This window comes from Coenobita brevimanus, chromosome 86 (genome assembly GCF_032717465.1).
Source record: "Coenobita brevimanus isolate Jiangsu-jjx chromosome 86, ASM3271746v2, whole genome shotgun sequence".
In the NCBI taxonomy this organism is placed as follows: Eukaryota; Metazoa; Arthropoda; class Malacostraca; order Decapoda; family Coenobitidae; genus Coenobita; species Coenobita brevimanus.
The window spans coordinates 29,485,506-29,629,684 of record NC_137039.1 but is presented as its reverse complement, the minus strand read 5'-3'; the positions used below and the strand labels follow the sequence as shown (position 1 = coordinate 29,629,684).

General features: G+C 42.2%; 4 protein-coding genes and 1 pseudogene across 4 annotated transcripts in view; 3 read left to right on the top strand and 2 right to left on the bottom strand.

Moving 5' to 3' along the window:
• LOC145410545 (tubulin alpha-2 chain) overlaps nucleotides 1-17,833 on the bottom strand; it is a 63,413-nt gene extending 45,580 nt beyond the window's left edge. Inside the window, exon 1 of the mRNA XM_080280663.1 lies at nucleotides 17,632-17,833. Within this exon, the coding sequence (XP_080136789.1) occupies nucleotides 17,632-17,634 (3 nt within the window). The 5' untranslated portion in view covers nucleotides 17,635-17,833. The remainder of the gene's footprint in view (nucleotides 1-17,631) is intronic.
• Nucleotides 17,834-68,728: 50,895 nt separating this feature from the next.
• LOC145410634 (uncharacterized) lies at nucleotides 68,729-107,840 on the top strand. The gene is given in 5 exon segments (XM_080280747.1): nucleotides 68,729-68,872; nucleotides 69,717-70,572; nucleotides 76,513-76,673; nucleotides 95,866-96,052; nucleotides 102,615-107,840. Coding segments are annotated over 5 exon segments (6,099 nt in total). The 3' UTR covers nucleotides 107,366-107,840.
• A 56-nt stretch (nucleotides 107,841-107,896) lies between these two features.
• LOC145410814 (MICOS complex subunit Mic10-like) lies at nucleotides 107,897-117,759 on the bottom strand. The gene is made up of 4 exons (XM_080280933.1): nucleotides 117,662-117,759; nucleotides 114,498-114,545; nucleotides 109,402-109,511; nucleotides 107,897-108,116 (listed from the first exon to the last, which is right to left on the bottom strand). Exons 1-4 carry the CDS (start codon nucleotides 117,735-117,737, stop codon nucleotides 108,066-108,068), a joined length of 285 nt encoding a protein of 94 aa, XP_080137059.1. The 5' UTR covers nucleotides 117,738-117,759; the 3' UTR covers nucleotides 107,897-108,065.
• A 1,240-nt stretch (nucleotides 117,760-118,999) lies between these two features.
• On the top strand, nucleotides 119,000-136,013 carry LOC145410691 (DNA primase large subunit-like). The gene is made up of 9 exons (XM_080280803.1): nucleotides 119,000-119,147; nucleotides 119,773-119,885; nucleotides 126,652-126,873; nucleotides 127,338-127,436; nucleotides 128,606-128,743; nucleotides 131,686-132,015; nucleotides 133,021-133,216; nucleotides 134,739-134,906; nucleotides 135,787-136,013. The coding sequence occupies exons 1-9, from the start codon at nucleotides 119,000-119,002 to the stop codon at nucleotides 136,002-136,004; spliced, it is 1,632 nt and encodes a 543-aa protein (XP_080136929.1). The 3' UTR covers nucleotides 136,005-136,013.
• Nucleotides 136,014-138,140: 2,127 nt separating this feature from the next.
• LOC145410833 (5S ribosomal RNA) lies at nucleotides 138,141-138,259 on the top strand (annotated as a pseudogene).
• Nucleotides 138,260-144,179: the final 5,920 nt, after the last annotated feature.

Here is a 144,179-nt window from a genome sequence, read left to right as displayed (position 1 = left end):
CATATCACCATACTCTGCATAAGTAACGTACAGAAGGACATTAGCCAGCCGTATCCAGAAATAAATTGTTAAGGAATATGGTGTTCAGGAGCTTACACCTCTTCTTTACCGATTTATTTGACGATTCAGATATTCTGCATCAACAAACATCAGATAATCTTTTTCACCTGAGAGTGAGTCATAGAATCCTGAGAGCAGCGGATCAGTAAATGAAAAATGTTAAAATGGTGATAACTAATGAGGACTTAATGCTAGTTTTAATTGAAGATAAATTCTGTAGACCATTTTAAAATCAAAGCATCTCGTCTTTGCTATCCTTGTCTTATTCTGGTAGTTTAATCATTCTCGTAGGAGCTGCGTAGCATAGGCCAGCTGGGTTATCCTCTCCTTATGTTCTTATGTTCCCAGTTCCGTCAGATGAAAACAACTTACCTGTAGTTTTGTGTGTGTGTGTGTGTGTGTGTGTGTGTGTGTGTGTGTGTGTGTGAATATCCTTGAACCTGTACAATATTCATGTCACCCCCACACCCTCGTCCACGCCTCACTACCACGATGGAAGAGAGAGAGAGAGAGAGAGGAGGAGGAAAGAAGGGGGATGGTAGGGTAGGGGAGGAGCAAGGAGAGAACAAGGGAGGAGAGAGAACTGGGGATTTGGGAGGGAAGAGGGGAGAAGGGGAGTGGGAAGAGACGGGGAATGGGGAGGGGAAGAGGGAGGGACAATTTGGCGAGGGGGGGTGAGGGGAGGGGAAGATGATAAGTGAGGAAGAGATTGAGTAATGTCACCTCTTCTTTTCCTCTTGTCCCCTCTTTCCTGTTACACTTTTTATCCTCCTCTATTTCTCATTTTTTTCTTCCCTCCTCTCCCATCCCTCTCTTTCTTCTGTTTCCCTTCTTTCCTTCTCACCCATTTTCCCTCACCTCCTCCATTTCCCTTTCTGTCTCCTATCTTCTTTTTTTTTTTCTTCCATCACCATCATCGTATTCCCTGCTCCCGCCTTCTCCTCCTCCCCTCCTTCCATCTCCTCTTCCCCCTTCTATTTCCCACTCCCTCAAACCCCCCTTCTCCATCACTCCTCCTCCTCTCATTTCCTCCCACCTTCACTCCCGTCTTCTTCCCACTTCTGTTCTTCATCTGTGTCGTTCTCCTCCTCATCGTTGCTTTCCTCCGTTCTGAGAGTGTGTGTGTGTGTGTGTGTGTGTGTGTGTGTGTGTGTGTGTGTGTGTGTGTGTGTGTGTGTGTGTGTGATCATCATCATCATCATCATCACCATCTTCATCTTCATCCTTCCGCCCTTCTCAAACTTGGTCAAGCAGTACCGGTACACACATCTCTATTACAAACAGTCACACTCACTTAAACTCTTATTCCCCATCCCAACAACATCGTTGGGTGTTAATGACAGGGTCATCGAGAGACTTCTTCATTTTATCAGCTTAACATAATCGTCTGGTGTTGGTTTAACTGAAATACCTAATTGTGTTCACAGCATCTGCTTGAAATGAGACAGTTTATTGGATATAAAATTACGGTCAAATAGATGAGGAAGTAGGCTGCTCTTATTTTCAGTAGTGTTTGTCTCGTAAGTATGGACACTAATATATTCCATTGACTGATTAACATTACAGACTGGTAGCCACAGATGTGTGTGTGTGTGTATATATATATATATATATATAAATTGAGAAGCTGCTCTGTAAAGAGCAGACAGACTATATTGTGTAAGTTTGATGACGAGGATGAGAGGGACAGTTAGCCAGTTAGCCGTGATTAACAGTGAGTGGTGTAGTAAAAGCCAGGCAAGTAGCGGGTTTTGTTCAGTCTTTTGAACAAGTGAGTGTTGACCTCACCACCACCGCTGTGCACTGACACGGATGCTTAAGTGCAGTAATGGCTCCCTACCCTGCCATCTTACCCTCACCATTACATTCTGATTCATGCACTTTCCAGCCGTCAATCTTTCCCTCTCTCTTTTTCATCCTGTATCTCTCTTCTCGATTCCTTATTCCTCTCCCTTCCCCCTCGACTGTTACCGGTACCTCTCTTTCTCCCTCCCATCCCTCTTTCCTCACCTTCCATCTCTCTCTCTCTCTTCCGCCCTCCCGTCCTTTATACTTTCTCTCCTTCCCCTTCCTCCTGATTTGCTTCCTTCCATCGTTCCTTCTCTCCACCTCTGCCGTTCATCTCTCAGCTCCACCTCACATTTGTCTTCCACGTAAAGCTCTCTCCTCGATTTACTTAAAGCTCTTTCCTTGATTTCACCCACGTCCCCCTCCACCTTGTCAACACTTGGCACTCTCCTTCCTCCCTGTAACTCCTCTTCCTCCTCCTCCTCCCTCCACTTAACACTCTTTATCCTCCTTTCCGCCTCTTTCCTCCTCCGTTTCACATTCTTCCTCCTCGTGTTTCCCTGCAGCTTCTATTTTCTCCTCTTCCCCCTCTTCCTTCTCATCAGTACTCCTTCCACCTCACACTTTCCCTTCAGGTTGGATGAAGAGCACCGGAGGAATCCTACAAGGTACACTGCTAGGTCCTATTGCGTTTAACTCACCCGTTCCTTGTGGCTGCTGCTCCTGGGTGTTTACAGTATATTCAGGCTGACAGCAGAGGATTTATTCAGGCTGAAAAGGGGGATTTATTCAGGCTGACAACGGGGGATTTATTCAGGCTGACAACGGGGGATTTAAATATTGCCGATTTCTTCTTCGTTCGCTTTAACTGGGCGTAAAATTGCCATCTCTCCGTCTGAACTGTAGCAAGAAATTAACCACTGGGATATGGTGCTAGTCACGAAGAAGTGCCGTGGATAGGTTTCTCTTTTCAGGCCTTTGTATTTGCCAGAGATTAACCACTGGGATGCGGTGCTAGTCACGAAGAAGTGCCGTGGATTGGTTTCTCTGATAAGGTTCCTGTATTTGCTGATGATATAGATACTGGTAAGAGTGAACAGACCTTTTCTATAGATGATTTAGAGAGTGTAAAAAGAAATGGAACCCAGACTAGCCAAGTGAATTTTAAGACGGGAAAATACAAATAGATAGACAGATTGATAGAGAGAGAGAGAGAGAGAGAGGGGGGGGGGGTTAAATTGTTTGACTCACTACATCACCCGGAAAGTCGAAAAAAAAGGTGTGTGTGTGTGTGTGTGTGTGTGTGTGTGTGTGTGTGTGTGTGTGTGTGTGTGTGATGCAGACAGACAGTGTAACAAATTGGCTAGGGATTTAGTGGGCAGACCCGCAGTGAGAATGCAGACACCAGAACAGTGAGTCAAAAAAAACAAAAGAAAAAAAAATAGATGGAGTGAGCAGTGAGATGAGGGAGGGAGGGGATGAATTGGAGGAATGGAGAGAAGGAAGGACTGTGGAGGAAAATTAAGGGAGGTAGGGAGAGAAAAAGGTGGAGGGGTGGAGAGATGGAAGGAGTATGGAGGGAAATAAGGGAGGGAGAGAGTATATATGAGAAGCGGAGAGAAGGAAGGAGTGTGGAGGGAAGTGGAGGAAGGGAGGGAGGGAATAAATTGGAGAAGTGGAGAGAAGGAAGATTCTGGAGGGAGATTGAGGATTGATTTAAAGATGAATGAAATCAGAGAGGAAAGTTGAAGACCTGAGGGAAGGATTGCAGAGGGAGGAAGACTGAGGAGGATTTTGAAGGTATCAGCAGTATTGTGAGCCACGTGTAGTTAGCTGATTTTATTTGGGCGCACGCAAACACACACACACACACACACACACACACACACACAGATATTCTCTCTCTCTCTCTCTCTCTCTCTCTCTCTCTCTCTCTCTCTCTCTCTCAAAGGGTTGCTGATCTAGAGGGCGTCAGCAGGTGCGGAATCACTGAAGCAGGGGTGTCAGTGCCCTCTCACCCCCCTCCACCCCTCTCACCCCTCCCCTCATTCACGGCCTCCACACACCCCTATTCACTCATTCACGGCCCCCTTCACATCCCCTATCCACCACCCCAACTTCACATGCAACTCTCCCTTCCTCCCTCTCCCTCCTTTCTTTCTCTCCCTTCCTCCCTCTCCCTTCTTTCTTTCTCTCCCTTCCTCCCTCTCCCTCCTTTCTTCCTTACCGTCCTCCCTCGCACCTCATTCTTAGATCCCTCTCACCCCACTCACCCAATTCACGTCCCTGTTCGTTCCTCATCTCTCATTCTCTTCCTTCTCTCCTCTACCTTTCCTTCCTTCATTCTCTCCTTTCTCCCTTGCTCTCCTTCTCATCTCTCTCTCTCTCTTATCCCCTTTCTTCCCTTAACATCCTCTTCTTCTCTCTCTCTCTCATTTTTTTTCTCCCTCTCATCTGTTTCTCCTTCCTCTATTCTCTCCTTCTCCTTCCTCTCTTCTCTCTATCTCCTCTCTCTCTTTTCCTTCTCCTCCGTTTCTGCCCACACACTCACTCCTGCCCCCTCCAGACCCCCGCCTCGCCCCAGTCAGCTGTGTTTATGTGTGATCAGCTGTTTTAGTGAAGGATAGGTGGGTCACAACTCCAGGTGATTCTCTCTCTCTCTCTCTCTCTCTCTCTCTCTCTCTCTCTCTCTCTCTTACATATACTTTCTCACAGAGTTTAGTTGATAGACAAACAGACAGATAGGTTAATATAGGTTGAGAGAGAGAGAGAGAGAGAGAGATTGTGAAGGTAACACGCATTAGTGGAAGATTATACGGTAATTAATCTGTCTTTTAGATGATTGTCCCTTAATGAGGAGGGATGGCGAGGGGTGTATGGAGAGAGAGAGAGAGAGAGAGAGAGGAATTTGTTATATTTAGATTTGTGGTCTACTATTACTACTGCTGCTACTACTACTACAACTACTAATAATGATAATTATAATAATAATGACGATGATGATGATGATGATGGTGATGATCATGATACCGCGTAATGGTAGTAAGAACAACAACAACAATAATAATAATAATAATAATAATAATAATAGTAAAATCGTAGTAGTGGCTAATAGTAGTAGTAAGAAAAATAGTAGTAGAAGTGAGTATAGTGCGGTAGTAGTAATAAATAACTGTGTAGCCTGCCAGTGTGTGCATGTGTATAATATTGTTTGTATGTGTGTATGTTTGTGTATATGTGTATGTGTTTGTGTGTCTCTGGTGGGGGTGAGGGTAGAGAAACTGTTAGAGGTGGAGGGGTCAGGTGAGGGGTGAGGAGGTGAGGAAGGGGCGGGGCGGGGCGGGGAGTAGGGAGGGGGTAGGGGTGGGGGGATGACCTTGACCCCTGTTGTATAAGATAGTGGATAATGAATAACTCTAGAATTCCAAGTCATGAACCGCGTCACATGACCTAATCTGCCCCAATTTACTTAAACCTTTTACAATCCAGAGTTACTGCGCGTTGGGTTTTGAGGGGAACAGTATCTGCGTACCTCCCTTCGCCTACGGGCACTTAGTCAGGTGTGGATTAATGTTTCTGAGTTTGTTTTTCCCCCATTGGCTTTTACCTCGTCGATAAAATGTAAGAGATCCAGACACTTTGAAATGGCAGGACTAACAATAGCGTCCTTAATCATCATCATCACCATCATCATCATCACTGTAACCCTTTGTCGTATTCTGAGTGGCTTTGGCTATGGCGTAACATGTCTTTCTCAGCGATTTATTCTGAACTTCTCATTATCTCACTTATTTTTTTTTTTAAATAACAACAGAGGAAGGAAAAACAGATGAATTAAAAAAAAAATCCATTCACCAGATTACTGTGTTCAAACGATATAAATAACACAAGACAGTGCTGATGTAACATGCAAAATAAATCGGTAAGGAAGAGGTGTTACGAAGCCTTATAAAAAAAATGGAGATGGGTCTCCTGTGTGACCTCCGGGTGAGGGTGTGACGGGTACCAGATCCAGCCACAGGGGGCGCCGATCCCCCCACCCCCGTGTAATTATCATCAGGGGGACTAACACAGAGATGGTATGGGGGTATTAGGCTGGTATTTGTGGTATGGAGAGGTTATTGAATGGATTTTATAAGGTGCCCTCTCTCTCTCTCTATGTGGGGAATCAAAGGAATCAAGCCTATTTGTCCCGTTCAGTAGAAAGGCAAAGTCTCCTCCCTGAGAGTGAGAGAGAGAGAGAGAGAGAGAGAGAGAGAGAGAGAAACTACTCACAATTTCCCCACTCAACCACTCCACCTTCCCTGATATCGAACATTTTACCAAGAATCAGATTAAGTTAACGAATTTCGCTGACTGCCCTATCCGGAATCGAACCCGTGACCAGCCAGGCGAATAGACATTGATGAAGTCGATTAGGCGTTTGATGGCGTGGTTGATGATGTGCTAATTGATGTGTCTTTCCGTCGACTTATCTATCTGTCTATTTGTCTTTTTTGTTTATCTATCTATGCCTCTGTGTACTGTATATCTGTGAATCTTGTTTGTGTTACGCCACATTATCGTTGGTTTTGTTTTTATGTTTGGTTATTATTATTATTATTATTATTGTTGTTGTTGTTGTTGTTGTTGTTGTTATTGTAGCCAACATTGTATATTATTAGTGTTATTAATTCATTTATGTTTGAATGTTTGTGTACTGGTATATGTATGTAGCGATGTATTATTGTTGTTATTATTTTTTTATTATCATTATTATTACTAATATAAAATTTCCAGAATCGAAGAGAGTGGACTGAGATGGTATTGTCATGTGGAGAGAATGGATAACAATAGAGTGGTGAAAAAGGTATATCTGAGTGAATTTGAAGGAAGGAGGAGGCGAGGTAGGCCAAGGAGAAGGTGGAGGGATGTGGTGGATGAGTGTGTGAGGAAGAGAGGTATGGAAGTCGGTGAGGCTAGGGAACTGACAAGAGACCGAGCTGGCTGGATGAATATAGTGAGAAGTGCATGATCATGGATTTAGCACCCCTTTTTAACGTGACAGCGTTCGGATTGACTCTGTCGGATACGTTTACGTGAAGCTACAGAATGTGGCGTATCAGATAGAGCCAGGATTCCGGGGGCTTGAATGATGAGTGAATGGGAGCGTGGCATTGGTATAACTTGGGCTGTCTGGACATTGCTACTTCTCACCCTGCCCTAGGGGTGGGAAAGGAGGTCAGGATGATGATGATATAAAATTTCCTAAACCAAATAATTATCAGAACAACAATTACAGTATTCTATTTCCTGTTCGTCCTCCAACATGTCCTTTGTAGTGCGCCTCATTTTCTACGTCATCTTGGGTAACTTCCTCCCCATTCATCTATTGTTGGCTTTCCTTACGCCTGTCATGAGGGGAAGACTGGCCACCAACTACTAGCAGGCCTGGCCCTATACTGTAGCCTGTTATTACCTCGAATTTTAATATATCTTAATTGTTACACCTTGTTACAGTGACGTAGGATAACAACACTAAGTAAGGCACGTTTATGTAGGCAGCGTTATATGCGACTGCTTATTCCATTAAAGGAGTTTTGCAGTCTTAGGATAGATAGAAAGATAGGTAGGTAGACAGATAGATAGATGGATAGATAAATACGTACTCCTGAAATGGTTGTCTCTTCCACGGTCATGTAGATATATATATTGATAAATAAATATACAGTATTCCGAATTATAGAGGATAAAATCGTATTAAAGAAGTTATTTAGATGAGGACTCCCTGAAAATGTGTTAAAAAAAAATAATAATAATACAAAGGGATGCCGTACGAAAAAGCTGAGAAGTGGAGCAAATGCCAAGGTTCCTCGCAGCTGAGTGTTTTCCTGCCATTGTGGGTTGATGTCACTTATGTCTGACCTGCCCCCGCTGCTGACATCACCCCGACACACACACACACACACACACACACACACACACACACACACACACACACACACACACACACACACTAACTTTTCTGCACTCTGTATCCCTCTTTTTACACACACACACACACACACACACACACACACACACACACACACACACACACACACACACACACACACACACACACACACACATAAACTCTACTGCACTCTGTACCCCTCTTTTTACACACACACACACACACACACACACACACACACACACACACACACACACACACACATTAACTTTATTTCCCTCTGTTTACAGTGTCTGACATCACCCCAGCCACCACCACCATTAATACTCCTACCACCACTGCCAACATCCTCTGACACCATCCCACCCCTTCCCTCGTTTTTTTTATTTTTATTTTTTTTTTACTTCTCAGTTAGTATTTTGAGTCTGCATTTTTTTTTCTAGCAAACGTCTAATTATTTTCTTTGTGTTAGAGGTTAGGAAGGAGTTAGTAATTTGACCTGACTCCTTCCACATCCTCTCCCTTCACCATACAACTGCAACCATAATACCATAATTTTCTGGTAGCATTATAACCACAACTACCACTACCACGACACCTGCCGATTATTTACTACTACTACTACAACTACTGCTGTCACCACACCTACCACTTTTAATACACCCACTACTACTACCACTGCTACTTTCATCACCACCACCACTATTACCAAAATATTAACCACTGCTATTATTACTACCACCATTACCACCACCACAACTACCAATACTGTCACCATCGCCACCACTACAACTACCAATACCACCACCACCAGTCTCCCTCCCCCCTCCCCTCCTCTCCCCCTTTGACACGGCCACTTTACTCCTAATTCCACCCCTTCCTCCCCCTCCCTCCCCCTCCCTCCACCTCTGCCCTCATGTTTTGATATTATTATTATTATTATTATTATTATTATTATTATTATTAAAATTATTCTTACTTTCGTACTTCTTCCCTGCCCTCGTTTTGATATTATTATTATTATTATTATTATTATTATTATTATTATTATTATTGAAGTAGTAGCAGCAGTAGTAGTAGTAGCAGTAGTCATAGTAATAGTAGTAGCACGCCATTATATTTGCATTATGTTATTATCCAGGTATTTGCATCTAATTTGCATACATAGCCTTCTCACAGTGCATCTCCCTCTGTCTCACATTCCTCTCCTTCCATCCCTTACTCACGCCCTCTAACACACACTTTTATGGCCTATTTTACCTCTCATCTTACTGTCATTTGCATCTCATTTGCATATTACACCTGCAGAGTTGTATATTTCTTGTAAGTGAAGATTTGAGTGGATTAGGGTGTGTTTGGGTGATTTTGACTTGGTTGCTTTGTTTTTGGGGGAGATCGTGTGTGTGTGTGTGTGTGTGTGTGTGTGTGTGTGTGTGTGTGTGTGTGTGTGTGTGTGTGTGTCTCTCTCTCTCTCTCTCTCTCTCTCTCTCTCTCTCTCTCTCTCTCTCTCTCTCTCTCTCTCTCTCTCTCTCTCTCTCCTTCACCACCCACACCCTTCCTATCATCATTACTCTTCCTTTCCTTCTTCTCTATACCTCCTACTTCCTCCCCCTCATCCATCATCACACTTCCCCTTCCCTTCCCTTCTTTTCCCTCCCCTTTCTAATCCCTTCCTTGCCTTCCTCCCTTGCCTTCTCTTCCTAACCCCTCCTCTCTTCTCCAGCATTCTCTCCTCCTTCCCCTTTTTCTCTCTTTTCTCCATCGTCATTCCTCTGTCCCCCTTCCCATTCCCTCCTCCCCTCTCCCCCCCTTTTCCCTCCCTCTTTACCACATCCTGCCTCACACACACTGCCTTCCAAGATGTTACACACACACACACACACACACACACACACACACACACACACATGCTAGCGCGCGAATAATGAATCAGTTCGGTAAAAATTCTCTCTCTCTCTCTCTCTCTCTCTCTCTCTCTCTCTCAATCCTCCCCGCTATGGTAATATCGAGGCCATGATCGTAAATACAGAAACTTACGATCCGGAAAAAAAAAAAAATCGTAGGAACATACCTATTTCCATTTTGACTACATCATAAATTTTGTGTTGCTGGAAATTATGCAGTTTGATTATATTTGTTTATTGATTTATTTCGATTATATTTGTTAATTTATTTCTATCCTCTAAGTTGATTTTATTCAGATTATGAGAGACTTGGAACTGACAGGGTTTGATGTTACCTTCCTTTCTATCATTGGAAGAGTTTATTGTTGTTATTATTACTATTATTATTACTATTGTTATTATATTGCTACTACTACGACTACTACTACTACTACTACTACCCGGTACTAATAATAATAGTAGTAGTATTTTTTGTCGAATAAAATCTTGAAATACTGTATTATATTTGTACGTCATGTCTTCTATATTGATGACATGATGTTTGTGACGTGGACATACGCTGAGTGTTGCTTCATTGAGTAAAACAATCTGAAAAGAACTACGAGGAAGAAGAAGTAGAAGAAGTAAGAATTTATAAACGTCAGTATACGAAAAGCGCTAATTACAATATTTATAAAGACGAATAGACATTTAAAGTTAGTAGACACCAATGAAAGAAAGTTTGTAGTGAGAGGGACATGTTGAAGGTTGTATTTATGACGCAAGGTTCAAATTTCTTCCGGTAGGGTGCAGTTGCGTGGAGCCGCGGTATGGCCACACTCGAACGCATACAGGGAGGTCGTGTGGGTGAAAATCGAGAGGGGAACACCACCATAAAGCACAGAGAAGAGCACCTAAAAATGAAGGCAAATGGTGTTAATGATGAGGATAGAAATTCAGGCTGAAAAGATATATACAAAAAAAGAACACGTTAAAATGAAGGCAAAGGGTGTTAATGAGGATCGAAATATAGGGTGAAAATATACATAACCAATACTGCCAACATTCCACTGCCTACAGGGATGTCGTGTATGTAAGAGCACACGGGAACACAAGAACGTAAGTGAACATAAAATACGAGTATATTTTAAATGACAGTGAAGAAAGACAGTGTTGATATTCAGGCTAAAACCAAGATACCTGGAAAAATTATATGGAGACTGTATGTTAGCACCAAAGAAAGATTATGTATATTGATATGCGTCTATGGAAGCCGAGAATGCCAGCACTGTAAAAAAAAAAATGAATTAGAATAAAAAAAAGAATGTCAAGCAAGGGAAAAACTGCAGAAGTGCCAACCGAGACCTCTCCGTTTGAATGCACAGACAGACAGACAAAAAAAAAAAAAAAAAGCAAATAAAAGACCCAAATTTAAGTTTATTGACATCGTGGCTTTCAATATCACGAAAAAAATTAATAAATCTAACAAGGAAATGAAATAAGGAACACAAAAACATGCATTAGGTCGAGTAGGAAAAACTTGAAAAAACTAAGATACAAATTTAATGTCCTTGGAATGCACACACACGTCAGGCATGCATGGTGACACACACACACACACACACACACACACACACACACACACACACACACACACACACACACACACACACACACACACACACACACACACACACGCGCGTAAGTAATGCATCCATCATCCGATCATTTATTGCCTCTACGCCCCTGATCAAGTAATGAAGGATTGGTTGATGGATGAAGTGCTGTGTGTGTGTGTGTGTGTGTGTGTGTGTGTGTGTGTGTGTGTGTGTGTGTGTGTGTGTGTGTGTGGCTCACTTTGATGAAAATGGAGAGAGAGAGAGAGAGAGAGAGAGAGAGAGAGAGAGAGAGAGAGAGAGAGAGAGAGAGATCCAAGCAACCACACCACTAAAATCAATTCTCATCTTCCATACTGTACATCTCCAGCCCAGAAAGTTCCATCCCAAGGCCGGATCACCGTTAGCAAATAATTAGGAATATTCTCACCGCGGGATGGGTTTGAGAGGAAATAATTAAGACCCCCCCCCTCCCCCAGAAACAAAAAATGGAAAGAAAATGGAGGTCATGTGAAATGGGATGCAGTTAGGGAACATGTAGGACGAGAGAGAGAGAGAGGAGGGGGGGAGGAAATGTGTAGATCTTGAGATGGGATGCTGTTAGAGAGAGGGGGGAGAGGCGAAGGGAAAGTGTGGATCTTGTGAGATGAGATGCTGTTAGACAGAGAGAGAGAGAGAGAGAGAATGGGGAAGAGAAAGTGTAGATCTTGTGAGATGGGATGCTGTGTGTGTGTGTGTGTGTGTGTGTGTGTGTGTGTGTGTGTGTGTGTGTGTGTGTGTGTGTGTGTGAGAGAGAGAGAGAGAGAGAGAGCAACTTTGCATTAAGGGATGAGATGATTTGAAAAGTACAGCGATTGATGAGTAAAATATTAACAGATACACGAATAAAAATGAAGCCCTGAAGTATAACAAATTTAGCCCCTTTCTCCCTAACATAAATTTAACCCTTTCAGACCTGAGACATTATTTTTTTTACGATCAAACATTTTACTTTTCGCCTTAGAAGAAACTCTGTTGAATTAAGAATGATAACTTTGCGAATTATATACAAAAATGCAGATAATGAGGTAGATATTAAGAAAAAACGATAGCATACTGTAAGAAAACAAAGTATGAAGTTTTAATAGAGCAGGCGAATAAAGCAATAATGTTAATATAAAAAGAGTAGTAATAGGAGCTGCTAATATTATAACGGAAGAGATGAAGAAGGAATACTAACAATAATAATAAAAAGCATAATAAAAGCTGATAAAAACAAAATAGAGATGAATAGAAGTAACAAAAATATAAAACAAAAATGAACTGGTAATAATGTAACAGAAGAGATTAATAAAGAGTAATGACGATAATAATAAAAAGCATAATAAGAGAAACTGGCAATAATATAACAGAAGAGTAAAAAAAAAAATAATAATTATATAAAAACGATGCTAACTTGATGGTTCCGTCTCTCACGCAAGATTGAGACGTGAGGTGGCCAGAGTGTGCGAGGATTTTTCACCAGATTTTAAATAATTTCGTTCCAGTTTCACAAATTATTAGTACAAACTCTGAACACTCAGTAGATGCTCACCAGAATTTTCACAGTTCTGTTAGATTATTTCTGTTTTCTCGGTGTTTCGGAAATTGGAAAGATCTTAAGTATATTATAGATGTTTTTTAAAAGATTTCCTGTATACTCACGACATGTCCAGATACTACTACTACTACTACTGCTACTACTACTACTAATAATAATAATAATAATAATAATAATACCGTGATGCCAGTTTTAATTGAGACAGTCCTTCTTCATTTCAGTATTGATGGTTCGGTATAAGTTCTGAAGCATTGTGGAAAGACTCTTGGGTATCAGAGAAAGGACTGATTACCTATGCCCAGAGAGAGAGAGAGAGAGAGAGATTCAACAGATTATCCGTCTCATGTACACTCGTGGTCGTTTCTAGAAGCGTCACTAAAAATCTTTCCCACTTCCTACGACCTCCAGTCATACTTGTGATTCTCTCTCTCTCTCTCTCTCTCTCTCTCTCTCTCTCTCTCTCTCTCTCTCTCTCTCTCTCTCTCTCTCCAGGCATCTTGAAGTGAGTGAAGCTCCTTACTGGCTTTCTTTTGGTTCGATTCTATATTTTTTAGATTATTTTTGAAGGCGTTTGTTCCGTCTTGCTGCATTAACACACACACACACACAGACACAGACACACACACACACACACACACACACACACACACACACACACTTCCTTCTGCATCACAGCACACTCGCACGCATACACACGTATATACTTAAATGTTTTTCCGTCTTCCTGGATTACAACACACACACACACACACACACACACACACACACACACACACACACACACACACACACACACACACACACCAAATACGAACAAACAGATTAGAACACAGATAAAACTAAATAAAAGGATGAACACAGACGAAAACTAGAAAAACGCACGAGACGAAAATAAAAGAGAAAAACAATATCTTAATGGGAAGTGTAGCAAAAATGATCGTGTGTGTGTGTGTGTGTGTGTGTGTGTGTGTGTGTGTGTGTGTGTGTGTGTGTGTGTGTTCCATTAAATAAAGACTAAATAACACAATACTGTCATGAAAAACAAAACAAAAATTACTTTATTTTTTTTTTGGTCAGTTTTTACAGACATCCCGTGAAGAAAAATCACGTACGCAATAAAGATGTTGATGCGATATTGTGTCCAGCATCTGGGTGTGTGTGTGTGTGTGTGTGTGTGTGTGTGTGTGTGTGTGTGTGTGTGTGTGTGTGAGAGAGAGATTGTGTGTGTGTGTGTGTGTGTGTGTGTGTGTTGGTGTGTGTGTTTGTGTAGAGAGAGAGAGAGAGAGAGAGAGAGAGAGACTGTGTTTGTGAGGAAGAGAGAATATGTGTTGTGTGTGTGTGTGTGTGTGTGTGTGTGTGTGTGTGTGTGTTAAAGAGAAAGCGTGTGTATGTTTGTATTTTTGTTTTTCTTTTTGCAGTCTTCAGATTCAAGACATCATTCTTTCGCATTTTTTCCTTCCGTCATTGTGTGATTCTGTGTAACGTGACCTGAATTACTTGAGGTGACTGACATGAGTGGCGAGGCGTCATGTTCGATGGTGTGGTGGGCTGAGGATGGGGGTAGAGAGATGAATGATGGAGATAGATAGATAGATAGATAGAGAGAGAGAGAGAGAGAGAGAGAGAGAGGTGAGTGTGGAGTGAGGGATTGACGTGAAGAGGTGAAGTAAAGTGAGTGGCATGATCAGTGAGATGACCAGGTAAGTGACATGAGAAGATAAGATGATGGATGTAAAGTGTGTGAGGTGAAGTGATGGACATGAGGTGAAGGGAGGTGAGATGAAGAGTGAAATGAGGTAATGTGGGGTACGGAGACTAACGTGAAGTGAGTTAAAAGAGATGAATGCCGAGAACTGAGATGTAGGGGAAGTTTGAGATGCGTGATGTGAGATGAACTGAAATGACTGTGAGTTGAAGTGAGTGCAATGATGAGACGTGTGAGGTGAGCAATGTGACGTGATGCGTGACATGTCTTTCCTCACCTCACTCACTCACTCACGTCTGTCTCGTCCCGGTGACTCACTCTGAAACCCCGCAGTACACACACACACACACACACACACACACACACACACACACACACACACACACACACACACACACACACACACACACGGACGGACGGACGAAATATATGCAGAAAGAGAGAGAGAGAGAGAACATTTAAACATAGGGAGCATCTTTAATCCCTTTAAACCGGAAGAGGGGAGGAGGAGGAAAGGAAGAGGAGGAGGAGGAGGAAAGAAAGAAAGAAGACTCTAAGCACGCACTACACTCATATACCTTGCGACGTGCTTTTGTCTGAGTGTGCATGTTTTTTTCCCAGTAATGTAGCGATGCATGAGAGAGTGCATGATGCCTGACTCAGAGGAAAGTTGGTGGCGGAACAGAGAGAGAGAGAGAGAGAGAGAGCGAGAGAACATTAGGAGGGTAGATATAAGAGGAACTGTACTTTGTGTGCGAGATAGTGAGTGATAAACAGTGCCGGGGACAGATAAATAGGCTGATAGATGCATATTTGGACTATTGATAGATGAATAATGCTGAACATACAGATAGATAGATTGATAGATGCGTATTTGGACAGTGAGATAGATAAATGGAGCTAGATAGACACTTCCCTGCGATCCGCTGAATGAAATAACTCTACGGTACTCACTCGCCATGTTTCAACTTTACTATTGTGCCTTCCTGTTGATACGAATTTCTTCCTGTTTGTGTGTCTGTCTCTGTATGTTTTTTTTTTTTTCCTTGTATGTTTGTATTGTGTATGTATGTATATATGTATGTACTGGTTGTGTGTGCTGGTCTGTTGTGTGTGTCTGCCCCTGTCTGGCTTTTTGTCTCTTTCCAAGCGTAGTTTCATCCCCTCTACCTCTGTGCCTACACCTGTCAGTCTGTCTTCCTGTCAATAACCATCTATCATCCGCCACACCCACACGTCATGGGAGAATGGTGAATACGAATTATTATTATTATTATTATTATTACAAAAACGTTATCATTTTTTTTTCAGGAGGATGCAGAATATGTTATATATTTTGCCTGTCTTTTTTTTGTCTTTTTTTTTTTACTTGTGGGAAAGGTATGATCCTGAGGTGTGTCTTCCTGATTAGATTAACTCCAGGTGTGGTTAGTACGAGAGATGTCATTTAAATTTGGGCTTCGTTATTTTGTAGGCTGACGACTTAGAATTACCATATCTCCATCTTGAATACTGAGTTGTAACGGAGAGAGAGAGAGAGAGAGAGAGAGAACCATAGCTCTTCTCGGCGACTGGCATCATATTCTTGTGTCACTCTAACAAGAATATGATGCTAGTCGCCAAGAAATGCTGTGGCTCTCTCTCTCTCTCTCTCTCTCTCTCTCTCTCTCTCTCTCTCACCCTTGATTTCGCCCATATCCCTCTTTCTGTCTAATCGCTGTATTACTCTTCGGCAACCTGTTTGGAATGTACCTATTAACTTTTCCATGGCGATTTAGTCTCTTATATGTTCTTGTTCATATTTGTTGTTCTTGTTAAATGTTCTTCGTGCTACAAATGGACATTATAATATGGACCCCTTGGTAGTGAAGGAGTTAGTGTGTTCCCATATATACCTGGGAGATGTACCTGTCTAGAGATAATGATGATTCCGTGTGCCTACCTGATTAAGCCCTGTCTCCATCTCTAAGCCCTGTCTCACTGTCATTAAGCCCCGCCACTAGGATTAAGACTTCTCGCTAGAATTTAGCCCGGTCTCACTATGACTAATCCCTGTCTCACTGTTATTAAGCTCTATCCCACTGTCATTAAGCCCTACCTCATCATTATTAAACCCTGTCTCTCTAGGATTAAGCCCAGTCTCACTAGGATTAAGCTGTCTCTCACTGTCATTAGGCCCTGTCTCACTGTCATCAAGCCCCGTCTCACTGTAGGGGGTGTTTACTATGTCTCTCGGCCTTCCTGGAAATTGCCTAGAGTCTGAACACATTAACTCTAATATTTGATGGCAACTCCACATGTCTATTTAACGCTCCTTGTCTCTGTTTAACGTTCCGTGTCTCTGTTTAACGCTTCTTATTTCTGTTTAACGCTCCGTATTTCTGTTTAACGCTTCTTGTCTCTGTTTAACGCTCCTTATCTCTGTTTAACGCTTCTAATTTCTGGTTAACGCTCCTTATTTCTGTTTAACGCTCCTTATTTCTGTTTAACGCTCCTTATTTCTGTTTAACGCTCCTTATCTAACACTCCCCATCTCTGTTTAACGCAACGATTTTATTTAACCGAGCCACAGGCGCCCGGGAGTGTTAATATTGCCACTGTTAGCCCTCTCATGGTCGGAACAAGTCTGGTAGTCCATTCCAGCGGACCCCAGACGATTTTATTCAGCTGATAGCCTTTGGGGCCTGGTTTTTACTGAATGCCTCTGTATTTAGGGTCATCGTGTCTCTGTGTCTGTCTTGGAAAATCCCTCGTCATATTTACCACCTTAAACCACTTCAGTTCGAGGACGCGCTTCATCCTTCTTAGCTAATGGCGAATGTTTTTATATAGATCAGGAGATAGATTTGTTAGAGGAGGAGTTTGGAATCAACAACGTTGCCACGAGATGTCATCGTTTGGCTGATTAAGGTCAAGTAGATTTAAGAAAACAAATAATTATAAAGAATCACACTGGCTGCAATACTGAGGTAGAACAAAATCTGTGCCAGGGATGCATGTTTCAGTGATAAATATTCCGTCGCAACACAGCAGTAACAATACTAATAATAACACGCTACACTTACCATGATGCCGGTGTGTAGGGATGTGACGTTGGAGTGACACGAAAAACTAGCTGTTACGTCTCTTCCTTGAACCTCTAGTAGTCTTAGAAGTTTAGTATTTTCTTTCACTCGACTTTACAGGTCAAACGCGAGAAAGGTAACTACGGAGATTTAAAGAGCCAGGTTGTAGCAGCTGAGAGCGCAGTTCGACGTGTACGCCACCGGTGCTCCACCCAGAGTGATCAGCTGACGTGCCTCCCCCCAGTCTTATATATCCTCCGGCGCCTCCTTGCCGCGGGGTCACGTGACACCGCCGCTCCACATCATCACAAATTCACGCCACTACTGCAACATCGGGTAAGTCACAGGAGGAACCATTTATAAACATTCTTTAGTTTAAGGGTCTTACATTAAGTGGCACAGGAGAGTTTGTAGCACCTCATTCTTCCACATTCGTACTTTGCCAGCGTGGGGAAAAGTTAAATCTGGCTGTCACTCTCCCACCGAGGAGAAGGTTTGGTCCTGCAATTGACCTCAAATAGACCCATGGTTATAGTTATTTTCTTAGCGATTCTGCTTTACACTACGTCTCAGTATTCTTTGTATGTAATTGATGCAGTGTTGGTATTACAAGTAGGTAAGTAAGAATTTCTAGGTGTAATAGGCATAATTAATCGCCAAGGCAAAGATGCAACGAAGGTTACGGTGCCACCTAGAATACGCCCTTAAGCTGCCTCTAGGAATGACAAAACCAGAGAGAATATTAAGGTATTTGGTACCATATTCATAAACTGTCCTTAGTTTAAGTTGTGTGTAAGATTCCTTGTGTGTAGCTTAAGTTATATGTAAGATTCCTTGTGTGTAGCTTAAGTTGTGTGTAATTGTCCTTGTGTGTAGCTTAAGTTGTGTGTAAGATTTCTTGTGTAGCTTAGGTTGTGTGAAAGATTCTTTGTGTGTAGCTTAAGTTATATGTAAGATTCCTTGTGTGTTGCTTAAGTTGTGTGTAAGATTCCTTGTGTAGCGTAAGTTGTGTGTAAAATTCCTTATGTGTAGCTTAAGTTGTGTGTAAGATTCCTTGTGTGTAGCTTAAGTTGTGTGTATGATTCCTTGTGTAGCGTAAGTTGTGTGTAAGATTTCTTGTGTGTAGCTTGTGTGTAAGATTCCTTGTGGGTAGCTTAAGTTGTGTGTAAGATTCCTTATGTGTAGCTTAAGTTGTGTGTAAGATTGCTTGTGTTTACATAAGTCTTCATTCATAAGGCTGCCTAACACACTATAACCTGGGTTGAGGTAAAAAGCCACAGGATCCATATTCGTAGACTTTCTTCAACTCTTACACCTCTTGGGGCAGGCATTTGTTTTGCCCCGACTAACACCATATTATTTTACTCGCCAATGAGAAACTTTCCGAGATACGAGGGTTATTGTTTGTATATACCTTTTGCTTGACGCCTACATCTACCAAGCACTTCACAAATTGGTACCGTAATGCATTTGTAATTTTCAGGAGGAGCTCGGGTTAATGTGTAATTGCTTGGTCATGCTTTTAATCTTCATAATTATATACAGCAAGCAACCGCAGCAGGAGAGAGAGAGAGAGAGAGAGAGAGAGAGAGGTATGCAGGTATCAGTAACTCCTATGCAGAAAAAAATGTTAAAATTGGTTAAGCTCCTCTTTGAATACTTCTGCAGGTTCCTTAAGGTCTATTTTTACCTGCCACCAAACACTGAGTCACACTTGGTAAGCAGGATGGAGAAAATGTGTAAAAATCAGCGGCGGGGAGAGAGCCAGCCAGAGAATACCGTAAATGGAGAGGGGATTTAAATGGGGGGTATTTAAAGGTCCAGCAGCGACCACGTGTTCAGGATGGGGTAATCAGCTGTTTTTTGTTTACATCGTGATTGTAGCCTTGGAATTTGGCGTTATCGGGTCCTGGCTTCCGTTGGTTTGCCTCCACCCTCGTACTGTTCACTCTTATTGTTGTCACTCACTGTTGTCACTCTTGCTGTATTGTTGTCAGTGGTTCTTTTATACTGCTCCGACCTCACTGTTGCCATTCGCATTGATGGGGTTAATATCACTTCCGTTGTCAGCCCTTACTGTTGTCACTCCTACTGTTGTCACCCTTAACCCCTTTAGTGCGGGTGTGTTTATTCTACGGTCAGACGATTTTATTCATCTTAGGAGCAGTTTCCCTTCCTTGTAGTACCTGTGACCTCCAGTCTTTTAAACAGTGTTCAGGCATCTCGATTTTACCACTCTCTCTCTCTCTCTCTCTCTCTCTCTCTCTCTCTCTCTCTCTCTCTCTCTCTCTCTCTCTCTCTCTCTCTCTCTCTCTCTAAAAAAGTAGAATCAAACCTGCCTGGCCACCACCTGTCTGTCTAACTTCGTCTTCTTACAAGTTCTCGTAATAAAAGTGCTCAAGAAAATATCACGGAAGGACTAAATCGAATTGTGAGTCCGGAAAACACACACACACACACACACACACACACACACACACACACACACACACACACACACACACACACACACACACACACACACACACACACACTAGAGCGAGACATCACCAGGCCGAAAAACACACGAGATAAAACAGAATTAAAACAGGGAGAGAGAGAGAGAGAGAAGCCCGGTAGACAAACAGACACACTCCCAGACAGTCACGTCCCGGGGATGAGACGGGCGGACGTACGTGAAGCCTTTGGTCCATCTCGCCCTTAAAATGTGCGATCTTAAATTTCGAGGAGAGTGACTTTATTACGTGTGCACGATTTCGCGTTGAGAGGACGTTTTAATTTTTACGACGGGAGATGAGGTGGCGTTGTACGTAGCATCTCTTCCTCAGCGACTTATTTTGCATTGCTAACTCTACCACTTCCTTGTATGCATAGGAGGCTTCGTATCACCTCTTCCTTTGCGATGTATTTGCCACATTACGCCTACTTTTTCCTTTATTACACTTGCATGTCACCTTTTATGCATAGGCTTCGTATCACCTCTGCCTTAGCGATTTATTTTGCATATTATACCTTATCACCTTCTTGTATGTTATTTTTCTAGCTTTAATGTCAGCATTTTTTGCACATTAGCAACATAATGTACAAGAGGAAACTAAGGTATTTTTTGTGGAATGTGTTTTAGCTGGTACAGGAGACTTGGCAACACACTTTTCTTGGCGATTTATTTTGCATATTGCACCTTACGATTCTGTTTTATGTTGTTTATGTAGTTTTAATATCGACATAGTTTGCATCAGTAACGTAAAAGAGGATATTGTGTCCTCATCCTCATCCTCATCCTCATCCTCATCATCATCATCACCATCATCATCATCATCATCATCATCATCATCATTTTCCCACCTTCAGGTCGGGTGAGGTAGGGTACAGAAAATCAAGAAAAGGAAAGAATGCGATAGTGGGGGAATTATATCCATTTTAATCTAACTTGGCCTAAACATTTGCCATCTCTCTATCTACATATCCGGATGGGACAATAGATTAATCCTAGAATATGATGCTAGTCACAAAGAAGTACCATGGCAAGGATGTGGAGCCTTGGTATTGACTTATTCTAATATCAAGCTACGTAATGTAACCTACAAGAGGATGAAAATCTCCCTATGACCTCCAGTGTTTTAAACGCATTGTGTCCAGGCATCACGAAATGAATGGATCTTGAATGTCCCTCTACTGTCATTTTATTTTTTCTTGGAGGGAACAGTTTGCGGGTTTCTAGCCTTTGGTTCCTTCTTCCTTGCATAAAAAAAAGAGGGTATATTCAGCAGCATGTCCAGTTAAATGGCCGACACACACACACACACACACACACACACACACACACACACACACACACACACACACACACTTTCATTCACCATTTAAGCCCCCTGAATCTTGGCCCCACACATAGCTTCATATTTATTCCCATTCCGACAGAATGATGTACAGAATAAATCGGCAAGGAAGAGGTATTAGGAAATCTCCAGAGTCACTTTGAATGTCACCCTCAGGCTGGATTAGCGGTTTTAATTTAATTGAGGGGAATTTTACGCTACATTTTATGGTTGGAATTTTGTAATATTATTTTGACCTGCACCCGCGCAAGAATGTTGGAAAATTAAAACTCTTGGCTAATATCATACACTTTACTGTCTTCTAATTATTGGTCCCGATTCAGACGTCATTTCTTGCCACAGGAAGTATAAAAAAAGGTACGCGTTTCGTGGATGACTCGTTTTATTGGGAAGGTTGTACCGAGCGACTGACAGATTAATTTTTTTCTTCTTCTGAACTCTGGTCATGTCATTTTTCCTCACAATCTATCCTTGTGCTGCGTTTCGTTATTAGCGACTATATAATTATTTTCTTCGTAACCAGCTGTGTGTGTGTGTGTGTGTGTGTGTGTGTGTGTGTGTGTGTAAGTCGATTTTTTTTCCCTTTAACTGGCCAAGTGTCATTTTTCGTCACAGCCTCCCCGTGTGTCGCGTTTCGTTATTGATCAGCGTTATTATTGCCAAAATAGTTCGTTCATAACCGGTTTTAGTTTTGCCTTGTATAAACACGGCGCTTGTGGAAATTTTCCCTGTTCAGTTGTATCAAACAGCACATCAAAATAAAGTAAATAATCTCGGGCGCCAACCAACCGCGACGTCAGGGGAAATTCTCGACCTCAGGTGTATTTGGATGAGTAACAGTTTTAATCTTAGCGTTGTTATTACCACGAGAATATTTCGCTTGTCGTGGATTTTTGAAACTGCATTCGTGTATTGTATTGTCAAAGTGTTTATTTGTGGCTAATTTGACCCCCGAGCATAACCTCCTGGGAGCGAGATCAGCGGTTGTGCGGCGGCGTTCAAGGAGCCTGACTCACAGCTGCCAACCGCGCTCTCCGGAAACCCACATGAGCTGTCACCATTCTTTCGACACCCCGGTTATTTGTCACAGCTGCCGTGTCCCCTATGCCTCCAGTGTAATCACGGCAGTACTGGTTTAGCTTTTTAAATAGAGCTGAATGATATGGTTTGATCTGGACGTTTATTGGATTCACGATGAGCAGAAAGCGTGGGATTGATGAGAGGTGGGAATTTTGTGTGAGCGGCGCCGGGTGGTGTTGTGTTGGCAGCCCTGTGCTCATGCCTGCACATTAGCCTTCTCAACTCTGCTGATTTTATAGGCCGTATTTATCTGCTACTTTCGTCATTTATTGGCGATGATTCACAAGTGCGTTACCCTCCTCGCTATGATCATCATTCGGTGTGAGGACCCATTCTAGGTGGGAGAGAGCGTGACACATTCTTTTCGATTTATTTTGCGTATTACGTCTTTCTCTAGTATCGACATGGTTTGCCTCAGTAACGTAGGAGAGGATAAGAAAGATGGCCCAGGCAGGATAAAGCGCTATGGAAAAGGCACTGCGGTATCTCCGACGCTATTAGTGACAGACTGTAGGAAGTTGATTTGGGGGTCGGCGGAAGTGTGTAAACAAACGTCTTTCCTGTTGTGTGCAGCGAGAAGGGACGGAACCACGACCCACTGTGCCGGTGCAGTGTCCAGCAACTCTCTCTCTCTCTCTCTCTCTCTCTCTCTCTCTCTCTCATGCACAGTTATTTTATGCAGATTTTATGAGTCTTGAGTATGCATCTTAATTGCATCTTCGTATTGATTGCCGTTTATGTGCGTCCTTCAGAGATAGATAGATAGGTAGATAGGAAAGCCTGACAGACAGGTAGATAGATTGATTGATTGATTAACCACAGCTACCTTTTAAATCTACCATCATTGCTGTTATTTTCTACACACGCGCAGTTGTTATGTGCAAATTTGTCGCATGCATATATCGTCTAATTTTAAACCATCCACCAGCGTCCTTCACGTATACTTCGAGTTGTCATTCCCTACATTACACACCCCATACACATTCCTCTGTGTATTTATAACATTCTGAATCACACCTCATTCACGCTTATAGTCGTATTAATAACATTCCATAACACACACCCCATACATGCACAAGTCAACATTACATCTGCACACTTCTATAGGTTACTTTATGACTTTCTATATCTCACATTATGCACAGTCTCACAAACAGATGTATAACAGTGTTTGGTCGTCATCTTCCCGTTTTGACAATCTAGCCTACTACCTGCGTCCTTCAGGTATGTAGTCATCGCTAATCATTCCCCTTCGTTGAGGTTTGAATGCCATTTTTTTTACCATTTTGTCATCCGAGTGTGTGTGTGTGTGTGTGTGTGTGTGTGTGTGTGTGTGTGTGTGTGAGAGAGAGAGAGAGAGAGGGAGAGAGAGAGAGATGGTAGTTCTCACCTTCATGTTGTCTATTTGTTTCTGATTCATCTCGCTCTATCATAAGGTTTGACTGTGTGTGTGTGTGTGTGTGTGTGTATGTGTGTGTGTGTGTGTGTGTGTGTGTGTGTCTTGGGCTATATGTGTACTTTTACGTGGAATCACAGCTGTAATGTCGTGTCTCTTGGGAAAGCTCTGGCCCACCGCCATACATACACTAAGAAACACCCTCCTCTATACAGCCACATCTCAGAAAGGAAAAGTCTGTTTTTTCATAATGCCTTTTGACTCGAGGCCCCGTATTCTTGTCGGTTAATGAAACTCCCTAACACCTTTTCGTAAGCGATTTATTTTGTTTATCACCTCTTACTGTCCTCTTCTGTTACGTAAATCCTTCCAATATCGCCATACTCTTCATAAGTAACGTACAGAAGGATATCAACCAGCCATATCCAAAAATAAATCGCTGAGGAAGAGGTTCTACGGGCCCTATATTAACTCTAAACCTTTTGATTATAAAGGGATACTTCCGTGAAAATAGTCATTTGGAGTTACTGAGAATATAATGTCCAAGTGAGTCTATCGCAGAGAAAGGCTCAACTCTAGTCCATTATTGATTGATTCTGTTCCTTCGATCCAACTTCCTTTAGACGATTTTACTCAGCTTAGGTGGAGAAATTTCGGGTGGGGCTGGGGAGTAGGGAGAAACTAAATCAGCCCGTTCATCACTAGAATCGAAGTCGCCAAATAAAATCGTATGATGGTTGTGTACTTTAAAAATACGCCATGACAATGAAGGGGTTAATTAGAAGCTGCACCTTTACCTATGCTTCACCGTGTCACCTTGAAGTGTGTGTTACCGGGGAAGGTCACAGACAGCTCCAGGTGCAACACTTGTCTCCGATCACCAGGCCTCGTGGAAAAATCGCCTGGAAATAGTAAGACTAAGGTTAAAAATACACCATTGGACTGAAGGGGTTAAGGAAGTAGGGCCAAATCAACGTTGGTAGACAAGGAGGCGAGAGGAGTCATTCATGCCTTGTTATTATGACTTGGTTATATTGAGTCGTATTATATTTGACATTGGAGGGTTCAGATGCTTCCTCCTTGCTGATTTATTATGCATTGTTTTACTTTAATTTTGTCATGTACGTTAGCGTGGAGTCTGTTGGAAGGACAGGCCAAGAGTGAGAGCAATGGAAATGAATTATGTGAAGGGAACAAGTGCGATTACCTGGAGAGAGAGACAGACAGACAAATGAGGAAGGGAAGGAGCGTTGTGGTGTTGTGTCATTGTGATAGAAAGCATTAGAACTACCTTGACGTAATTTGGTCATGTGGGGAGAATGGAGAATGAGAGATTGACTAGGAGAGTGTATATGAGCCAGATGGAGAGGAAGGGAACGAGAGAAATCGAAGATGAGAATGAGGATTGGGATGGAGATGTATATGAATGAGAGGGGTGTGAGCTGGGGAAAGGGCAACCTGATGGCGGAGGAGAGAATGACATGGAGGCGACTCGTTTGTGGCCACCCCTACTTAAGGATGAAGGCATGTAGCTATGGAGAAAAATTGTGTGTGTGTGTATATATATATATATATATATATATATAAAATTATGGCAAAGGTGCCAGGCCGTAGTTAGAACTCCCCAGTCTGAGTGACGACCTTGCTTAGGCTCCATTCCCTAGATGTGACGGAAGGTTTTTGATCATGTAAAAAAAAAAGTGATTAGCCTAGCTTCGAGTCCCTACGCACCGACAGGGTTAAAATGGGATTGTCTGTTATATCCATATCTACTTCTTTTTATTTCCACCAACGAACGTGGAAAAATTTCATTATTCACTTATGTCTGCGTGTTGTCTGTTTGTGCACAAGATATGTAAGTCTGTTATCGGAGTTCAATGAAATGTGGTGGACAGGTGGGCAGTGAAGGAAGAGTATATAAATTTTATTTTGTGGTGTGTCTGGATGCAGGAATTAACTAGACCCCCCACACCTCTCAAGAGGGGAATCACACCAGCCGCGAGCTGATACATATTTAGCACGGCTCGGAATATGACCTTGACCGTGACCTACTTTCACCAGTTTCGAATTCGTCCGAGATTTTCATCCCAACTACACATCTTTAATAATTTGTGATTATATCTTGAGCGGTTGCGAAGTTATCGTGCTAACAGATACACACACAGACAGACAGACATCGCGGATGGTAATCAGAAACATTAATGACATGCTTTTTCAGACTGTGTAACTGAGATCGTAAAAGTATTCGTCTGGTAGGAAACAGGATTTACAGCAGTATATAATAAATGTTATTGCGTTGGCGGAGGTATGTGCTCTCTTAGTGCTATTTACGTTACGGGAGGTTAGTACTCTCTCTCTCTCTCTCTCTCTCTCTCCAGAGCTGCCAAACTTTTGTTTCGGCTAACTGTTAGGTATTGAAAAACAAAGATGAAGATTCATTGTTTTTGTATATGCATTGTTCGAAATTGGATGACGAAGCAGTTTTATAATCTCTCTCTCTCTCTCTCTCTCTCTCTCTCTCAACTCGAAAAACTATGGTTTAAGTTATTGAACTATTTGAAATGAGGTGAAAAGAAATGGGAGGAGCAGGACAGGGTAGGGTAGGGTAGGATAGGGTATGGGAGGGCAGGGCAGGGCAGGGCAGAGCAAAGTAGGGCAGTATAGGGAAGGGTAGAACAGGGCAGGGCAATGTAGAGAAGGGTAAAGCAGTGCAGGGCAGGGTAGGGCAAGGGTGGGCAGTGTAGGGAAGGGTAGAACAGGGCAGGGCAGGGCAAAGTATGGTATTGTTGGGAAGGGTATAACAGGGCAGAGCAGGGCAGGGCAGGGCAAAGTAGGGCAGTGTAGGGAAGAAGGGTAGAATAGGGCACGCCAGGGCAGGGCAGGGCAGGGCAAAGTAGGGCTGTGTAGGTACGGATGGAACAAAGCAGGGCGAGGCAAAATAGGACAGTATAGGGAAGGGTAGGACAGGGCAAAGTAGGGCAGTATAGGGAAAGGTAGAACTGGGCAGGGATAGGTGAAACAGAAAAAGGTTGGATGAGCTTTGTCAGGGTGCATGGTGGGTAAGGAGGGATGGAATACGATGGAGGAGGGAATAGATGGGTGAAGTAGGGTGAGATAAAGGCAGGATATAATGGAAACAAGGCAGGGAAGTGTAGAGTTGGTTGGCAGTGGGAAGGAATGGGTGAAGGATGGTAGGGTGGGACAGATTGGAGGTTGCATTGAGTAGAAAAGGGTAGATAGGATGTGTTGGAGATGTGACAGGAAAGGGAAAAGAAGGGAAGGGTAGGATAGAGTGGAGGTGGGAGTGGTAGGTAGGGTGAGTTGGATTTGGCCAGTAAAAGATGAAGAAGGATAGGGCAGGACACCATGAGTGGGATAGGGAAGGTGTGTTGGAACTGAGAAGACAAGAGTTAGGGAAGAGCAAGGTAAGGCAAGGTGATGTGGGTTGGGGAGTGACAGGTTATGGGCAGGGTAGGATAACACAACATTTGAGGTGTGGCAGAGAAGGGTAGTTTGAGACAAGATAAGGTAGAGCAGGGTGATGTGAAGGAGGGGATGGGAATAGGTAGAGCAAAATGTGTTCGGTGGGGCAAGGAGATATAGGAAAGGATGGGGTTAAGTGTGAAAGGGTGCAGAAAAGTGAGGGGAAACAAGGTATAGTCAGCAACTTAAGTCCACTCACTTCTGCCTCTTTCTTACATTGCTGGATTCATAGATGCTTGAATGAGATGTAATGGGCAAAGGTATACAGTATATTATCACCCATGGATGAATGATAATATGCATCTCAGTCCATTACATCACATATATGCATCTATGAATCCAGCGATAAAACAGGTAGGAAAGGCAAACAGACTTTTGTGTTTGACTATACAAAAGAGTGGAAGAGGGGTGAGAAGGATAGGGTGGGGAGGGGCAGGGTAGGGAAAGTTGTGGTGGGAAAGGATGGGATGAAACACAGCCAAGCAGAGTTGGGATGAAGTTGTTGGTGGTGGGGATGGAAAAAGAGAGATCAGAATAGAGGTTAGGTATGGCAAAGCCAGATAGTTCAGTAGACTTAAGGGGACACCTTAAGAGGAAGAATGACATCATTGGCACGGACTGACTGCCTGGTAAATATAATAGCCCCTTCATGATAATGTCTTTTGTTGTATTCTTGATATCGTCAGTTGATGGTACTGTATTTAGTTTAGTAAGAAAATTCAAATGAGAGGGTTTAGATACAGCATAATCTTCTCTAAATCATTCAGTATTAGGGTTCTTTTACAAGTAAAGGAAAATCATCTGAAGGTAGCAAGAATAGAATGAAATACTGTAAGATGACGTCAGACTAAGGTCTGTCTATTTATCTGTTGCCAGACGCCTTAAGCCCGTAAGGGGTGGTCAGAAACAAATCGCCTCCACTTAGCCCTTTCCTTTACCATTTCACTGTCCTTCCCCCAGCTCACATCCCCCTATCTCATACACCTCCACTCCATCCCTCCATCTCATCCTTAGCCTCCCCTTCCCTCTCCCCCCTTCATCTAACTCACATACATTCTCCTTGAGCACTGTGTTTATTTATACAGCATTCAGTTGGATGAACATCTGTACAGGAGATGTACTATGAATTCTTGGTAAGTAGATATTGCTGAGGAAAGTTTCTGCATTTACAAGATATTACCAGAAACTTGAGGCCTGCCTGTAAATGCAAAACTGGGGTGCACTACACAGGCAGTTCTCATCATAAATAAGGGATGTGTTCTGAGGTAATTACTTTATTTTTTCACACATAGACGGCAGTGGAATCTGATATGCCATTAATGCATAGTTAGCAAAGAAGTCTGATCAGTAATTTTCTGTAATTAAAGTGACTTAACCCCTTCAGTCTGATGTATGTTTAAATGTTATTCCTACTACCTCCAGACAGTTTTTATTCTGCTAAAGAAATTTTTTAACTGGAGGGGTTGAATACAGCCTTTGTTAATCTCTTCAGTACAGTGGTGCATCCCAGTCAGAGTAAAAGCATATAGTAGCCGCAAGAACAGAGTACAAAAAAGATGTCAGCATAATGAAGGGATCATCATAAAAAAAAGAAGTCAAGGATAGTAACTTATTATGAGGAATTAATGTACTGTGGATGCTGTATATGGATGCCTTCATGTGGTGGCACTGATATACCTGGGCAGCTCTACTGTCTGGTTATACAGACATCTCTCAACTTCCTTCCCAAAAGGAAGATGGTGGACTGCAGGATGAGGGCAACTTCATCCTGCAGTCCACTGAGTTTACATTCCAGATTAACCTGGAGCAATAATAATAATAATAATAATAATAATAATAATATTGCTTATGTGCTGTACTCTTCTACTAATGTATGCCACACCTTTATCACATTCATTCTCATTCTTTCATTGATCATTTCACTCATAACAAAATGATGATAGGGATAAAAATGACTATATGTTACATGGGTGCACACCAGATTTGCATATTTACAGTTGTAAGGGAGACCGCATATTGGTTTCTGTAGTATGTATATGAGGAATGTATGTATGTATATTTGTATGTATGTTAAAACATTTCCCATATTGTATCCCCTTGCCACTTCCCCAGCATTACTAATGTCTACCATGTATAAATAATTTTTGTTTTGAAATATAATCTTTGGTATTTTTATAAGAAGTAAAGGTAACATGTCAGTGTCTGCATCATTTCAGCAGAGATGGATAGACCTGTCACCCTCACACCCACACAGGCAGACACAGAGCCTTATTCTGAATGTCATACGAGGCTTTGCTGCACCCCTTGATTTGCAGTTTTACATATCATACCTATATATCCTTGTGTAAGTTACCGTATTGAATAATTTTAATATCTGCATAGTTTGCATGAACGATTTATAGTGGATACTGATATATAATATGCAGAATAAATCACAAAGGAAGAGGTGTAACAGAATCTCCCAAAGTCACTTAGAATACAATCCAGAGCCACACCCACAATACAGGACATTGGACAAGGGAGTGCTTTATATAACATACTGGTATAAATATATATATATATATATATATATATATATATACAGTATATATATATATAATCATCTAATCCTCTGTTGCCTCATAAGGAGTGTAGGAGCACAGGGCTAGGCAAGTTGGTCCTGACATTTAAGATGAGAATGGCCAGCCTCACACATCCCTTGAGTGGCATTACGTGAGCATTAAACCCTAACCACCCCTTGGATATAAACCTACACAGGCTCAATCCAGTTGGAGCACCTTAATTACTCACTAAACCACCAGACATCATAGTTTGGTTATATGGGTACCACTCAGCATGGTAAATGGTGTCCTCGTGTACAGGAAACCATTTGGCTTGTCACTCAGTGTAAAGTCACTCGTAGACAGAAGAGGAAAGAAAGAAGGAAAAAAAGACAGATGAGGAAGGAAGGAAAGACGGAAGGAAGAGAGGAAAGGGCAGTCACCCAAGAGCAGCACTACATCGAGTGAGTGGATGGTAAGCACCCCCACCTACCAATATATATATATATATATATATATATATATATATACACACACACAGTATATAGCTAAATGCCATAATCTCATAAGGGGTGGCAGTTTGTCTTTGAGTTATGTGTTTTATGGGGCACTAATCCTCCACCAACCCACTTGCTGACATGTTGGGAACACGTATGGGTTTGGTTATATTGTTACCACCCAGCGTTGTAAATGGTTTCCTGGCTTACAGGAAACCATTAGGCTTGTCACTATTTGTAAAGCCACCTGAAAAAGAAAGAAGAGTAATAAAAAGGGACAGGAAAGATGGGAGAATTAAGAAGAGATGAGTGCAGGCACAGAAAAAGAATGATAAATGTGTAGGAAGAATTAGTCAGCACAACATTGAGTGGATGATAGTCACCACCACCTACATACATATATATAGCATATTAAATAAATTAATATCTAATATATTGATGTTACATGTTTGCAGGTGATATGACTGTGTGATGCTAAATGTGCACAGGTGAGGAGAGTCCCATCATTTCAATAGGAGTGTGTGAAAGTTGACTGCTGGTGACACTCTCAGGACTGACCACACATAATGCCCTGAGTTCCAGCTCATAGTAAGTGCTCTGCTTTATTGAAGAGACTGTTTTGTTTTTTTCATGTTGTATTTGATGTTTTTGTGAATTGTTCCCTTAGTGGACTCACAAGCATTACACCTGTTCTTGTTTGCCATGATCTGTCACAGCTGATTATCCTTGTGAGTGTGAGAGGCAGTTCTTCAGCTGAAATTATGTGATGTTTACCAGAAAAAGACATCAAATCCTCAAGGGATGCAAGCCTGTGTCAAACATACCAAACCCTTCATTCATAAAATAGAGTACTGTGGTTTCTTGGATGTAAGATGTAGTAGGAGCATCATTGCTCCTCTGGCAATGGAGGGGAAGCGTAGAATAAGGATTTATTCTCCTTCATTTGATTTCTGTGGTGTTGAGACATCAGAATAGCTATAGGTGGGAGATGTCAAGATATGCAAGTTAATGACAAAACTACAGGATATTTCTAACCATATTTTCCAGCAAGTTGCTTCCTCTGAATAAGTTATTCGGTAAAACCAGCCAGGAAGAACATGTTCATAACTTATGTTTCTTTAAACTGTCCACCATATTCTGTAAGAGTTCAAAAGAGCCTTGCTGTATACCTCCCCACTTCATTTGAAAAAATTGGAATGATGATGATGATGATGATGATGATGATCATGATCATGGTAATAACAGTGATGATGACAATACCATAATGATGACAGTGTTATTGATAATTGAGGTGTGTTGATGTTCTTATTCATTTTTTATTAGTTCATTGGTTATAATATTTTCCCCTTGGCTGATGGCAGATAGAAGATCCCTCATGTCCCTCTCCAGAGCAAAGAGTTTAAGTTGCTGGGTCCAGTGTAAAGCTGTGGCCAGGTCTTTAATCTCTGACCCTGGTGTGGGGTCTGGAAGGTTGGTTTCTGTGTGATTGCTGTTGTTCTTTGGCTCCTCATGCAGGTCTGGTTTTTTTTCAACCCCTATGAGATCCTGTGACCACGTATCAGATAGCACTTCAGATACGGGTGCAATAAGTTCCAGAGAGGCAAATTCCTGGGCATTCAAAGACTCCAAGAGGGATAAAGCAGATGTCACGCTTGATATAAGAGGCTCTAGTTCAGAGGTGGGGTCATCCATGGGTGGAGACAGACTCCCACCCACCAGCTTTTTGGGGAATCCAGCACAAACAAAGCTGTGAATGACTGTGGCTTGCTTGATGTCCCTTAATGCCTCAGCAACCCAGTGACAGGCATTTAGGAGGCTTATGGAAGAGATTATGGATGAGGGGGTGGGAGATTTCTCACTACTGATGGTAGATAATACATGGCATAAAAGATGCTTCCTGTAGTAGACTTTTATATTATGTAGGATGCCTTGGTCAAGAGGCTGAAGGTGTGAAGCTGGGAAGAACACAAGTTTGACATTAGTTAGGGAATTATCCTTTGAGTGAGGCAAATCACTGTCCAGGAATAGCAGGATTTGTCGCTGTTGGAGTCTCATCATCATATCCAGTTCACAAACCCACTCGGAAAACAAGGAGTGTGTCATACAGCCTTCTCTGGTAGACTTTAATATTATGGGGAAGTGTTCGGAGGATATATTTTTAAAGCACATTGGTTTTTCAGATTTTGCAATCACCAGAGGTGGAAGAAAGTCACCTTTCATATTACAACACACCACCAGTGTGAGCTTGTCATTAAATATATTCCCTGACTGATTTTCACCACCACTGCAAAGCATAAGAGATCTGTCAGGAAGGGCCCGGTAGTAGCAGTTGGTTTCATCCACATTGTATAGATCCTCTGGGCCATAGCTTTCATGCAGTCTTCCCAGTTTTGTGTACCAGTTTGAGACAATATCACTGTCAAGGCTAGCACTCTCGCCACACGTTTTTGACTGTCCAATATTGTGCCGCTTCTTAAACCCCTCCAGCCAGCCATTGGAAGCCTTGAAACCCACCATACCAAGGGCACTAGCATAATCCAAGGCCTGCTGCTGTATCATTGGCCCCGTGACTGTGAGATTCTGTGCCCTCATCCGGATAAACCACTCCCATGTGATCCTGTTAACCTCACTGTTGGATGATGTGTACGCAAATCGCCTTTTGGTCCCACACTCATTTCTGTCCAATGCATCCTCGTAGTCTTTCTTCCGCTTTAGGATGCTGCCAACCTGAGTTCTACCAATACCAAATTCCTCAGCGAGCTTACGCTGACTCAGATTGGTAGACTCTGCACGCTTTATCAGTTCTATTTTCTTGTTCAGTGACAGCTCAGTCCTTGGTTGCCTTGCAGTCATCTGTTGAGAATAAAAACAGCATTACCTTTTGATTGTGAAGATTTCTCTCAGCTGACAATTTTCTGGTAATAGCCTAAATCAAGTCCTTAGGCAAACCACTAGCAGAGAAAGAGATACTTGAGACAATTTTTGAAACTCATGATTGATAAAAAATCCTGTGATTTACTCATTAAAAAGGGGAAGAAGAAAAGGGGCTCTAGCTGGAATAAAGTACTAGGTGTCTGAACTGTGACAGTATTAATGGTGATAGTATTAACACCCTCAGGTTTCTGTGGCTTACTGTTAACTGAGTTAAAAAAGTGTCTGGCATTAACTGGACTAAAATACAATAGTTGTCCTGACCATGAATGGTTTAATGATTTGTCTGTTCATTTATAAAGGTTCCAACATTCTTGTCATGGATACCTGATGGTGGCTTTCCTTGATGCTGAATCCCTAGCAGCCGCTTTATTCAGTTCCTTAAACTTGATGTCATACTCTATGACCTGGTCCTAAGTCTTTCTTGGTCTGCCTGTCACAGCTTCACCCCAAGTGTTCATACCTCCCACCCTCCACACTCTGCTGTTATCCTCCATCCCCTCCACATGTCCTGCCACCTCAGGGTTAATTATGACAGTGCAGTACTGAAGCCATCTGAGGTCTATGACTCACCCTCTGCTGAATTAGAAGACTGTTTGGCATTAGTTGGAAGAAAATACTAGAATTGTCCCAGACATGAAAGAGTTAAAGCAGAATTCAGAGTAGCTGAATTATGATAAATGTTGCCATAACCCTTTACATGATCAAATTTTACTCATTATTGCAAGATAGCTGGGCAGTAGCCAGAATCAAACAAAGTGTGTCCGTTGTCTTTAAAGGAACTGATTGAGGTAAATTTTAACCCCTAATCTGCCAGGGATAAAAGAAAAAAATACTCATGTTTAAACTCCATTGTTATTGTGACAAAAACAGCAGTATTTTGTTTGTGGCTGTAGGATTAAGGCATCTGGCAAGAGACGATAAATTGTTTTGGCCCCAGGCTCATCTGAACATGAACCTGGTGGATTGCAGGCTGAACAGGGGATAGGGAGGGAGATGGGGAACATTTGTATAATCATGCAACTGGTTATATGAGTGGCACTGTATGAAGGCATCTCCCTTGGGCCAGAGATAATGGCAAAGATGAATTTGTTTTATTTCTATCTTGTCTATTGCCAGACACCTCAATCCTGTACGGGGTGGCCGCAAACAATTCGCCTCCACGTCGCCCTGTCCCCCGCCATTTCACTGCCCTGCTCCCAACTCACACACCCCTCTCTCATATACCTCTCCACTCCATCCCTCCATCTCATCCTCGGCCTCCCCCTCCCTCTCCCCCCATCCACCTCACTCACATGCACTCTCCTCGTCAGTCTCTCACCCTCCATCCTCTCCACATGGCCAAACCACCTCAGTGTGTTTCTCCTAACACTTCCTATAACATCCACATGCACACCACAACACTTCTTTATATTTTTATTTGTCAGCCTGTCTCTCCATGTGACTCTACAGGCTCCTCTTAAATAACTCATTTCCACTGCTCTCACTCTTGACTTGTGTCCTTCCAACAGCATCCAAGCTTCACTTCCATACGTTAGAGTTGGTATCACAATCCTGTCATGTAGTAACTTTTTCACTTCAGTGCTCATTTCCCTGTTTCTTATCACTACTTTCAAGGAACCAGCAACCTTTCCTCCCTCTTGGACCCTTTCAAGCACTTCACCCTCCAAACTTCCATCCTTACTCATCACACTCTCCAAGTACTTAAAGGCACTCACATTTTCCATTTCCTCACCTTCCAACCTCACTGTACATTCACTGACTTCACTTCTCTCGAAGACCATAACTTTACTCTTCCCTACATTCACCTTTAGATTCCGTTTCTTACACACTCTCCCAAACTCATCCACCAAGCCTTGCAGCTCCCCTTCGTCTTTACTCAACAACACAGTATCATCTGCAAACAACAGTACAGGGAGTTTCCAAACACTACCCTCTCTCACTAGGACCACTTCAACATCCACTGCCCTACCTTGTATCTCTTTCCACAGCTAATAATTACAGCTCACTTTAATCAAGCTATAAAACCAAACAGTGTGATAAATGGGTCAGATAACATAGCATCGTGTAAAGACTTACTGAATAATTTCAACTATTGGTGAATGAATCTGTGACTCAGGTTCAATCTAATTTCAGTTGCCAACAATACAGTACTGTCATAATCACTGTCATCAAGACCTTGTTTCTGTCTATGGATGGGGTGAGGTAGGATCCAATAACAAGAAAGTACAGAAGTGGGAGAATTTGCAGTAGTGTGCCCAGAGACAGGGCCGTACACAGGATTTTTGAAGGGGGGGGGGGACAATTTTTTTTATAACATTCATTCATTCATCATCTAATCCTGTTTTGCCCCAAGAGAAGTGTAGGAGCCTGGGGCTAGGCAAGTTGGTCCTGACATTTAAAATGAGAGTGACCAGCCTTACTCAGCTCTGAGTGGCATTACATGAGCAATGAACCCCAGCCACCCCTTGGATGTAAACCTGCACAGGCTCAATCTGATTGGAGTGCCTTAATTACCCACTAAACTAAGTAATGCAGTACAGTAAACTTAGGTACTGTAACTGACAAAAATACTGAATGGGTACAAACTCAGGCTAATTTACATAGTGAACTCTACAGAAGTAAAAGAAAAGTGGATATCTCTGGCTAGAACACCTTGGAAGTTAAGGCGGTTCAGAGATGGTGAGCTTTTTTAACTTATTTTCTGTTATTATCCTGTCTCGTAACATTCTTAACAGGATTTAATTAACTGAATGAGTTGCGTTTTTATTATTATTTTCATTCAGAATTTTCATTCTTTCCAAATGGGTTGTTAAATCCTCCCCCTCAAAAAAGCTTGTGCATGGCCTTGCCCGGAGGAAAGGGCAGGACGTCTACTGTCACGTCATTCAAGCCACCAGAATCCTGGCTGTACTTCACAAGATTAACCATCAGCAATTTTTTTTCTTTTTGTATTTTTCTTTAGTTCTGCCACACATTACAGTACACTACATAACACAGACACAGTTAACTGAGAGTTATTTGCATTCATATAAACATTAACTAAATTTTAAATAACTAGCAACCATATTTACTGAATTACCTGACACACTAAAACATACACAGGTGGTTTCATCAACCTTACAGGTAATAATACTTATTTTTTGTTGACTCTAGAGTTGAGGAGGAAGTTTCTAATAGTATTTCACCACATATAATATTTACATAATTCTGTTAGCCAATATTCCTAAGCTGGAATATGCCTGGTATGTTTCTTTGGCAGCTGATGTTTTTGTGTGATACGATGTGCCACAAAGGAAAGAGATGGATTTTCTGTAGGACTGAATCTGATGCAATGGAACCAACGTAGTTTTGATAAAGTTTATATTATAATGCATTAATACGGGAAGTACTTGCACAGCAAAATATCAGAAGAAGAGAAACTCAGTTCAGTGTTCAAAGAATCAGTATAAATTTTTTACTCATACCTTGACTCCCAGGGCTTCTCTAGAAGCACAAGCTTCAAGATGCAGTACTCTAATTATAACATGGCCTGTCACTTCTCATTGGAAGAACACTGGCATCTGCCACTCTTGCTTCTCATCCTCCAGGCTGTAGGTTCTTCTGGCTGCCTTATGCTACTGCAGGTTGATGTAAACTTTCATATGGCAGAACAGTTACCAGAGTTCAGATGTAGGAAAGGTAACACAGTGCGTCTGCCTGTGGAGATAGAAACATCATTAGGTATCACATTATAGTATAGTACTGTACTTTATAGTACAGTACATAGTCTGAATCCCTACCAGCTGTTGATTTGAGGCATTTCAATCACATAATGCCACCAGAGATATACGCTGGTAATCTACCCTTACATGTTAAGGACTACAGGACTTCAGTAACCAAGCCTTAGATGCATACACCTCATAAGGGGTAAAATTATCATGAGGACTGTAAAGTGCAGTGGTGCAGTATTATCAGTTCATTATATGCAATATTGTTCATAAGTCAGCATTTACTTTATTATGATTAATGAGGCTGTGGCATGCCACTAGTCTAGTCCACCATCTGCCTCATGCTATCCCCTTAAATGTATCTAAGCCATTCCTTAGTGGTGTTGTAGCAGCTGTTCACATTATCTCTGTTACTGGCAAGAGACACTTTCATATTATGGCACCACATAACTGAGTAATAGTTCCACTGCCTACTTGTACAAACTTTCCATACTTCCTTCACTTTTCCCTGAAAGGAAGACAGTGTGAAGTTCAGAAGGACAGCTTCAGTTTTGCAGTCCCCCAGGTTCATGTCTGTATGAGGCAGAGACCACAACAACAAGAATACCAGATTATCCCTCCACTGTGTGTTTTTGCAGTTTTTCTTCCTCCTGCTTTCCCAAGTTAACCCTGAGTTTTCTTAATCTTTACCTGGCAAGTTTTGTCCCTTCTTGAATTTGTTCAACCCTTTGGATGCGGCCAGCATCTCTGGGCTAAATAAACTCATCTGCCATTATCTGGAATAAAATACATTGTTTTATTTTACGGTTAATTGTTCATCATGATAATTTTTTTCCATTTTTTGCTGCCAAAGGTATTCCTGAACTAAATAAAACCATCAGATATCAGCTGGTACACAGTACACATGGTCCAGTGTCATAGCCAAAGGGATAATTTTATCTTTCCTTGCTTAACACCTTGACTGTGGGGGATTTCCTTTTTAGTTTTGGTGTAACCAAACAATTTTGCTTATTTTAGGAATGGCCTTTTATAATAAGGGGTTTATTAAGGGTATATCTGTCCCCTCCAGTTAGAAAAATATATCCTAAGCTAAATACAGTCATCAGGTGCCAAGAACAGAATGAAAAAAGACGTGCTTGGGCTTGATGACCTAATACTGTCAGGGTCATCTGGAGTTATGTGGAGAGACAGACAGACAAATGAGGAAGTAAAGAACCATTGTGGTGTTGATGTGTATGTGACTGAAGGTGTTAAGAGAAATTCTCTCTCTCTCTCTCTCTCTCTCAAATGTGAGTGAGGTGGAGGGGGGGAGAGGAGTAAGGGGAGACCAAGGAAGAGATAGAGGGATGGAGTGGAAAGATACATGAGAGGAGTGTGTGTGTTGGGAGGTGGGCAGCCAAATGACAGACAGTGACAGCGACATGGAGACAAATTGTTGGTGTCCACCCCATATGCAAGATTAAAGCACTTGGTAATAGATTGAGAGATAGGTGAATGTATTGACGCAGCAAGGAGGTACCAGGATGTGGTGTGTCCACTATTTTTGTGTTTCTACAGTAGTATCCTCCCATGGGCTGCCTTTTTTCCAGGGTTGGTTCGTTATTCATTCAGCCTCCCCCCCCACCCTCTCTCTCTCTTTCTCTCAACAGAAATGCCAGCATATGTAGGATTAATGAAGTACCTTTTAATGATATTTTTTAAAGTTGAAGGTGTGAAGAATGAAGTCAGGTTGGAGTGTGGCAGGAAAGGTAGCGACAGGCATTCGTTCGTAGATTCTTACCACACCGTCTCATAAGCTTCACCTGAAATTGGTTGAAGTATATCAGTACTGTGTTGATGGGTCATTTCATCCACGCAGACTGGGGTTGATCTACTACTGGTACAGCATTTCAGTTTGTCTGTCTATAGCCAGGTGTCATATTCCCATAAGGGGTGGCCGTTTGTCTTTGAGTTAGTGGTTTTATGGGGGGGGGGGAGCACTAACCCTCCACCAACCGACTTTTTGACACATGGTGAACACTTGTGGGTTGGTTATATGGTTACCACCCAGTGTTGTTAATGATTTCCTGGCATAGAGGAAACCATTTGGCTTGTCACTCACTGTAAAGCCACCTGAAAAGGAAAGGAATAATGAAAAGTGACAGGTACTATGTTTCATCACAGTATTCTCATATATCATACATACCATACTGAGGATCATTGTAGAGTTGTGCAGTAATGTTTGGTGTACTGTGCATAACCCGTGCAGCACAGGTCAAACGCAAACATGTAGGAAGCCAGAATAAAGTACTTTACTTTCAAATTTCAGGAAGCCACTTTAAACATGAGTAAAATATTGTGTATATTAGAGCAGCCAGAAGGTAACATTTAACATTTCTGACATTATGAAAGGTAAAACATCAGCTGCCAGTCCTATACTGTATTGTCCCCTTCAGAATGAAGGGTCCTGAGACTAGGTTAGCATAGTCCAAGAACATTTAAGGGTAGGAGACTGACCTATGTCCCTGGTAGCACTTTACATGAATAAAAAGTGACATCACCCCAGGGACTCCAACCGTAACACGTAAACTACAGCGTATTCCAATGTTCCGACCAGACAGTGAGATCTGTACCACTCGACCATTAGACATTGTATAACGAATGGGTTATGGGTTAAATATGGCTAAGTAAGCTCACAGGGTTTATGACATTTAACGTGTACTGATAGATTCAAGTAGGTTAGATCATGGAGTTGTTGGCAGGAGTGGAGGCTTGTAGTTCATGAATATGCAAACATTAAACTTTTGACAGTAATTGAGGCAGTGTATTGATTTTTTTTCTTTTAACATTTTAAATAAAACTTGGTAGTGGTGCTAGTCCTCTATACCATTACATTGACTTCAGGGCAGAGCTCCCTACATAGACATGAAATATTCTGATGAACATAAGGATTGTTTCTAGTTGTACAGCATCACAGTAGCCTAACTTTTCATATATCGCCCATATCCAAGCAGAAACTTAAATACATGTAGGCTGATAAAAAGGCTCGCTATTACGCTACCTCCCTGCAGTGAGACTCAAAAACAGAAACTACCACTAATAACGATGAGTAAGATCTATTTCACAGAACCAACTAATCACTTTTGAACCTGCCTTCCCTTCACCAGTATTAAAAAGTATATACTTAGTGTGTTAGACATGGTAAATACATAATTTCCACAGATTCCCCTCTCTTGTTTACAAAGCCTGTTGATGACATTCGAACAGCTTAGAAATATCTGAAAGCATGATTTCTGTTACGTCTGCATTAAAGTAATATATAAAAATTAGCAAGTCTTATTCACAACAAATTCATTATCGTAAAAAGTTCTGTATATTACTCTTACGATATCAGTATTTTATTTTCGTGTAGCATAGAACTTCACAGTGGCGGACACAGACACAGAGGTTGTATAGATTCACTATATAGTAGATATACAGTATTTCTCTACTGTCTGCACACAACTCAACATTAAGCAAACTACACAAGACATTCAGGCTGTTTAACGAATGCATCCTAAGAACTTGCAAGTATCCCATCTCTCTCTCTCTCTCTCTCTCTCTCTCTCTCTCTCTCTCTCTCTCTCTCTCTCTCTCTCTAAGTAAATAGAGGTTGAGTTATATAGTAGCGAAGTGTGTACAGTAATGAAGTGTGGTGTAGGCCTAGTGTGTAATGTGAAGTGTGAATAGTTTTATAGTGTAGTATATTGTGTAGTGTGCAGTGGGTACTGTACTGCAGTATATAGTATAGTGCTTGTGTAGTGTGTCCTGTAGCTTATTGTGTAGTGTGTGCTGAAGTATGTACTATAACGTATAATGAGTAATGTAGTGTTGTGTAGTATGTAGTGAAGTGTGTAATGTGACATGAAGTGTGTGTAATATGTAGCATACTAGTGTGTAGCTTGGTGCAGTGTTTATTGTGTGGTGTAGTGTATATAGTGTAGTGTTTTGTAGTGTAATGTGTAGTATAGTGTAGTGGGTGGTGTAGTCTAGTGCGTATTGTGGTATGTACTGTATAGTGTAGTGCAGTGTACAGGGTAATGTGTTGTGTAATGTAGTGTAGAGGGGTGGTGTATCGTGTAGTGTAGTTGTACCCGATCTAGGTTATGCATATTGATTGGACAGAACCATTTTAGCCCGTTTTTGACCCAGAAATCACCAAGGCGGGCCAGAAATGTCTCGCCTCAGTAAGTTCAGTTTCCATGTTGGGCTTTGAACAATTATTAACGTCTGAACAATGAACGTTATATGGGGAGAGGAAGAGAGAGGCGAAGAGATTAGTAAGAGAGTAAGAAGAGAGTGGATGAGGAATTTGGAAGGAATTTGAGTGTAAAGTGGAGGGAATGTAAGAAAATGTTCTGGAAAGAGGTAGAGTTGGACAGGGTGTCAAAGAAGGTAGTCAGGGAGTGAAAGATAAAAATGGTTAATTACTAGTGGAGAAGAGAGAAAAGGTGAGCAGATGGAGAAAACACTTTAAGGAATTGTTGAACATAGAGAATGAAAGCAGTGCGAGTATAAGTGACTGTGGAATGGCTGGGAGACGGTGGGATGTGAGAAGAGAGGAAGAAATTAGTAGGTTGGAAGTTGTGGAAGCGATGAAGGAAGTCAAAATAGGGAAAGCCCAAGGAATTGATGGGTTGTCTGGTTAAATGCTGTAGCATGGGGGAGAGATAGTAGCAGAATGGATGTGTATACGATGTGCAGATTGGCCTGGGAGGAAGGTAGAGTCCCGGAGGATTGGAAGTCAGGTATAATTATTCCCCTGTACGAAGGAAAAGGGGTAAAAGAAGTGTGTGGTAATCATAGAGGCATTTGTCTTTTTAGTGTAATAGGAAAAATATGTGGTAGGATATTTATTGACAGAGAAGGAAATAACAGAGGAATTAGTTGGAGAACAGGGAGGTTTTAGGAAGGAAAGAGGTTGTGTAGATCAGATATTCATTCTTTTTAGTTGAAGTTTCTAGAGAAGGGAAAGAAGTTGTATGTGGCCTTCATGGATTTGGAGAAAGCATATGACAGGGTGGATAAACAAGGATTGTGGAAAGTACAAAAAATATATGGAGTAGATGGGAAGTTGTTGAATGGGGGTGCTAAGGCTGCAGTGCGTGTACAGTACGGTAGATAGTGAACTGAGTGAATTTTCCTATCTGAAGGTTGGATTGAAACAGGGATGTGTTATGTCTCCATGTGTTCAGTATGTATTTGGATGGGGTTATAAAAGAGACAAGGTAGGGCAGTGGATGTTGGAGCGGCCCTAATGAGAGAGGGCAGTGTATGGAAACTCCCTGCACTGTTGTTTGCAGATGGTACTGTGTTGTTAAGTGAAGACGAAGGGTAACTGCAAGTCTTGGTGAATGAGTTTGGGAGAGTGTGTAAGAAACAGAATCTAAAGGTGATTGTAGGGAAGAGTAAAGTTATGGTCTTTGAGAGAAGTGAAGTCAGTGAATGCACAGTGAGGTTTGATGAGGAGGAAATGGAAAATGTGAGTGCGTTCAGTACTTGGGTAGTGTGATGAGTAAGGATGGAAGTTTAGAGGGTGAAGTGCTTGAAAAGGTACAACAAGGAATAGAGGAAAGGTTGCTGGTTCCTTGAAAGCAGTGATAAAAAAACAGGGAAGTATGGAAGTGAAAAAAGTTACTACATGACAGTATCGTGCTACCAACTCTAACGTATGGAAGTGAAGCTTGGACCTTGTTGAAGGGACAGAAGTCAAGAGTGAGAGCAGTGGCAATGATTTATTTGAGATGAGCACGTGGAGTCACCTGGAGAGACAGACTGACGAATGAGGAAGTGAAGGAGCGTTGTGGTGTGGATGTGTATGTGATAGGAATCGTTAGAAGAAACACGCTGAGGTGGTCTGGTCGTGTGGAGAGGATGGAGAGCGAGAGACTGACGAGGAGATTGTATGTGAGTGAGGTGGAGGGAGAGGGAGTGGGAGGCCAAGAATGAGATGGAGAGATGGAGTATGAGGGAGGGGTGTGTGTGAGCTGGGAGCAGGGCAGTGAAATGGCATTGGACAGGGCGACATGGAGGCGATTTGTTTGTGGCCACCCCGTATGGGATGAAGGCGTCTGGCAATAGATAGGTAGACAATGAACGTGACTGTTTGAACATTTAACTGAAAACCGTTTGAACAAATATTATTATACTGGTGGTACTGTTTGAACAATTAAAGGTACTGTTGACCAACTTACTGTACTGTTTGAACAATTAAACGGTACGATAAAATTCAGACACTGGATATTTTAACAACTTTCAAAACTCTTGTATGTGTTCCGGCCGTGTTTAATTTTGGTCAAGGACAGTTCGTATGCAGTTCCGTGGAAAATTACTTTCTGTTACTGGAGAAATAGCCTGCCCCCACCCAGTGCTTTATGCAAAGGTACAGATGTTTATGGCTTTTGGAATGTAGGAAGTGCATGTGGAAACGTGTGTGTGTATGTGGAAACGTGTGTGTGTGTGTGTGTGTGTGTGTGTGTGTGTGATCATGCGAGAGTGCTTGAGAGGATATACTACTGCATCCTCTTAAATAATCGCCCCAGGTGGGATTGGACCCTGATATGTAGGATTGGTAGACGTTCACACTACTTCATTGTATATTGCAGTGGTTTGAAGTGTGGTGTGTAGAGTCTGATTTGTGTAATGTGATTATAGTGAAGATAGATATATTCTCTCTCTCTCTCTCTCTCTCTCTCTCTCTCTCTCTCTCTAAGTATATGAACACCATTTTACAGTTTCCAAATACCACACACCCAAGATAAATTTTCAGCAAGCAGTAGACTTGGATCTCCGTTTTCGTTCGATTTAGCGGTATTTTGCAATGAAGACAGGCATTTGTTTGTTTCTATTTTTACCATCAGCGGCTATCATATTACCACTTCTCACCCTTACCTTCGTTTCTCCTCCTCAGTTCCCTCTTTTTTTTTTTTTTTTTTTTTTTTTTTGTATAGGTGAGAGAGGAACGTGTTTGTGTTTATTGATTCGATATTATTGTCCGCCATATTTGTTTCTTATCAATCTCTCCAGTCACCTCTTCCCACCTCCCTCTCAAGCCGTCTCTCCTAGTCCTCTGTCCTCCACCATTCATTTCCATCCCTGTGTGTGTGTTTGTTAGGTACTGTGCAGGTGTTAAATTGTGTCACACTGATTTTTTTTTTTAATTATTATTATTTAACTCGGTGGCTATTCTTATCTACCTTACCACTCCTCTCACCTCCTTCCCCTCCCTCCACCTCCGACAGATTCAACCTGTCTCACTCTCTCAGCATCTCTGTTTTTCCCCCTGTAGTTGTGAGTCACCTGTTCGTTCATTTTTGAGATGTCATCCATGTTATCTCCTTTTATTATTCAACACGTCTTTTTTTTTTTTTTTCCGAATTAGTAACCTGAGAAATTAATCTCCATCGCTTACTTATGACCAGTCCCTGCTCTGATGAGTATATATATACAGCCTTATAGACGAATAGAAAACTTACAAGAATGTAGCATGTATAGAGGGAAAGCAAATGAGGTTGTGGTTTGTTGATATGAACATTTCCAATCCAAAAGCTTGAGTCTACCCTTGTGGCGGCGTCTGGCAGCTCCCTCACCGTGAGGCTTCCGAGTTCCGAGCAGGGTTGCCAAAATATTGTTTTTTCCGCTATGTTTTCCCATTCCGTTCACTGACAATTCTGATGTTTACCTACAGGAAATGTTACTGCATTCTAGATATCCTTTCCAACTTCTAGCTATGTTTTAGACATTTTCTGGCGGTAGTTCGGAGGCTTTTGCGCCAAGCTGTATTTTAGCGTCGTTTGAGAGGAAGTTTAGCGATAATAGTGAATTTTATTTGGCAACTCTGTCGTCTAGGCCGGCAGTCAAGCTCAGGCAATAGAGGAGAGTAGAGGTGTAAGCCATGTCTCCGCCCTGCATGCTATGTCCATGTCCACATGTAGCTAAGCTTATTAGGTATATATCAGATGAAGTCAGTACTACCTGCGGAGTGTGTAATGTAGCTAGGGATTAATGTAATAGAATCTTTACGTAAATTTACGAACCGTCACAAGAGAAGAAATAGAAAGGCAACTAATTAGGTGTCCCTCGGGGAATAAAAAATGAATGGAAGAAAATGGACGACACATGAACACTATATAACCACAACAAACCTTAAATCACGAAGCGGTAGAGTCCATTCTGATAAGCCTAGCGGGGTAACGAATGCGATAATAGTTTTTTTTTTTTTGGGGGGGAGGGAATATATATCCGCTGCTTATAGAATGGGGATGATATAATGCAATTATAACTAGTTGAATAATACAAAAAATAGGCGATAGTTACTTTCAAGCATGAGAAAAGGCGGGAATTGTAAATGTAGATACTGTGGTTTATATCTATCTATCTATATCTATCTATATATATATATATGTACTGTATATGCATGTCAGTGTCATGTACAGTACTCTCTTTCTGTTCGCAAGCTCCAATATAGCAGTATACATTATCTTTTTCTTATAACATTTGCATGTCAAGTTCCTTTGTGTGTGTGTGTTTATTATTTTTCCTGCTGTTTCGCGGGGGGGGGGGGGAGTTCTTTGTTTATCCTTGTCTTGTTATGAACCGTACGGCCTACATCTCGTTTCCCATTTTCTTTTTTCATAGAAAATCAGCTGTATTACGCGGACGAATTGTCAGTGTTACTGTATTCAGCTTAGAAGAGGCTTTTTGAACTGGACGGTTTAACAACAGCCTTCAAGAAGTCCTTCACTACCATACAGCCAATGGGTAGTTTTCTTGGGCAGAGATTTTTTCCCTTTTATGACTTATTTCCCGTAGCTTAGTGACTGGACATGATACAACTGCTTGTTTTCCATTGCACTTAATGACTAACACCATATTTTAGTCATACCTCAGCAGTCAAGATGGATTGATGCCTATTTTTATGCCCAGAGTGAGCAATGAATAGGGGACTATCTATCAGTTGCAAGACGTCTCAGTCCCCAAAGGGGTGGCCTCAGACAAATCACCTCCATGTCGCTTTGTCCAGTGCCACTTCCTTGACTTGCTCCCAGCACACACACCCCTCATATACCTCTCCACTCCATCCCTCCATCTCATCCTCGGCCTCCCCCTCCCTCTCCCCCTCCTCCACCTCACGCGCATACACTCCTCGTTAGTCTCTCGCTCTTCATACACTCCTCGTTAGTCTATCGCTCTTCTTCCTTTCCACGTGGCCAAACCACGTCAATGTAATTTTCTCCTAACGCTTTCAGTCACATCCACATCCATAACACAGCGCTCCTTCAGCTCCTCATTCGTCAGTTTGCCTCTCCATGTAACTCCGCATGTTCCTCTCAGATAACTCATTTCCACTGCTCTCACCCTTGACTTGCACCCTTCCAACAAGGTCCAATTTTCACTTCCATACGGTAGAGTTGATATCACAATACAGTCATGCAGTGAATTTTTTACTTACATGCTCACTTCCGTTCCCTATCATTGCTTTCAAAGAACCAGCAGCCTTTCTTCCCAGTTGTACCCTTTCAAGCACTTCACCCTCTAACTTCCATCCTTACACATCACATTACCCAAGTACATAAACGCATTCACATTTTCCATTTCCTCCTCATCCATCCTCACTGTACATTCACTGACTTCACTTCTTTCAAAGACCATAACTTTACTCTTCCCTACATTCACCTTTAGATTCCATTTCTTACACGCTCCCAAACTCATTCACCAAGCCTTGCAGTTCCCCTTCGTCTTCACTCGTAAGTTAAAATCACCTGCCTACTCAAGATCTGAATATGTAGTACGTCATTGGATTGAAGGGTGTAATACGAGGTTTGCATCAGTACTGTACTAAAGAATTAAAATGGTCAGGCATGAGGAAAAGTTCCCTCATCAGCCAACATTGTATCCTAGCAGTCTGTCTATAGTTAGATGCCTTCATCCCGTAAGGGATGGCGGCAAACAAATCACCTCCATGTCGCCCTTTCCCCTGCAATTACGTTGCCCTCCCCCCCCCCAACTGACACCCCTCTCATATACCTCTCCACACCATCCCTCCACCTCATCCTCGGTCTCCCCCTTCCTTTCCCCCCCCCTCCACCTCACATACACTCTCCGTAAGTCTGTCACTCTCCATATTCTCCACCTGCCTCCCCGAAAGAGGGTATCCTTTCTTTTGTGTGTGTGTGTGTGTGTGTGTGTGTGTGCGCTGCATATTAGTCACTTAATATTAGTTCATGTTATTATCCTGCCTCCTTTATTTCTAATTATTCCCCAAACGGCAGAGTATCCATCCTTCTCATTCTTGTGTGTGTGTGTGTGTGTGTGTGTGTGTGTGTGTGTGTGTGTGTGTTGAGTATTAGTTGCTTAATATTACTTCACAACCCTGTGTACTTTACCTCATCCTTTGCCATAATCTCGAGATGAATGTCGGCGAACTTTTGCTCATGACAAGGTAAAAGCCACATACTTATAATGGTATAAAGCCACATAATTAAAATGGTATAAAGCCACATAATTAAAATGGTATAAAGCCACATAATTAAAATGGTATAAAGCCACATAATTAAAATGGTATAAAGCCACATAATTAAAATGGTATAAAGCCACATATTTTAAAAATGGTAAAAGCCAGTGAATGCCCTAAGCCTTCCCTGTCCTACCTTTTCTCTCACTCCCCCTTCTCCCCCACACGACCTTTCTCCTGATCATTTCTTTCCACGTACCTCTTTCCCTTTTCCTTTTCCTTCACTCTCCTCCCATTTCCCTCCCTTCCCTTCCCCTTTTCTTCACTTTCCTCCCTTTCTTTTTGGACCTTCCTCCTATTTCTCCCTTTCATTCCCTTCCCTCCCGTTCCCACCATTTCCCTCATCATCCCATTAGCACTCACTTCCCTTCCCTCTTTCACCCTCCCTTTTCCTCACTTCCCTCCTCCTTCCCTTTTCCTCATCTTTCTCCCCTCACTTTTTCTTCAGCTTCCCCATCCTTCCATTTACGTCCACTTCCTTTCCCACCTTCCCTTTTCCCTCCTTCTCTCCTTATTCCATTCACTTCCCTTTCCATCTTGTTTTCCTCCACTTCCCCTTGTTTTCCTCTTCCCTTTCCCTCCCCTTCCACCTTTCTCCTTTTCCTATACTCCCTCCATATCTTTCCTTTTCCTTCACCTTTCCTCCCCTTCTTCGTTTTCTGTCCATATTTCCTCCCCACCACATTATTTTCCCTCCATTTTATCTTCACTTTCCTCCCCATCTTCCATTTTCTCTCCCCTTTCCCTCCCAATCCATTTTTCCTCCGTGTCACCTGGATTTCCTGTTTCTCTCTCTCTCTCATTGCCGGTATAATTATAATAATGTATTGATAAATTATTATTCTCTCTCTCTCTCTCTCTCTCTCTCTCTCTCTCTCTCTCTCTCTCTCTCTCTCTCTCGCTCGCTCTCTTTCATTACCTCCTTTTCTCCCAGCAGGTTCCATAGAAGGTCTATAGCCCAGTAAGTTGGAATCGAACCCACGACCATCACAGTTCCAGCATCCTACACTTCTGCTTCAACTGTGGGTGTGTTTGTTTTGTCTTATTTTTTCTTGCCGGGTTTCGGATGGAGAGAGAGGGAGGGAGGGAGGGAGATCCGAGGGGAGGGGGGAAGATCCGGTAATAATAATAATAATAATAATAATGATAATAACACAGGTAAGTTATACGGGTAGTGATAAATGAGAAGCAACAGTGGAGAGAGAGAGAGAGAGAGGGGGAGGGAGGGAGATCCGAGGGGAGGGGGAAGATCCGGTAATAATAATAATAATAATAATATTAATAATAATAATACAAGTAAGTTATACGGGTAATGATAAATGAGATGCAACAGTGGAGAGAGAGAGAGAGAGTATGAATTTCAGTACAGTTATGTGTGTATAAATTACGTATATGTGATAGTTTTGGTGTATGGAATTCAGTAGGATCCAGCCACTTTTATCTACCATCATGTTACTTTGGCCGGATGGACGGCTTGTAAACGTTCACTTATTCTTTTATTATTTATTTATTTATTTATTTTAGAGGATGCTGTATTTGGCCTATTACGCATTACATGTGTTAAAGTAATGAGTTTTTAACAGTTCATAAAATCTCTCTCTCTCTCTCTCTCTCTCTCTCTCTCTCTCTCTCTCTCTCTCTCTAACATTTTATCTCCAGATGATGCTATTCGATGATAGAGAGAGACATCTTCACTTGGTGGCCTGGCAGCTCCCCTGCCTGGTTTTACGAACGTTTCTGAAGTCCGTATTTCTCGAAATAAGGGTAAATTCAGGCTGCAGTCCAACGGGTTCACGTCCGGATGAACCTAGAGCCACAACAACAGTAATATTATTCAGGAAATTAAATTCTCACAGTGCGCTGAATGAATGAATGGCTGAATAAACAAGCCGGTAGGCGACGATGGCCAGCTCTAAGCAGACCAAGTTTTGGCCCACCCGAGGTGCAAATTATAGGTGGCGCTGCCAGTGACCGGAAGTGAGTTTCGACATTAAATGTCATTAGAAATATGGAGGTACTCCAGTCAACATTCCATCCAAGAATCACGGCCCGGGCTTAATAATATTCGGAGCCTTAGCATTTCGCGCGAGCAAGGTCGTAATTTTAGTGTTTTTCATATTTTCTGCACTTGGTGACCTTTGACCCCTTACCTGGCGAGCATAGGTTATGTGTGTAGGAAGCACACTTGTAATACTCATTAACGTCTTTAAGTATGCTAAGTTTCGTTCGATTCCCTCCACCCACTGTGGTGGTAGGGAACTTGAAATTCGCAGAATGGCCCACCAGAGGTACAATTTCTAGGTGTATCATAGTTATATGGAGGTACTCCAGTGCACCATTCCACCCAAGAGTCATGGTCCTGGCATAAAAATGTTCTAGCCTTAGCATTTCGCGCGAACATAGTCGCGATTTTAGCTGTTTTCTCCGTTTTCTCATTTGATAATCTTTGACCCCCAACCTGGCCAATGTAACACTGGTGTACACAGAAAGTTGTAGTACGAGTCTGTTTATAAGCATGCAAACTTTCATTCCATTCAATCGAGCCGCTGGGAACATAAGAGGGCATTTTTGAAAACCGGTACTGGTTGCTAGGGTCGCTGAGGCCAATCTTCGCAGGGTTGCCACTTGAACACCAGAGGAGAGAGGGGAAAATAGATGGCACACCTCCGATAGGGAATGACTTCAAGATTACGCCTAAAGAAGTCAGAGCTTTCTTCGCCCATTAGTAATGCTTCTACAGCTCAAAACGTGAAAAGTACGAAAAAAGCGGTTTTTTGGTCTTGCTAGGCAACGAGTGGTTACTTAGCAACCAAAACCTTGCGGGCACAACCAGGTCACAGACTGATCATTGTGTCCAAGTTTGGTCGGAATTGGTTAATTCTGAAGGGTAGAAGTGCCTGCCACAATTTACAAGAAAGAATACAAGAATACAAGTAAGAAAGAAAACGCGACTAATAATGAGGGCAACATGGAGCTGGCCAATGAATTGTGAAAAGCGATAAGGAATTGTAAAAGAAAAGAGTGAATAAATGATCAAGAGGAAAACGATAAAGTTATTAAAGAAAAGAAAAGGGTAAAGAAATGAACAGGAGGAAAACGATAGAGAGTTATTAAAGAAAATGGTTAATAAATGGATACGGAAGCAAGTGATCAAGGCCCGTATTCTCGTCAGTTAAAGAAGCTCCCAAACACCTTTTCCTAAGCGATTTATGTACTGTATTACACATTACTGTCCTATTTTGTGGCATCCCGGTCCATCAGACATCGCCATACTCTGCATAAATCACGTACAAAGGGACATTAACCAGCCATTAAAAAAACTAAAATAATAAATCGCAAAGGAAGAGGTGCAAGGAAGTTATGAAAGAAAAGGCCGAATAACTGAATGCAGAAGAAAGTGATAAGGAGTTATTAAAAAAAAGAGAGATAGTAAGGTTAATGAAACACAGATATCCCTCTACTCAGTCCTGATAACTGAGGACGTTGTTATCAAGATTCTTAAGTCCGTATTCTCGTCGGTTAAAGTTCCGTAACACCTCTTCCTTAGCGATTTATCTTCTTGGATGAAGCTGGTTAATATCTACTTGTTTGTTATTTGTTCAGAGTACATAACACAGTAGTGGAATGTGTAGTGGAATTTGCAGTGGAATAAGCATAATAAATTACTTAGGAAGAGGTGTTAAAGGAGCTTCCGTAAACGTCGAGAATAAGGGCCTTTAAGAGGCATAGGAGGCTTCGTAGCACCACTTCGTTAGCTATTTATTTTGCATATTACATCTTGTCATTCTCGTGAAGGCTCCTTTTATAACTGTAATACGGACAGTTTGTATCAGTAACTTGCAGCTGGGTTTTATGGTATAATATGCAGAATATATCGGTAAGGAAGTGGTGTTACGACATCTGTAAATCCACTTGAAGTACAACCTTCAACATTGTCGTAATTGGTACACTTGGGTGTTTTATTGAGGTAGTACTAAGGGGTTTACTTATTTATTTATTTTTCAACAAGGTCTAGCAGTTGTTGTTGTAACCCCTGGCTCGTAGCGTTGTGAACCCACTGGACTTCAGGAAATCGGCGACTTTGAATTGTCGTCCCCAGAGGTCTTCTCTTGAGGCTGTTTTGTATTGCGACTGTGTGGTGTATGTGGTAAGTGTGATGCGGTGTGGGGGTTGGATTTCATTGAGGGCAAAGTGGATTGTTTCTGAGCTGTATTTTGTGTTGGTGGTGTAGCAGGGAAGGGTGGTGGCCGCATCGTAGTGTGGCCAGGTGTACTCGTGTCTCTGGGTAGGAACAGTTCTGAGGGGTGGATGACTGGTGGTGGTTCTTGAAGGATGCTGTTTGGCTGGAGGTTTTGCATGGCTGTGGTCGCTGTGTTTGTGTATGTTTGTGATTTGTAGTGTTGGGTGGAGGAGGGGGGATGTTTCTGAGATATTGTTTGTGGTGTTGGGCAGTTCGTTTCTCGGTTCTTGGTGGACGGGGGTGATGCATCGTGAAGTTACATGTGTAGGGTGGGTCCTGAAGTGAATTCTGTTCCTCTTATATTCATATCGCCTTTGATTGGAAGCATTTTTATTCCTTGGTGTAAGTGATTTTTATATGTGGTTTTGGTGCCTGTACTTATTTATTTATTTATTTATTCATTTTTTAGCATATCCATGTTTGTGTTGGCCAAGGTTGCGGGCGAGGTAGAACTAGCATACTGTACTTAATGGTTTTTCTAATGATTAGTTTGTAACCTGGTTTCAGGGATTCATTCTCTTAAAAGGGTTGATTAAATACAACGCGTGAGATAATAAGGAATTGATCTTGTGATATCTTTACTGATAACTCGTGCCAAATTTTCGCCTTGCTCAGCTGATAACTACGTATTTTAGGCGGATTAGCCATGGATCTCTCTCTCTCTCTCTCTCTCTCTCTCTCTCTCTCTCTCTCTCTCTCTCTCTCTCTCTCAAGGTAAAGTTTCTCTAAATATATCCATTCTGATTAATTCAGCGAGATGGAGCAATGGTAATTTTAGGTCTTGAGAGTGAAGACAGTATAGTGTTAATCTATTGTTACATCTCAGTATTTAAGGAGAGATGGTAATTTTAGGGCCAAGTGAGAGTGAAAATAGTATAGTGTTGTAATGGTGTTATATCTCAGCATTGAAGACGGAGCGATTGTAATTTTAGGTCAAGTTAGAGGTAGGTAGTGAGCTGTTCGTATAAAATAATGTTTGCAAGACGTTATGATACTAAAGGAGTGCGGTACGCCACTCCTAAACTGGATAAAATCGTATAGGTAGCCAGAACAACAAAAGCTGTGGACGGAAAAGGGATGCTGTGCTTTCACTCTTAGTAGGCGAGAGGACTCCTAAGCTGAATGTGATATAAAGTAGCTAATGTGTCACCCATGAAAGGGTTAAGAGTGGTGGTTTGCAAGGTCTTATAAGTTACATCATACAGGGTGCTCCTCATAATAACGCTCCACTTCCCTTCGCCAGGCGATTTCTCAGTGGGGACGGCTAGGTGTTATCAGTATCTACCTTGGATCATGTATTCATTTCCCGGTCCATTTGCCACAGCCACGCCCACACTAGCTGACTGAGCCATACAGTACCCACAACACACGATAATGCCATGTCAGTTTCTAGTTGAAGGCTATTTGCTGGCCACCTTGTATAATTTTTTCTATGATGTATCTTTTCGAAATAATGGGATTGCGTTTTTATGGAAGGGAGAAATACCAAACGCTGTTTATAAATTCTGAGGTTGATGATCTCCGTCAGTTGTAAAAGAAAAAAAAAATAGGATAGTTATTACGTAAAAACTTGCGCTTCCTGTTCGTTTTTCCTTTTTCTTTTTTGTTACTCGATTGCTGTGAAAATGCAAGGTATATCTAAAGATCCATTTATAGCGTGTGTGTCAGTCTGAATGTCTATCGGCCTAACAGTGTATTTGTCTGTCTCTCAGTCTGTGTTACCCATCAGTGTGACAAAACTAACACGTCTTAACTTTATCCATGCTCAGTTACAGTCCTTACTTTAGTCCCAGTTCACCCATCCCCGATTCTACCCGCATATAAACAATCCTCAGCTCTCCCTCTATCCTGTTTTCCTTCTAACCCTCTGTCATCTCCCATACGCGTTTTAAAAAAGCACAAAGAAGGCCAGCTTTTTTGAGGGAAGGTGTTGGGGCAGGTTTGCTACAAAATGGCCTTGAATTTTAGACCTTGGGAGGTGACTAGCGTTTGGGAAGGGGGAGGGGGTAGGGAACTGACTCACGAAGAGGGTATGGCAAACCGGAATTTTCGCCAGTGGACAGTGACGTGCTTGCCAGGTCAGTACAGGCATCGGTAAGGGGAGAGAGTGGCAACCTGGATTATCGGAATGAATCGTAATGTGCACGGTAAGCATGATGGCGCCTGGCTGAGTGGGCGGGGTTATAATGCCCGAAATACTCGTGTTTCCGCGATCCAGGACACTTATTCTCCCCCACAGTGTCATAGCAAAGCCTATAGATATTGTGACTGTGTACAAATATTTCCTGACGTGGCTATAGCAGGTCAAAGACGTTACATACCACCCGTAAAGCCTCTAGGGATTTCATTGAGCAATAGATGGCGCTGGGTGTCTGTCGTCTGCCTGATTAGGATACAGATGACCCCCGACGTTATTCTATCTGTCATAGGCCTGCAACGTTGAGTTCTTTGTTACTGGACTCTGATGGTTATATTTGATGATAATTAGACCGAATTAGCCGTTTGCTTGGTTGCTGTGCTGTCATTAACTTATATTTGACAAGTGGGGCAACGCAGTTTGACGTTTGACATAGCTAAATCACAAGTTGCTCGGACATTTCTCATACCTCCCCGTTAGGAACCTCTCTGTTTGGAAGGTGTGCAGTGAGTAACAGTATCGGACAGAAGTCTTGCATATGGAGGATGGGATGCGTAAATAAGAATGAGGTAATGCATGTATGTATGTCTGTGAGGGTGCAATGTTTAACGTTAGCCAGCGTGGCACACTACACTCCCCTTATTCCTACCTCGTCCACCTCACACGCCTTCCCTGGTTGGTATCAGAAGTTTAACAGATTTTTAGGACGTTTGTTTATATTTTAACAGTGAAAGTCTGAAGATAATGTCCCTGACAACCTATGGAGAAAGAGAACTAGAAGGTACTCGAAGATAGAGCAGTATTTTGGTGATTCAATCTAATTTGTCGGTAGAGGATCTGAAGACGTAGGGGTATAACGTAATTATTTATTTATTTTTCTATCTTCCTTCCACCAAGTCTTGCCATCAACACAGCGCGTGCTAAAATAATATTATCAGCCGTTGGCACCTTTACCGTGAGCGTTGCCGTATCATGAGTCTTCGTATATTCTCAGTCCTCCGTGTTTGCATCCTCCATGCCAAACCGTCACTCTAACCTCTTCCTTTATTTTCCCCCCGTACTGCAGTCTCGTTTGGTTTAGATACTGTACCGTGATGGAAAAGGCGTAGACGTTTGCCATATCTGTATGACTAAGGTGAAAAGAGAAGAAGCTGTCGTTTGAGAGGCGAAAAACGTATCCTCTCACTTCGATCGTCCGCCCAGAGAATGGATAAATAAAACCGTCATGGGAGGGGCATACGTACAGTCATCGTTATTTTGGGTTTTATTTTCGATATATAGGACTCGAAATACTTGCTGTTTTTATTCCAAAAGTGGCTGTTATGAATTAGTGTTTTCCTTATCTGGTGCATTTCTATAACTGGAGAAGAGGAGGGAGGTGGGGTAAGAGGAGGTTGGGGAAGGGAGATGTGAGGGAGGCTAGAGGGAGTGAAAGGGATTTAAATGGAGAGAGAGAGAGAGAGAGAGAGAGAGAGAGAGAGATGGCAAAGGAAGGGAGAGCGGATGAGGGGGAGGAAGGGAGGGAGATCCTGAGGGGAGGGCGATAGATGGAGGGAGGGAGGAAGCTTTTACGAGAGAGAGAGAGAGAGAGAGAGAGAGAGGAAATTATTAACTTCTCCCAATCAGAAATTGCAAACAATAAAGGTGAAGGGGCGAGAGTGAGGGAGTGGAGTGTGGCAGTGGGAAGGAGGGTGCAAGTGGGAATGAGTGGGAGGTTGGAGTGGAGATGCGAGAGAGGGAAGGAGGGAGGGAGTGGGAATAAGTGGAGGGGAGGAGTGGGGATCGAGGTTTGTGGGAAGAAGGAGAGGGAGAAGGATAAGTGAGAGGGAGGGAGGGAGGGGGAAACGGGAGTGAGAAGGGGAGAGGGAAGTAAGAGGGAGGGAGTCGAAAGTGAAAGGGAGGAGGAGGTGGGGGGAAGGGAGTGAGGAGGGAGTTTGAAGGGGTGGATGTTCACACACACACACACACACACACACTCGTTCTCTCTCTCTCTCAAACAAACACACACACACACACACACACACACACACACACACACACACACACACACACACACACACTCTCTCACCCACTCATTCATCCACACACACACACACACACTCTCACCCACTCATTCATCCACACACACACACACACACACTCTCTCTCTCTCTCTCTCTCTCTCTCTCTCACACACACACACACACACACACACACACTCACTCACACACTCTCTCTCTCTCTCTCTCTCTCTCTCTCTCTCTCTCTCTCTCTCTCTCTCACACACACACACACACACACACAAACAAACACACACAAAACACACACACTCTCTCTCTCTCTCTCTCTCTCTCTCTCTCTCTCTCTCTCTCACACACACACACACACACACACACACACACACACACACACACACACACACAGACTCCCCCCCCTCCCACACACACCTTGCTATAATGGTTCCGAAATTACAGGATAAAGCTTAGGCGGTTCCCCCCCTTGGGCCTCCGTCTCACTGCATCCTCAGCGCTTCTTAAATGGTGTTCTGCAAGGGGAGGGAGAGTCAGCCGGTTGACCCCCGTGGATTATCGCATTGTAGTGTGTGTGTGTGTGTGTGTGTGTGTGTGTGTGTGTGTGTGTGTGTGTTTGCCAGTGAGGGAATTGGGTAAGTAAACCATCAGTTGTTTTTCTTGCTGTTTTTATTCTCTCTCTCTCTCTCTCTCTCTCTCTCTCTCTCTCTCTCTCTCTCTCTCTCTCTCTCTCTCTCTCTCTCTAACACACACACACACACACACACACACAGGTTACACACACACACACACACACAGGTTACACACACACACACACACACACACGAGAAGGAGGAAGGAGATGAAAAAAGTAGAACATACGAGGGGAAGGGAAGGGAAGGGGAAGAATGAAAACTAGGAGAGGGGATAGGAGGGAAGAAGAGGGGAGAAAGTGAGGTGGGAAGAAGGGAGGAAACGGGAGGAATTGAATGGGAGGGGAGGGAAGGCGAAGGGAAGTAAGGGAAAAAGAAAAGAGGGGAATAGAGAAGGGAAGGGAGAGGGGGGAAGAAGAGGGAGGAGGAGAAGGGAGGGAAAGAAGAGGAGGAGGCGGTAGGCTGGCCGAGGGGAGTGGAAAAGTGGACGGGAGAAGAGAGGGGAAAAAAGGAAGAGTAGAGGAGAGGGGAGGGTGAGGAGAGAAGAGAAGGGGACGGGAGGGGAGGGGAAGGGAGGAGAAAAGATGAGAATAAAGAGAAGGGAAAGGGAGAATGTGAAGGTGAGGGGAGCAAAGGGAAATCAGAGGGAGGGAGGGAGAAAGGACGAGAAATTGGGATGGGGAGAGGAGATTGGGGAACACACACACACACACACACACACACACACACAAACTTATCCCAAACTTTATTAGTGGCAAGAAGTTGAAGTATTGAGAAGAGATGTAGATTAAATTTTCTAAAAAGGAAGTTATAAAGTTGGCCAAGAATTAGGAGTCATTCATTTTATTCCGGCAAATGACTGACGATATTATTCAGCTGTCGAAAAGAAGTGAAAATTGCCTTGAGTTATCTTTGAGCCGAAAATTATTACTTTCTTGGAGAGGTATATGAGGGGTGTGTGTGAAATAGAAAGGATAGCCTGACTGGAAAAGAGGATGACATGTAGGCGATTCGCTTTTGGCCACTGCTTCTAGGATTAAGGAGTCTGGCAGTAGATAAAAATGAAGATAGAAAAATAGAAGAGGGGAATGCAAAATCTGTCCAAATCCTTTCTTCCTGTGTTTAAAAAATAAATAAATAAATAAGATCGTAGATTTTTGTGTCCAACTTAGTACACATTTCGGACAGTCTGTTCCCAAAGGCTGATCAGTTTTCCTATATTTCATTCCTTCTCATGTCGCCACTCCGGCACTAATACCCACCGTCATAGCGTCTTTAATACATGCTATGGCGTTTTCATTCAGGACTGGTGTAGTAGTATCAGCGGTGTTGTCATTGTAGGTGTTGTGGAAGATTTTTTTTTTCTGTTTTGCGAAATTCGGATCACTAGGCTTTTCACTACCTTACCCCGGCATCGAACTCCCGTACTTTGAAACAGCAGCCAAGATCTGGAACCACTCAATTTCCCTGGAATAAACAAAGAAATCATAACAATCCGCTAACTTGTGTCTTAGTATTTGTCGGTCATTTTTGGAGCACATGTAATGGGTCAATATAGTCAGCGTGCGTCCCATCCTCCACAGTGTACTCGGAGTCAGCAGTGATACAGGAAATTCAGAGCTGTTCTACCATCAGCACATGTACGGAAAACCTGTTATTGTTAGATGTGATCATGTTCTGTTATCTGCTCCTTTATAGAACACCTGTAATTATGAGATGGTACCAGCCTGCATCCCACATCCCAGAGTGCAGTCAGCAAGGGGTAAAGAGAAGATGTTTATGTTTTTTCTCATATAATCAGAATCATAGTATAGCTTTTATCGGCAAAACTAGGGTCTTGTTTACACCTCTCCACTCTCCGTTTTATTAATACTGTTCTCATTCCTGTTCGGTAGGGGTTCAGTACGCGTTGCTTCTTCTCTCTGCTTTCTGGGGTGTCTGCTGACCACGTGGACCCTGACGATATGCGATTGAACCTACTGTATGCATGTTGCTTTGGCGATTAGGTTAATTTTATTCTTGATACAGTATGATGATTTGTTGCTTCTGAGTGTGAAGGGCTCTATCTTGTGCTTCATAAAACACACACACACACACACACACACACACACACACACACAGTACTAGCCGTCTCGCACAATTTCTCACACAAATATTTACAAACACACACATACTGATATCCACACTTACCCACTTGCTCGATCACACTCATAGTTTCTCTCTCTCTCTCTCTCTCTCTCTCTCTCTCTCTCTCTCTCTCTCTCTCTCTCTCTCACACACACACACACACACACACACACACACACACACACACACACACCACGCACATAAACACACAACACACATTCACTCATTCCCTCACACACACACACACACACACACACACCACGCACATAAACACACACACACATTCACTCATTCCCTCACACACACACACACACACACACACACACACACACACATACACACACCACGCACATAAACACACACACACATTCACTCATTCCCTCACACACACACACACACACACACACACACACACACACAGTTGATCTAACAATACTTGCTCTCGCTCGCTCTCTACTCTCTCTCTCTCTCTCTCTCTCTCTCTCTCTCACACACACACACACACACACACACACACACACACACACACACACACACACACACACACAGTCTCTGTCTCTCTCTCTCTCTCTCATCTAATAAGAGTGCAAGTTGGAGGTGTAGGGAGTGGGGTGAGGGTTGTGGGAAATGTGTGAGTGTGGGAGTGGGCGAGTGGGATGTGTGGAGGTAGTAGGTGTGGGGAGCGGGAGTAGGTGTGAGGAGCAGGAGTGGGAGGTGTGAGGCAGTGGGAGGTGTGGGGGGTTAGGAGGTGTGTTGAGGTGGGAGTGGGAGGTGTGTGGGGGTGGGAGGTGTGAGGAAGTGGGAGTGGTAGTATGAGGTGTGGAGTGGCAGTAGGAGGTGTGGGGAAGTTGGAGGTGTGAGGAAGTGGGAATGGCAGTGGGAGGGGTGGGGGAGTTTGTGTAAGGAAGTGGGAGTGGGAGGTGTGGTGATTGAAGGATGTATGGAGGTGGGAGCTGAGCATGTGTGTGTGTGTGTATGTGTGTGTGAGAGAGAGAGAGAGAGAGACAGACAGACAGACAGAGAGAGAGACAGAGAATCATTGTAAGTCGGAAGGAAAGGGGTAATTTAACCTATAGTTAGGAAACCATTACTGACAGTTAAAATATCTTAAAGAAAATTGCTTTCGTAATTTACAGAACTAGAGTGGCACTCAATACAGCGCATACCTCCGCAATCATCATCCATGCAATATTCACTGAAAAAAAAATTACGAAAATTTCGAGAAACGCCCTATCTCGCAATATTAAAGAAAGTGAAAAAAAAAAAAAAAATCCTGGATCCGCACCTTTATCCGGATCCGCACCAAAAATTTAATGGAGTCTCTTCTGGGACAAGGCCCATTCTTCTAACAAGTTTCGTGGAAATCCGTCCACTAGTTTTAGTGTAATCTTGTTCACAAACCAACAAACAAACGGATAGGGGTGAAAACATAACCTCCTTGGTGGAGGTAATAAGCCATAGGAGAAATATATACGCTACTCTCCCTCCCCTCCTGATAAAATGATCTTAGTTACTATTAGAAATTGATTTTAAGTCTGTTTATAAATCTTCGCAGTTCCTCAGTTCACCTAGGTTTGCGTATCTCTGTCCTCTTTCCTTTGCTAAAACCGCTTGAGGCGTGCTTGCATAGCTCCCACCTGGAACTAGTGGTAAACGTACGGAAAGACCTTGTCAAGAGGTGTATAACTAGCGAAAAATGCCTAATACTTCGTTATTCATCCACCAACGCATAACGTACTGTACACTGTCCACCATGTTGTCCTGAAATCGCTGGAGGCAATTTTGCTACGCTCCCACTTTGAACGACCTAGCAGAACCAAGGACAGCCCTTTGCAGAGCAGAGAATACTAACGAAAACGCCTCCATTGCACGTGTTTCTTCCGACAGCGCACTTTAAGTAACGTACAATTTTTTATAAAGGCCGATTATAGCCAGGTGCAAAAGCAAGGATGGGTTTGTAGCGAAAGGGCATGCTTGCTACTTCGTCCTTGTTACCGTCGACCTGACAAAAGCATGATAAGGCTCCCTCAACGCTGAATAACAAACGAAAATGCTTCTGATATTCGTAATTCGTCCGCTAACACAATTAGAACAACGTACAAACCTCTACGAAGGCCTAATCCAAGGAGCAAGGGCTGGGGAGGGTTTGTAGCGAAAGAGTGGCTGTACCGAGCATGTTAGCATTAAAATGTGCGCTTCTGTTTACACTTGGCCGTGTTTCCAATGGCCTCTGTCCTCTAGTGTGCTGTAGAATAACGTGGAAATTCATAAAGTTGTGAATGGTGTTGTGTACATCAATTATCAGCCAAGGGGCAAAGTAATGTAGCACCTATTTTACCCCCTCGCTTCTCCCGCTCTCCTCTCCTCTCATCCCTCCCCCTCCCTCTCTTCGCCTGGCTGCCTGGGACGGGTATTTCATTCGTTTAATTTGCAGTATAGCGCTGCGGTTCGGTTAAGGTGGGTTTGGCGGAGTTGGAGTGAGATTTTGATTACCGTAGCTTGACGCTTTGCCTCGTGGAAAAACTGAGAAAACCATAGTATTGAAAGCATAGCATGAAGAGAACATTAAGCGGATGCTGGATGATAAAATTTTATCGTGTGTGGATGAGCGTCTCTTTCCCTTTCTTCTGTGCTTACGTTACCCAGAACGACTCGAATAAAATACCTTAGTAAACATAGATTGCCGAAAAAAGGACTCCCCTCCGATTTGAGAGCATTGTGGATGATTTGAGTGGCGTGTCCGGCGGTGGGTGGCAGCCAGCGACCCACGTGGTGACGTCATGGTCACGTGGTACAAATGGAGAACATGCAGGCGGAGCTCTGGGGCTCGTAGAGAGAGTGGAAGGCTTTCATTCAACACGTGTACGATTTGGCATTCCAGGTGGTGAAGGCTCGTACATGGGTGATCAAGGTAAGTCGTTATATAGCACAGTTATTAATTATAGCATAAAATCCGGCGTGGAACAGCGAGTGACGGGAATATCGACGGAATAGTGTAGCCGGAGTCGTGTGTGGCAGCGAGTTTGTATGTGTGTGTGTGTTGTGCGCCACACGTTGCTCCACCGTTCCCACCTCTCCCTCTTATCTTCTGTGTCCATTTGGTGTATAATATCAGGACTCTCGCTTGTTTTATGTGTCCTCTTTACGTATCGCACCTTTCTGTGGTGTTAGTGGTTGTTATTTAGCAGTTATCGCTAAAGATATTGACTTGATCACAGCCAGCCGAGTTCACAGACAGGTTGCTCGCTGTGGACAGGCAGTTGACGCCCGCCACAGAGAGAGGGCGGACGTTTCTTCTACTTGTCCACCGATTCTTCCCTTACTTTGTGCCCACCACATGCCCGCAGTGTGTTCCCGTTACGAGTGATAATTTTCCTGTTTGCTTCACATGAAAGCGCTGGTACATCCGTGTAAGTGGATTTCGTGTGTGTGATTTAAGCTAAGTTATCCCTTCGTTACTGCTTCGTTACTTGGTGTGACTACTCATTCAAGGATACTGGAGTTACCATAGCAAGATGGCCGACACTACCAAACCTTAGATCCCATGTCATTGTATGTATATATGTAAAAAAAAAGGAGGGGGGATATTAACCTAGTTGTTAGTTTCCGGTGTGTTTGTGTGTCTAGAGGGAGGGCTATTGAGTGTAGCGTTTGTGTGTGTGTGCGCGCGTGTGGTGAGGGGGGGATGTGATGATGTCCAAGTGTGGGTGTGTTTAGTTGTGTGGAAGGATATGCTCTCGTTATCTTCCTGTGCAGAGATACGCTGACGAATATATTAGTTAGGCCCGCACTATCTTACGTTTTTATTAATGTTTGTTGGATCGAAGGTGCTTTGCGTGGCCCATAACCTGCATCACATAATTTTGCCGTATGCTAACAGACCACAGGGGGCCTAAGACATCCCCAGTTTTGCATATATTGACATGTGTACACGTATGTGTTTGGTAACAGTGCTTCAGAGCTCATAGAGCACATGTGTAGAAGGGGGGTATATCGTTTTGACCCCCCAAATTTGTATGTTTTTCTGTTATATGTTGTATAAATTGTGCTTCAGATTCGTATTGCAAACTTATCCATTCCCAAATTTGTGTCTATGTAGAAGCCTGCGTTTTGGCTTCGTGTTCGTATATAATGTGGGATTCAGAGTAGTAAGACAGGTATATATACTGTATCTTGAGACATTCAGAACCTCCAAAGTAGTATGTCGGTTTTTGTTTACATTAATTTTTTTTTTGGTTATAAATTATGCATCAGGTCCGTAAAATGTTATATTCTACTTGTATGTTTTTGGTGGCATTGGCCTCCCCATCAGGTCTTTTTTTTTTTTTTTTATAGAATATAAGACGTTTTTACAGGGAAAAAACACGATTTTATTTATGTAAGGAAAATCCTCGAACCAAAGGAGTTAATGAATGCTATATATAAAATTCCCCCTCCGTTCAAAAGCCTCCCTCAAGCGTATTAAAACTATCCAGATAGGAAAACATCTCTGGTATCGAAGGGTTTAATGTTTAGTCCGTGTTCTCGTCGGTTGAGGAAGCTCCTATAACACCTTTTCCCAAGCTATTTATTTTGCCCATTTGACCTATATTGCGATTCTCTACATGAATAACATAGTCATATCAAAAAATGAATTGCTAAGGAACAGGTGGTAGGGAGCTTCCTAAACCGACGAGAATACAAGCCAAGATCTAACCTCTCCAGTTCATGCAGCGTCCTGGGAATAGTGAAATCGTTTGGAAATAGTAATAAATATCAAAGGATGGCCTGACTGTGGAGAAGTTTGGAATCCCAAAAAGTTGCCTTGCTCATGTTGTGCAGTTCTAAGAGGTTTTCTTAACGCCTCTTCCTTGGCTTTTGTATTGCACATTGCTCCTCGGGAATCTCATGATGCAAACTGTGTCGATGGTAAGACAATACAGGGAGCTGAGAGTTTGCTCAGGTGTAATATGCAATAATAGCAAGGAAGCGGTGCTGCGACTCCTCGTATTCCACCTAGAATACGACTGTGTGTACGTTCATTGTGGAAACTTATTTTCTATTGGGCATCGTCTAAAACCAAACGTCACGCCCGCCATATTGGATTTTCACCACCTGAGTTTGGACTCGGAGAGGGGGTCACTCCCTCCAATTCATAGACCAAAGTATCCCCAAGAAGTGGTATTGATTGATAGCAGGGCTGTTTCGCAACCCTGGGGAGGTGGAGAGTGCGTCTGATGCGGGAGGGCAGGTAGATCGTTGAAATTAATCCCACCTGATGGGGACAGATCCAGTATTCCAGTTTATTCCGGCTAACGCCAGATTATTCAGCAGAGAGAGAGAGGAGAGGAGCCTAGGAGACTAACACCAGACGATTTTATTCACTTGATAATTGGCCCCGTATTCTCCTCGGTTAAATGAACTTAAGCTCCCAAACACCTTTTCCTAAGCAAGTTACTTTGTTTATTACACCATACTGTCCATTTCTGTTACATGAATCCTTCCAGTATCACCATACTTTAATGTGCGAAAGGATATTAACCACCCAGATCCAAAAATAAATCACCAAGGAAAGTCTAAAGATGATTTTTCCTGTATAAAATACAGGTTTCTCTCTTCACCAAGGAAAGTGTTGTACTCTTCGCCTGAAATTGTCATCTATCTTGAATGCCAAGCTGCAAGAAATTAATAAAATATGATGCTAGTCACGAGGGAGTGCTGTGGAGATAATGTATAGCCATAGTGTTTTCACTGACTGATTACATAAGCTGCAAAAGGACATCTGGGCCTATTAAAGTGAGTGAAGTATAGTAAGTTTCATAACCGCACGAGAATACCGCCCTTGGAGTGCGAGTATTGATGTCTGGTACCCTTTTTGGTCAGGACAACTCTTGCTCTTCTCCAGCTGACCTCACACTGATATTCAGCTGAGTGTGAGGAGCCTTAGTATGAGGTCTAAGTAGTGTATTGTTAATACGGATACCGGTACTAATTAACCCGTGCATGATAGGCAATTCAAGTACTCTATTCCAGCCAACGACAAACTGTTCCCTTCAGCCGAGAGTATTGAGAACTTGAATTGGAGGAGTGTTCTGTATTTCAGATGTAAAGAAATTAGTAGTTGAAACTTATAGTACATAGTAGTTGTGTAGTTGCACTTTACAGTTCAATCAGTTGTGCGGATATATCAGGAAAGATGGAGTTCTGTGATAGGTGACGTGGCGAAATGCAAAAGCCGGTTGGATGTTGTCACTGCGATATCTCTCAGGGTGATTTTATGAGGCTTTGGAAAAATCTCCTAATGAAGGGGCTTAACACTGGCTGCTATTGCTCTCAAGCTGAATAAAATAGTCTGGCGTTAACCGGAAAAGAATATATTTACTGGAGTTGCCCCGAGCTTGAGAGGGTTAATGAACGAGATTGGAAATCCGGGTGAATTTTGTCACTGCGATGTCACATATTGATCAGTCTACCACTAGGCGATAATATTCAACTTGGGGAAAGATGTCTGGTGCTGATAGGGTGGATTAAGATCATACAGAGTATTAAAACCCATCTAGTTCGTCCCCAAGCAAGAACTTCAATAATAATAATAATAATAATAGTAATAATACCGGTGTGTCATGGGATGGAAAGGTTTAAGACCATTAACTCGTAAGAATGTATTGGATGCAAATTGTTTATATGTATAGTAGGTCACGTAACGTTGTGTTTGTGCCTTTTTACCCCATACGCAGGTGGGCATAAATAATTTTGTACTGTATTGTTAATTGTAATATCAACGATTCCCAGGAGCTTTGGAGGGCATCGTAGAAGTGGAGGGGTTGATGAAAGCTTTATCTGACCCCTCCAGCTCCTACGTCTCTCCTGACCTTAAAATAAGAGTCATCAAATTTCAAGAACCAAAAAATGAGGAACGTAATGCAACGGGTTAGCAGTGCAGTTGTTCAAAAAATACAGTATGTATATCAAGTTAAGGTGTGAGAACTATATCCAGTTTAAGAAGTTTAGTTTCTGGCGTGCCATTGTGAACGTTTCTTCTCGTCTGGAGTGGTTGCGTCATCATTCTTTCCATGCCAGTTCATAATTTCATTCCTCTATTGTGTGATTCGGGTGCCTCATCATCTTTTATCATTAATACGGTAAGGTAGGCTATAAATCTTTCCTGACTTGTTTCTCTTTAAAAATTCTTGTTATCCCTTAAGTTTAATACGGCCCATCCCGTCCAGTTCAATCTTTGTGGACATTTCGACACCACCTATCCTTTCCCATTCCCCGACCTCCTTATCCCTGTCCGTCCTGCTCCTCCCCAAGGACTATACTCCTGTCCCCATCTCCCCCCCCCCTCGTCTTTGAATCTTATGGTCAGTTGCAGCCACTCTCACCCCTTCAATACGTTTGTTGTTTTCTTACCACCGCCAGGTGATTATATTCACCGGAGAGATCTTCAGTGAACCCATGAATTGCCATTTTATTATTATTATTATTTTTTTTTTTTTTTTTTTTTTTTTTTTTAGTCTGGCGATATAATGTAGTTTGGGAGACATCTCGGACTGAAGACGGTAAGTTGCCTACGAAACATTTTCTCTAAACAAAAAGGGGAGTGTGTCTAGGATTTCCATTTGCGTGTGGGGGGTAGTCTTCTATACCCAAATCCAGTAGCTTGTGGGTGAATCATCGTGCATTATCTTTCACACACACACACACACACACACACACACACACACAGGCCGAGCAAGAAAGCATCTGCGTTTGTGTATTCACTATTTGACCTTGAGAATGCCTCGGTGATGCTCTAACGAGTTTTGTGATTTCCCAACTATGTCAGTTTTGACTCAAGAACACAACCTTTCCTTCTCAATAAATCCAATTGTTGACGTTAACAATATGGTACGGTACGGACCCCTTTCCTTTTCCTTCAAGAGAGACAGGGGGAGAGAGAGAGAGCAGTACATTGTTAAATTAAGTAAAGGAAAAGCAGAAAATATGTTGTGTGCGGATGTTGTTACCATTTATACACCGGTAAGAAGAACTATGGCAAATAATAACCAGAATTACTGCTTTACAAAATACGATTCTGTACCAGAATGAGAGGTTGTAGAGTGTACTGGAATTGCTTCATTTGCTTGTGCTTAGCCTTCAGTCTGGCACTTCAGTCTACATCGTTGCAAATCATATCATGCAACATTCAGACAGTGAATTTGCAATGTTGACATTGACACTGGAAGACACAATAGTTTGTTCATACATAACTTGGTAGAGATTTTCATCCATTGGCAGTGATATCCCTTTGGTCATTTTCATCTCAGGGTTCGAGGTGGAGAGATGGCAGTTTTAAACCAGGTTAAAGTTGATAGAGTATAGTTGATGCATGGGGGAAGTATGGATATTTTTGAAAGGTCATTGTGAGGAAAGAGGATTCTGGTATACTGTAGAGTTGATCCTAATACAGTACACGAATATTTAGAGTTTGGTGCAGTTTTGTTGAACGTTGATGGTTTGACATAAAAAAGATTGAAGAACAGAAGTTAGATTGGGTACCTGATGGATCTGGGTAGGGAAGACTGAAGGCTGAAAGTTAGATCTGGTGCTGGATGGTTTGACATGAGAAAGTGTGGAAGTTATATTGGGTGCTTTTGATGCATGGAAGATTGAAGGATGCAGGTTTGGCTGGATATGTAATGGCTTGACATGAGAAATATTGAATGATAGAAGTTGGGTTGAGTGGTGGATGGTTTGATTTGGGAATTAAAGGATAGAAGGGGGAGGACTGAAGGATGGATGGTTTGATGTGGGGAAGATTGAAAGATTAAGTTAGATTGAGTGAGTGATGGCTTGATATGAGAGGGATTGAAGTATTAAAGGCAGATTGAGTTAGTGGGAATAAAGTGGGCACTTGATAGATTGACATAGAGAAGTTAGGCTGGGTGCCTTTTTGATGGGAGAGATTGGAGGTTAGAATTTGTTACAATATTTGCTTAGTGTAAAATGGTTAGATAAATTTTCTTCAGGCAATGGGAGTAGTTTGGCATGTTATCATTTGGCTCTTTATTGAAAATGTTTGATGAATAAGGTGTAAATCATCAGATGTGGCATATCACCTGTCACCAGTGCCAAAGTTGTATTCAAGATACAGTAGGCTACACTATATCCTGAATATCAGTTGGTGGTGGTTTCTCTCTCTCTCTCTCTCTCTCTCTCTCTCTCTAAGATGAAGTGGAAGATAATAGTTATGCACATTGTTATTATTATTATTGGAAAGAATGAAAACCACCTTGTTATTGTTAGCATATACTTACCAGTAATCAGAGTCAAATTAGAATTTATATTATTTACAGATGAGGGAAAAGCAGTACAGTATATTGTGTGTTGCCCTTCATCTGTGTGCACCCATCTTTGCCTGCTGATGGTCATATGACATCTGTGATGGTTGTGAGTAGGTTCCACAGTCATGCTGTTCTGGCTGAAAAAGCCCACAGATTCTGATCTTTGTACCTTCATCAGCATCTGACTTTAAAAATTTGGAAGGCAATGGCTGGCTGCTGGCAAGGCAAGGGTGTCGTGGGGGGTAGTTATGGCTCCAGCGCTGCAGCGGTGCCATAGCAAGTTAAGTGGTGGGGGCAGGGGGATATCTTGGACCAGGCAAAAGACTTTTCATTTTGTTTTTATCCAGTTGACCTTGATGTCTGGGGACACTGGAGAGCCTGACCATTGCCACATAGCCTATTCAGGATGTGGACAAACCTTTGCCTTATACAGTCAAAGAAGTAACACTTGTCCCAACTCTGTCCAAAGAAAGTTTATAAGTGTTGAAATATGGTGAAAAGCTAGTGTGAGTTTCAGATGGTTTGATTTTTCCACTATGTGCACTGTTTATCAAACATTGGGAAGATACCTGTGCCTCTGTCTATAGGATTGTGAGTGCCTGACAGTCAAAGTGGTTATATGGTGGATGGCTGACACATTATGAGAGGCAGTCTGACAGATCCTGCTGATATGCATGCAACATCTCTATGCTTTGTTGATGTCGGTGCTCAGGATAGAGATGTTGTGCTGAGGGATAGCCTTACCTTTGAACATGTCTCAAATGGTGGCTACTGCAGTAAGTCAGTGGGAAATCACTATTGCATGTGTCTTATCAGGGGTAAAGTTCACTTGCCAGTTGGTTCCCCACTCTGATGGTTGCCAGAATATTGTTAAAGTCCCCAGCTTCTTGTTGTCCATCCTCTCAGTTGTATGAGAGAGTGAGTGCAGTCATCAGCATAGGTAGATAATTCAGGGTGTTGATGAATTAGTTCATCTGTAAAGATGTTTCATGGAATCAGCACATGAACTGGTTCTAGAGTCACATACTCTAAGCACTGCTTTCACAGTGGAGAGGTCTTATTAATATTTAATGCTGATTAAACAATATTATTTTTAAAACTGTCCAGTCAGATGGATTATTTGTCTGCTTTCTTAAGCATAAAGCAATACAGCTTTGCATGCAGATTTAAAACCAGAATAAGGAAAGGCATACGCTGTACCTACTTGCATATTATGTGAATGTAGTAGAGTAGATTGACTTATATTGCTTGTTGTATTGTTGAGCATGTTCTAAAGATCTGTTAGGGTCATGCATTGTTATGTAATGATGTGAATTATTTTAGTGTAATTTTCAAGATGTATTGATTTTGCATTTCTATAAAATGTTCAATAACTGTTGCTGTTTGACTGTTATAAGGTAGGTAGTGTCTGATATGCAATTTTGAACTGTATTTTACAACTACTGTTGATGGTTCATTTTTCTTTTCAGTTGGATGTCTGTTTTAAAATCATAATTAATTTCTTTGCTTTTATGTTTGTGGTTCATTACAGTATTAGTGATAGTTTCATTTATTTTGTTTTTAATTTTATCAGACGTGCTGCAAACTGCGGAGAACAGGTATTATAGGTATTTTCATTCATGTTTCAGATTTTGGATGAGTTCAGCTGGGAGCAATAAGTTATGGAGAGTAATGATCCAAGCACTGTTAATTCATTGGAACCAGGCTCTGGGGAAGCCTCACAAGATGGTTCAGAGGTTTCAAAGACCAAGCCAGACCCAGATGAATTCAGTCTGAACAGAACAAATACTCTTCTTGATGAACTTATTCAGACTGCAGTTAAGGGGATGGGAGAGACTTCTGATGAGGAAAGTAAAGGGAGCAAGAGTGCCAAGGGAGAGGAGGAGGAAGATACAGAGGGGGACAAGAGTAAAAAAGAGGAGAGTGTCAAGGGTGGTGAGAGTTCCATAGGGGAGGAAAGTATAGAGGCCAGTGATGCTAAAACTAATGCAATTGAAACAGCCAGCAGTAGCAGCAGCCATGAAACACAGAGACACATGTTTCATTTAAGTGATAGCATGAAGAAGGGTCTCTCCATGTTGGCCTTTCCCTCAAAGACCACCTCGCGAAAGAAGGGCATCACCTCCTCTCGCAGTACGTCAAACTCTAGAATTACCATAGGGGAAGCCCTGGAAAAAGCTCAGGATGTCAGAAAAACAATGTCACATATCTCGGCGAACCGCCCAGATTCTGTTAAGGGGAATGTGTTTGGTAATTCACCTGGAGGTCAGCTTTCTAGTGACTTTAAAGTAGCCAAGGGGGAAGTTCAATCACAGAGGCTGTTGGCAACAGGAAGGGAGGAAATGGAACTGTTTCACAAAGCGAGGGATTCAGGGTCCAGGTTTGGGGAGAAGGAGAATATGTTAAGTAGCAGCACAGTCCCCCCTCACAGCATGGCAGCTGAGGGTTTCAACACAGATAGCGAGGCTACCACAAGCAGTGAAGGTACGCACACTCCTGTCATATAAAACATATCCAGATATAAACTGCACAAAGTACTATTAACCCCTTGAATCAGGTGACACAGTTTATTCTTGCTGCATCTAGACAGTGCTACAGCGTTCAACTGTGGAAAGGCCTCTTTGTTTCAGTGGTCCAGCTCAACTGAATGTGAACCCAGTGGATTGCAGGTTGAAGTTGCCTTTTTTTTTTTTTCCTGCAGTCCACCAGCCTCTGTTCAGGGCATACAGATGGAGTTGAGGAACCATTGTATAACTGGGTAGTGGAGTTTCTTGGTTATACAGTATTGTTGCCACCATGTGAAAACATCCCTCTCCAGTACTTCCTCTCCTAGTGAAGGGGTTTATTAATCCTATATCCTACCCCTCCAGTTGAGAAGGTCTATCCTAAGCAGAAATAAAGTCAGGAAGTAGCAGGACTTAAATTCAAAATTGTCCCTGGATTCAATGGGTTAGTTTCTACCTTCATTGAATGATTAGGTTTATGCAGTTTGGGTAAAGTATTGAACCCCCTTCAGTTTGATGATCTTTTGTTTGAGTCTTGCTGTATCTGAATGATTTTATTCTTCATCAGAAAACATCAGCATCATTGTCATCATCAGCATCATTTGGACCTCCTTTCCCACCCTAGGGCAGGGTGAGGAGTAGCAGTGTCCAGACAGCCCAAGTTTGCCCAATTCAATAGGCCACGCTTCCATTCACTCACCAGTCGAACAGGGCAGTACTCCCGAGGTTGATGGCAAGCTGGTGATAGGGAGAGCTGGAGCTCCCGTTTCACCAGCCCCCAGGACTTGATCCTGACCATCTCCCTTTTCTGAACATTTTCAGTGCATTCATTTACACAGAGAGTAGGCCAGCTCTCATAATACCTCTGCCTTCAACTGTCTACACCACACTACTGTACATGCGCATAACATATCACACCTTCTATTCACATCTTTAGTAATGGCTGCTGCAATCTTACAATCAAATGAGGTGGTACCTCGGATTGCCACCACCGGCAGGGTAGGGCTGGAGTCACAGGGTCCTCCCGGTCGTCATCAAGCGACTGTGCCGGCAGCAACTGTTGCTCCTATCAGAATTCTTTCATTCCCCGAACTGCATCTCTTTGGAACTCGCTTCCCCAGAGTTGTTTTCCTCCAAATTTCAACCCACAACTGTTCAAGTCTAACTGTTACAGATATTTTATGAATGGAGGACACCAGTAGTCTGGTGTATGGATTTTTTTTTTTTTTTTCCCCATTTGTTTTTCCTTCCTCCATTCTGTTATTTAAAAAAAAAAAAAAAAAAAAGCCCATGGAATCCTGGCTCCATCAGATAGGCCAAAACATATTTCTCCACATTCTGTAGCTTCACATGCACCTATCTGCTGGAGCCAGTCCAATTGCTGTCACGTTAAAAGGGGATGCCAAATCCCTGGTTCTGCAGTTCTTTGCACATACTGTAATTCATCCGGCCAGCTTGGTCTCTTGTCAGTCCCTTAGCCTCACCAACATCCTTACCTTTCTTCCTCACACACTCACCCACCATATCCCTCCACCTACTTGGCCTACTTTGCCTCCTCCCTCCTTCAAATTCTCTCAGATATACTTTTTCACCACTCTATTGTCATCCGTTCTTTCCACACTACCAAACCATCACGGTACTTTGTCTTTGATTCTGGTGTCCACAGACTTTCTCACTCCACATCTTTCACAAATCACATTATTCCGTATCCTATCCACTCTCTTTACTCCACATACATTCCTCAGCAGTGCCATCTCCACTGCTCTTACTCTTGACTTTTCATTTTCATGTCACACCATGGTATGTTAAAGCTGGCACTTCATGTAAGCCTTGTGCAGCTGCAACCCTCAAGCCTCTGTTGTTTATCAAGGCCTTCACAGCACCAGCTACTTTCCTTCTGTGTGTCACTCAACTTTCCATTTCTTTTGCTCATTTTCCCCTCTTTTCTGTTGCTGTACCCAGGTATTTGAACACTCTCACCAGTTTCAGTCTATCTCCATTCACTGTAACATCACACTTGGAGTCACCTTCTCTATCAATAACCATCATTTTTCTCATTTGTACATTTACTCTCAAGGCACGATGCTCACAGACATCTACAAAACACTGTACTGGTCCACCAAGTTCTTGTCTGGTGTTTCCATGTAGCAGTGCATAATGAGCATACAACAAATACAGTATGAGACATTCCATCCATCACCATATATTGCCAACACCATCATCTCCATTACTCGTGTTTTTACTTCTCTCATCGCCTTATTCATGTATATATTGAACAACCATGGGGACATGACAACCTTGTCACACATCCTCATTGATCGTGAACCAATCACTTAGGTGCCCATTTACCCATACATATGCCTGACTGCCATCATAAAAACTTGACGGCACCTAGCCGCTAACCATCTACACCATATATGCTCAGAACCTTCCAGAATCCTTCTCTGTCTACTCTGTTGTATGCTTTTTCCAGATCCACAAGTGCCATAAACACCATATGGTCCATCTCACACACCTTCTGCACTATCTGTCTTACTGCAAATATTTGATCCACACATCCTCTGCCACTCCTAAAGCTACCCTATTCATCACTCACCGGGACATCCATCTCTCTTACTTTCTCTATAATAAGTCTATCTGTCTATCTATAGCCCGACACCCTAATCCTGCAAAGGGTGGCTGCAGACAAAACACCTCCAAGTCGCTCTGTCACCCACCATTTGACTACCCTCCCCCCAACTCACATTCACTCCCCCCTCCCTCATATACCCCTCAACTCCATCCCTTCACCTCATCCTCGGTCTACCCCTCCCTCTCCCTCCCTCTCCCTCCCTCCACCTCACCTACATACACCCTCTTTGTCAGTCTTTCATTCTCCATTTTCTCCACATGTCCAAACCACCTCACTGTATTTATCTTAATCTTCTCATCCACATCCACCCCACAACATTCCTTCACTTCTTCATTCGTCAACCTGTCCCTCCCTATCATTCCACATGCTCCTCTCAAGTAACTCATTTCCACTGCTCCCACTCTTTGACTTGTTCCCCTCTTGCAAGTTTCACGCCTCGCTTCCATACGTCAGGGTAGGGATCACAGTACTATCATGCAGTGACTTCTTAACTTCCATACTCACCTCCCTATTTCTCATCATTGCCTTCAGTGAACCAACAACCTTCCTTCCCTGCTGTACCCTTTCACGCACTTCTTCCCCCAACATTCCATTCTTACTCGTCCCACTACCCAAGTACTTGAATGCACTCACATTCTCCATATCCTCACCATCCAACCTCACTGTACATTCTGTGACTTCATTCCTTTCAAACACCGTAACTTTACTCTAGTTTACATTAACTTTCAGATTCCTCCTTACACAGTCCCAAATTCATTCACCAAACCTTGCAACTCCCATTCATCTTCACTCAACAATACTGTATCATCAGCAAACAGCAACACTGGAATCTTTCAAATCTCACCCTCATTCATTAGAGCCACCCCCACATCCACTGCCCTACCTTGCATCTCCTTTACAACCCCATCCATGTATATATTAAACAGCCATGGAGACATCACACAACCCTGTTTCAGTCCCACATTGAGATAAAAAAACTCACTTAGCTCACCATCCACTCGCACCGTAGCCCTAGCTCCTTCGTACATACTCTTCACAGCACTCAACAATTTCCCCTCCACTCCATATATTCTTAATACCTTCCACATACCTTGCCTATCTGTTCTGTCATAAGCTTTCTTCAAGTCCATGAAAGCAGCATACACTTTCTTTCCCTTCTCTAGATACTTCACCACTAAGCATCTTAGAACAAATGTCTGATCTACACACCCTTTTCCCTTCCTAAATCCCCCTTGTTCTTCTCCAACTAGCTCTTCTGTCATATGCCTAACCCTATCAATGAGTATTCTACCATATATTTTTCCAGTCACACTAAGAAGGCAAATACCCCAATGGTTACCACATACTTCTCTCTCCCCTTTTTCTTTGTATAAAGGAACAATTATACCTGATTCCCAGTCCTCCAGAACCCATTCCTCTTCCCAAGCCAATCTACATAACTTCCATATCCACTCTACTACAATCTCACCCCCATACCTCAGCATTTCACCACACACTCCATCAATTCCTGGGGCCTTTCCCATCTTGATCTTCTTCATTGCTTCCATTACTTCTGCCCTACTGATCTCTTCCTCCCTCTTTTCATCTCTTCTTCTCCTAGCCATTCCTCAACCAATTATACTCACACTGCTCTCACTCTCTACTTTCAACAAATCCTCAATGTGCTCCTTCCATCTCCTCAATTTCTCTCTCTTCTCCACCAACAATCTATTATTCCTGTCTTTCATTCCCCTACTATTTTCCCTTTAACACTGCCTTTCTTTCCTTACCTCCTTCCAAAACAATTTCTTACTCTCCCTCCATCTCCACTCAGATTCCTCCCAAATTCTTCATCCACTTTCTTCTTACTCTCCTTCACCAGTTTCTTCACCTCCCTTCTCCTGCTCACATGTACCTCTCTCTTCTCTCTCTCATCTTCTCCCCTACCTCTACTTGCTAGCCATTCACTATATGCCGTCTTCTTTTGTTCCACAGTTCATTTCACCTCGTCATTCCACCATGCTGTCCCTTGCACACCCCTGCACCTCCTCCTCACTCCACAAACCACCTCACACGCTGCGCCTATCTCTTCCGTGAATATCTTACATACATCTTTTAGCCCTTCCATCTGCTCCAACTCATACCTTCCCTATCTTTCTTCCACTATGCTCTTATACTTTGCTGTAATAAGTACTATAAAATAAATTTAGGAAAGTCATCTTGTATTGAAGAGCTTAATTATGGGAATGTTTAACCTTTCCAGTTTAAAAGTGTCTGAAGGTAAATAAGGTCATTTAGAAATAGCAAGAATAAAATGCATAGGTCATCTTTGGTCTGAAGCAGTTATGTACTCAGGCTTATATGGACTAAGTGGAACAAAGTTAAGTTTTAAACTACCGTATTTACTTAGAATATTGAAAAAATTTTATTCTGCCAGTTAGCATGTGCTTCATGTGACAGTTTAAAAGTATGCTGTAGTTTAAGTAGGTTTATTATATCCATTAAATTGTTGTACTATTTTTATTCACAAATACAGTATATATAATTGTGCATGATTTTGAGTATTAGTATTTAATAATTTTATTCTGTTTTTCTGATCGAGTTGGGCTGCACTTTCATCACTTTATTTTGAGCTATTATGTTCTCCACTCTGAGACTGGTTACTTTGAGTTATTTTCAGTTTAGAACACAAGTAAATTTGGAGATTGACAAAACTTGCTAAGAATCAGCAGTTTAATAAAAATACAGATTGCAGTAGTTTCATCACCTGTGTAAACAGGAATCTGCAAACTTAAAAAAATAAATAAATAACTTAAAAAAAAAAATCCTGTCAATGTAGTTATTTGAAGGCACATCTTCACTAAATTTCTCTCACTCTAACTGTCAGGATTAAGTAATGTAGTCCAGTGCCTCTACACTCCTGGTGAAGCAGTAAAGGATTGGATGACAGATACATGCAGCAGAAAAATACAATAACTCATACATATACCTTGGCCATAATTAAATATTTGAAGCTTTTATTTACAGTATAAGGCTTTGATAAAGCATCAAAGTACATACATGCAAATTTTATTTCTGGTCAAACCAAGGATATTTTGATAGTGCACTCATAAAGAAGGAACTCCAAACTGCCATATCCCAACTAGTATTAAAGTCTTTCATTATCTGAACAGTTACTTTTAAGCTGTGTTGTGTTATACAGTAGATACGTAGTCTTGTTGTGGGCCTGAGAATAACAACATATCATTAGAATTTCACCATAGCTCCATCATTTATATACTGTATATATATATTCACAAAATTCTATAGGTAAAAGAGAGCCCCTGGCAGGCAAGGGAAAGCCCTCAGCTACCTCGCGCCTTAAGCTGACTCCGAGGATGGGGGAACTGCTAAAGTTTACCTTCACTCATGAACACTTTCCTTCCTCGGTGCACATGGCTCGGCTGGCCAAAATGATGGGCGTGCAGTGGGTGAGTCAAAGGATTCAGTTTTGTTAGATTCTTTTAACATGATGGTATTGGACACCCATTCATAGAAACCATTTTACAGCCTTTTTCAAATTATTATTACTATTATTTCTTCCCACTTTTCCAGTTTTATCAGCATCATTCACCTCATGGTAGAAGCACTCATTTCTTCCAACTCTTTTTTTTTTTTTTTTTTTTTTTTTTTTTTTTACTGTGCTTTCAAATTAAAGAATGGAATTTTTGAAATATATTTTTTAATTATTTTAATCTAGTATAGTACAAAATAGTAGCTACCTGGCATTTTACTGATTAAGTGTAAATATTTAATTTGCAAGTCCTGTAGTGCAGTACTTTTTTAAGTGTTTATATATTTGTTTAATCACATGTGCTTTATTGTTTGCATGGTATCACTATGAATTCTTTCAGTCAGTTGTATTCTGATCTTTATTTACTCTTAAGTACAGCTTTGAATTGTCTTAAGCACAAGATTTTTTTTCTCTCTCTCTCTCTCTCTCTCTCTCTCTCTCTATTGCCAGATTTTTTAGTTTATTTTAGGAGAGTTTGCGGGGGCTGAAGGAGTTACGGTAATTGATAATCAGGTCATGGTACAGCCAGGCCACGTTAAACCCCTTGGCTGCATCATGCATATCATTTGGGTTGGCTGTAATGCAGTAGATTTGGAAAAAATTGACCTGATTCATTGCAAGAATTTTCATAGAATTAGTCTTTCTGCATACAACTAAAACATTTGGAAGATTCAAGGTGGTCTCATTTATATGTAATGACAAGTTGAAGACCTCTTGTTCTTGGCCATCTGAACATCAGCTGGCTGACTAGTGTCCAGGCTGATGTGAAATAGCCATCACCACCACTGCATGAAACAATGATCACATCATTCTGTGTCTGACCATTCATCAACCATAAAATGCCTCAAGTCATAAGGAATCACAGAAAAATTGAAATACTAGGGGAGATTCTCAGCAGTGTATATGCTCACTGATGTGAAACTGGACATGTAAATATCCTGTCATAGCTGTAAAGGTAGTGGAGGAAGAGTACTGCCCATGTATTGTCTGCATTGTAAAAGGTGGCTTGAAGTCCCCCCGTCTTGATATTGGTGAAGAGATGTGGTGATCCCTCCTCCCAGCACTTGTTTTGCAAACAGTCTTGTACCTCCTATGGCACAGAAATGGGATTATTTTATAAAGGGCTTCCTTTCATTTCATAGTCCTCTCCTGTATAAGATTAAAGGATTTTGTTGTGTATCAATCACTCCACTCCAGTGTATTTTTGTTTTTCTTTTTGCAAGAGATTTTTTAAATGGAGGAGATGGAGATTGTCTGCATTATCCTGTAGTATGAGAAGTCTTTCCAAAGGTGAATAAAATCAAGTGGTGGGAAGAACACAATAGATAAATACATCTTAAAGATTCAAGGAGCAAAATTCTGGTTGGGATGACGATGAATGCTATGTTCATTAGTGCTGTATCACTGGGTTTGTTGTGACTAATCTTTCCATTTAAGAATTTTTCAGCATAAAATTAATGTGTGCTCAACAATAGGTCATTGTGTTTAGTCCAGCTTGATTATTGACAGTATCTTCTATCAGTCCTTTTGTTATTCTTAGCTGAGAATACCTTTTTAAAATGTGGTGGTGGTGGTTCTCTTCTCATAATCAGTAGTATTCCTCTCCAGGTGTAAGGTACCATTTGGTTTAGTGATGTGAAGGAGTCAAGTTCTTAGCCATACACCAGGGATGTCAATCAGTCAACCACCCTCAATTGCTTCAGACAGCTGTAGCCTAGCCTGGGGTCTCTGAACTTCGCATAGGGTGTTATTGTTACATTAGCGGGTGGGGATGTTTGATAGGTCAGGATGCCGGTGATGAGGAAGTGTCGTAAATGATGTTGGGTAAAGGACTGCGGTAAAAGTCCCCCAGTCCGACCACCAATCTGAATATCCTGGTACAGTACTCCTAATTTGTCAAGGCGAAAATTTTCAAAATTTTCTGGTCTTTTTTTCAAATTTTCCTGGGCTTAACTAAGGATTTATTTGGCTTGGACTTGCTCTTTGACTTGGATGTACATACCTTCAACTATTCATCTACATTTCTATGCATTTCCAGTGTGTAAAACAGTAACCAATATCATTTGAAGCATTTATTTAATGATCGTGTACATATTTCTAATGTTTTCAGAGGTCTCTCTCCCAATAGTAAAAAAAAAAAAAAAGTCTGAAAGACCCTCATCCCCTGCCATTCAGATTACAGGACTTTTACTGTATGTACCTGCAGACTGATGTTTTTATTTACTTTTTTCTTGCTCTCTGGACTCTGACTCACTACATTCTTAGGTGGAAAAAGAGGTCTGAATGATGATGAGATGGCTAAGTGTAAGTGATTGAGCAAGAAAAAGGTAGCAAGACGTGGAAGTAAAAAAATAAATGAATGGTAGATCTGAGTGGATTAACAGCTAGTTTACATAGCTAATCTTAGTAGTGTGTGTGAGAGAGGGGGAGAGAGAGGTATCCATGTCAGATTATTTAGATCACTGAATATCCCTCGCAAGCTGGTGTATTTGTTTACCTGTGTATTAATTTGTACAGCCATGTTCTATGACTGTTTCAACACCGTGCTTCAAAACTGGTCATGTAAACCAGCCTTCAGTGTTTAAGTTCTTCAGTGGATGGATGTCTTTGTAGTTTATTATTACTGCTACCAGACAGTTTTATTTTGCTTAGGAGAGCATCCAGAAGTGAAGGAATTTGTGGAGGCTGTATACAGGGTTTCCCAGAACTTAATGTACTAACTTCAGTAGTTGATTGGCTGTTTTTGAGTGTTAAAATTAGCTCTGACCAAAGGGTCGGAGGTTTGAGTCCACCCAAGGGTCATTGGTAGACATCAGGAAGGGCATCCAGTCATAAAATGCTACACGCTTCAAAACCAAAGTCCAGGGACAACGTTTTAACTCTTAATAAAAGGGGGACACGGCCTAAAACTAAAAAATATTTATACTGCATATATATATATATATATGCAGATAAAACAAAAGTGATGATATCTAGGGTTGGTGGCGGTACTGTCAAAGACAAGGGAGAGTGGCCATGTGAAGTTTGCCACAAGGGCGTGGGAAGTAATTCCATCTTGTGCGGTGTGTGTGATAAATGGGTGCATAAGAGATGTAGTGGTATCAAAGGTAGACTGCGAGATAATGCTGATTTTATGTGTACGGCGTGCCGGGGTGAGCAGGTGGAGATCGTCAGACGTGAAAGGATTGAACTTGCTGGTGAATCTCTTGAGTGTGTGGAAGAGTTTTGTTATTTGGGAGACATGTTGTGTGCTGGAGGTGGGGCTGGAGCTAGCTCTGTGGCTAGGGTGAGAAGTGGTTGGAAGAAGTTCAGGGAGCTCTTGCCTCTCCTGACATTGAGAGGGCTCTCCCTATGTGCTAAGGGGTCTTTGTATGCAGCATGTGTTAGGAGTGTAATGCTGTATGGCAGTGAGACCTGGGCAATGAAGGAGGAGGACATTCGCCGGCTCAGACGTACAGAAATGACAATGATTAGGTATGATGTGCAGTGCGTCCCTGCGTCCAAGGCCTGGAGGGGCAGGGTTTACAATGAAAGAGTTGAGAGGTAGGATGGGACTGGAGTGTATTGGTGGTGTGATGAGGAGAGGTAGATTGAGGTGGTTTGGACATGTGGAGAGGATGGGGGATGATAATTGGGTGAGGCAGGTGAGAAGTGTTAATATTGGGGGTGGGGTTGTGAGGGGTAGACCGAGAAAGACATGGGACGAGGTCATTAAGTGTGACCTTAGGGTTAAGGGACTGAACAGGGAGGCTGCAATGGATCGTGCAGCATGGAGAGCCGCCATTAGGTGACCAAGGCCGACACATGCAAGCATGTTGGAGCCTTTAAAAACGAAAACGAATCAAGTGTGACCTTAGGGTTAAGGGACTGAACAGGGAGGCTGCAATGGATCGTGCAGCGTGGAGAGCCGCCATTAGGTGACCAAGGCCGACACATGCAAGGATGTTGGAGCCTTTAAAAACGAAAACGATATATATATATATATATATATATGTATGTATGTATAATATATATACACTGTATATGGCTGCCCTTTCCTCTCTTCCTTCCTTCCTCTTCTGTCTTTCTTTTCTTCTTTCTTACCTCTTCCTTCTGTCTATGGGTGACTGCACTGAGCGACAAGCCAAATGGTTTCTTGCACACTAGGAAACCGTTTACTACACTGGGTGGTAACCATGTAACCAAATTGTTGTGCCTGGTGGTTTAGTGGGTAATTAAGGTGTTCCAATCAGATTGAGCCGATGCAGGTTTATATCCAAGGGGTGGGTGGGGTTTATTGCTCACAAAATGCCACTAGAGGATGAGTGAGGCTGGTCACTCTCATCTTAAATGTCAGGACCAACTTGCCTAGCCCCGAGATCCTACGCTTCTTATGGGGCAACGCAGGATTAGATGATGATGATGCACTGTATATATACGACTATATATATATATATGTTTCGTTCGTTTCATTTTTAAAGGCTCCAACATGCTTGCATGTGTCGGCCTTGGTCACCTAATTGCGGCTCTCCATGCTGCACAATCCATTGCAGCCTCCCTGTTCAGTCCCTTGACCCTGAGGTCACAATGACCTCGTCCCATGTCTTTCTCGGTCTACCCTTCATAACCCCACACCAAATACTAACACTTCTCACCTTCCTCATCCAATTATCATCCCTCATCCTTTCCACATGTCCGAACCATCTCAATCTACCTCTCCTCATCACAGCACCAATACACTTCAGTCCCATCCTACCTCTCAACTCTTCCATTGTAAACCCAGCCCCCCCAGATCTTGCATGCAGGGATGCACTACACATCCACCTAATCATTGTCATTTCTGTACGTCTGAGCCTGTGAATATCCTCCTCCTTTACTGCCCAGGTCTCACTACCATACAGCATTACACTCCCAACACATGCTGCATACAAAGACCCCTTAGCACATAGGGAGAGTCCTCTCAATGTCAGGAGAGGCAAAAGCTCTCTGACCTTCTTCCAACCACTTCTCACCCTAGCCACAGAGCTAGCTCCAGCCCCACCTCCTGTACACAGGATGTCTCCCAAATAACAAAACTCTTCCACACACTCAAGAGATTCACCAGCAAGTTCAATCCTTTCAAGCCTGGCAATCTCCACCTGCTCTCCCCGACATGACACATAAAATCAGCATTATCTCGCTGTTTACCTCTGATACTACTACATCTCTTATGCACCCACTTACCACAAACACCGCACAAGATGGAATTACTTCCCATGTCCTTGTGGCAAACTGCACATGGCCATTATCCCTCATCTTTGACTGTACCACCATCAACCCTAGATATCATCGCTTTTGTTTTATCTGCATTTACCCTTAAGCCCTTGTTCTCCACTTCCTAAACCTTTCCTCCGCCTCCCTTTCGTACTCTGCAGTCAACACTAAATCATCAGCATACAACATCTGCCACGGGAGTCCGTTTCTGAAGTCACGTTAGAGGGCTTCAAGCACCGTGATAAACAACATGGGACTCAAAACTGACCCCTGATGCACACCAACATTCACGGAAAACTCATCACTCAAATCTCCATTCACTCTTACCTGGGTGCGAGCACCCACATACATAGCCATAACCACCCTAACCAGCCACTCCTCCAAGCCAAGTTTCTCATTGCCCACTTCACGACCTTTCTAGGGACTCTGTCAAAGGCCTTTTCCAAATCAACAAAAACAAAATACAGATCCCTTTTCTTACCAATATATTTTTCCTGAAACTGTCGAACAATGGATATGGCATCAGTGGTCCCCCTACGTGGCATAAACCCAAACTGCATCTCATCAATATTCACTCTTTCTCGAATCATACCTTCTAAAACTCTCTCCATTACCTTCACTATCTGATCTAAAAGCTTTATACCTCTATAATTTCCTCTTTCCAAGGCATCACCCATCCCTTTATACACATTTACAGTTACACTCTTCAGCCAGTCATCTGGGACAACACATCATCATCATCATCCAATCCTATGTCGCCCCACAGAGGAGCGTAGGAACCCGGGGCTAGGCAAGTTGGTCCTGACATTTAAGATGAGAGTGACCAGCCTCATTCATCCCTGAGTGGCATTACATGAGCAATCAACCCCAACCACCCCTTGGATATAAACCTTCACCGGCTCAGTCTCATAAATAATCATATTTATCAGGTCAGTGACTAACCTCACCCCTATATCTCCTGAGGCCTTCAACATTTCGGCAGTCAACCCAGACACACCTGCTGCCTTCCCCACCTTCATCCTGCTTATTGCCTCACTTACAGTAGCAGCATCAAAGGCCAAGGGCCAAACACTGGATCTGCTGGCTCCAAACCATCCCTGTCCCAGTCAAACTCCTCATTCAACAACTGGCTATAATGCTATCCCCATGCATCTTTAATATCCTCACTGTTCACCACTACCCTTCCTTCATTCTTCACACACTGCTGACCTATAATATCCCGATTATCCCTCTTCATCTGATTTGCCACCTTAAATATCATATTTTTCCTTTCCCTATGATTTAGGTTATCAAGTAAAAGTCTTTGTGACTCAGACTTCGCCCTGTATACCTCTCTTCTAGCCCTACGCTTGGCAGCCAAGTATTCCTCCTTGCTACCACCCTTCTTCCATTCCCAGAAAAGCCTTCTTTTCTCCATAACTGCAGCTTCTACACCCTCATCCCACCATCAAGTTACTTTATGTCTTGGTGGTCCTCTTGTTCAACTTCATATTACTTTAGTAACTCTCAGTATGTTGTTCTTGAGGGCTCTGTACTGTTCATTAACGCCTTTGTCTATGGCTTCCTCTTGAGCCACCACTCTCCTCATCTCACTATAGCAGGCATCCCTTACTTCTTGGTTTTCCAGCTTCCATATTTTCTTCCTAGGTTTGTAAGTCCTCTTTTTCATCACTCATTCTTTAAGCAGCATATCACAAATCAATAGTTTGTGCTGGTGCACAGACTCCTCACTTCCTATAACTTTAACATCCCTCACTAACCTCCTATCAGCCCTCCTAACCAGAAAATAATCTATCAGACTGCTATTTCCTCCAGACTCATACGTAATTAACCTGCTCTCTCTTTTCCTAAAATGTGTTGCACACAATCATGTCCGTTGCCTCCCCAAACTCGAGTATCCTTTCCCCTTCCGCATTCCTTATACCATACGCACATCCCCCATATATATATATATATATATATATATATATATATACAGTGCTCGTCAGAAGTATAGAGCGCCCTGCGTCCCTCCTGAGAAACAAACCTTTCAACATTGAAAAAACATATAAATAATGCATTTTATTTACCTTTAGTGCTTCGTAGGGTAGCCTTTACGTTTCTTCACGGACCTGAGACGTCTTGGAAGTGAAAGGGCGAGGCTCCTGAGGTGCTGTAGGGGTATTTTGTCCCAGGAGTCACGAATGGCGGCTTCCAACTTAGGCAGAGAGCTCACGTCTTTCCCTTGGAGACTCTTCTTTACGAGGTACCAGAGGTTTTCAATGGGGTTGAGGTCTGGGCTATTTCCTGGCCAGTCTGTCATGAATGATACCTCGCAGTCACGAAGCCAATTGGTGACCGATTTGGCCTTGTGAGCAGGTGCACCGTCCTGCTGAAACACTCGTGCACCTGTTAGCTCGAAGGAGTCTGGTAAATGATCACACAGAAGCTCCAGGTAAACATCCTGATTCACTCTGATGTTCTTGGGAAGTACAACAAGCTTCCCCAAACCCTTCCCTGAGAAACAACCCCATACCATGAGTGAATCAGGATGTTTAACTGTGCTTTCTACATACCGTGGGTCAAGTGGGTCACTACCTTTGCGTCGATACACACGTGCTCCTCTGTTACAGGTAACACTAAACGTTGCCTCATCAGACCACAACACTGACAACCATTGCTCCTCACCCCAGGTTAGATATTTATTAGCAAAGGAAAGCCTACGAATTCTCTGGCTCTTGGTGAGAAGAGGCTTTTTCACAGGCCTGTGACTTGTGTAACCAAGCTCATGCACCCTACGAGACACTGTTCTCACTGACACCTCACCAAACACTTCCGGGTTGCTCTCCTTAATTTTCCTTGCACTCACACGAGGATTAAACTCCACTGCACGTTTTAAAACATTAACAGACCTTGGGGAAGTTTTCCTAGGCCTACCAGACCGCGGTTTCTTTGTGGGAACTGCACCACTGTTTTCCTCCCGAAACCGCGCACACCAACGACGCACTGTCGATCGTGCCACACCAACCAATTCACTAATTTCCTTTGTCTGGTGGCCTGCCTCCTTTAGAGCAATGATCTGGGATATGATTTCACTCGATAGTTCACGGGTAGGTGCCATAACAAAGTTGTGAAGGCCAGAAAACTGCGGGACACTCGGTAAAAAATGGCGCAATTTGAGAGGGACACTCGGCGGAGTTCCTCTCTCTCAGGCAGCCCGTGGGCGACTGAGGCGGGAACCAACCAGCGCGTCGGAAGGCCCCAGGCTACCGTGACGTCATGCTCGGAGCTCAAACTTGTGGCTCAATTCTTACCCCCCAGAATGGGTGATTCTTTTTGGGCCATAAGTATTGCGCGCCTGGTGGACAACGCTGAATACTTCTGACGAGCACTGTATATATATATATATATATATATATATATATATATATATATCATTCATCATCCAATCCTTCATTGTCCCATAAGGAGTGTAGGAGCCCGGGGCTAGGCAAGTTGGTCCTGACATTGAAGATGAGATTGACCAGCCTCACTCATCCCTGAGTGGCATTACGTGAGCAATAAACCCCAACCATCCCTTGGATATAAACCTTCACCGGCTCAGTCCGATTGGAGCGCAATAATTACCCACTAAACCACCAGGCATCAAAATTTGGTTATATGGTTACCAACCAGAGTAGTAAATGGTTTCCTGTTGTACAGGAAACCATTTGATGTGTATATATATATATATATATATATATATATATATATATATACATCGTCTAATCCTGTGTTGCCCCATGAGGGGTGTAGGAGCCCAGGGCTAGGCAAGTTGGTGCTAACAAAGATGAGAGTGACCAGCCTCGCTCATCCCTGAGTGGCAGTACGTGAGCAATAAACCCCAACCATCCCTTGGATAGTAACCTGCACAGGCTCAATCTGATTGGGGCACCTTAATTGCCCACTAAACCACCAGGTGCCATAAATTGGTTGTATGGTTACCACCCAGCATAGTAAAAGGTTTCCTGGTGTACAGGAGGCCGTTTGGCTTGTCACACAGTGTAGAGTCACCCATAGGCAGAAGAGGAAAGAATGGAGGAAAGAAAGACAGAAGAGAGAGTGTAAAGTCACCCATAGGCAGAAGGAAAAGGTATATATATATACAGTATATTGCCAGACGCCTCAGTCCCGTTCGGGGTGGCCACAAATATATATAGATAGATACACACATATATACATATACTAGGTAGAGGTTCCCTGGGATACAAAAAATTGTTTCAGGGGTTCTTCCATGGTGTAAAGGTTGGAGATCACTGATATAGATAGGTAGATATAATCAGGTTCAGTCCAGTTCTCACCCATTGTGGAGCTAGAGATATATACTCGACTTCTTGTGTTCATTCGTATTGTTTATAAAGGCACCAACATGCTTGCATGCATTGGCCTTGGTACCTAATAGGAGCACTTCATGCTCAGTCTCTGATAGCTTCCCTGTTCAATCCTTTAACCCTGATATCACACTCAGTGACCACATCCTCTTTTTTTTTTTTTTTTTTTTTTTTTTTTTTTTTTTTAAATACTCTCTTGCAAACCTAGTCACGATGTATTAGCAAAAATGGTCTCTGTTGTAAGTATCCAAGGTCATCATTAATTGTAACTCTATAACAGTTGACAATTTAACTCATGTTGATAAGCATTGTTAACCAAGAATTAGGTCAAGAGTCACTTTCTCATTACAGTACATCAACTCCTTGGACATCCAACATTCTCTAAACCCTTAGGTTTAAAAAATGTATCCTAAGCTGAATAAAACTGTCATATAACAACATTGAAATATGTGACATCCTCAGTCTGAAATGGTTAAGGAAGTGCACATGGTGAGGGTTGCTTTCATCTTATCTTTACTTTTGTGACATATTGCTCTAATATTTTTGTCACATTATCATCATCATCATCATCCAGACCTCTTTTCCCACCTTAGGGCAGTGTGAGGAGTAGCAACGTCCAGACAGCCTAGGTTTGCCCAGTCTAATGGGCCAAGCTTCCATTCAGTCATCATTCAAGCCCCTGGAATCATGGCTTTATCTGATAATGCCAAAAACTTTCACTACATTTTGTAGCTTCACATAAATGTATCCAATAGATTCAGTCCGGATGCTGTCATGTTAAAAGGGGTACCAAATCCCTGGTCAAGGACCTCTTCTCACAACATTCATCTAGCCAAATTGTCACTTTCCTAACCTCACCAACCAGCTCGATCTCTTGTCGGTTCCCAAGCCATACCGACTTCTAAACCTCTCTTCCTCACACACTCATCCACCATATCCCTTCACCTTCTCCATGGTCTACCGTTTCTCCTCCTCCTTGAAGTTCTCTCTGATATACCTTTTTCACCACTGTATTGTTATTCATTCTCTCCACCTGATCATACCATTTCAGTACACCCTTTTCTATTCTGGTGTCCACAGACTTCCTCACTCCATATCATTTATGAATCACATTATTTAGTATCCTGTCCACTCTCTATACTCCACATACATTCCTCAGCAGTCCCATCTCCACTGCTCTCACTCTTGACTCTTGATTTTCATGCCACATCATGGTGTCACATTCATATGTTAAACTTGGCACTTAACCTGCCTCGTACCAACATCGTACAATGCACGTCACAACTTTTTTTCACGCCCAGTCCCCACGACCTTTATACATGTTTTGCATTTGCAAGATCCATCATTTGCACATTTTTCATATTTCACGCATGATTTTTGGTCGTAGACGCATGACGCCTTCCTCTACCTGCCGCCAGGTGGGGACACTCCCCAACCCTGCGTGACCCACGCACACCTTTGACTCGGCCACTCACCTGTTAGCAGTGACCCAGGACAGACATGGTGCGCTGAGGTCTCTCTGACGAGGAAAACCAAGCCGTCCTGGACTGATATCCAGCAGAGGCCTTCACTTGCGACAGTGGTTTGCCAATCAACAACGGTGTCCTCGACAAAGACTACGTGCTGCCTGACGAGGAGATACCGACACCAAGGAAGCAGCAGTATGTAACATATTGTCAGGCAGGGGAAGGCCAGGCTAGATCACGAGGACGTGCACGCACCTCTCTCCATCCTGTGCATGAAGGGTCGGACGAGGACAGAGCAGGTGGATATGGTGTTCCCACGTGGTTAGGGTGGGAACGGATCTTGCCACATGGAATGGAAGGGGCAAGGAGGCGAGTAAGGTATGGGCCTGTTGTTTTGTGTGGGGAAGGCGGAAGTGTAGGGGCGGGAGTGTGTGGTGTGGAAAATGAAAGTTGTGGTGACAGGCAGGGAGCTCCCGTGCTCCCACGTGGTGCACCTGGACGGTGGGCAGGTGAGGTGGAGCTGCTCCCAAGCATCTCCTTCACCCCACAGCCCCGTGATGTGGGGAAAGGGACGAAGGGGAAGGGGAAAGGAAAAAGGAGTGCGAGTTGGGAAGGGTGCCGTTCTCCACCCCCACACCCTCTTCTCCACACCCCGACGATGGAGACGAGGCTGGAGACGGTAATGTGTCTTGGTTCTGGGAGGACGGGAGTGATTTTGTACCAACAACTCACCCCTTCACAGACGAGTGGTGGTCTGGCTGCACTGCTCCACACATCCATGAAGGCTCCCACAGGGTGGATTTCTTCCACCGTTACTTCTCTGAGCTGTTTATGGAGCATATAGTGGAGCAGACAAACACCTTCGCCAGGAGCATGCGCCGTGAAAGCAAACGCAAGGGGACAATGAGCAGGCACTCATGGCGCTATGATTACCCAGTAACAGTAGGTGAGCTGTTCATTTTTTTGGCCTTGGTTCTTTTGATGGGTATTGTACGAAAAAGACAAATTCCGGCTTACTGGTCAACTGACCCGATTACTTACACACCGTTCTTTGGTAAAGTTATGAGTTGGAGTAGGTGTCAATACATTCTGAGCCGCCTGCATTTCTATGATGCAGACGACTCTGCTAGTGCAAATAACACAGATAAAATGAGGAGAATTAGGCTTGTTTTTGATCACCTACGGGAAACATTCCGCTCTCCTTACAGAGACCTCATTATAGACGAGAGTCTTGTGTTGTGGAGAGGCAATATTTCCTTTCACCAGTACATACCCAACAAGAGGCACCATCTTGGGTTCAAGATCTTTGTTATGTGTGACTGTAAAACTGGTTATGTGCAAGACATAGTCTTGTAGACCGGTGCAGAGACAGACATAATAGAAGATCGAAATATTGGACTCTCTGGGTCCGTGGCAAAGACAGCGATAGAGCAGTACCTTCATCGTGGTTACGTCTTGTACCTGGATAACTGGTACACTAGCTCTCTTCTCACTCGGTACCTCCATCTTCACAACACTGGAGTCTGTGGAATGGTGAATCTCAGGAGGTAACTAGACAGGAATGAGGTGGTTTTCTTCAAGGCAAACAACACCCTTGCCATTGTATGGAACCACAAGAGAGAAATTTCCCTCCTGTTGACGGTACGTCGCCCCCTGATGTGCCGTATGGACTCCGTGGAATACACCGGCCAGAGGAGGGCCCATGTCTGGAAATCGGAGTCAGTAGTGGAGTACAGTGTGAACATGAGGCAGGTAGACCAGTCTGAATCCATGATTTCCAGTGTGGAATGTGCCAGGACCACGATGAAGTGGTAGAAGAAACTCTTCCACCTGCACGATATCATGGTCCTCAACTGCCACTACCTCCATGCCTTGACAACAGGAACCTCCGAGATCTTCGAGGGGTTTGTGAGGGAGCTGTCCCAAGAGATCATCGGGAAATATGCAGAGGAAAGGCCCCACACCCACACCCGCACCGCCACTACTGGCCAGATGCCCCTATGCCTCACAGGACAGCACTTCCTCACCACCATCCCCTCTCAACCAAACTGCCCCAGACCTCAGCACCACTGTCATGTATGCAGCAACTCCAAAGTAAGAACGAGCACTGGCAGACGAGATGCGAGTGTGTGGATTATAATGTTGGCTTGTGCCTTGAGCCCAGTTTCAAGGAATATCACACCCTACTACATTACTGATAATGTGTGTATGTATGCACACTCTAGTAAGGCCAATCAATATATAACACTGTGTGCTTGCGAGAATATCACACTCACTATAATAGTAAGTCATGTATATATGTGATAACAGTTATAGAAGGTTGGAAAATGTGGAAAAGTATAATGGAAGTTGAAGAAGAGAATGTAATACTGTGTGCTTGCGAGAATATTACGCTCGGCATGTAAATATGCGATAACATTACACTCATTATAATTGTAAGGCCTGTCAGTATGTGATAACAGTTATAGAAGTTGAAAATTGGTATAATCTTTGTGGAATCAAAGTTCAGAATAAAAACGTAATACTGTGTGCTTGTGAGAATATCACCCTCACTATAATAGTAAGGCATGTCTGTACAAGGTAGGGTAGTGGATGTTGGAGTGGCCCTGGTGAGAGAGGATAGTGTTTGGAAACTCCCTGTACTGTTGTTTGCAGATGATACTGTGTTGTTGAGTGAAGATGAAGGGGAGCTGCAAGGCTTGGTGGATGAGTTTGAGAGAGTGTGTAAGAAACGGAACCTAAAGGTGAATGTAGGGAAGAGTAAAGTGATGGTCTTTGAGAGAGGTGAAGTCAGTGAATGTATAGCGAGGTTGGATGGTGAGGAATTGGAAAATGTGAGTACGTTTAAGTATTTGGGTAGTGTGATGAGTAAGGATGGAGGTTTGGAGGGTGAAGTGCTTGAAAGGGTACAGCAGGGAAGAAAGGTTGCTGGTTCCTTGAAAGCAGTGATAAGAAACAGGGAAGTGAGCATGGAAGTAAAAAAGTTACTACATGACAGTATTGTGATACCAACTCTAACGTACGGAAGTGAAGCTTGGACGTTGTTGGAAGGACACAAGTCAAGAGTGAGAGCAGTGGAAATGAGTTATTTAAGAGGAGCTTGTGGAGTCACGTGGAGAGACAGGCTGACGAATGAGGATATAAAGGAGCGTTGTGGTGTTGATGTGGATGTGATAGGAAGCGTTGTGAGGAACACACTGAGGTGGTTTGGCCATGTGGAGAGGATGGAGGGTGAAAGACTGACGAAGAGAGTGTATGTGAGTGAGGTGGAGGGTGGAAGAGGGAGGGGGAGACCGAGGATGAGATGGAGGGATGGGGTGGAGAGGTATATGAGAGAGGGGGGTGTGAGTTGGGAGCAGGGTAGTGAAATGGCGGGGGACAGGGCGACTTGGAGGCGATTTGTTTGTGGCCACCCCAAACGGGATTGAGGCGTCTGGCAATAGATAGATAGATGTCTGTATGCAATAATATTACGCTCATTATAATATTAAGGCCTCTCAATATGTGATAGATGTTATAGAAAGTTGAAAATAGTATAATGATTGTAGAAAAGTACAGGTATAATGTAAGTTGAAACTACTGTCTCATGAGTCAGTTGTGCAAGAATTCAGTGATTTTCAGGTGTTCCAATACTGAACCAACCCTTATATCGCCTATATATATATATATATATATATATTTTTTTTTTTTTTAACCAATATATTCTTGTACTACATGTAAATTTTTAACAAATAAATGTATATTTTTTGTATTCTGGGTGGTTTCAAATAGTTACCCCTACCATAGAAAACACGGCACCCGCACCGTGCCTCAACAAAGTATGAAACCAGGTGCGTGGAGGCTCACCTGTCCCGACCACTTATAAGCTGAGGTGAGCACTTTCTTGGTGATTTTCCTTTGTTTCTCACCAAAAGCAGAAGTTAGCAAAAAAAAAAAAAAAAAAAAAAAATCGGGTTTTAGGGTGGGTTTGGTAATAAATTGGTCAGTACGGGGCAGGTTAAAGCTTGGATAATTTATAGGAACATTTGCCATGGGGGTGAGAATTTTGAAGCCTTTAATGATGTGCGTTCTAGCTTAAGTCACTGGGCACTGTGTTGGTTGTTTCTGTTATATTGTTTTCCTCGATGTTTGTGGATTCAACACACCTCAATCAGAAAAATTGGTCTTGGATGATGGTCAATGAATATGGTTCCCCCAGTCATAGCTTATACTGTAGTTACATCTTAACATTTCATTTACCCACCATTCCTTGCAGTGTCATAAATGTGCATATTTGTAATTTTTGCAAATCACTGTGGTTATTTTGATTCGTAAGTGTAACCAGCTGCCAACCATTGTTTATTGCAGTATTTAGTTGATAAATACCTGTACAGGTACACCCCGATATACACGAGTACTGTCTTCCAGAAGTCGTGTAATTTGAGTTTCTTGTAATTTAAACATGATTTTCCCATAAGAATACATGTTAAGTGAAGGAATTAGGTTCTGTGAACTTTCTAGAGTACTATATGGGAAATAAAATACAATTATGCTATAATTCCATATCTTTAATTTCACATGAATTATGTAAACACACTTACAGATAGAGAGTAGAGGCACAGGGAGCTCACATTACAACAACTCGCCTGAATCCATCTCCTGCTCTGACCTGCATCTGATGGCTGGCTCTGACTTCGTATTCGTAATCCCTAACCGCTGGGTGTCGGTCAGAACTGTGGTTGTTTTTGTGCCACAGTTTGAAGTGGCCGCCACTTTACCTCATAACCAAAAGCTAGGGAGGGACTCCCGTCAGCTGAGCCAACCATACCTCAGTTGTCTCTGTGACTTTGCCAGGTGCAAGACAATCTTTTCTTAACCCTTCTCGTCTGATTCTGTTCCCGCCTCACGTGGACTTTTGCCTTGTGCACCCCTGCCAAGCTGCTTTCCAAGGATACTAGGAAAGGACTTATAAAGCCATAGGGCATGCTTTGGACACCACTGTGTCTCGTTTATCTAGCAATGGGGAAGTTATCACGTTAAGAGCAGAGCCATAGTCAGGGCCATGGGCAGATGCATGGACCCATCCTGTTCTCCCAGCAAAAATTAGTCCTCATCCTCATGTCATTACTCATTGACATAGTGATCTACAGACTTGGGGATACTTTCATTCGCAAGAAGAGTAGATGAGTAATATGGTCTTTAATTTGTTTCCCTAATTGCTATAGTTTTCGAGATATTAAGGTTTGAAAACAGGCTATTTTCAGGAAAATTCCCATAATGAGTGAACAACAGCACTACCTGGCATGCAGGGGTTATAGAAGTTTAGCATGGTGGTCTGGGTGGTTTTCCTCTGTTTTTCCCTCAGCATCTCATTTTAGCACCAAAGCTCTGCTAGCACCTTACAGGGAACTTTAGAACTGTGTACACTGGGGGTCATTCTCCTCCAGCAGGGCAAGTCCTGATCTTAAAGTTTCCAACACATCAACAAGCACTTTTGTAATCGGTGAAATGTCCCATGGTGTGAGTTTTGTGTGTTCTTAAATTGTGTTAAAAACATGCAGGCAAAAAGATGTATTTTCTACATCGTGTTATTTAATGTGTAATTTAAACTTGCGTAAATCAAGAGGGACCTGTACCAGGACAGTATTATGATAAACAGTGTGTTATTCCCATTGGATGTGAGTTACAAGATCTGTTCAGAAAGTATCCAACCTTAGGCTTTAAAAAAATAATACCTGACTGTTGAGTTAGGACACTAATCCCCCTCAAAGTAGGCCCCTTCTGACTTGACACACACAATCCAGCATTCTTTCCACTTCCTGAAACATTTTTCAGATTCTGTTTTGGTTATCACCTGTAGGTTCTTCATCACATTCATCATGATCTCTTCTCTCAAACTGGGAGCCCTTCAGTGGAGTTTTGAGCTTAGGGAATGACCAAAAATCACACGGAGCCATGTCTGGTGAGTAGGGAGCCTGTCAGACTTGTGGGATGTTGTGCTTGGCCTAAAATACCTGAATCAGTCGAAAAGAGTGAGCAGGGGCGTTGTTATGGTGCAGCTTCCAACTTGCCGCTTTCCAAAGGTCTGATCTCTTCCCCTGAACTGTCATGAAGACGACAGATAACATCGAGGTAGTAATGTTTGCTGACAGTCCTGCCTTCTGGTGCCTATTTGCGATGCACAACACCGCATTTATAGAAAATAATTGTCAACATGCATTTCACTTGCTACAGATCTGTTGTGCCCCCCCCCCCCCCCCCCCCCGAGGACCCTGCATGCTTCCACTGGAACAACTGTGCTTTGGTTTTGGGGTCATACCCATATATCCAGTTCCCACCACTGGATACACTCAGTTCTCATCTCCAGTGATAACAGTCTTCATAAAGTCTGGATTGTGATTTGCACATTTCAATGTGTTCAGCAACATTCATCTGCAGAGCTAGTTGTTCATGTGAAAGAAGAGATCATGACAAATGCGACAAAGCTCCTGCAAGAGATACTGAAAACCGACTTTGAAAAATGTTTCAGTCAGTGGAAAGAATGTTGGGGTATGTGTCATGTCAGAAGGGATCTACTTTGAGGGGCATTAGTGTCCTAGCTCAACAGGTTAGCTATTTAGAGCCCAAGGTCGTATATAGGCAAACCCTGATTTACGATACCCCTAGATGCGATACCCCAGAATGGTGATGAGGGTAGGAATACCACCCTTCCCCGCCTGTCGTAGGGCTACCTCTGGTTTTGCGATGGGTTTTTATTTTATTTTTATTTTTTTTACCAATTTTGATGATATTTTTGACAAATTTTGTGTATATGTTGATTTATAAACTGTTTTTAGACCTAGATTAAAATGTTTTAGTCATAGGTGAACACTGTCATTTGGGGTATGGATTCTCACCCATCAGATGAGGTACAAAACAGTATAGACAACTAGGTGACTCAATGAAGAATATTTCATGTTTGACCATTGAACCGTGATCTAACCTATAATGGAATACATAATAATAATTTTAAATATTAATAATTATGAAAACCTGTGAGAGTATATATTTCATGCATTGATGAAAACTGTGACTGATAAACCATGTGTTTGCATTTGGCCTGTTCAAGGAAAAATGCTTTGAAAATACAAAGGAATTTCTAAATAAATGTTGGAAAATAAGAAGAAAATAAAGGAGCTCAGCAACCACAATAGTAACTAAAACGACAAAGAGGGGCTGTTGAAAAGGCTATCCCGATTGCATTTTTCGTTGAGAATTCCCCGTGAAAACATCAATGATTCACCATCACAACAATTCGCACTTTGGACAATTCTGCATCATTGATACATTATGCATAACAGGTGTTTATTGATTGTCCCAGGCTTGTCTGATGGTGGGATTGTATACACTGCTGCTGCTTCTTCTCTACAGAGTTTGAATATGAGTCAGAGATGGCATTCTCCAGTGACCTTGACTGGGTACAAGCCAGATGGGCAGTGGTTTTATGCTTAGGTTAGCTTCTTTTACAGTTGTTCAGCCATGTAGATTGGCTTTAAACTTTTTAAATTTTTTACTCATTTGGGTGGGTTTAGGACTTGGTTGGGGGGGAAACCCAAGGCTCAAAAACGCATCCCTATACATGTTAAATATACCCTGAGATACGATATCCCACCTAACGATGGGTTTTTACTTAACCAGTTGCACCATTAAACTGAGGTATGCGTGTACTTTTTGAACAGACCTCACATGTCACTATTGTTTTTTGTTAACCAGTTACTGCACTCCCAAAGTCTAACTCATAACCCAGCTTAACCAAAATATTTTAAATAAAAAGCTGTTGCTTAAGTCTCCATTATGTAACTCATGAATTATATATTCATTGAATTACATTGGAGACTGTTCTTTCTTCCTTATGATCAGAAGTCTTAGATTAGTATCTGTAGACAATACAGGATATTATTCATCTTGCAGTCTTAAGGTCTGCAACTGACAAGTACTTTCCTATGTACTGTGTATCCATCCACAGATTTTCAGTGAACACTCATCATGTGACCAAGTTTCCTGTCTCAAGCTTAATCTAAAATACCCTACTCTTTGTCTTCAGTCTCAGATTCGGAACTGGTTCACGGATAGACGTGTGGCCAGCAAGAAGGCGGGACTCTTTCCTCGAGACAAGGTACTGCTGTTCTGCCCGTACTGTGAGGTGCCTTTGAAGACAGAGGCAGACCAGAAGAATCACCTCTTCTCCACATTACACGTCAAGAAGCTCCTTGGTCCTGAATATGCTGGACGTGAGTATGAGGCACAATTATTACTACCATTTTTATTATTGTTGTGGCTGTAGGCTCATTTGGACATGAGCCCAGTGGACTTCAGGATGAAGATGCCCTTTTCCTGCAGTCCACCATCCTACATTTGGGAGATGGGAAAGAATTGAGGAGTGTACAGGCATCACCTGGATTTAATGGGTTAAATACTGTAGAGTGAGGTGTACTGTAGACTTTAATGAATGATTTGGTTTATCTTGAACATTAAGTTTAGAGCATTCGTTGCTTAGTAGCCACCTTAAATATCGCATGTAATTTTCCCCTTTTCAAGAAATTGCCTTTACAGTAAAACTTCGATATAATAGACTTCAGTAGACCAGAATTCGCTTTTATCGGAATCGAGGAGTTATCGGACTAAATTCTTATGGATTGGAAAAAGTCCGATAAAGCCAGAAGCAGTCCGGACTGCCTGGCCACTTCAGCTATGTTCACCACAATAAGGTAAATAAAAGACAGATTTTTCAGTGAACAGTACAGTATTATTACATATACAGTAATCCCTATACTACCCGGACACCCACTTTTCGGACACCCCACTTACCGGACATTGTGGACCTGGACCTTCAAAAAAAAAAAAATCCCCTCATAATTTGAAATTGCCACGCAGTGCCGAACAGCTGTTTACACCATGGCCCCTTCACCCCTTCCTTCCTCCCTGCTCCCCTCTCAGGGTTGCCATTTGGTATTTTTCATAACTTTTTTTTTTTTTTTTTTTTTTTTTTTTTTTTTGACTGGGCATAGGCTTCACAGCCTGCTATCAAGGCCCAGCAGTCCTCCTACATACCATACACCTTTACATGTCTTGTGGGCCAATTTAGTAATGAAAAATTTGTTTGGTAATGAATCAGAATAACGCATTACCAAATGGATTTTTCACATGTATGAGGATACACAGGTTGGAGATGGTGGATTGTCTGCTCTCTCTGATTAATTTGCTAGCCTACATAGCGTGAAAATAATCAACATGCTGTTAATTATAAGAAGAGTGATTACATTTATTTCCACTTAGCTTTATGAATTTGGTAATGAAAAGTTAAATTTGGTAATGAAAATTGAGGAGTTTGGTAATGTGGCTGTTGCAATCTGGCAACTCTGTTTCCCTGTCACCAACACTCCAACAGTTAGTTTAACTTCGATCACAAGTGGATGCTTATCGCAGTGGATGCCACACATGCTCGTTTTTTGTGTGTGTGTGAATAAACTGCAATTCTTCGCCAGTAGACCACACGGGAATTTACAGTGTTGTGCAGTGTTAAGAAATTAGAATTTAGAGTGCAGAGGATTAACTGTGGAGTGCAGACTGGCGGTTGAAACTGGCTTGGTGCAGTTAACAATGTGCAGCATTAAACAATTATAACTTGCATTGCAAAGAATTACTGTAAGTGCAGCACAACACTGGATTACTATAGGTGCTTCAGGAGCATTTTTGCCACTGCCAAAGCCTTAAGAAGGTGGCCACAGACGTGCTGTAAGTACCCTGGCTGAGGTACAGTCACTTCTAATTCCTCATTCTTTGGTTCCTTTTCATTTATTTCATGCTTTATGTCCATTATTAGTGTGAATAGGGTCTTCAGTAGGTTTAAATAGGTGCTATGCATGTCCAGTAGGGAGTTATTTAGGTGGCTTTCAAAGTTAGGCTGGGTTAGGGTCCTTAAGTACCAGTCCAGCAGGCAGGTGCCCACTTTCCGGACATTGGCTCTATTACATCGGATAGTGGAGGGATTACTGTATTATACCATTTGATTATTGTAATGAATGTACTGTACTGTATAATACAGTAAATTACAGTAAACCCTCTCTAATTCGGATTAATTGGGGGGAACCCCATGTCAAAATGTCTGAAAATTCGAATTATAAGAGCACATGCCTCCCCCAACCCCCAAAGCACAACCACACCCACTAAAACTTGGCTTTTTCACAAAAACATTGAACAGTACTGTACCCATGTCCCATACCACCTGCAACTGCCTATCTGTGTTGTGTGGATGGTCGCTGTGATGAGAAGCATTTATTTGCTTATTTCCTTGCTCCACATTTCCTCTCAGAACTCTGAGCACGTGGTTCCAGACTAACTTTAGTTAGGCCTAAGCACTCTGAAAGTTCTATAAACACAAGAAGAGTATTTATTCCAAAGGAAAATGTAACCTTGTTGGACAAAGTGCCGTGTCGTGTAGGAGTTTGAATGCAAACAATCAGACAGTTAGCTGTGATGAGAAGCGTTCAATTTGCTTATTTCCTTGCTCCTAATTTCCTTGCAGAACTCTGAGCACATGGTTCCAAACTAACTTTAGTTAGGCCAAAGCACTCTGAAAGTGCTGTAAACACAAGAAAAACATTTATTTATTTAGAAAATATAAAATTGTTGGACGAAGTGACGCATGATGTAGTTTACATGCAAACAATCAGACAGATAAAATGAGTCGGTTGTGTTTTACAATGGGGATAGTTTCTTTATTGGAAAAAAACGAAAAAGTTAATGATGAAGCAGTAAAATTAATGTTTTTGCCTTTAGTGCAACAAGTGTGAAGAAGAAGAAGAGGAAGAAGAAGAAAAAAAAAAAATGATTGTCTTTGGTCGAGAAAATTTGGCTCTGATGGTATGTGAAGACACTACGTGTAAACGTAAATACAGTAGTTGGGTATGATGACTATGAGAGTTCAGTTCTTGTGAATTGTACTGTACTGTCATACATATTATACTGCTTGGCTGACTTGTGTATTATTCACAGTTACTGCATTCGTGTGTATCTGAGAAGTGAGAAGTATGGAATTACTCACTGGTGACAACTTCAGTATATATATATTTTTTCTTTATTGTTGATGACTAATGAGTTTCAAAAATAGTTTCACACTGAATTTTTATTTTTTAATGAGTGCTTTGAAAGCGGTTCCTGGCGAAATATGCATGATGCTGGGTGGCCATTGATGTGTTGGAAAGGTTGGAGGTTTTTTCTGATTGGTAATGAGGACTTTCAAGTGGCTTAGTGGCAATCGTTGGAGGTTAAAATATTTATGGGGAGTATTAGGGGGCAAGCTAGTTGGTTAGGTTAGAATGCACGGATGTGTCCAGTCGGCGACATCGTATGTAAACACAGTGTCTTGGATGTCTTACAGCAGACATATTTATAATAACCTATCTTTAAATATATTTTTAACAAAAAATATGGGGCTCCTAGAATCTAACCCCCTCCATTATCAGTAAACAGAGATGTTGCTTCTTTAGCATTATTTTATCGATACTTTTACCATACGTGCTCTGACAAACTGGCTTCAATTGTGCCTCCCCTTCACATTTTCTCATGAAATACTTGGGCAGCTGGAAGCGCCCATGAACTCACACTCTCTCCCCTGCAATGCAAAACCTCTGCTTATCAAAATTCATATATCCCTAGAACTACTACTTTCTGGAATTCACTTCCTGGGAGTCGTTTCCCACAAACATTTAATCTACTTCAATTTAAATCCAGTTGTTATGAATATTTTATGAATGGAGGATGCCAGGCACATGGACTTATTTTTTTCCCTTTGTTTTTCCTTCCTCCATTAAAAAAAAATATATATATATATATATGTCACATTTTAGGATAGAAACCACTCGGAGCATGTCTGTTGCGGAGAGAGACTCGGGCTGAACTGAGCAGCGTGGCGAGAAATTCCCCAACTAGAACCCTTTTTCAGACTTGTCCCGCTTAATTTGTATTTCTATCCGAACTAAAATTATTTGTCCGGCGGTCAAAAAGATCCGAATTAACTGATATCTGATTTATTTGAGTTCAAATTAGAGAGGATTTACTGTACTGCAGTGGTGGTGAAAACAGTTTAAATACCGTTGGTGCGATCTGGGCTGTTTGATTTATCGGAAAAAGTTCGGGATAGCAGGGAGAAGTCTGGATGTCGCTTTTATCGGAATTTCGCTTTTTTCCAGAATGACTTGGGCCCAGATTAGTTCGTTATATTGAGGTTTTACTGTATTTTGATTTTTGCCAACTTTATCTTTTCCTTCAAGCAAAAAATACCCCCTGATGTCTGTCTGAGCTATTGATAATAACTACTTTTATAGATTAGTGTATCATGTGAAAGTACAGGAATCTGTAGATGATAAAAGTAACCAGCCTTACATCATCTATTATATGACTGTGGTCCTTTATTAATCGTTTTAGTGTGATGATGCATCTGTAATTATTCTTGCAACCTCAGTATGTTGGTATTGTGTTTAGGAAGAACTCTCTTGCATTGTCTGAAAGGGTTAAATAATCCCCTTTAAGCCTTTCAGAAGTATTGTGCCTGTTTCAGTTGTATTCTTGCAGCCTCCAGACATTTCATTCAGCATAGGCAAGGGCTTCAGAGTAAATTGAGATCAAACAAAAGAGATGGTATTTAGGGCTGGTGGTGGTACTGTCAAAGAAGAGGGAGAGTGGCCACATGTAATTTGCCACAAGGGCATGGGAAGTAATTCCATCTTGTCCAGTGTTTCTGATAAGTGGTGGTATTAGAGGTAAACTACGCTGATTTCATGTGCAGTGGGTCAGGGAGAGCAGGTGGAGATTGCCAGGCATGAAAGGATTGAACCTGCTGGTGAATCTTCTGTGTGGAAGAGTTTTGTTATTTGGGAGACATGTTATTTGCTGGAGGTGGGGCTGGAGCTAGCTCTGTGGCTAGAGTGAGGAATTGTTGGAAGAAGTTCAGGGAGCTGTTGCTTCTCCTGATACTGAGAGAGCTCTCCTTCCATGCTAAGGGATCTTTGTATGCGGCATGTGTTATGAGTGTAATGCTGTGTGGTAGTGGGACCTGGGCAGTAAAGGAAGAGGATATTCGCAGGCTCAAACATACAGAAATGGCAATGATTAGGTGGATGTGCAGTGCGGCCCTGATTGTGAGGCCTGGGGGGCTGGGTTTACAATGGAAGAGTTGAGAGGTAGGATGGGACCGGAATGTACTGGTGTTGTGATGAGGAGAGGTAGATTGAGGTGGTTTGGGCATGTGGAGATGGTGGGGGATGATAATTGGGTGCAGAAAGTGAGAAGTGTTAATGTTAGGGGTAGGGTTTCAAGAGGTAGACCGAAAAGGACCTTGGACGAGGTCATTGAGTGTGACCTCAGGGATGAGAGACTGAATAGGGAAGCAACCAGAGATTGAGCAGCATGGAGAGCCGCCATTAGGTCACCAAGGCTGACGCATACAAGCATGTTGGAGCCTTCAAAAACTAAACAGATTGAAACATTAGGCAAGCGATCTCATTTGGAAGGATTTTTATTTGACCTAAGGAAGAGGTCTCATATAGAAGGAATTTACCTTTTACAACTGTAGTTTGTGTATTCAGTTCTTGCTCCCTGAAGATGTATTTATTCAGCTTGAAAAGAGATCATGTGTTGAAGGATTTATGATTGTAGTAGAAGTAGTAGTACCATAGTTGCAATCCCAGGCTAACCTGAGTGTGAGGTGGACTGCAGGCTGAAGTTGCCCTCCTCCTCCTGTTCATCGTCCTCCTCTTGGGGGATTGGGAGAGGACTGAGGGATGTTTAACTATGACAGCAGAGCTAGTTGGTTATGTCAGTAAGACTGCAAGAAGGCGTCCCTTTCTAACACCAAGGATTAATGATGGAATAGTCCACATTTCACGGGTTATCATATTGACATTGCCAGCGTATTACAGAGTGGTTGTAAGTAGTACTCCACAAGAAATTCATCTGGTGTCATGTTATATTGTGGCTCAGTCTGCTGGTATGGGCATGGATATGGCAGTGGGAGCAGGAAATAAATGAGGGTAGACATTGATAACTTGGCCGAATGGAAGAGGAGTATTATGTATGAACCAACCTGTATTTTGATGCCATGTCTTCTAGTGGTCTGAGGTGCCAGTTGAGGTGAAAGCAATGTTCTTTGTGTACCAGATTGAATTGCTGTGTGGTGGCTGGAAGTTGATCTTTAATGCCACAAGGCTTGTTCAGCCATCTACCCTTAACCCTTTCACTACAAGGAAAATATTTTTTTTTCTTAACCATGCTGTCTCCACATGATTCAACTTACAGAAGACCTCTTGTGGTGAAGGCTGCATCTGATGGTGCCTGTTCATAAAATCTTTCTATTGCTGAAAAAACTGTGTGGAGATAGCTTCAATAAAATTTGAAGATGTCCTTGTAATGAGGAGCAAAATGTTCTGGGCTATGATAGCCCGCCCTTGGACCCCAACACCTCACAAATACTAATAATGCATTGGATTAGGTGTGTTTTTAATTGAATGAATTGACTAACTTTAATTACATGGTATATAGATTGATTAAGTGTACTGTATGTGGGTTAGGTGGAGGAAGAGCGGGGAAGGGGAAGATTGAGGATGAGGTGAAGTATATGAATGAGGGAAGTGTGGATTATAGGGATGGTAGCCTAATGACAGAGGACAGGGTAACATGGAGGTAATTTGTTCATATCCACCCACACCAGAATTAGGGCTGTACAAATAGAGAGACAGGCAGAATAAACTGGTAATCATATCACAAGTATGGTAATTGACTGATTCTTTGTTTCAGCCACCCCAACCCAAGAGTCTATCAAGTGGAAGCAGTTACCAAAGGGTGTAAATGCCATCAGTAAGAACACCGGCAATAGAATACTTGCCGTTGGATACTCTAAAGACAAGTATGGTTCTCCCACTAAAGGCAAGAAAACCGAACCCTCACCCCAGAAACTGGTGGAGGCTATGAAGAAGGAAAATGAGACACATTCAGAAAAACTCCAGAAGTTGTGGGAAAACTCAGTATTACTTAGTGATAAGATGGAAAACAGCGCCGAGACAAGACTCGTTAGAAAGGCAAAAGGAAAGGTCGGTGGCCATAACTTTCACAAGCAAACAGAGATAACCAACACAAAACTGAAGCCCTTAGAGTGTAATGATGAGGGAACAGGTGGCTTAATCTCCAATACAGCCAATCATAACAATTCCTTGGCTGCAGCTGAAAAAATGTTGATCACTGGCCATGGCATATCATCGCTAGCGAGTCAAAGACAGGATCATGAGGTGGTTAATAAAGGTCTTGTTCCTGAGCCGTACCCAGGTGACCCATGCTCCAGTAAAAGCATTCAGGAGGGAGAGACCTCTAAACCACCTTCTCCCTCAAATGACTGTGAAGTTATGTACAAAATTTCCAGGGGAGGTCACATTATCCCAAATGTCACTGTACGATCAAGTAATGCTGTTAAGAAACCAGCCAGTGTTGTTCAAGAGACAGAATTATTTAATACTTCAACTACAACTACTACAGCACAACCGTTAGACATGAAAAATGATTACAAGTGTGTGTTACCCTCTCCTATGGGGGAAAATAAAGAAGCAGCCTCTGCAAATGTGACTGGAAGCTCAACTGATTCTGCACCAGAGTCAAAAGTCAAGCAGGAAACGGTTACTGATAATCTGGGAAACAATAGCAGAAATCTTGTGCCATTACAATCCAACCAGAAGGAAAAGCAGGAGACAGTAAAACTAGAAAAGCCCATGTTTCAGGCTTCTACTACTACTACCAGTACTTCCATCCCAAGATATATTCCCAGCCAGGTCAATCAAGCAGCCAGAAATCAGACGCCACAAGTTGGTCGGCCAACAACCTCAAGATATTCCAGCATTTTACCCAAAGAAACGTACAAACCTCAAGAGTCATTCCCTGTCACCAGAATATCTCAGCAGCCCTCTGGTGTGAAAAGAACACCACAGTTTCAGTCCCCTCAGACAACAACCATGCTATCTCAAAAGACCTATAACTTCAGATATTCCTCAGATGATAATGTGTTGCTTGGATATCAGTGCCCTACATGCAGTAAGATCTTTCAGACAGAGTGGCTAATGATCAAGCATAGTATTACTCACCTCAAATATCATTGTAACATATGTGACCAGGTTTTTCCAGCAGAGATAATTTTGAAGCATCATCTGCTGGATCACCTTGCTTGGGCATACGAGGATGAGAAGTACTACTGCCAGTTCTCTTGCAAAACTTGCCACAGCCTTAAGTGTGAATGCTATGAACCAACTTATTGTAAGCCCAGAGAACTGCCAAGAAGGTACTCAAGGCCACAGAAAGCACGAAGAACAAAGAAAACATTTATTACAAAGCCTAATTCGGGGCCCAATGATCATCTGAGAGTTACTTTGTCTGATTATAAGAAGCTCATTCAACAGTCTCTTCCAGAAAATGTCAACATACCCAGATCAGTACCTATTTCACAGAAAGCCCCAACTACCACTGTAATAAGACCTCCTATTCCTATTGCTCCGAAGCCACCAACAATGATACAACCCAAGCCACCAGCACAAACACAACCCAAACCATCAGCACAAACACAACTCAAGCCACCAGCACAAATACATCCCAAGCCACCAGCACAAATACATTCCAAGCCACCAGCACAAACACAACCCAAGCCGCCAGCACAAATACAACCCAAGCCTCTTATGATGGTACCAGTAAGTGTCTCCGAGGATCCCAGGCCACCTAAACCACAAAATGCTTGTCCAGTTGAGATGCCACCTCCAAGCACAATTCCTAGCACCATAAAATTCACTGGAGCAGAAGCACCAAGCACCACAAACACAGTAACAGCTTCTTCTCCAGTGGTACCTGTCCAGCTTGAACAGAATGTTGGTGAGGATGAAACAGAGAATGGAAGCCAAGGGAAGCGGTCTGTAAGTCGAAGGAAACCTCCTAAGTTGTCCAGTAACTTCGTGTACAAAGATGCTGACTTCTACTACATGTGTGAAATTTGCGATGCAAGTTTCCTCTCCAAAGCTGAGCTGAGTGAGCACATGTTCTTCCATCGGCTCAAGTCACGTAGCCGTAGGGGAGAAAAGAGAGGCAGTCCAGGTGTTGGTGAAGAGGAGAATGAAGTGACTAAGCGACCAAAATATGAAGAACCCTTGAATAACACTGAAGTTGAGAAAATTACTGTTGGAGGGTTTGAGAGGTTCAAGTGTCCTATGTGTAGGAGCCACTTTGCATCAGTAACAGACTTGAATAGACATAAGACACAAGCTCACAAAACACCAGATTCAGAGTTATACCAAAGTGAAAATCTAAGTCCAACAATTAGTGATGTTTATCAGTGTGTGTACTGTGAGAAAGTGTACCGAAGAGACAGAGAATTGCGAAGACATCTAAAGCATGATTGTACTCATGCTCCACAGTCGTTGAAAGATAGTCTGTCACCAGGTGTTAATATCAGTTGTTTACAGTCAGTTGAGGGTGGGCCACATTTCAGAATAGTAAAGAGAAATGTTGACGAGCATTTCCTTAATGAGCCAGGATCTTCCAAGTCTCCATCTAAGGGCAAGGGCAGTCCAAGAGGTCCAATCACCTGTAAATATTGTCTCATAGTGACCAGGCGTGAAGCAGAAATGAAGCGCCACGTCTGGAAGTATTGTCCAAGGATTCCTAAAGACATTGTCAGACGGTTCAAAGCAGGGGCTAGTTTGGAAGATCTTGGCTTTGTCTATGGTGTTAAGGATGAGGTTACAAACAATTCTGACTCATTTACAAGTGAGGCTACTGATGTAGATCAACCCAAGAACACAGCAGTTACCACAATGACGTCACCAGTTCCTACCACAGTACCTTCACAGATAGGGTCCTTATCTCAAGATCAAACTCCGTATAGGCCTACATCCTCACCTGTTACAACATCCCAAAGTCCCCAGGCAGTCACCTCCTCTCAGAGTTCCCTGTCACAGTCACCAAATATTTCATCTGGTGGGGCCAGTACCCTACTGATACCAGGAAAGAATGTTCCCCTGCCAGTAATATCTGGCTCATCAAAATCAAGGCATCCTTTAGTGTGTGGCTATTGTGGGATATGGTACTTCAGAGAACAAGCAATATTGAAGCACATGAAGGAAAGATGCATCAGATTGCCTCCGTATGAAAAGGAACTGTTGGAAAATGGAGCTCAACTGTGCAATGTTCCTCAGGAAAGAAGTGTCTCTGTCAGTCTTGCCCCAGGAAGTATAGCTACATATAAAATGGTCCAAGTACCTGAACAGAACGTACCAAATATCCCACTCCCAACTGTTGGCTGTGTGTCTAACAGAGATATCAAGATCTTATCTTCAGAAGTTCATGAACTGGGCATTGATAGCAGTCTGGCAGTATCACCAGTTAAGCTGGAGCCACAAACTTCCCCAATACCATCACCACAGGAAACTGCTCAGATCTCTCCCAATCAAACCAGTGATGATCACATCTCATCACCACATAAGAAAAAACCAGGGTGCAAGTCTCGCTCTGGAGTTATTAAAGGCACAAGGTGTCGTAGGTGTCATGAACATTTTCAGTCCCAGGATGCAGTTCTTGCACACAGCAGCATACACCATGGACCAAAGAAAGGCTTTTATAAATGTAAGCTCTGCCTTGTGAAGCTACCAAAGTATAAGCAGCTAAGAGAACACATATGGGAACACACAAATGAAACTCCATATAGATGTCACATATGCATGATTAAGTTTAGGTCCAGTGATGCCCTGCTTGAGCACCTCCACAGTCAACATGAGTGTAGCTTGGCCAATGAGAAGAACCTGTACAAGTGGTTGCCTGATCGCAATGGGAAATACAGAGAGATAAAGTCGCCAGAGAAGAACTGTGAGGAGAGTTTGGATGATATTGATGCCAGTTTGGATAGTCTGGCTGAAGTTATGGTGATTACAGACAGTGATATTTGTACCAGTACTCCAGAAAAGGATAAGAAATCTAACAATAATGTAAAAAACAAATTGGATGAAAGTTATGAAATGTCACAGTCTGACAAAGGATTGGGAAACACTAACTCAGGTCCAGGGCTTCAGAATCCTACCTTAAATGGTGCCAAAGAACATGAAGATCAACAAAATCAAAATAACACACAGGGTAAAGTGTGTGATCAAAAGAAACTGAAGGAAGTATCACCCATAAAAAGTGATGAGAATAAACAGGAACAAGATACCAGGCCAAATATCAGTGTAGACCAAAGTGCTGAGATAATTCAGACTGCTGATGCACAGAAAGAAAATGATAAAAGTAATGATAGTCTTTCAGATAAAGAAACAACTGAGATTTTAAGTGATAGATATGGTGAGGAAATGGAAGTTTGTGCTAATAGCTCGGGCTTGTCAGACAAACCAGGAGATACCTCGAAAAGTGGAACATCTGACTCGAGTTTATTTGATAGTTTTACTGAGAATGGAGAAGGACTTCTTTCTAGTGTTGACAACCTAGAAAGTGTAATAGAAACAATACAGCTAACTGATGGGCATTTGTCTTGATGTTTCAGGAAGTACTGTGCATTAGTACTTTGTATATACTGTAAATGAGGCATGATTATCAGTGGTATGTTGTCAAAAGTGTCAGATATGAATAAAATCTAGATTGAAGTGTATTTTTTGTTTATTTTCAGTATGATAAAGAAATACATTCTTACTGCCATTAGCAATGTGCCATGGAATTGTATATAGAGTACAGTATTTTGAAGTTTTATATCATGCCAAGTACTATCAGCACCTTGTGATACTGAATTCAGAGTTATACAGGTATGTATATACCTTAATAAGAAAGAACTTTTGTGATCATTAATCTAAGTACAAATAACTTATACAAGAAATGTTTTGTAAACATAAGTACCCTTGTACTGCATTTCATTCCCTGTCATATTTTATGATCACTGTAACTCCTACAGAAATTTTAATATATTATTAATCCTCTTTTATTTCTAGTTATAACAAGTATCCCCCCCTCCCTTAACCATTATATACAGAACACAGTATCATCTACAGTGTAATAAAAAGTAAACACCAGAAATAGTTGTATTATTTACAACATAATGCTATAGTACATATTTAACTTCAGGCTGAATTGACATGGTAATCACAGTATCCCGAAGACAAAACCTGAGTTAAATATATCCACTTTAATCAAGAATGGAACTTTATGTGATAAGTACAAAAGGAAACAGTATTAACCAACTTTTTATTTAGCTTCTGCTGCTGGAGTTTCTGGAGTGGCAGTCTTTGGTTTTATCTGTGGAAAGATGAATGTGTGGTTAAAACAATACATACCTGTACTTATTTCCCTTACAAATGTACTTTAAAAAGTGTGTGTAACAGCATTTAAAACCCAGACATTGTAAGGGGTGTGAAAGATAGACTGTCCAGGTGCTTGAGGATGTATTAGTGGATGTATGTGGAATAACAGACAAAATGGAGAGGTAAGAGAGAGTGGGAGTATGGATGGGGTATATGCATGGGAGTAGGAGAGAATGAGAGGGCAAAAGAAAGAGTTTGTGTTGTGTGCAAGAGATGGAAGGAGAATATAAGAGAGTACAGATCAGTTGGCTCAAGGATTGTGTGGGTAAGACTGAAAGTTAGACTACAAATGTGGATAACTGTCTGTGTGTGTGTGACAACGCAAGATAGTGCAAGCACAGTGAAAGAAGAGTCTGGACAAAAGTGGAAGCATGCATGGAAAAGTCTGAAAGGAATAGTGTGTTTTTGACGGGATATATGGATGGAAAAGTAGGGAATGTGAAGGTGTACGGAGTACAGTACTTGAAGAGGGGTGTGCCTGCAGAAGTGGATGAGATTGTCAGTGTGCTAGTGGACATTTGTGCAGGGAGGGGGTTGGTGATAGTCAACACCCTCTTTAGACACAAAATGTTCCACAGGTATATGTGGCAAGTGATGAGAAGGGTGGGTGGTGAGCTGAATGAAGGAACGCAATGATTATGTGTGTGTGGATGACAGAATGAGGTGTGTAATGGGTGCAATCCAGTAACTTTTTGTGATATTTTATACACAAACAAACAGGTATGGATGAATACTTAATCTCTGTCCAACTTCATTGGCAGTGGTATCAATGTTTCTCATCATCATCATCATCATCATCAAACCCAGTGTTGCCCCATGAGAAGTGTAGGAGCCCAGGTCTAGGCAAGTTGATCCTGACATTTAAGATGAGAGTGACCAGCCTCAAGCATCCCTGAGTGGCATTATGTGAGCAATAAACCTTGTATATTGTTTTACTAATTAAATTTCTTGACTGTGAGTAGCCTTGTACTGGGCTGCAATGCTCCTGATGGGACAGTGCTGGATTGGATGATGGAGGGTTAGTCAGCTTTTTATATGGAATGAATTTGTAATTACTCTATTACCAGTATTTATGACTTAATGGCAAAAAAGGGGGGGGGGGGGGCACTCATAACAAGCACTTACTGTACAACAACAGAAGACTGAAATCAAGATACTGTGCACAGCATTAAACATTATCAGCACCTTAAACTCTCCTTCCACAACATTAAAAAACTTACGATTATTTTGTCGGCTTTAACAAGGAAAGGCTCGTTGAACTCATGCTGACAGTTGCTATATCCCATCCCCATGCCAGTACCCAACCCAAAGATCACTGGCCATGGGCGCCCTGGAATTGGTGGAATTATAATAGTAACTCTGGTTAACCTTTTTGTTGTTACTGATGCATTTCAGACATTATATTCAAGTTGACTTCTGACGATCCTGTTCCAAAACATGAAATCTTAGCAGTTAAAAAGTTGAAAATCAATGGCCCTCCAATTGCCTAAGTTTCATTTTGGCTTTTAACATGGATAAAGCAACCAAGTGCATCAATAATAATCAAAAGGTCTTGGTGGTAGGTCGTGGCAACCATTATCCATTCAGCTGACGTAGTGCTGCCTACTTCCTTCACTTTTATCACTGTTCTATAGTGATTGCTCTCCTTTTCTTCCTGTTTCTCCCATCTTTCCTCACTTTTTATTACTCTTCTTTCCTTTTAAAATGGCTTTACATTGAATGACAAGCCTAATGATTTCCTGCAAGCCAGGAAATGCTAGGTGGTAACCATGTAACCAACCCACTCACAGGTGTTCCCCATGTGCCAACAAGTGGGATGAAGGAGGGGCAGTGCCCCTCCCCATGGAACAACCAACTCAAAGTCAAACGGCCACCCCTTACAGGATTATGGTATATGACTACAGAGAGATAGAATGATAGACTAACTGCTTTACTCTGATCATGTGTTGTTTATACAGTAATTCCTATTTTGAGGCTTTTATTTTTTTCCACCTCTGGAAAGAGACATACGATTGTGATGAGGTCAATGCAGACTGTTTTTAACTCCCAGAAACTAGGTAACATCCATTTTTAATCTATTCATGATCCTCCCAGGTGATCTGATTCAACACAGGGAAGGCCTTTTGTACTGGGGACATGTTACGAAAGCTGTATCATACCGTGCCAGTTCACAATGTGTATCATACACCAAATAAAGTCATCAAGAGATGGCAAGAATAAAATGAAGACATCGCCCAGGCTGAATGAGTTAATCGGTTCTCTACAAAATATCTCCCTCTATAAAGCTCAGTCAAATCACCTGGTGGTATAGTTTATTAACCTGGCCCAGATTTTGTCCTTTTGCAGCTTATTTTCTGTAACCTGGTGGCAGAAGGCCATACTAGGGTTCTACATCCATTCCATAGCACTTTTTAATGACCAGCACCATCTTCTTGTGTTAATCTACTATTACTGCTCAGCATTTAAGGTGGAAAGATGGCAGTTTTTGGCCAGGTGAACACTGTACTGCAATGAGTTACTCATATCTCAAGAAAATACCTCTCTCTATGGCTCAGTTAAATCACTAGGTGGTAACAATACAGCATGCTAACAGAATATAAAATATATCATTAAGCCTTTATATCTGGGGATGCCTTTTTCTTTTTACTCTAGCCACTTCCAGATGATCATTGTTGGATTAGGACAGACTTTTTGAACTGAACAGGCGAGATACAAGATTACCAGCATTTCCTATGCTGAATAAATCATCTGGTAGAAGTAATAATAAACTAATATGGGCCTCACATGGATTCAGAGTGTTAAAGCAAAGTGACACACCCTTCCAGTCAGTTTACAGGTGATTCACTTTGCAAGTTAAGTGAAAGAAGAGTTCCGGACAAGTGCAAAAGTGTGCTTGAAAAGTCTGACTGGAATGAGAAAGTGTTGCTGATTCGAGATATGAATGAAAAAGTAGGGAATGTGAAGCTGGATGGAGTTGTTGGAGAGTGGAGTGTGCCAGCAAAGTGGATGAGAATGGTGGTGCTTTAGTGGACATCTGGGGGTTAGTGATAGCCAATACCCTCTTTAGACACAAAATGATCCACAGGTGTATGTGGCAAGTGATGAGATGGGTGGGTGGCGAACTGAATGAACGAAAGGCAATGACTGATTTTATGCGTGTGGATGACAGAATGAGGTGTGTAATGAACACGAGCATTCAGAGGTTGAGGTGGTGGACTTTGACCACCACTTGGTGGTGGTGAAAAACAAGGCTCAAATGAAATGGAGTAGGTGAGGCGATGGACATGAGGAAGTAGTCCATACAAGGAGTGTAGAAAGGTTGCAAGAGAATGGAAAAAAGGAAGAATATACCGTAAGAGAGAAGTGGAGGAGCAACTGGGTAAACACAATCTGAAGCAGATGGGGTACATGGAAGGTATTTGCAAGATATTCACAAAAGTAATCTGTGCAGTATGTGAAGTTGTGTGAGGGGTGAAGGGAAGACAAAAGGGAGTGCAAGGAACAGCATGGTGGAATGATGAGACCGCCTGTGGTGCAAAAGAAGAAAGCTTTTAGTGAATGGATGAGAAACAGGAGCGTGGAGGAAGTTGAGAGATGGAAGAGAGAGTTACAAGTAGAGAGGAAGACAGAGGTGAAAAGATTAGTAAGAGTAAGAAGAGACTGGATAAGGAATTTGGAAGGGATCTGAGTGTAAAGTGGAGGGAATGTAAGAAAATGTTCTGGAAAGAGGTAAAGAGAGTTAGACATGATGGTAAAGAAGTAAGTCAGGGAGTGAAAGATATAAATAGTAGAATACTAGTGGAGAAGGAAGAAAACGTGAACAGATGGAGAAAACACTTTAAGGAATTGTTGAACACAGAGAATGAAAGGAATGCGAGTACAGTATATGTGGCTGGGGAATGGCTTGGAGAAGAAGGGAGGTGAAAAGAGAGGAAGAAATCAGTAGGATGGAAGTAATGAAGAAAGTCAAAATGGGGAAAGCTCCAGGAATTGATGAAGCGTGTGGTAAAATGCTGAAGCATGGGGAAGAGATAATAGTAGAATGGATATGGAAGATGTGCAGATTAGCCTGAGAGGAAGGAAGAGACCTGGAGGTTTGGAAGTCAGGTATAATTATTCCCCTGTACAAAGGAAAATGGGAAAAAGAAGTGTGTGGTAATCATAGGGGCATTTGTCTTCTTAGTGTAACAGGAAAAGTATATGGTAGCATACTTATTAACAGAGTTGGGGAAATAACAGAAAAATTAGTTGGAGAAGAATGGTTTTTGGAAGGGAAGAGGTTGTGTACATTAGATATTTACTCTTAGGTCTTTTGTGGAAAAGTTTCTAGAGAAGGGAATGAAGTTGTATACAGCCTTCATGTATTTGAAGAAAGCATATGACAGGGTGGATAGGCAAGGAATGTGGAAAATATTAAGAATATATGGAGTTAATGGGAAGTTGCTGAATGCCAGGAAGAGTATGTATGTGGGGGCTAAAGCTGCAGTGAGAGTGGATAGTGAACTGAGTGAATTTTTCTATCTGAATGCTGGACTGAAACAGGGATGTGTCATGATCCCATGGTTGTTCAATCTGTATATGAATGGGGATATAAAAGAGGTACAAGGTAGGGCAGTGGATGTTGGAATGACCCTAATGAGAGAGGACAATGTTTGGAAATTCACTGTACTGTTGTTTGGAGATGATACTGTATTGTTATGTGAAGACAAAGGGGAACTGCAAGGCTTGGTGAATGAGTTTGGGAGTGTGTGTAAGAAACGGAATCCAAAGGTGAATGTAGGGAAGAGTAAAGTTGTGGTCTTCAAGAGAAATAAAGCCAATGAATGTACAGTGAGGCTGGATGAGAAGGAAATGGAAAATGTAAGTGCATTTAAGTACCTGGGTAGTGTGACGAGTAAGGATGAAAGTTTAGAGGGTGAAGTGCTTGAAAGGGTACAACAGGGAAGAAAGGTTGCTGATTCTTTGAAAGCAGTGACATGGAACCGGGAAGTAACCATAAAAGTAAAAAAGTCACTGAATGACAGTACCGGGTATTGTGATACCATTCCTAATATATGGAAGTGAAGCTTGGACCTTGTTGGAAGGACACAAGTCAAGAGTGAGCACAGTGGAAATGAGTTATTTGAGGGGAGCATGTGGAGTTACATGGAGAGAGACTGTCAAATATGGTAGTGAAAGAGCGTTGTGATGTGGATGTGAATGTGACAAAGCATTAGCAGAAATACACTGAGGTGGTTTGGCCATGCGGACGCGAAAAAGCGTTGTGATGTGGATGTGATAGAAAGCATTAGAAGAAATGCACTGAGGTGGTTTGGCCATATGGAGAGGATGGAGAGCAGGAGACTGATGAGGAGAGTGTATGCGGGTCAGGTGGAGGAGGGGAGAGGGAGGGGGAGGCCGAGGATGAGATGGAGGGATGAAGTGAAGAGGTATATGAGAGATGTGGGTGTGTGAGCTGGGAGCAGGGCAGTGAAATGGCATTGGACAGGGCAACATGGAGGCAATTTGTTTGTGGCCACCCCTTATGGGATTAAGGCATCTGGCAATAGATAGAGAAACAGACCCTATGATTATTTTCTTTTCTTTGACATAATTACTATGGTACATGGAGGTAAACTGGCAAATCTGCTTTAGAAACATTAACAGAAGTTTTTGAGTGGTAATATCACTGTAACAAAAGAAAAGATGAGTTGACATATGATTTGGTTGTGGTACACAGTCAGTACTTGATTAAGACTTTACATGGGGTGATTCACCGTCTTCATTTACTCTTGCTTTTGTGTATTTTCTTCATTTATTCTTGCTGCTATGTACTGGCATTTTCCTCATTTATTCTTGCTTTTATGTACTGGTATTTTATTTATTGATGCCTTTATGTACTGATATTTCTTTGTTTATTCTTGCTTTTACATACAGGTATTTTCTTCATTTATTCTTGCCTTAAGGTACTGGTATATTCTTCATATATTCTTACTTTTTTGTACTAGTATTTTCTTCATTTATTCTTACTTTTACAATACAATTTAATTCACTTGAGAGATCTCTTGTAGTAATGGGTTTATGAAGGCTGCATCTAACCTGAATAAAACTGAAGATTGCAACAGTAATATGGTCAAAATATCACTAAAGTAAGTAACCACTTTCTTGTATTATTAAACTTTGTCATTTTATTCACTGATTTCCTTCCACTTTGGCATTTTCTTCACATTTCAATAATCTTAACTAATCTGTGCATCTATGCTGACCCTTGAAAACAAACTGATTTGTAACTAGGTTCTGTACAGATTTTGTCACTGAAACATAGAAACATACTTACTCTTGAAGACAATAGCTGAAAATACGACTCCAAGGGCAAGACCACCACCTGAATGAAAAGGAAAAATAAAATAATTAAATACATAAATAATTTCCTGGCCAGTACAAAACAAAACAAAACAAAAATATGTCCAAAACTGCACACGTGGCATCTTACGGCCCACGAGATATCAGATGTTAATTTATAAAATAAGATGAGGAGGGGTGCTGATGAAGAATTCTCATCTTCTTTTAAATGTTTTCCCTTACAGATATTAATTCTCCTACCTTACTCAGGAGGCCTTACTAATCCATGGAAAAATTTTTCCTAACTTCAATTAACTTCATCTACTGTAACCTCCTACCTCACTCAGGTGGTCTTAATACTCCATGGAAAAATTTTCCTAACTTCAGTTAACCTCATCTACTGTAACCTAACTTAAAGACATTATAATAATACCAGCTAATATATACAGTAATGCACTAAAGCACTTCCCTAAGTGCAAAAATGGTGTCCTACATCCCTAGCCAAGACGCCTCATCCCTTTCATATTACATTCCATGGAGAGGCGAGAACCTCTAGTGCCTTATGTAAGGAGGGTAGAGTAAAGCATTTTAAAATATAAATACCTTTCCACACATTAGGAAAGTAAAACAAATAACTCAGAGTCAAATGGCCACTCTTTACGGGATTATGACATCTGGCAATAGATAGACAGATAGACATTAGGAAGGTCCCTGAGTTTGAGTATGTAGTTGAAGCATGTGTCCGACTCAGGGAAGATTGACATCCCTGCCCTGCATAGTCCTTGGTCATCCTTGGGCAAGGTGTTGCACCCATTAGCCTACCACCAAAAGGGTAATAGGTGAATGGTTACTATTGTCCCAGGAGGTATTACCATGGGAGTGACCTGGTACCTGGCCTTGCATAACATTCCCAGACGGGGAACTCCACCTCATTTACCAGGAAATCAAAGTCCCATACATATCTCTAACACAGCTCATCCTCTTGTGGGCTATGCCTCCCCCTTTTTCCCCATACCTTGCCATGTGGAGGGACATTGTTTTGACCCAGGGGGAAGCGTTTGTCTTCCACAGGAAGGCAGCAAATTGCTTGTAGTCAATGGATCTGCTTAGTTAGGCAGATCAGAGCGGAACAACACCACCAGCTGAGTAAGGTAAGAGTACAAATAAATTTTATGAATTTTTACCATTACACTAAACTCCCTCAGATTAAAACTGAATCCCTGGGCTTAGCGTGGTGAATTTGATTCTGACATCCATTTATGCAAAAAAAACTAACTTGGAGGCTTTGCCTCCCCCTCCCAACCCCCTCTGAACTACTGTATTCACAATATGCACACTCAGTCATGACTGAAGTGAGTTTGAACTTCAAACATCCTTTCTGATATCCCTTTCCATCACAGTAAAATATCGTAACCCAACCATGCATCTTTCCAAAGGACCGGTATGGTGACCTCTATGTGATATGCAATTTTCAGTGTAAACCAACATGAATAGTCTAAATTCTGGTCACATAAGACACTTCTAAGCAATTCTTGCTTCCAGAATGGTTGCTCTACTTGATGTTTGAAAATTCAAGTTTTTCTAGTCGATTATTCAGAAAAGATACTCAGACAGACATGTCCATCTGAACACTAAAGATGTCCATCAATATCTGGGGTCAAATGCATGCTAATGTTACACTGAATTACAAAAATTGTAATGCTGTTTTGTGCTTATCTGTTAGATAATACAGTTTAAGTCCTGTAATCCGAATGGCAGGGGACTGAGGGTCTTTCAGATTATTGTTTTTTCGGACTATTGGGAGGGACCTTTGAAAACTTTAAAAATATGTAAATGATCATTAAATAAACACTTGAAATTATATGGGTTAGTGCTTACTCACTGGAAATGCATAATAGTGTAGCTGAATAGTTGCAGGCCGGTGCATCCAAGTCCATGAGCAAGTCCAAGCCAGATAAAGCCCAGAAAAATTAAGAAAAAGTCCTCCCAAAATATAAAAAAAAATTTGCCTTGAAAAATTAGGAGTATCGGTACTGGGATATTCAGATCATTGGTGAGGAGGACTTTTACTATACAGTATATTATAGACAAAATACACTTATAATTTTTAAAGCACAGGAGTAGTACACACTGGATGTTGGCTTGACCAGCTTGTTTACATCCATGCCTCCCATTCACTCAAGGTCACAGACTTCTCTGAACAATTTATAATAAACACTGTACTCTCATTTCACCTTCTGGCAAGCTACTTGTGAATCTGCAAACATTTTCATGTAATTTTTTTTTTTCCAATCATTAACATCGCCAGAATAGCAGCATCTTGTTGGCATCTGTTTTCACTTTCTCGTTGGCATCTATTTTCACTTTATGCTGCTGTATTCCTGCATGCATCAGGAAGACAGTAAGGAAGATGACAACATTCGTTCATCTTACTTTCCTGGCAACATTTGCTTGCTCTTTCTAGTAAGGATAAAACTGCTTGTGTGAACACCTTTGCAAGAATTTCATTGCTCTTGCTATTGCCCTTCCGACTACTACTACTTGAATATATCTTCGTGTAACCACGGCTCAAGAGAATTACTGTAAAGTTGATTTCTGACATGTTTATTGAGAAAAAATTGCATTACAGTAATCCTTTACCAAACAGATATGCCAAAATTGCTTAGAACAATACACACTATTAACCTAAAATTTCTTCAACCATAAGTGAAAAAAAATATATATATACTGTATATATAACAGAAGACAAGACCTTTTCTCAATATCAGCCAATGCAACTACAGCATTATTTAGTTTTCAAAATGCATATGGCTTTAATAATGATAAATACTCTGTAGATACATACTGTAAGCTCTTGAAACTTTATTATGATATTGTTACACAGGCTACCGAACTTGTAACAGCACAGGCTTTGTAATGAACTGCAAGCACTTTATCATCAGTAACAGACCGGTAGATTGACAGAAAAATATACGTGATTAGATATTCATATTTCGTCATCCTGAAGTAGATCTCTAAAATAATTAGCGAAACTGGTAACCGGCCTGAAGACACCCGGGTAGTGCATGACCATTAACAGGCCATGCAAGCCAATTATTGCACTCAAGATGATATTTATACCATGGTGCATCAACATTACAACAAAGAGTGTTATCTTACCCATTTTAATGAGTGTGTCAGCTACACAACGGTCCCATTTCTCCCCCAAAACATCCTCCGACTTTGAGGCGGCCATTCTCGAGAAGGAAGAGATACCGAACCTGTTGACAAAATGACAAGTGTTCCAAATGTGTAACACGATATTAGTACACATATTTTTGCATTAGAAAGACTCCTTATAACAGAAAAGGTGTAGCTATGCGTTAACGAGTTATGTAGGGAGTTTTATTAAGCATATGGATAGATGAATAATCCAAGTGTTGTACGATACCATTAATTTTGTATGAGGAAGAATCTTTATACAAGAATGTTATATCTAGAGGTTATTCAGTCATGTAGAGAGTTTCATTTTAATATTTTTTTCTGTATGATCTTCTGTGGATATTTTGAGTTTTGTTCTCTGACGTTGAGTATTTATAAACATTGCATTTGGCGCGCAAGGTTCGCTGGAGTTGTCTTCTGCCTGTTCAGGTGAATATGATAACTATTTAGTTTGTGCTACAGTATATACCTTGTCAGTTTGTTATATCGATGGTAAGATCCTCCCATAATGTTAGGGAATGCATATTATATATAGGTAGAAATTAGGAGATATATAAACGACTTCTTGTAGTAACTTGGCCAATAGTTAGCTGTTCTTCAGATTGGAGATACTAAAGTATTATTTAGTTTTATTGTATTTTGTCAGTTTCGTATACAGTATTAGATTATAATAAACCGCCCAAGCTGCCAGCGAATGCATATTTTCTTTTAAGCGGGTATTAGGAGGCATATATGAAGGTAATACCATATCGTCAGTCAGCAGGTTGTGGTGAAAGTAAAGAAATTGCAGTATTTTCAATTTACATGCCTTTATTTGTTTGCAGGGCACTTTATACTTCCATTATTACTAAGGTTAGTGCCATTTTTATATATTACATTTCTTTTACAGGAACTACAGTACAGTAGTTGATGTGGAGAGCCAGAGTTTAACTAATTTTTAGTTTCAGGTTATATTGCTTATCTTACTGGATCAGTAGGACTACTTGTGACAGCAGTTGTGCACAGTAATTTGCTTTGTATATTTGATTTTTGTAGTTACAAATTTTTAAAGAAAGGAAATTGAAGGGGTGAACAGTATAGAACAGTAGCCCATTTGATTTTAATAATTCAAGAATTTTTAAAGAATGAAGTAGATCATTGATTTCTGGTTCAAAGGATGGAGATTGGTGGGAGGAGAGTATAGAGAAGCAGTAATTGATTTTTGTAGTGGAATTTTTAAAGGATGGAGATTGGTGGGAGGGGAATACAGAGGAGCAGTAGGCTAATTGATTTTCATGGCTCAGGAATTTTTTAAGGATGGAGATTGGTGGGAGGAGAGTACGGAAGAGCAAGAAGATAGTGGCAGAATCCAGCTATCCATGTATGCTGCAGTTGTATTCCTGTCCGCCCACTGGCATCGTCTCTCTAATGGAGTTTGATGAGGTGGCTACAGAGAGATTAAAGAGTAAGTATGTCGTTTTCATGTCTGGACTTGTATTTCCTTGATATAGTTTGATAAGTTGGTTATAAGAAGATTAAAGAGTTATGGTAGTTTTTATTTTCTTATCTGAGCTTGCTGGTATTGATATTCTTTTGTGGGCTATTATTTCTTTAATGGAGTTTGACATGGCTACAGAGGGAGTAAAGAGTAGCTACCGTAAGTTTTCATTTTCTTGTCTGAGCGTATGTTTTATTGATAGAGTTTAATAAGATGGGGATAGATTTTTAGCTTATATTGTCATCTGTAACCTTTACATTGTTTGATGTGGAAAGAGTGGTTAATGGAAGAAGTCCGAGAATAGTTTGGCTATTGTATCTGTAAAACATATGTTTAGTTAGTTACTAGTATTTATATTTATCATTATGTCTGGTAAAACATGTAGCTTATTAGCCTTGTAATTGATTTTATGTGTTTAGTATAATTATTTCCATGTATGAAACTTCTGATTACTCATTATTTTCATGTATAAAACTCATTTGTGCTTGATGTACTGTATTATGTACAATAAATTAATGTTCTGTACGTACAGTACTGCTCTGTTCTGTGATCATTTTAATGGGAAGTGTTACAGTTGTATTTACTTCCACAGTTTTGAGGACGGTTGAGCGTGTAAATCTTAGTGGACAAACGAGGAATTTAGAGGAGTGGATGGCCAAACTGTATGATGACTTTGCAAAGAACAAGTATTTTATTCACACAGCAGTAAGTAATGGAAAGCACTGACTCAATTATCCCTTCAGTTGTGTGACATCAGTTAGTCTGTCTATCTATCTGACTGTTTGTCTGCCTACTGTGTCTACTGTATGTATGTATGGTATGTATCTAATTTTTTTTTTTTTTTTTTTTTTTTTACACCATTCACTTCAGCCTTGGACAGATATCTAGTAGTGAAGGAGCAATTGAAGGCTGTATCTAACCTATCCAGCACAAACGTCCATCCTGAGCCTCTGAAGAAGAAGAAAATAAAAAAAATAAAATGCCATGTGGAATTAATGGTTGATAATTTTCTCAGTGTCTTGCATAGGTGAACCAAATATCAAAGCTGATGATTGCATTAAAGGTTAATTTCAGGTGTGACAACTAGAATGATTTTTTCCTTTGATTATAGACATTTCCATTCATGTGTAGAGCAGCTTTTATGTTTTTGCATCAGTATGTTATTAACCAGATATTAGGATATTGTCATATCATTCCTAGGTTTGTTTAAAAGAAAATTCACAAATTTCATCTCTGTTTATTACCTCCATACTCTTCCCCATGCCTCACCAGTGTGAGGCAGTGCCACAAAGGAACATCAATTCACTGCACAGGGCCATCCCTGCAGGAGCTGCTAGTTGCCTGTGGTTGATGGCTCTGCTTGTCCAGACAGACCATGGTCTGCCAATCCAACATTCAGATAGAACAATTCACTCAATTTGCCACCCACACTCAGTGCAGCCTTAGCACCCTCATACATACTCTTCATGGCATTCAGCCACTTCCCATGTAGTCAGTATATTCATAATGTTTTAACATTCCTATTGTATCCATTGTCATATTCTTTTTCCAAATCCACAAAGGCCGTGTACAACTTCTTTCCCTTCTCTAGAAACTTTTCCACTATAGACCTAAGGAGAAATATCTGATCTTCACAACCTTTTCCCTTCCTAAAACCTCCCTGTTCCTTTCCAACTAATTTCTCTGTCATTTCCCAACCATATACTTTTCCAGTTACACTAAAAAGATAAATGCCTCTATGATTACCACACACTACTTTTTTCACCTTTCCTTTGTACAGGAGAATAATTATACCTGACTTCCAATCCTCCAGGACTCTACCTTCCTCCCAAGCCAATCTACACATCTTGCATATCCATTCTACTACTATCTCGCCCCCAGTCTTCATCATTTCACCACACACTCCATCAGTTCCTGGGGCTTTCTTCATTTTGACTTTCTTCATTGCTTCCACTACTTCGATCCTTCCGACCACTTCCTCCCATCTCACTTCCCTCCTTCTCCCAGCCATTTCCCAGCTTTTATACTCACATTACTTTCATTCTCTATTTTTAACAGTTCCTTAAAGTGTTCTCTCCATCTGATCACTTTTTCTTCCTTCTCCACTATCAATCTACCATTTTTATCTTTCACTCCCCTACTAAGTTCTGTATCACCCTGTCTAACTCTCTTCACCCGCTTCCAGAACACTTTCTTACATTTCCTCCTCTTTACACTCAAATTCCTTCTGAATTCCTCATCCACTCTCTTCGTACTCCCTCTTACTAATCTTCTCACCTCTCTCTTCCTCTCTACATATAATTCTCTCTTCTGTCTCTCAACTTCCTCCATGCCTCTGCTTCCCATCCACTCACTAAATGCTTTCTTGTGCCCCACAGCCTGTCTCACCTCTTCATTCCACCATGCTGTTCCTTGCATCCCCTTATGTTTTCTCTTCACCCCACACACCACCTCACATGCTGCACAAATTTCTTCTGTGAATATCTTGCACACACCTTCCACATCCCCCATCTGCTCCAAATCATATTTACCCAGTTACTCCTCCACTTCTTTCTTATACTGAGACTTTTTTTTTTTTCCCCCCCCCTCATTGTATGGACTGCATCCTCTTCTCCATCACTCCTGTTCCATTGCACTTGAAACTTGACTTTTACTGCCACCAAGTGGTGATCCGAAAGGCCACTCCCCCAACCTCTGTATGCTCTTGCATCCATTACATACTTTCACATTCTCTCATCCACACATAATCAGTCATTGCCTTCCATTCCTTCAGTTCACCACCCACTTTCTCATCACTCATGATGTATACCTGTGGATCATTTTGTGTCTAAAGAGGGTATTGGCTATCACCAACCCCCTCCCTGCACTAATGTCAACTAGAGTGCTTCCATTCAAATCCACTTCTGCAGGCACACCCACTGACCAGCTACTCCATCCACCTTCACATTCCCTACTTTTCCATTCATATTTCCTTTCAGAAACGCTCTCTCATTCCACTCAAACTTTTCCATGCACTTCCTTATTTGCTCAGGATTCTTTTTTCACTTGGCTTGCACAATCTAGGGTTGGTAATCTTGCCTTTAATCTTTCCCTCACAATCTTTGAACCAACTAATGCATACTCTCTCATACTCTCCTTCCATCTCTTGCACACAACAATACGTACACCTATTTTTGCCCTCTCATTCTCACCTTCTCCTGTGCATATACCCCATCCATACTCCCACTCTCTCACACTCTCACTTCTCTAATTTAGTCTCACTGATATACATATGTCCACTATTGCACCCTCAAGCACCTGGATAATCTCTCTCTCTTTCACCTCATAATTCTCACCCCTTACATTCTACGGTGCAGTCTGAATCATGTCCATTGTCTGGTCCTTGGTCGTTGCCTGCTTGTCTGTCCTGGTCTGAGGCTTCTTGTTTGTATTTTTAGGTAGTTGTTTTCCAGGGAGGGGCACCAACCCTCCGCCAATCCACTTGTTGACATGTAAGGAACACGTTTTGGTTGGTTATAAGGTTACCACCAGCAAATTAAATGATTTCCCGGTTTACAGGAAATCTGGCTTGCCACTCAATGCAGAACTACCCCGAAAATGAGTACCGCTACACTGAATGGGTGGATGATGGCTGCCCCCACTGACCATGCTTTTCAGATTATGTAAAGTGGATTAGTAATTCATGATACATTTGGTGCATATTTTGAACTTTTTCTAAAAGATTTTTATTAAGCTTTGCCATAGAAATGGTGAAGCTTCTTGTTTTTGTCAGCATTTTTTTTTTTTTTTTTTTTTTTTTTTGAAGAGTCTGGGAGGAATGTAAGTGTGAAATGGAGGGAGAGTAAGAAATTGTTTTGGAAGGAGGTAAAGAAAGTAAGACAGTGTGAAAGGGGTAATAGTAGGGGAGTGAAAGATAGGAATAATAGATTGTTGGTGGAGAAGAGAGAGAAATTGAGGAGATGGAAGGAGCACTTTGAGGATTTGTTGAATGTAGAGAGTGAGAGCAGTGCAAGTATAAGTGGTTGGGGAATGGCTAGGAGAAGAAGAGATGATAGGAGGGAGGAAGAGGTCAGTAGGGCGGAAGTAATGGAAGCAATGAAAAAGATCAAGATGGGAGAGCCCCCAGGAATTGATGGAGTGTGTGGTGAAATGCTGAGGTATGGTGGTGAGATTGTAGTGGAGTGGATATGGAAGTTGTGTAGATTGACTCGGGGAAGAGGGAAGGGTTCCGGAGGACTGGAAATCAGGTATAATTGTTCCTTTATACAAAGGAAAAGGGGAGAGAGAAGTATGTGGTGACTACAGGGGTATTTGCCTTCTTAGTGTGACTCGAAAAATATATGGTAGAATACTCACTGATAGGGTTAGACTATAACAGAGGAGCTAGTTGGAGAAGAACAAGGGGGATTTAGGAAGGGAAAAGGGTGTGTAGATCAGATATTTGTTCTAAGATGTTTAGTGGCGAAGTATCTAGAGAAGGGAGAGAAAGTGTATGCTGCCTTCATGGACATGGAGAAAGCAGATGACAGAATAGATAGACAAGGTATGTGGAAGGTATTAAGAATATATGGAATGAAGGGGAAATTGTTGAGTGCTGTGAAAAGTATGTTCGAAGGAGATAGGGCTACGGTGCGAGTGGATGGTGAGCTGAGTGAGTTCTTTGATCTCAGTGTGGGACTGAAACAGGGTTGTGTGATGTCTCCATCGCTGTTTAATATATACATGGATGGGGTTGTAAAGGAGGTGCAAAGTAGGGCAGTGGATGTGGGGGTGGCTCTAATGAATGAGGGTGAGATTTGGAAGATTCCGGTGTTGTTGTTTGCTGATGATACAGTATTGTTGAGTGAAGATGAATGGGAGTTGCAAGGTTTAGTGAATGAATTTGGGACTGTGTAGGAAGAGGAATCTGAAAGTTAATGTAAACAAGAGTAAAGTTATGGTGTTTGAGAGAAATGAAGTCACAGAATGCACAGTGAGGTTGGATGGTGAGGATATGGAGAATGTGAGTGCATTCAAGTACTTGGGTAGTGTGATGAGTAAGGATGGAACTTTGGGGGATGAATTGCGTGAAAGGGTACAGCAGGGAAGGAAGGTTGTTAGTTCACTGAAAGCAGTGATGAGAAATAGGAGGTGAGTATGGAAGTTAAGAAGTCACTGCATGATAGTATTGTGATCTCTACCCTGATGTATGGAAGCGTGGCATGGACCTTGCAAGAGGGGAACAAGTCAAGAGGGAGAGCAATGGAAATGAGTTACTTGAGAGGAGCATGTGGAGTGACATGGAGGGACAGGTTGACGAATGAAGAGGTGAAAGAACGTTGTGGGGTGGATGTGGATGTGGTTGAGATTAGGAGAAATACACTGAGGTGGTTTGGACATGTGTAGAGACTGGAGAATGAAAGACTGACTAAGAGGGTGTATGTAGGTGAGGGAGAGGGAGGGGAAGACCGAGGATGAGGTGGAGGGATGGAGTTGAGAGGTATATGAGGGAGGGGGAGGTGAGTTGGGGGGAGGGTAGGCAAATGGTAGATGACAGAGCGACTTGGAGGCATTTTGTCTGCGGCCACCCTTTGCAGGATTAGGGCGGCAGGCTTTAGATAGATAGATAGACTTTTTTCTCTTTGATCTTGATGATATTACACATGAAGGTACCATAGGGCAACCCAAGTCTTTGTGCCAAAAATAAATGACCTTGTCCTGTTTTTGAAGGTGATATACTCATTTTTTAGTTGTAGGTGGGGACGCTCACCATCCACTTACCCGATGTAGTGCTGCTTTGGGTGTCTGCCCTTTCCTCTCTTCCGTCCTTCCTCTTCTGTCTTTCTTTCCTTCATTCTTTCTCTTCCTTCTGCCTATGGGTGACTCTACACTGAGTGACAAGCCAAATGGTTTCCTGTACATCAGGAAACGATTTACTACAGTGGGTGGTAACCATGTAAACAAATTATGGCACCTGATGGTTTAGTGGGTAATTAAGGTGCTCCAGTCAGATTGAGCCTGCGTAGGTTTATATCCAAGGGGTTGTTCGGGTTTATTGCTCACATAATGCCACTCAGGGATGAGTGAGGCTGGTCACTCTCATCTCAAATGTCAGGAGCAACTTGCCAAGCCCCGGGTTCTCACGCTGCTCATGGGGCGACATAGGATTGGATGATAGATGGATGGATTATTGTAGTACTTTGGTAGTGTGATGAGTAAGGATGGAAGTGTGGAGGATTAAGTGCTTGAAAGGGTACAACGGGGTAGAATGGTTGCTGGTTCTTTGAAAGCAGTGATAAAAAGAAATAGGGAAGTGAGCATGGAGCCACTGCATGATAGTATTATGATACGAAGCCTAACGTATGGAGGCGAAGCTTGGACCTTGTTGAAATGACACAAGGCAGAGCAGTGGAAATGGGTTATTTGAGAGGAGCAAGACTGATAAATGAGGAAGTGAAGAATCATTGTGGTGTGGATGTGGATGTGTAGAAAGCATTAGGAGAAATACCGTACACTGAGGTGGTTTGGCCATGTGGAGACCAAGTGATTAACGAGGAGAGTGTGTGAGTGAGATGGAGGGGGGAAAGGAAGGGGGAGGCCAAGGATGAGACGGAGGGATGAAGTGGAGAGGTATATGAGAGAGGGGTGTGTGAGCTGGGGGGAGGGCAGTGAAATGGTGGGGGACAGGGCAACATGGAGATGATTTGTTTGTGGCCACCCCTTATGGGATTAAGGTGTCTGGCAGTAGATAGAGAGACTGTCACAGCACAAATAATCTCTTAACATGCCTTAAAAAGAAAAGAAAAAATCTTCGTACAGTACAGGAATATCCAACTGTACCATCCCCATTTATGTGATACCCTGCCATAGCATTGTAAAAAAACAACACCCTTCCCTGCCTAACGATAACCAGTCCCCAGTTATGCATTGGGTTTTGTTTTTTTTAACTGATTTTGATGACATTTCAGACTGATATTTTTTGTTTAAGTTGATTTAAAAACTGTTTTTTGACTTAGATTAATGTGTTTTAGCTATAGGTGGGATGAACACTCATTTTTGGGTACAGTTCACTGAGTTTGATTTTTTTCCATAATTATTTTTGATGATTTTCATATTTTATTTTTGGGTTTAGGTGAGTTATAAACTGCTTTCAGGCTTAGTTTAGCTTTTTTAAAAGTTATTTGGAGGTGTAGGTGAGCTAGAAACTTGTTTTGAGACTCATTTGGGTGAGTTTTGTATTTGGTTGGGGAGGGAGCCCCAAGGCTCCCAAACACATCCCTATAGTTTCTGTGTTATTATGTCTCCGTTTATCAATACCCCAGCTCGATAATGGGTTTTCCCCAATGCATTGCATCATAATGGTAGGAATGACCTGTACCATACCTGGTTGAAGTGGTTTGTTTTTTCTGGTCCTCTGGGTTCATGTCCAGATGAGCCAGAATTTGCATGAACACTAAACAACTTGACATTGTTAATCAAAACTCTTTAACAGGATAAAATATCGAGCAACAAAAGAGATGAAGTAGAGGCAGCACGGCGCCGAGACCATGTGTCTCACTTCATCCTACGCCTGGTGTACTGCCGCACTGAGGAGCTCCGCCGCTGGTTCGTAATGCTGGAGACAGACCTCTTCCGTGCCCGCTTCCTCCACTGTTGCAAAAATGGAGGCGATATCAAGAGTTTCATGGTGGAAAATAATCTGCATTTTACCCCGGTGAGCAGGGAGAGACTAAGAATGAGATGGAGGGATGGGGTGGGGAGGTATGTGTATGGTAGTGGCACATGTGGGAGGGAAAGCAGTCTGATGACAGAGCGATGTAGAAGTGATAGAGTGGCATGTGAAGTGGAGCTGGCATTCCAGGGGCCTGAATGGAGTGTGAATGAGTGGGCTTGCTGTTAATAGTTCTCCCTCTTTAATGCTTCCTCCCTCACACTGTCCTCAGATGGGAAAAAAAGGTCAGGATGGTAATAGGTAGTGATGATCCTGGTAACGATGATGATGATGATTAATGGTGATGCATGTTGATGGTGATTCTAATGATGAAGATGATTAATGGTAGTGGTTGGTGATGGTGATTCTAATGATGATGATTAATGGTAGTGATTGGTAATGGTGATTTTAACGATGATGATGATGATGAGTGTTGTAGTCTTAACCGTATATTCTTTCTTCATCAGATATCTGAAGAAGAAATGCATGATGAGCGAGAAAATTTAATAAATGGCACATACAACATCTCAAGTGGTGATGCAATGGAGGGCAGGTCTTTTTACAAGGCAAGTACTGTACTGTGCATACATTTTTTTTTCTTGTAGCTGTTTTTGATTATATGTTGTAAGTATTCTCCTGGAAAAAAATATCCAGTAAGTGTTTCTCCAGGCTTTCCTCAGTATATTACTGTACTGTACTTATTTTTTGTTTGAAACTGTCGTGATACAATTTTATTTCTAGTGAGTACAGGCACATTGATTACTGTTTTCAGCCTTGTTCGTAAGCCTGACCTTGCATCTTCTAGTATTGATTGTAATAGTCTGAATCAGTTTCATAACTCTTTCAGTCTGATTGTGTGCTTTTTAAATTCCATTTTTCAATCTCCAGATGATTTTATTCAACTTAGGAAGAATGTACAATAGTGAGGGGGATATGTTAGGCAATATCTAACTCCCTCTGTTTAGAAAATCTGTCCAAATGAATAAAATCATGCTGGAGGTTGCAAAAATGAAGTGAAAAGTACATCATTGGACTACAGTAAAGGGGTTGGTTCCCCCCCCCCCCACTCACACTGACTTTCACATCAGTTTTACTGTTTGTGAGGAGGATTAGGTGAATTCATTTGGTTTATTCATCCATCCATCATCCAGTCCTATGTTGCCCCATGAGGAGCGTAGGAGCCCGGGGCTAGGCAGGTTGGTCCAGACTTTTTTTTTTTTTTTTTAATGCTTCCAACACTGGCCATAGGCTTCACAGCCTGCTCTCAAGGCCAAGTAGTCCTCCTACATACCACATACCTCTACATGTCACCACTTCGGTGCTAACACCCACCATCCATATTGAGTACATGCTAGGGCTCTCATACAGGACTGGTGTATTGGTATGAGTGACCAGCCTTACTCATCCGAGTGGCATTACGTGAGCAGTAAACCCCAACCACCCCTTGCATATAAATCTTCACTGGCTTAATCCGATTGAAGCACCTTAATTACCCACTAAACGACCAGGTGCCAAAATTTGAGTTCGTGATGGAGGATAGAGAGAGAAAGAGAGAGAGAGAGAGAGAGAGGTGGAGGGAGAAAGAGTGAGGAAAGGTTATAAAAAATTATATGTGGGAAGGAATGAAATGCATGTGGCAAAAAGGAAGGAAATTTTGTTTGTAGGGGGAGGGGTAGTTATTTTAATGATAAAAAAGACTGAACTAAAAACAAACTAACTGACTGCATTCTTCCAGGTTCCATTCACGGAGGCTCTTGAACTAGTGTCTAAAAGGAAGGTGTTGTTGAAGGGCGGGTGGGCATATGTCCCTGACACAGACCTGGTCACTCTGGTCACCTCCGTGTTCAGGGCAAGTCTCTCACAGTCGATGGCCGTAAGTTTTCTCTATTACCTGGAGTCCCATCATATATTATTTGGTTTATTCTTATCTTCAGATGACCTCCAACTGACTCTCATTTGCATCCTTGAGTCATTAGTTAATGCAGAGAGTTTTGAGGGCTTGGATGTTGAGTGAAAAGTAGTGTGGTCTGTTTTGCTTGGTAGTCTGATAGTAAGTTAGTGAGATTAGGGATAGAATGGTGTTGGTGGTGGTGGTGGTGGTGATAAGATGATGATGGTGATGATGGTGGTGATGGTGATGATACTAGTGATATTGAAGCTGGTAGTGATGATAAGATGGTGATAATGATAATGATATTGATAGTGTGGTGATAGTCATGATAAAATGATGATGGTGATGGTGGTGGTGATAATGATATTAAGTCATCATGATCATCATCTGGACCTCCTTTCCCACCCTAGGGTAGGGTGAGGAGTAGCAACGTCCAGACAGCCCAAGTTTGTCGAGTTCAGTGGCCCAGGCTTCCATTCACTCATCATTCAAGCCCCCGGAATCCTGGCCCTATCTAATATCCCAATAATTTTCACCACATTCTGTAGCTTCACATGAATGTATCCGATAGAGTCAACCCGAACGCTGTCACTTTTAAAAGGGGTGCCAAATCTCTGATCATACACTTCTTCTCACAGCATTCATCCAGCCAGCTCGATCTCTTGTCAGTTCGCTAGCCTTCCATACCTATCTTCTCACACCCTCATCCACCATATCCCACCACCTTCTCCTTGGCCAACCTTGCCTTCTTATATGTCTCCAACAAGCCCTACATTCTTCATTACTCTTAATCATCTCTGCATGCACCTCGTGAACCCCAGCTGCTTTCCCATTTTTCAGCCGCTTCACACCGTTCTTCACCTGTGTGAGTGTCACATTTCCTTGCACTGCATTCCTTCTTTGCATGCCCCCAAAACCATTCATGTTTATTCTGGCACTGCTGTCTCTATTCCCATTCATCAGGCTTCAAAATATTCTTTCCATCTGGTCCTTACCTTATCCCCATAGGTTCATGATCTACCACTTACGTCCTTCACACTTTCACATTTCTTACGCTGTCACTTCCACATTTCCACACCTCTTTCCAGAATAACCTAATTTCAGAGCACTGTAATTTGCATTAATTTTTCTTCATAGATCATCGTTTATCTCTTTCGTTTTTCCTCTTCCCTATAGTCACAGCGCACAACTCTGAGGTTGCCATTATTGTACCCTGGCAACCTAACTGTCAACAGTGCATCTGATTTTGCATGATATTACAGTGCTCGTCAGAAGTATTCAGCGTTGTCCGCCGGGCGCGCAATACTTATGGCCCAAAAAGAATCACCCATTTTTGGGGGTAAGAATTGAGCCATAAGTTTGAGCTCCGAGCATGACGTCACGGTAGCCTGAGGCCTTCTGACGCGCTGGTTGGTTCCCGCCTCAGTCGCCCACGGGCTGCCTGAGAGAGAGGAACTCCGCCGAGTGTCCCTCTCAAATTGCGCCATTTTTTACCGAGTGTCCCGCAGTGTTTTGGCCTTCAAAACTTTGTTATGGCACCTACCCGTGAACTATCGAGTGAAATCATATCCCAGATCATTGCTCTAAAGGAGGCAGGCCACCACACAAAGGAAATTAGTGAATTGGTTGGTGTGGCACGATCGACAGTGCGTCGTTGGTGTGTGCGGTTTTGGGAGGAAAACAGTGGCGAAGTTCCCACAAAGAAACCGAGGTCTGGTAGGCCTAGGAAAACTTCCCCAAGGTCTGTTAATGTTTTAAAACGTGCAGTGGAGTTTAATCCTTGTGTGAGTGCAAGGAAAATTAAGGAGAGCAACCCGGAAGTGTTTGGTGAGGTGTCAGTGAGAACAGTGTCTCGTAGGGTGCATGAGCTTGGTTACACAAGTCACAGGCCTGTGAAAAAGCCTCTTCTCTCTAGCAGCCAGAGAATTCGTAGGCTTGCCTTTGCTAATAAATATCTAAATTGAGGTGAGGAGCAATGGTTGTCAGTGTTGTGGTCTGATGAGGCAACATTTAGTGTTACCTGTAACAGAGGAGCATGCAAAGGTAGTGACCCACTTGACCCACGGTATGTAGAAAGCACATTTAAACATCCTGATTCACTCATGGTATGGGGTTGTTTCTCAGGGAAGGGTTTGGGGAAGCTTGTTGTACTTCCCAAGAACCTCAGAGTGAATCAGGATGTTTACCTGGAGCTTCTGTGTGATCATTTACCAGACTCCTTCGAGCTAACAGGTGCACGAGTGTTTCAGCAGGACAGTGCACCTGCTCACAAGGCCAAATCGGTCACCAATTGGCTTCGTGACTGCGAGGTATCATTCATGACAGACTGGCCAGGAAATAGCCCAGACCTCAACCCGATTGAAAACCTTTGGTACGTCGTAAAGAAGAGTTTCCAAGGGAAGGACGTGAGCTCTCTGCCTAAGCTGGAAGCCGCCATTCGTGACTCCTGGGACAAAATACCCCTCCAGCACCTCAGGAGCCTCGTCCTTTCATTTCCAAGATGTCTCAGGTCCGTGAAGAAACGTAAAGGCTACCCTACGAAGCACTAAAGGTAAATAAAATGCATTACAGTATTTATATGTTTTTTCAATGTTGAAAGGTTTGTTTCTCAGGAGGGACGCAGGGCGCCCCATACTTCTGACGAGCACTGTATACAAGAATCACATTACTGTACACGAGTATGTTATACATAAATATTATTATACCCGAATATATTATACACCGGTCACAGGCGTATCATATTTTACACAAGATCAGACACGCTGTAGACGGGTATGTTGCCAGAGCACGATAATGACAACCTCAGAGTTGTGCACCGCGACTATAGTCTCTTTACATGCTTCTTGCTCTCAGTAAATTCAGTTCTTATTTCAATTGAATCCTTGTCCTGTAATGAATATTCATTCTTTATGCTCTCTCCCCAGATCACAGGCAGAGCCCTACCCCAGCTGAGAGATGATGAGCGGTTAGTGCAACTGCTGGAGGACTTTGACAAGCGCTACACCGGCAATGACTACAGTGTCAAGAAGGGGCCGGACGCTCCTCAGATCACCCCAGACATGATCGACCAGCTTGCAGTAAAGTCCTTCCCGCCTTGCATGCGTCAGCTCAACGACACCCTGCGCACCACACACCATCTCAAACATGGCGGCCGACTCACATATGGTCTGTTTCTCAAAGCTGCTGGCTTGAGCCTGCCGGATGCTATACACTTCTGGAGATCTCACTTTCTCAAAAACATGGATATAGATAAGGTTAGTCTTTAGTTAAAAATTTGAGTGATACAGTAATCCTTATCTTTATGTGGGAAAAATGGTCATGATGATGATGATGATTGAATACGGTACCATAATCCAAATAGATAAACATGCACATCAGAATTTTATGAATTACAAAGGATGGAGAATGAGAAACTGACTAGAAGAGGGTATGTGAATAAGAAGGAGGAGGAGACCACTGATGAGATGGAGGGATGGAGAGGAGAAATATATTGGAGAGGGATGTGCTTGTTGGAGAGAGGACAGGGCGACATGAGACGATTTGTTTGTAGCCACCCCTTATAGGATTAAGACATTTGGAAATAGAAAGATAAATAGATATTCATCATCATCATCTAGTCCTGTGTTGCCCCATGAGGAGCATAGGAGTACAGGGCTAGGCAAGTTGGTCATGACATTTAAGATGAGAGTGACCAGCCTCACTCATCTCTGAGTGGCATTACATGAGCAGTCAACCCCAACCATCCCTTGGACATAAACCTTCACCGGCTCAATCCGATTGGAGCGCAATAATTACTCACTAAACCACCAGGTGCCAAAATTTGGTTATATGGTTACCACCCAGCATAGTAAATGGTTTCCTGGTGTACAGGAAACCATTTGGCTTGTCACTCAGTGTAGTGACCCACAGGCAGAAGGAAGAGGAAAGAATGAAGGAAAGAAAGACAGAAGAGGAAGTGTTAAGTTACCCGTAGGCAGAAGGACAAGAAAAGAATGAAGTAAAGGAAGACGGAAGAGGATGGAAGGAATGGAGAGAGGAGAGGAAAGGGCAGACACCTGACAGCAGCACAATTTTTATGTACAATAGCAATTTCAGTGTGGTACAAAAGTTGTCATCTTTGTAGATGTATTGTATTTTATGTGTTAAATTACTTTTTTCTTTCATCTTTTGCCTTTTTGTTGCTTTCTGAACCCTGCCTTATCCCATCCTTTGGTGGGAAAAAGAGGTTATGATGATGACATTTTTCTTCAACATTCCAGTTTGAAAAGCAGTACGCATATCACATACGCTTTAATTATGGGAAAGAGGGAAAGCGAGTAGACTGGTCACCATACAGCTGCATCAAGATAATTACGGGTAATGTTGGTCCAGGTGATGCACATGGCTGCCCCTTCAAGCACTCAGACCCAGGTGTCCTGCGCCAACGACTCATTAGCTATAAGGTTTCACAGCAAGGTGGGTCATGGCAGTAATTGTATACTCTCTTCACTTTAACTTGGCCTAAGTTTGTCATCTCTCCATCTTGAATACTGATATGTGACAATAAAGCAACTCTAGAATGTGATGCCAGCCACAAAAAATTGCTATGGAATGGATGTATCTTATTTTACCACTGAGCTTTGTTAAATACGCTACAAAAGGATGAAAATCTGGGCCAAGTTCAGGTAAAAGAGCTGTAGTAGCTGTGGCCCCAGGTTCATCTGAAACATAAAGCTGGTGAACTGGTGGCTGAAGTTGCCCTTCTCCTTCAGTACACCATCTTTCTTTGGGGGAGTTGATCGTTCGTTTGTATAACCAGGCAGCAGATTCACCACATGAAGCCACTCCTCTCTAGTAACAAGGAAGTTGTTGTAAATGGATATAACACCTTTGTTTTAACCTGACAGAGATCCCCAACCCCTCTAAGCTCAGTTCATGACCAGTTGTTATCTTCTTTACCATGGAGACCATGCCAATCTTAAGAGTGGGCCAGTTCTGTCAGGTAAAAACAAAGGAGCTGTAGTAAATGCATAGATGTCATTACCTTTTGAGACCTGCAGTATGAAAACCATTAATGTATTGTAATACACTAGCCTTTTTTTCCTTATTGTAGTGATTATTGATGAGCCAAATGGTTTCCTGTACACCAGGAAACCATTTACTATGCAGGGTGGTAACCACATAACCAAATTATGGCACCTGGTGGTTTAGTGGGTAATTAAGGTGCTCCAATCAGATTGAGCCTGTGTAGGTTTATATCCAAGGTGTGGTTGGGGTTTATTGCTCACGTAATGCCACTCAGGGATGAGAGAGGCTGGTCATTCTTATCTTAAATGCCAGGACCAGCTTGCCTAACCCCTGGTTCCCACACTGCTCATGGGGTGACATAGGATTGGATGATGGATGGATATAAAGTTGATGGTCTTATAAAGAAATGCAGTGTGTAAATGATTGTGTAGTAAGTAGACTGGAATATATTGTAGATAATCCTTGTGTCATAGCCAGCTGTTGGTGAGGTAATAGAGATGGTAAGCAAAAGTATCTACCGGATAGCATGTCGGCTGTAGATAGGCTATACAGCACAGTATAAGTTAGGGGAGGCAGTGGCAAACTTGATAGAGAGGTGGTCTGGTGTCCCAGTGAATGTCGGTTTGAATCCTGGGTGGGACAGGGAACAATTGGGACTTAAATATTAAAATAAACTTTACTGATCTACAATAAGACCTGCCGACTTGTTATAAAAATACCTCCACTAATACCAATACATCAGTTCTCTGTGAAACAGCTCTAGCATGTATTCAATATGAACAGTGGATGCCTGTGCCAAAGTGGCAATATGTGGAGCTGTATGGTATGTAGGAGGACTGTTGGGCTTTAGGAAATGGGCTGTTAAAGCCTATGCCTGGAATTGGATGCATTTAAAAAAAAAAAAAAAAAGCATTGTTTTATTTTCTTGTGGCTATTGGACTTACTGTATTATAATTTTATATTCCTGCAGCTATTGGTGAGATAATGGACTTGGTGAGCAAGAATCATTACCAGATAGCATGTCAACGGTACTGGGAGGCCACACACAATGCCACCATAGATGCTGGTATTAATCACCCCAACCAGTTCTTAGAGGAGAGCTTGAAGCATCTCCATGGACCACAACAACCAAACCAGGGTAGGTAGTGAATTATTTTTATCATCGTCATTATCATCATTCACTCTCATCTTAAATATTGGGACCAACAGCCTAGCCCCAGGCTCCTACACTCCTCATGGGGCAGTGTAGGATTGGATGATGGATGGATGGCATTATCATCATCATCATTATTGTCATCATTATTATCCACCCACAACTCATTCTTTGAGAAGAGTTGGAACAATTCCTTGGGAAGAGTTTCCAGTAGCCAAGCATGGGTGGGTAGGGGTAGCAATATTATTTTTATCATCATTGTCATTATCATTGTTTTCCTCATTATTTTTGTTGTCATGGTCATCATCATTCATCATCATCATTATTATCTACCCCAACCAGTACTTTGAAGAGTTTTACAAGCATCTCGGCAGACAACTGTAGCCAACCCAGGGTATGTAATTCCATCATCATCATCATCATCATCACCACAGCTTTCTCCATACAACTGGTAATGGTAAAATCAGCAAATCACATCTATAGGTAGCAATTGATGTTTGTTAGAGTTTTTATGCTTAAACATGAATTTAGGGTAGTAGTAAAAAAAGAGTGTTAAGAAAGGCGATATACACAGTTGCTGATGGTCTCAAGGATTTATTATGAAGGAGACCATTTTTGCCCATTAAACTGTCAGTAATTCTTTAATGGTGAGAATTGGATCGATGCTGATAGGACATCCTTCACTCAAAATTAGCCCAGCATAACCCCCTTAAGAGTCTAGAAAATCTCATGGGACACCATCTATAATGGAGACTTAATTTATTCCTGTGAAATTGGCCACACTCTAGCACACATATCAGTCAAGTCTCTGGAATCCTGGCTTCACTTCTTTAGGCTTCATATACATTCTTTTTTCCACTACCAGGTAAGAAGCCTACTCAGGTGAAAGGCAACCGGTCGGTGATGTATTCCTCACAATCATCCACTCAGAGTACCCAGTCAGCTGAATCTACCCAGTCCAATCAGGCTTCAGCAGATGACAACAACCCCTCCAGCTCAGTGGCTGTGGACTCGGACATGGGCGATAATGAGTTGTCCTTAGAGCTTATGTTGCAGTTAATAGATGCTGATGAAAAATCATGAAGGCAATTTTGGTACACATATTTTAGTTAAGAGAGTGGTCATCATTTGCTGGAATGTTGTTTCACTCACTTATTTTCCTTTGATGATGTACTTTTAGTTTGTTTGTGGTAGGTGAGAGCACTCACCATCCACTCACTTGATGTAGTGCTGCTCTTGGGGATCTGCCCTTTCCTCTCCTCCATCCTCTTGTCTTTCTTTCCTACATTCTTTCCTCGTCCTTCTGCCTACGGGTGGCTTTACGTTCCCTCTTCTGTCTTTCTCTCCTTCACTCTTTCCTCTTCCTTCTGCCTGTGGGTGACTCTACACTGAGTGACAAGCCAAATGGTTTCCTGTACACCAGGAAACCATTTACTACACTGAGTGGTAACCATATAACCAAAATTTGGCACCTGGTGGTTTAGTGAGCAGTTACGATGCTCCAATCGGATTGAGCCGGTGAAGGTGTATATCCAAGGGGTGATTGGGGTTTATTGCTCACATAATGCCACTCAGGGATGATTGAGGCTGGTCACTTTCATCTTAAATGTCAGGACCAACTTGCCTAGCCCTGGACTTCTATACTCCTCATGGGGCAAAGTAGGATTGGATGATGAATGAATGAATGAATGCTTGCTCTAACATGAAAATTGTATTCAACTAAAGAAGGATTTTTGGTAGTGAAGGGGTGAATTAAGGCTAGATCTAACCTCTCCAGTTCTAAAAGTCTCCCTAAAGTTGAATATAATCATCTGGTGGAAGCAAGAATGTACTGTAGTAGAAAAATATCAAAGAATTTAAGGCATCAAGGTTGCTTCAGTATTAGCATTCAGGTCATCAGAGAGAAGTGGTTAATGGCAAAAGGAAATTTGTTTATACAAGATCTTCCAGTAAGCTGACCATTTGACAACTCAGAGCCTTAAGTTCAGGTGCAAAAATAGGACTTTATTTGTATATTGTACCAGTAGTTTGTCGGTTATTAATAAATTAATGGTCTATAAGTATTTGATTTCTCAGTTAATTATATAGGTTAATTACAGCACAGAAAGGAAAAAAATTGTACAAATAATCATATACCAGAATTAGGTGCTGGAAAAGGTAGTTCTTATATGGTGGCACTGATACCCAGTTATGGAAACATCTCACAACTCCTTGGCATCCCCCAAAAGGTTGATGGTTGACTGCTGAAGGACAGCATCCTGCAGTGCATGGATACCGCATTCAGATAAACCATAGGCCATCAACTGTGAAAGGTTAGCTTCATCGTGTGATAAATTTGCAGTATAAATCATCCTCTTCATCATCACCATCACCCATCACCATCTACAGTATTTCTCACCAAAAGAGTTGGGGTGGGGTAAGATTTAAAACTTGATCATTTAAACCATGTATAAATCTCACGTTGGATTCCCTAGAGTATTGTATGATTTTAGAATTTACTTGTCAATGAATGTTAAGTATTTTATTTTTTTGGTTTATGCATTTTTTTTTCCATGATAAACTAATGTATGTGTTTATTTATAATAGGATTCAGTTTCATGTATTGCATTGCTTTTTACCAGCATTCTTACTTTAACTTGACAAAGACCCCAAATCCTATTCACCTAAGTTGATGGTTGTGTCATGAGATTGAAGAGTTGATTTGACGAGCAACCAAGGATGCATATTCCTGTATCATAACAAAGGCTTATCAAATTTCGTGCAACCATGACTTAGTTTCCAAGAGTGACCATGACCCAGTTGTGTCAGATTGAAAATATATATATATATATATATATATATATATATATATATATATATATATATATATATAGTATTATCCAGGTGTACCTGAATTAAGACTATCAGTGAAAGTAATAGTATTGGGGGTTTTTATGCTCTCTCTCTCTCATGTTTCTTCCAAATTTCTCATATCTCTCTATCACAGACTTTCCTCCTTACTGCCTCTCCCTCTTTCCTGCCATCCTAAAATTCCTCTGTTATTTATTTCCATTCAGTATCGAAACAGTTTTCATCAGTGCCATACAAGAGGATGCTGAAGTGTAATATACAGAATAAATCACAAGACAAGGGGTGCTTATGAAGCCTCCCTAGTCACAAAGAAAACTGACCATCCCACTTTACATCCTCCTTTCCTTCACTTTTTTTTTTTTTTTACCAGTAATTTTTCACACCACATTGAGTACACCGCTTCCCATCCGATCAGCGAAGTTAAGCAACGTTGGGTCTGGTTAGTACTTGGATGGGTGACCGCCTGGGAACACCAGATGCTGTTGGCATCCCTACGTGTCAAGTGGGGTTGGTGGAGGATTAGTGCCCCTCCCTGTAACACAACTCTAAGCCATTGGCCACCCCGTCTGGGATACATGGCGTCTGGCAATGAATGAATGAATTTTTCATTTTATTCACACACACACACACACACACACACACCTGCGTTTTGATCAGTTTCAAACCTACCCCCCCCACACACCTGCGTTTTGATCAGTTTCAAACCTACCCCCCCCACACACCTGCCTTTTCATGAGTTTAATATATTCAATAACACTCACGCACACACCTGCCTTGCGATCAGTTTGATATCTTCCTAACACACACACACACACACCTGCATTTTGATCAGTTTCAAACCTACCCCCCCCCCCACACACACACACACCTGCCTTTTCATCCGTTTAATGTATTCCCTAACACACGCGCGCACACCTGCCCTGCGATCAGTTTAATATCTTCCTAAAACACACACACACGCACACACCTCCCTTGCGATCAGTTTAATATCTTCCTAACACACACACACACACACACACACACACCTGCCTTCCGATCAGTTTAATATCTTCCTAAAACACACACACACGCACACACCTGCCTTCCGATCAGTTTAATATCTTCCTAAAACACACGCACACACCTGTCTTCCGATCAGTTTAAAATCTTCCTACACCACGCACACGCACACACACACACACCTGCCTTCCGATCAGTTTAATATCTTCCTACACCACACACACACACACACACACACACACACACACACACACCTCTGCCTTCCGGTCAGTTTAATATCTTCCTACACACACACACTCACACACACACCGGCCTTCCGATCAGTTTAATATCTTCCTAAAACACACACACACACACACACACACACACACCACTTGCTGGTGCAGTGGTAACGTTCCCGCTTGCCAACTGGTGGACGGGAGTTCGCGCCTCGCTCAGGTTGCGAAAAGTTTCATTGACGTAGTGGGTGGTTACTGTCCCCCTTGAGCAAGGGGACGGGTGTGTGCGTGTGTGAAGGTCACAGCCTTACCCTTAGATCGGACTATATGGGCTCTCAGCTCCCTTCCGGGAGGGTAAAAGCTGACGATCACGACCATCAAGTGATCCTGACCGAACCGGTGAACTACACACACCGCTCGCTGGTTCTGTGGTAACGTTCTCGGTTTTTTTTTTTTTTTTTTTTTTTTTTTTTTTATGTGTCCGACTCTGGGCAAAGGCTCAGGGCCTATTTCTTGGGGGCAGTCACCTATCCCAAGGCCCAGTAGTCCTCCTACACCTCCACATGTCACCACTTCGGCGCTAACACCCACCGTCCATATTGAATACATGCTAGGGCTGTCTCATACAGGACTGGTGTATTGGTATTAGCGGGGGTACTTTTACGACATGTCGGCGGGTCATCTGGTAGATCAGGAAAGTCTGCTTTTAGGAAATTCAAATCCTTAAACTGTTCCCTGCCCCAGCCGAGATTCGATCCTGGGTCCATTAGGACTGCAAGCCGCCTCTCTACCGATTCAGCCACCGCCTCCCCTGGTAGACGGGAGTTCGCGCCTCGTTCAGGCTGCGAAAAGTTTCACTGACGAAGTGGGTGGTTACTGTCCTCCTTGAGCAAGGGGATGGGTGTATGCTTGTGTGAAGGTCACAGTCTTGCCCTTAGATCGGAGTATATGAGCTCTCAGCTCCCTTCCGGGAGGATAAAAAGCTGACTATCACAACCAGGTGAATTACGAGTACACACACACACCGCTCGCTGGTGCAGTGGTAACTTACGCTCTCGCCTAGCATCTGCTAAGACGGGGGTTCGCGCCTTGCTCGGGATGCGAAAAAGTTTCACTGACAAAGCGGGTGGTCACTGTCCTCGAGTAAGAGGATGGGTGTGTGCGTGTGTGAAGGTCAAGGCTTTGCCCTTAGATCGGTCTATATGAGCTCTCAGCTCTCTTCCGGGAGGGTAAAATGCCGATGATCACAAACCATCACGTGATCCTGACCGACTCGGTGAATTACACACACACACCTGTCTTCCGATCAGTTTAAAATCTTCCTACACCACGCGCGCACACACACACACACCGGCCTTCCGATCAGTTAATATCTTCCTACACACACATACAGGCCTTCCGATCAGTTTAATATCTTCCTACACACACACACACACACACCTGCCTTCCGATCAGTTTAATATCTTCCTAAACACACACACACACACACACACACACACACACACACACACACCTGCCTCCCGATCAGTTTATCCTCCTAATACACACACACACACACCTGCCTCCCGATCAGTTTATCCTCCTAATACACACACACACACACCTGCCTCCCGATCAGTTTATCCTCCTAATACACACACACACACACCTGCCTTCCGATCAATTTAATATCTTCTCAAAACACACACACACACACACACCTGCTCAAAGCCGAACCTTTGCACCTGGTCGCAAGTTTAATGTTGATACAGCCGTTGGATTTCGCTGTACCTCTGACCTCATTGGTATAGTGATGGATAACTGTGTTGAATTAACCCTGTCGAGGTCGGAACAGATCCTAGTATTTTATCCCAGCTATTGTACAATTTTATACCGATGAGAGTGAATATAGAAGCCTGAGTGTTTATGTACGTTAACAGATCGGTGCTTGCGGAGAATTTTATCTCGTTGTAGTAGACTACATTATTAGCGAATGACCTGCAAAAACGCATCTTTAACGTGGCTGAGTTGTTACGAACGAGAACGATGCCCTTCTGTGTCTCTCGCCAAGTAGTGGCATTTTCTCGCATATAAACTGCCCGATCCAGCCCGACGGTATTGCTTTTGAGAAGCTTATATCTCAGCTACCACAGGGCTGATCACTGCGTGGTTTGCACCATATGATAGCCCATACCTTTAAGATTTGTTTTTGACAGGTTTCATCACACCCAGGCGATGCACGTGACACGCGCCAAGTGCATGTCGAAAATATTAAAAAGACGGGCCACAGGCCAGACAGTTCATCGTATAAGGATGAAACTTTTTAGATAGCCATCAATATACTCTAAGCATCCTCAGAGTGTAAGGCGGCATTTCAGTACTTTCGGATTGAAATGGCCTCTCTCGTACCTCGCCGGCAAAGGCGTTTAACTGGTAACAAGTTATGATACTAGTCACGAAGTGTTATGGAAAGGATATAGAGCCATAGCATTGACAGTCTGCTACTGAGTTCCAAGAAGTATCCTGCTAAAGGAAAATCAGGGTCAAGGTAAACGTATAGTCGGGAAATTGGCGGTTTGAAATAGCTGACGTGCAATAAAAACTTGCCCGATAACATGTTTTTTACTACATACTTTTTTTTTTAATGCGAGGAAGACGGAACCAAAGGCCATGAGCCCGCAATAGAGTTCCCTCCAAGAGAAAAACAAAGTACAAGAGAGCCATATTCAAGATCCATTCATTTCGAGATGCCTGGACACACTGCTTTTGAAAGACTGGAGATCATAGGCAGCAGGAAATACAGACAGAGGGAGACAGTTCCAGAGTTGACCTGTTGCATAAATGAAGGACTGGGAGTAACGGTTAACTCTTGATTAGAGAGTTGGACAGAAAAGGGATGAGAGTTTGCTGCTAGACGGGTGCTACGCGCCCGTCGTAGAGGTGGAGGAATGCATGCAGACGGTTCAGAGGAGCAGTGATCATTAAAGTACCGATAGAAAAGAGATAAAGATGCAACAGTGCGGCGAAGAGACAGAAGTTGAAGGGAGTCAGTAAGAGGAGGAGTTAATGAGACGAAAAGCCTTTGACTCCACCCTATTGAGAAGAGCTGTATGTGGGGAACCTTCCCACACATGAGAGTTGTACTCCACACAGGGGCGGATAAAACCCCTGTATAGAGTCAACAATTGTGCTGGGGTAAAGAAAGAACGGAGTCGGCTTAGGACACCCAATCTTTTGGAAACAGATTTTACAAGAAATGTAATATGATCTTTCCAAGATAAGTCCCGAGTAATGAAACCCCAAGCATGTTCAAGGATGATGCAGGATGTTATTAAACATTAGTGTGTATACCTGTGGAAGATTTTGACGGGTTGATAGGTGTAAGCCCTTTCCTCTCCATCCTTTTTTCCTTCCATTCTCTTCTGTCTTTCTTTCCTTCATTCTTTCCTTGTCCTTCTCCCTATGGGTGACTTTACACTCCCTCTTCTGTCTTTCTTTCCTTCATTCTTTCCACTTCCTTCAGCCTGTGGGTGACTCTACACTGATTGACAAGCCAAATGGTTTCCTGTACACCAGGAAACCATTTACTACGCTGGGTGGTAACCATATAACCAAATTTTGGCGCCTGGTGGTTTAGTGGGTAATTATTGCGCTCCAATCGGATTGAGCCTGTGAAGGTTTATATCCAAGGGGTGGTTGGGGTTGATTGCTCATGTAATGCCATTCAGGGATGAGTGAGGCTGGTCACTCATCTTAAATGTCGGGACCAAATGCCTAGCCCCGGGCTCCTACGCTCCTCATGGGGAAATGTAGGATTGGATGATGGATGGATGGATAGGTGTAAGAACTGAGTCTTAGATGCATTAAAAACAACAAGATTATTTTTACCCCAGTCAGAGATACGAGCCAAGTCAGATATTAGGTGTGCCATAGCTTCATCCCTTGTTTGTTGAAGTAACTGCTGAGATGGGCGTTGCGGGAACCGAATGGAAAGGTGAAGGGTGGAGTCATCAGCGTATGAGTGGATAGGGTTAGATGTACAGCTTAGAAGGTCATTGACGAATAAAAGGAAGAGAGTTGGTGATAGGACAGAGCCCTGAGGAACACCACTGTTGATAGATCTAGGAGAAGAACGATGGCCGTCTACAACAGCGGCTATAGAACGACCAGAAAGGAAGCTAGCGATGAAGGCACAGATAGAAGGATAGAAACCGTAAGAAGGCAGTTTGGAAATTAAAGATTTATGCCAGACTCGATCGAAAGCCTTTGAGATGTCAAGTGCAATAGCAAAGCTTTCGCCAAAGTCCCGAAAGGAGGATGACCAGGAGTCTGAAAGGTAGGTGAGAAGATCGCCAGTGGAGCGTCCCTGACGGAATCCATACTGACGATCAGAAAGAAGGTTGTGATAGGAAAGATGCCTTAAAATTTTTCTATTGAGAATTGACTCGAAAACTTTCGAAATACAGGACGTTAAAGCAATTGGACGTTAGTTGGAGGGTTGGGAGTGGTCACCCTTCTTTAGGACTGGCTGAATGCAAACTTCCAGCAAGAAGGAAAGATACAAGTTGACAGACAAAGGCGAAAGAGTTTGCCTAGGCAGGGTGTAAGCACAGAAGCACAGTTCTTGAGTACAACAGGAGGGACTCCATCAGGCCCATATGCCTTGTTAGTGTTGAGGCTAGTGATGGCAGAAAATACATCAGCTGAAGAAATTTTAATGTCAGCCATGAAGAAGTCAGAGGGGGGAAGTGATGGAGGAACAGCACCGGAATCGTCTAAGGTGGAATTGGAGGAGAAAGTCTGTACGAAGAGATCTGCTTTATCAGTAGAAGAAATAGCTAAAGAACCATCAGAGTAGAAAAGAGGGGGAGGGATGATGAGGTAAAGTTGTTAGACGATTTTTGGTCACCCTAGGGTGCAATTTTTAAACTATGGATTACGCACATTGGCCTTTATTAACCCCATCATCAGTAGGGTGTTTTTCTAATTTGTATATAGTCGTATGGAGGCGGAAACAACCCCCCCCCCAAAAAAAAAAATAATAATAATAATAATAATTAAATTAAATAAAAATACAGCTAAAGAAGTGGAGTAAGGGCATTAAAAAAAGGAGGGGTAGGGTAGTCAAGAGAAGGAGGAAGTAGGGCTGAATAGTCCGTTTCTGTGACAGGAGGCTTAGCACCCCTGATCTAGCGATTTATTCTGTATATTA

What these genes read in the sequence shown, in the direction of transcription:
- LOC145410814 (XM_080280933.1), bottom strand. Translation starts at nt 117,737, where the DNA reads ATGGCCGCCTCAAAGTCGGAGGATGTTTTGGGGGAGAAATGGGACCGT. An exon ending in TGACACACTCATTAAAATGG is followed by an intron (nt 114,546 to 117,661) that starts GTAAGATAACAC and finishes CTTTTCATTCAG; the next exon opens with GTGGTGGTCTTGCCCTTGGA. An exon ending in TTCAGCTATTGTCTTCAAGA is followed by an intron (nt 109,512 to 114,497) that starts GTAAGTATGTTT and finishes CACCAATTCCAG; the next exon opens with GGCGCCCATGGCCAGTGATC.
- LOC145410691 (XM_080280803.1), top strand. Translation starts at nt 119,000, where the DNA reads ATGGAGATTGGTGGGAGGAGAGTACGGAAGAGCAAGAAGATAGTGGCA. An exon ending in ATAATCTGCATTTTACCCCG is followed by an intron (nt 126,874 to 127,337) that starts GTGAGCAGGGAG and finishes TTTCTTCATCAG; the next exon opens with ATATCTGAAGAAGAAATGCA. An exon ending in ACCACAACAACCAAACCAGG is followed by an intron (nt 134,907 to 135,786) that starts GTAGGTAGTGAA and finishes TTCCACTACCAG; the next exon opens with GTAAGAAGCCTACTCAGGTG.